Consider the following 144,179-nt stretch of genomic DNA (forward strand, 5'->3'; position numbering starts at 1 on the left):
CATTTATTTAAAACATATCAACAGTATGTGACCACTTGGTTTTTCATAGTTTTGTTTCAACTGATTTTTTTCAAATCCATCTCATAATCCTTCTTCTCATCAAACATTCCTTTCCTCTGTCTCAGCCCAGAGGGAATCAGGCTATTCATCATCTTTTGACTTTCTGGCTACCCCTTTCCATTTTATGTAACATTCTACATGTTCAGCTTCTGCCCAGAAAACACATCTCTGACAATGTGCTTACTCATCCTTAGCTAATCCCTCCTCCTGCATGCTCCCATTGGGTTTCCTATTGACTCTTTTCTTGGTACTTGCATTTTACTGTGTTTGTCTCCTGCAAATGACCAAGCTGTTTGATAGAAATACAATGCAAACTATTCATAATTTTAATTTTTTTCTAATAGCTACCTTTAAAAAGGGCAAAAACGATCTAACATTTTTACTTAATAGTATATGAATTGAATATAAAATTAATACAACCTACTTTAAATTCTTCGTAAGACTTTTTTCTCTGTATTAAAGCACAAATCCAGTCTGGACCAGCCTCAATTATGTACTTAGTAATTCCCATATTTGACAGCTGGTGTGAGTTTCAAGACAAATCATGTCTTGATCATTTTTGTATTCCTAGGGACTGGCATTGCAACAAATGCTGAGTGCTTGTTAGATGACTATCGGGACACAGATAAAGCAGCTAAAGTTGATTGATCACTATGGGAATAAAGTGATCACTGTGATAAACAATGTAAATGTTTATCCCTTTCCATATCAGCGTATGGTTGGCTGCTATTCAATGGTCACTAAAGAGCTGTTAGGTAATTAGGTAGTTTAGAGCAAGTTATTTAAAGTCTCCTACTACCAAATTATTTCCTTGTGAAATGAGGTAAAGAACAGGCACAGTGACTTTAAGACCAGCTCTGAACCAGGTCGGCTGTAACTAAATGTGGACCTTGAGAGCAGTCTTCAGTGCCTTTTTTAGAATTGGACACAAGTGGGCAGAGTTCTTGATTCAGTTATGTGGTCTTAGGGGGACTGGGTTAAATTCCTCTATATTTTGTGTCCTTGTCAGTAAATGGAATTAGTAATGCAGGGTGGGTACACTCTTGTTGTGGGGCTTAAAAAAATATCACCTCTTAGTTCCCTGGCATACTACAGAAAACAGACAATACCTGGATTTTAACCTTTCCCCCGTAATTTAACAAACACCTTAGTCTTCCAAGTGCTAGAAATTGTTTGTCAGTGGCAAAAGATTCCAAGTTTCACAGCACCCCTACGAGGAGGGACATAAAAATATTTTCCGTTTTAGTTTCAAGAAACTGAGGCTGAGTTTACTTGCTTGCTCCAGAGCACACAAGTCGTAAGAAGAGAGGCATGATTCTACACCAGGAGTCAAGTACTCAAATCAGAGCCCATAGCCTGTGTGCTCCACTTTCTCATGCCAACCACTGCCAGTTTCTGTACGCTGTGGTACAGAGAAACTATACTCAGGACAATAAGAGATTGCAAACGAGACAAATGTGTTTCATTTCCTTGAACAACAGCCATACCTTTGTAGACACTTTTTTTTTTTAACACATAGGTGTGGTTGGCTGCTTGAAGTTTTTCCAGCTTAGGGCCTTTATTTGCAAATGTGCCCAAGAGAAAGCCTTACCTCACAGGCTCAAAGGTGTGCCTGCAAAACCATAGCCACTCGGGCTGTTTTCAGAAGGAACACTACCCAAAGAAAGGAAGCAGGCAGGTCAGAACCTGCAGTACCCTTTGACGCAGGTTTTAGAGTAAAGATGACAGGCTGGTGGTTCTCATCTTTGGGCATCTGGGGCAGCTCCATTCTGGCTCAGATATAAAGGTAGTAAGTCCCCAAGAAAGAAAGAAAAGACAAGAAAAAGAAAACATTTTCCAGGTCTCAGGGTACTACTGTTCCATTGCTGCTGTGCCAAGATGAGATCCAAACCATGATAGTCACACGCACAAAACAAGGCTCGGGTGACCAGATGTGCAAAGAGGCTGGCCAACAAGATGACTTCATTTCATAATGATGATTGGAAAATTGAGAACAGATGCTATCTAAAGAAACAGTACAAGCACTGTGCTTAGGCAGGTGTGGCAACACATGCTTGCTCAGCTCAGCACTTGAGATGCTGAAGCAAGAGGGTTTCGAGTTTCGATTCTAGCTTGGGCTACACAGTGAGACCCCATCTCAAAAACCAATTCATGAAAAGCAGCAGCAGCAACAAAGTATTTTTGTTTTCTTTTTCTTTCTCAATGCCTATGAGCTAGGTAACCTTGATCAACAATTGAGGTTTAGTACAGGGCTTCTCAAACTTGTGGCTGTTTTTCACCTAAGAAAATTTTTACACAACCCTGAGAACATAGGTATAGAAACCAAGTATATAAATCAAAATATTGATGATAAATGATACATTTTTTGGAAACAATCTGTGGTGTATATACATAATTCTACCATTGTTACAGACAAAAGCAAATTTCTATTCTGATGACGCTAATGAGATGGACACATCGGTTTCTTTTTACATGAAGAATTAAAGTTTGACATTTGATACTGCAGCATGCAGAGGATCTTTAACATTGTCCAGGGTTGACTGACATCTGTGTAACTGTCAAGGCGGAGAACACCATTATACAGAAATATGTTGCACAAGACAACAGCTGTTGGTTAGGATCATCCCTGGAATTGTTGGAAATCCCACCCTAATCCCAAACCAAAATTCATTTAATGGTTCTCCGTGAAATTCAAACAACTTAAGCAAAAAAAAAAATTTTAAATCAAACATTTTAACAAAATGCAAAGATATATTAATTAAATACATAGTAAAGAACCATGTTGTGAAAATTTCAGGGCTTTAATCCTCCACATTTAAACGAGTAATGTTGCTATATGATCAGAAAGCTCTGTGTGTTTAGTAAATTCATAATAACAATAGTCTTGAATCTGAACTGGTGTTTCAGGCAGAGTTCACTGGCCTTGTGGGTTGTGATGGTATATTCAATTCAAACTGTGGTGTGTGTGTGTGTGTGTGTGCACATATGTGTGTATATATGTATAGTGTGTTTGTATATATGTGTGTATACATGTGGTGTGTGTGTATGTGTGTGTATATGTATGTGGTGTGTGTGTGTGTGATGTGTGTGTTCAAGGCAAGGCTTCAGTGAAGTCATGAGATACAGCACAGGTGAGCACTGCCATTCCTTTCTGGTTGTTTCACGTTCAGCAATGTTTTACTGCTGCCTGAGTTTCTGTGACCCCCACATTCAGTTATGTGACTCTTCCATATGGGGATGTGAATGAGAACTCCTGGAAAGAAGCCACATCTGCCGGGTCCAGTTGCTTCTAACTGTGGAGAGACTAGAGCGGGGCAGGCCCAGGGGCTAACGGCACCTTACCTAGAGCTAGTTTTAGTCTTCCCATCCACCAGCAGCCATTCCTTGCCCACCTCTGTGTCAGATCTGACATCCTGTGGCTAACAGACAAAAACCTTGGGCGTCTGTGAACTTAGCACCAACCCCAAAGCTAAGGACATCATCAGAAAAGCATCCCCATCTTACTGTACTTGCCCCTCTGGTGCAGTCACCAATGTGTTTTAAATTTGCCCAGACTGACGACTTTCTTCCGTAAAACTATAAAACTTCATGAAACTACTTGCATGGTGGAACCTAAAATCTGGATTCATCTAAATCTGTGTTTCTAGCCCAAGGTCACTCAAAATGCCTCCAGTATTACTATTTCTTATTCCCTTTAGGACAGCAGCTGTGTTATTCGTGTGCACAGGGTCATGACTCACAGTTTAAGGAGCGGGGAGTCCAGGGGATCAGCTGAGAAGCAGGCAATGATCAGAACATAAAGAGGGTTTTAAAGAACCAGCGACACAGCAGTTCCACGATGTCTCCACTTAGACTAAGCCTTCGGATGAAAACCAAACATCTTTTACAAGTCTCCGAAACACCCAAGGCAAATCACGGGAAACGAGGAAATGAAACCAAGTGTATACTTGCTCGAACTGGCAGTTGGTAGGCCAGAGAGAACGTTAGAAAACTGGCAGTGTCTTCGTTGTTCATGTTTTCACTACAAGCCTTTAAATACTTTTCAAGGGGGTGTAATTGAGTGGAAGAGTATTTGCCTAGCAAGCTGCAAGGTCCTGGGTTTGATCATCAGACACACAGGCACACACGCACAGGCATACATGAGCACACGTACACACGCTCACACACACACCAAAGCTGACCAATTCTGGGTGTGATGATTGGGTACTGGATAAGGAAAGACTCAGTAAATGAGGCGCAGAGAAGAACCGCCATAAATAGAATTTAGTTCACCTTAGCAAAGTGGCCTGAAACTGGGAGCGAAGAGCTTGGTGCAGTTTAGGTATCTGTAATGACACACTGCTGCAACTTCAGTTTTGTCAAACAATGTTTTCCCTAACGCGTAACAGCTGTCTTCAAGTTGTCATGGAAACTCAGCTAAGGCATGATAGAAATACTTATGAATCTCAAGACTTTTACGAGGGACATGCATAAGAATGTAATGAACACACGCGCCCACACACACACACACACACACACACACACACACACACACACTGGTTTAATCTTGTTATAGAAGAGGTACATGGAGCATAATACAATTTATGCTATTTGTCAATAAACTTGAATGCCAACCCCATTTGTGTCAGCTAACAGCTGTGCAGCTTTGGGCGGGTTATTTGTTTCCCTGAGTCTCAACTTCTAAGAAACTCACATAAAAGTTTTAGCTGCTAGGGAGAACAGAGTAAAGACCTCACTAGAACTATGTTTCCTAAGACATTGACAGGAAATATATCATGAGCTGGAAAATGACACATGCCATAAGAAAAGTACTTTCTCAGGTCAGGGATAGTATTTGTATAAAATTGTTTGATTTTGCTTGTTTTCTCTTCTCCCTTCTTTCCTTCCTTCCTACCTTCGTTCGTTTGTTCCTTCCTTCCTCTCTCCATTTCCCTCTCTTTTCTTTCTCTTTCTATCTGTCTTTCTTTCTCTCTCTCTTCCTCTCTTTCTTTCTGCCCTCTTTTATGGATGTGTGTATTTGGTATACAGGATCTTGTCTGCGGGCACACACTGGTGTGGTGGAGGAGGCATCTTCCTTGATGGCTCTTTATATTAGTTATTGAGGAAAGTTGTCTTTGCTAGCTAGAGTTCTCGGATTCTGGCTAAAGCAGCTACCTAGCTTGCTCTAGGGATTCTCTGTTTCTGCCTTCCCAGTGCTGAGATAACAGGTTGCTGTCATGCCTGCCTGGCTTTTTTCTCTTAAAAACAAATAAACAAACAACAAAACAAATTCCCCAAACAAGGTTTCTGAGGATCAAACTCCAGTTTTCACACTTGCACAGCAAGCTCTTTATCCACGGAGCCACCTTTCCAGTCCCCCTTTCTATTTCTAGAGAAGCTATGGAATTCTCATGTATTCATAAGCAGCAGTAACTACATTCATGTGTAGAGTATTTTTTCTTGTGTATTGTCTTAGTAAATGTGTGGCACTTGCCTTTAGGATATAAAACATAATACCACATTTTTGGTTTGGTATAATTTACTTTCATTTACAGAATATTGTTCTATGTACACTTCTTTCATATTTGAATAAAACTGCAATGCACTGGGTCTCATACAGCATACTTATTTTCAGGGATATTACTTAGTAAAGATGAGCAAGGAAGTTGTCTCCCCTTTGGTGTGTATGTGTATACTGTTTATGCATGTGTGTGGATGCATGTCAGGGTGCAGATGAGCACATATTCATGAGCATGTGTGTGTGGAGGCCCGCAGTGGATGTTGACAACCCTCTTCCACATTATTCCTTCAGGTGGGGTATTTCAACCAAACCCAGAGCTCACTGATTGGGCTAGTCTAGCTAGCCAGCTTGCTCTCGGGTCCCTGCTCCAGTTTCTGAGGTCACAATTACAAGTGAACTGCCAAGTGTACCCAGCATTTATGTGGGTTCTGAGGATCCAAACTCTAGTTCTCTTATTTGATTGGTAACCGTTTTGACTGCTAAGTCATGTCCCAGCACTGAATGGTTTTTGGTATGTGTGTGGTGCCTGCATGGTGTGAAGGTGCATGTGGATGTGTGTGGTGCCTGCATGGTGTGAAGGTGCATGTGGATGTGTGTGGTGTCTGCGTGGTGTGAAGTGCATGTGGATGTGTGTGGTGTCTGCATGGTGTGAAGTGCATGTGTATGTGTGTGTGTGTCTGCATTGTGTGAAGTGCATGTGCGTTTGTGTGGTGTCTGCATGGTGTGAAGGTGCATATGTGCGTGTGTGTGGTGTCTTCATGGTGTGAAGTGCATGTGTATGTGTGTGGTGTCTGCATGGTGTGAAGTGCATGTGTATGTGTGTGGTGTCTGCATGGTGTGAAGTGCATGTGTATGTGTGTGGTGTCTGCATGGTGTGAAGTGCATGTGTATGTGTGTGGTGTCTGCGTGGTGTGAAGTGCATGTGTATGTGTGTGGTGTCTGCGTGGTGTGAAGTGCATGTGTATGTGTGTGGTGCCTGCATGGTGTGAAGTGCATGTGTATGTGTGTGGTGTCTGTGTGGTGTGAAGTGCATGTGTATGTGTGTGGTGTCTGCATGGTGTGAAGGTGCATATGTGTGTGTGGTGTCTGCATGGTGTGAAGGTGCATATGTGCGTGTGTGTGGGGTCTGCATGGTGTGAAAGTGCATATGTGTGTGTATGTGGTGTCTGCATGGTGTGAAGGTGCATATGTGCATGTGTGGTGTCTGCATGGTGTGAAGGTGCATATGTGCATGTGTGGTGTCTGCATGGTGTGAAGGTGCATATGTGCATGTGTGGTGTCTGCATGGTGTGAAGGTGCATGTGGATGTGTGTGGTGTCTGCATGGTGTGAAGGTGCATATGTGTGTGTGGTGTCTGCATGGTGTGAAGGTGCATATGTGCGTGTGTGTGATGTCTGCATGGTGTGAAGGTGCATATGTGCGTGGGGGGGGTCTGCATGGTGTGAAGGTGCATATGTGCGTGTGGGGGGGTCTGCATGGTGTGAAGGTGCATATGTGCGTGTGGGGGGGGTCTGCATGGTGTGAAGGTGCATATGTGCGTGTGGGGGGGTCTGCATGTATATGTGGAGGCAAGGAGTCAATGGCAGGTGTCTTCTTCGATTGTTCATCTACCTGCCTTTTTGAGATACTGCCTCTCATTAAATCTGGAGCTCATTGATTAGGCTAGGCTTGACCAGTCGATGAACTCTCCTGATCCACCTGTCTTCGCACTGCCCTCTCTCAGGACTACAGATACTCCCTGCCGTGCCTGGCTTCTTGTGTGTGTGCTTGGACTCTGAAACGCAGGTCCTCATAATTGTGCCATAGGCACTTTGCCAGCTGAGCCATCTCCCAGCCCAATTATCTATTTTGGTGTTCATTTTTATCTAGATTTCCATGAAAGCAACAAACACTCGAGATAAGCAGCTTAAAAGGAGGGAAAGTTTGCATTGGCATAACGTCTGGGTGTAGTGTCCACGCTGCATTCAGACACATTCCTTCTGCCTGTGTCAAGACGGTAAGTATATCACGTCAGGGAGCATGCTGAAGCAACTCCTCATGACAGATTGGAAGCAGAAAAAAATGGCAAAGGAGGCAGTGCTCCAGTTCCCTCTGAAAACACACTTCTGGTGACCTGAAACACTCCCCCGACAAGGTCCTACCTTCTAGTTTGTACTGCTTTTCAAAGATACCAAGTTGAGGGTCAAATTTTTCAAATATGAGCCTTTGAGGGACAACCCAGGTCCAAACTACCACAGTTTTCATACATTTTCTGGGGCAAAATTCTCCATTGTGTCTTGTGAAAGCTAGTGACCGCTCACTTTCTATAACTAACAGATTTATTTGAGTTCAGAATGATGGTGCGTTATAGGGGTTTCTGGCTACACAACATATCCCAGCCACGGCACTGCACCATTCTGGAGTCTGAATATTTTAAATCCTTTCCCAGAAAGCTCTTTGCTCATCGTGGGAAGGTCTCTGCCATGGGCACATGTGTTAGATACACATACATCTGAAACGAAATTGTTGTCAAGATTTGTTTATGAGAGTTTGCTTGGCAGTATGTTTGTGCAGCATACACGTGCCTGGTGTCTGAGGAGGCCATGAGAGTGTGTCCTTAGACATGGAGTTACAGATATCTGTGAGCCACCATGCTGATGTTGCCAACAGAATCCAGGGCCTCTGTAAAGAGCAACAGGTGCTCCTAACCAATGAGTCCTTTCTCTAGCATTCAAAGCTATTGCTAAATCATAATGCAATCATTAGGCGATTACTGAAATAATTCCGTTGTCATCCTCAGAATTAAGTATGAACTTTTGTAATTATATACAGATATCCCTTAAAGGTATTTTTGTGTTAAAAATTTTGTTATCCCTTAAAGATATTTTTGTGTTAAAAATTTTGTGAAGACTGTATTTTCTAGAAATAGTGCCTGAACGCATACATACAGTAGACTGCCAAGCCTGAGTAGTGAGTGACGCACTCAGCTCCATAGCTTTTGAGAAGATACTTCCAACTGCCCTGTGTTGGGTTAACCTCTGTGTACTCTTTCAGTCTGCTTAACATTGGAATTATCTCTTTACAGCCATGCTCTGTGAGAGAGACTGCCACATTGAACTTTATATGCCCAGTTTAGTGATAAGTAGTTTAAATAAAGGCATTTATCAAAATTAAACATATTACTAAATGAATAAACATGACTATTATAACCTTTATCTTACTCTGGTGTACTTTCAGATTTATTATTCAGTACAAAGGGTCTCTCTCTCTCTCTCTCTCTCTGTGTGTGTGTGTGTGTGTGTGTGTGTTTGTGTGTGTGTGGCACACAGACAGGCTTTTGCTCTGTCTCTCTGGCTGCCTTCTAACTGAATTCTTAAGCTCAAGTGCTCTTCCTCCCTTGGCCTCTCAAGTGCTTGGGACTGCTGGGGATGTAGCTCAGTGGCAGAGCGCTTGCTTAACATGTCTGCAGGACTGCATCTAAGATAGTAGACTGAAGGTAAGCTGCTGTTAGCTGCTCAGTCATCTGTGATCGTCTTTCGAAACTACTGCACTAGACTGTGAATTCATGGAGGATAGAAGCCATGGGATTCAAGTTCATTTCCTGGACTGTTTGGAGTTTCTGCCAGGGCGCAGCACCACGAGTGCTTTCATGCTTTCAGAGTCGTAGGATCTCCACGAATGGGGCAGCAGCAGGAGAGCACAGAGGAGGCTCAGAGAGGGTTCAGAATTGATGAAGCACAAGTCAGAGGCCTTGGACTAGATTAAGGACTCACTGCAATGAACACTTGCAAGTAAAACTGTGTGGGCGGGGCAGTATACTGTGTGACACACCACAGCTCCTAATGCCACGGCAAAGAAAACATATGTGAGGCAGAGGTAGGGAAGGAGGAGGAGAGAAGGGGCACACACGTGACACCGGGGCTGAAGACAGCTGTGACAGCTGTGAGGGAATGCTGCGGTTGATAGAGGAACAGGGCACTGCCCAGAGGGGTTGGCAAGACTTTTCTAATCTTAAATTTTTAATTTTTGTATTACTATTTCCTGTAGAACGGTTACAAGGGTGGAGAGCAGACATGGAAAGACTGGGAAATGAGTGGGATCAGGGTACATGATATGAAATTCCGAAAGAATCAATAAAATTATATTTTAAAAAACAAGGCCAAGGATACGTACATTTAAGGAGATCTATAGTTGTACCTAACTGTGATTCTTTTAAAACAATGAACAAGTGATAGAAATGATAGACTCTTTACATGCTGTATGGGACCTGGGTAACAGTTTTTCTTTTCGTCCCCAGCTATTGACTCCTAAAATTAACGACATCTGTTTGAAATGAGTAACAAGGGGCCTTAGGAGACCCCTTCCCACTCTCTGTATAAAGGTCTCAGGACAAGAATGGGCTAATGCTGACCTCTTAGTGTCTTACAGTCTTAAAACAACATTTGAAATATTGCTACCTGGGCATTCTTGCTAATTAAAATCACATATACTTGTTTGCTTTGACAAAATAAGTATATTTTGCTATTGTGTATATGAGATATAATTATATATGATCTGTTTGTAATAACTAGCCCTGTTTCCTAATTTCATAAGAGACTTAAAAATTTCATTGCCAAGGCTATAGACTTATTCTGTTAAACAAAAGAGTCAAAATTTTGCTTTAGAGGTAACTTCCTTATGTCTCTGTGCCATGATACTAATTGCTGTTGGCTCTATGGGGTTCTTCTTAAGCTATGCAAGTCTTTGTAAGTCTGTATGAAATTTCTGAAACACATGTACTGTTGTTGTGTTTTTATAAAACACAATTTCTGTTAAATAGTATTGTATTTATAAAGCTTGTGACCCAGCTGTCTGCTGGCATTCCACAGAGGTACAACTTCTGACAAAGGCATCTGAACAAGATTTGTGAGGTGAAGCCTCTGGCTGTGTGCAGCATGGTGAGTACTTTCGTGCCACCAACAGGGATGGGCAATAAAACAAGCCCCAAAATCTCCAAAGGAAATCACCTGGCACCATCCAGTCTATCCTGAAAGCTTTAACTGGTGTGTTAGTCGCAGGAGAAGCAGAATGGACTTCAGGTAGGTCTGATCTGAAATCTACTCCTACCCCAGCTTGAGCCTAGGTTCTTTTGGCGCTGACTTCTTGACATCTGTTCCTTCCTCCCCTCTTCCCCCTAGGAGGGATCAGATCATACCAACCAGGATGAATGTTCTCCTAGCATCCTGGGACAATGGAGAACAGACCACCAGATGGTTAATCAGTGATGCCTTCAGAGAACATTGCTCAGAGATAAGTTGTCGGAACTAAAAGAAAGTCATATTGGGTATGGAGTAGGTACCTGCAATCCCAACACATGGGAAGCTGAAATAGGATTTTAAGTTTGAGACCAGGGTAGGCTTTATGACTCCAACCCTGTCTCAAACCAACAAGACGGAGTTACCTGTGCCAGTCCTTCCAAAAGTAAAAGCTAAGGGGTTATGAAAAACACTTCTTGTGCCCAGCTATCTGGCACTAAATGTGCTCTAACCTTAGGCTCTACTTGAATTTTATTATAATCGTTTCAGACACATTCCACCTCAAGACTGAGATTTTAAAACAAAAAGTGGGGGAACTTTTATAGACTTTGAAGAAACGAAGCTATTCTAAAGAGACACTTGTGTTTCTCAGACTACTGAAACAATGGACCCAATAGAATTAGGAATTTCCCTAGAAATCTGACGCTGGAGAGGGAAAAAAAGAGGCCAGTCAGAAAGGGAACGAATCTTCTAGAAAGACATTTCACAGAATTTTAACAATGTATCAGACCAAGTTACAGGATGAGACTGAAGCCCAGATAATGATGGGCCAATAGCGGTTGAGATCACACCTTGACCAGGACACTGGCCCTCTAAACTTGAACCTCATTTCAGGACACTGACGACTGACTGGCGGTTCACTGGGTCTCTTTGTCTCTCTTCCCAATGTGGTAACGTTGAACACACCTCCTTCTTTTGTTCTACATTATTAAAGCTTCTTGTTTGGCTTGAGGACAAGTGGTGCAACCTGGCTTGGAGAACCCAATCAAGTCCAATAATAGTATGTTGCCTATGTTCTGATAAACACCACCCCCCACACCTCCCAACACACTCATGAAAGCAACCATAATTATACTCAGTGAGTTAAAAAAAAAGACATCAGAGTAGGAGAAGGCTTGTTGGGGATATGGATTTCACAGATGAGAGGGTAATAGGGTTATGTATGTAAAAATGCCCCAGACAAACAAGAAATTGTCAAATAAAAATATTTCGTTTAGAAAAGGAGAAACCCTCATACCCCAGTCGTTTGTAGTTTTCAACTTTTTTTTATCGTTTTAAATTATGTGTATGTGCGTGTGTCTGCATGTGGGTATGTGCACGCGAGTGCAGGTGCTAAATGAGGCCAGAGATTGGTACTACTGGCAGGTGGTTGTGAACTGCTCCATGTAGGGTACTGGGACCTGAACTCGCCTTTTTTTGGAAGATCAGTACTTGCTTTTAAACCACTAAAGCCTTCTCTCTAGGCCAGGTTTGTAGTGTTTGAATGACAGCCAAACCCTGGTGTTAAGTATGAAGTGATTACCAGAATCTTGTTATTTCAAAAACTGTACGTGAAGCGCACAGCCCCACGAAATCTTCACACACCGGGGTAACCACCACTGGATCGAGAAAAATCAGGTTCCCAGCTAGCACACCAAGTTCCCTGGCACCCTAGCCCCTCCGCGCACGCCCCACCCTCCAAGGCCATAGTACTGAAACTTCTCTCCCTGTCCCTACATCTTGCACGGGATTGTTTGGAAGAGGTACCGACTAGGCGGACAATCTGGTGGAGTGGATGAGACCCCGGCTCCTATGGGCCCTTCTGGAGGTCTACACAGCGATGGCTCCGCGTTCTGAGGAGCCAGGCTGGAAGTTCTCTGGCAGGATCCTCACACCCAGCGATGGCCGTGGGTAGCCAGACCCACCTGGGGCGCGCCAGGGTCCACGATGGCAGGACCCAAGCACGCCGCAAGGGCTGCTGGGCGGGTTCTCGCGCCCGCTGCCGACCCCGCACCTTTCGCGCGGGCCGGGCTCCCGTGCCTGGGTAGTCGGGCGTGGCACAGGGCGCGACCCTCCGGCTCGCGGGTGGCCGGGGGCGGCGCTGCTGAGCCGGGATGTGCGGCGCGCTCCCATTGGCTGCGCTTCCCCCCCACCACACGGCCCAGCCGCCCACCCACCGGCCTCTCTCCGTTCCCCCATTGGCCGTCAGGCCCCGGGCGGGGGGGGGGGGAGAACCTGGTTTGGGGGTGGGAGGCTGAAGAAGAGTGGAAGGTGAGCGGTTCTCCCGGGAAGGGTGTGCGCGAGAGCCAATCAGGAGCAGACGTGGAAAAGAGGCGCCACGCCAGCCAATCAAACCCCGAGGCGCGGTCGGGACCCGCTGACGCCAGAGCGGCCGCAGCCAATGGGCGCGCCGCTGTCTGTCCGCTCTTCGGCGGCCGGTCGGGGGCGGTGAAAAGCGAGTGAGGAGAGCGCGACGGCGGCGTAGCCATCGCTGAGGGGAGAGCGAGGCCCGAGCTTCCGCATCGAGGTGAGAAGCACGGGCTCTGTCGCAGGCTCGGCCGCGGCCCCTCCGCGCCCGGCCGCCGTTTTGCGGGCGTCCCCGGCCGGGCTGCGCTGAGGTGGGGCCTGCGAGCCGCCCCGCCCCCGCCCCGCTGCGGGCGCCTGGAGGCGGGGGCGCCGCCTCTGCCGGGACGGTCCCTGCGCGGCGTGGCCGGGCCGCCGCCCTCCCGACGGCCGGGGCAGCGGCGAGGGAGCGAAGAGGGCCCTGGCCTGCAGCCCCGGGAGGCGGGGGCGCCGCCCGCGTGGGGCAGGGGGGAGGCCGCGCAGAGGCGGCCACGGTGGGGCGCGGAGTTAACGGAGGAGGGTGGCGGCCTGAGATTCAGAGATTCCGGGTTGAGGAGGAAGAAAGTGATGCTCGGGAGAGGGAGTCCTGTGAGAGGCCCCTGGTCCGGAGTGGGATTGGCCCCTGGGAAGTAGGCATCGATGGGGTTGAGGGGAAATCGGCTGAGAGATGGAGATCTGGTTTGGGGTTTGAAGGTTAAGGTCTCTGGACCAATGGGGACAGGGCATGTGGAGTGTAAGAAGGCACACAGAAACCGGAAAGTGGCCGAGGGGTGAGAGATTTTAGGGTAGGGATGAATGGAGGATGTTTGGATAGAAGGTGTTATTTGGCTTCTTGGAAAGTACACAGGGTGCAGTCAAGGTGGCTTTCTGTGTGCTTGCTCAAGGGTGGGGATCTTTTGTGAAAAGTGGAGTCAGAACTGAGTTGAGGGAGCAAGTGCCTTAACATGACTGTCCTTCCACGCAGTACCTAGGAAAGGCGGAACACAGTTTTGCTACCGGGTCTGATCTTTGTCCTGTCTCCCTGAGGATCCATCCTAGTGTTTTGCCACAGCTCACACAAACTTACCTATCTCAGAAGTAATGGGTATTAAGTATTATTTGTTTTTGATTGGGGCATTGTTTAATTCTTTATATGAAAAAAGGAAAATGTTAAGAGCAACATTTGAAGATTCAGTTATCTTGTTGGGTATGTGTAATATCGCATAAAATGGTGCAAGGTCTCTTACAGAAACAAAAATGAGGATTAATGCATATAGTTTGCAGTCTTGAATGAGCAATCTTTAATGTAGTGGGACTTGTATTATGTTTGTTGGGTAGTTTCAATTTTGAGAAGTTTTGTAGTTAAATAAACAATAAATTCCTTTCATTTGAGAAAGACGTTAGTGTATGTAAGTTAGTGTAACCGCCTTCCTCCTTGAAGCTTTTATGGCTTTTGTTTGTACATGGCAGGCAGAGTTAGGAGGCAGAGAAGAGGGGACCACATTTCCAGTGGATTTAAATGGGAGGGATAATGTCTACTTGAGGGCAGGAAAAAGGCCTTTGAGGAGTTACCATGTCAAGAGCAGAATTCAAGAGAGGAGTTATATAGATGTTTCCTTGTTCACCAGATTAGTATAGAATTTTAGCTACTGGATCATTCTTCAGGACGTGGAAGGTGTTTGTGGGTAACAACTCACTGTAGTCATGTTTTATCCTTATTGGAACCTAGTGCCCAAGTGTGCAGTGACCTGTAAGCAGAGAAGCAGTTCAGGTCAGGTTAAGCAAGGCAAGTTTCTTGAGAAAGGTGAATTTTGATCATTTGCACAAGGAGTTGTTTTATGGGTTATTAGACACAAGGGTGATTACAATCCAGTAGTTTGGATGAAGCGTAAGCAACTGTGGACCAAAAAACCCCCACACAAATGAAAATGGTTTCTAAGGCAAATTACAGATAAACCTAAATGAAGGATTAGGTACATGGTCATCAGCTAAGCCTCCTCTTAAAGCTTGGTTGATAAGTAGTGATTCCATATGATGGTTTGGAAGGAAACAGAACAGTTGGACTGAAGATGAACAGTAATGTACAGTGCCCCAAAATATTTTTTGATAGCTAGAAATAGCAAAATTTATTAGTTGCTCCTTGGTGCCAGAAACTGTTTTGAGCTTTCCAAGTGTCATCTTTGGATTGTAGGTGAGGGAGAGGTTCAGACAGATTTATCTTGCCTATCACAAGTCACACCAGCTATTATTACATGGCAAGTCAGGATTGACAGAATCAGTTAGTAAACATTAGTTGAGCATTTGCTTGATGCCAGGCACTGGTAAATGCTGGAGATTCTTAACTTACCAGAAAAGCCAAAGGTCAGATCTGAACCTCTTATAGAAGAAACTTGTTATAAAAGAAGTCAATAAAGAAGGAAAAAGATTGCTCGGAGAGATTTTGTAGATACTGAGGACTATGCTGTTTAGAGACGCTTAGAGTTGACTTTTTAGAAAGAAGACTCAGAAGAACAATGACTAAAAAGAAACCACCAAGGAAAATAAGGAAAAAAGAAATGTGAATGTGATCTCAAGATTGCTGAATTGAATTGTGATTTGGGCCAACAGTCATGCTTAGTGGCGGGTACTTAATTTAAATATTTAGTGTGGTTACAGCTAACATCACTTTCAGGGGAAAAATCATAGCAGAACCCCTTATAATGCTTTATTCTTTGACTTAAAAGAACTGAGTGTCTTAAAAATGCTTGTACTTTTTCCAAATAAAAATGAGTATTGTTATATTTATCATTAAGGGATAACAACCATTTAATAGAAACAGGGCAATAGGGAATATGTAGGTCTAAGCTTGGAGTGAAAGCAGAGATGATCTTATTTGATAATCTGTTCCATGTGAGCTATTTTGGAAGACCTGTTCTCATGTTGGAAATTATAGTGGTATATTATTTGTGTTTTAATAAATAAAGCTTGCCTGAAGGTCAGGGCAAGGCAGTCACACTAGTCAGCCATATAGGCCAGGCAGTGGTGGCACACACCTTTAATCCCAACAGCCATACTAGTTAGCCATAGATGCTGGACAGTGGTGATGCATGCCTTTAATTCCAGCACTAGAGAGGAATATAAGGCAGGATGAGACAGAAACTTGCTCTTTTTCAGTCTGAAAATTTCATAGAGGTAAGAGCTCTTTAGTGGCTTGGCTGCTTTGCTTTTCTGATCTTCAGGTCGAACCCCAATATCTGTCTCTGGGTTTTATTATTCGTGCTACAGAAAATGACTGATTTGTTGTGAATTGAAATAGTATGTCCTAAAAGATGGCATTTACTGAAGCCATAGGACTAGGTTATTAAAGCACCTTAAGTGGTAGAGATAGGGTCCTGACTTTCCTGAACATTTATTTTCTTAGAGTTTAAGAAAAGAACTTCTTCTGCTGTTCTTCTGGAAGAGGCAAACAGGTCTCTGCCCTGCCCCTCCTTTCTTCTAACCCTTTCCCCTTCTCTCAATAGACTCCTCACCTAAGCTCTTTCTAAAAACAAAACAATGAACCACTCATAGAAGGGTCATGTTAACTGTTTCTTCCATCCTTCCTTCCCACACATGGTTCCCTTGTTCCTCTCTTTGGTGGGTTTGATACAGACTTACAAGTTTCACTTCAATAAACTGTATAAAAATGCTACATTTATGTTTAACTCATCTACTTAAACAGTTAAAAATTCACTATTGGTACTTGGGAGATGGCTCACTCAGTAGTGTTTTCTGTGCAAGCATGAAGATCTTAGTTTGGATTTCCAGCACCCACAGAAGAAATGACATAACATGCCTGTAATCTTAGCACTAAGGAGGAGAGACAGGATTCCTGGGACTTGCTGGTTTACTAATCTAGTCAAATCAGAGACTTGTCTCAAAAATAAAGTGAGAAGCAATCAAGGAAAATATCTAATGTCAACCTCTGGCTTCCACATGCAGAAGCACACACATGTATAACTCTCACATGCACACACCACACACACACACACACACACACACATCACTCTTGTATTCCCAATTCAAAGAAAACATATTAAGAAAATAGCTCTGTTTATCAAGTAACTATTCCCAAACAAACTAGGAGGATTTCCCCAAGGGTCAGTGCAGATTGAGTCCAATCTCATAAATGAAGAGGGAGCAATAACTTCCATTCGGACTATAGAAATTGTGGAATAAGTGTAATGCGATTTCTCTTTCACTTAGACACTGTATTATGTTCCTTAATTAAATCATCACAACTACTTTCTTTTTTATGTATGTGCTGCCTTTTATAAATGAGGAGACTGAGGCTCAGAGAACTTAAGTTAGAGAGCTAAGTGACAGAATTAGGACATAGTCCTTACTTTGGTGGGGCATAATGTCATGTGTCTGTAATTGCAGCACTTGGGAGGCAGAGGCAGGAGGATTCTTGAGTTTGAGGCCAGCCTGGATTGCATAGCATGATCTTATCTGAGAAAAACAAACAAGCAAAAAATTTCCCAAACCTATGTTTTGTTTCTGAAATTCAGACAGATAAGGACTTATTTATATATTAATAGCGCTAATTGAAAAAAGTGTCATATAGCCTCCAGTATTTAATAGCTACTTGATACTTTAGAAGATGGGTCTCAGTCCTCTCCTCCACTTTCTTTAAGATAGGATCTAATTCCAAGTCCTGGTTGTCTTGGAATTCTCTAGATAGACCAGACTAGTCTTGATGCACAGTGATAGTCTACTTTTGCCTCCTGAGTGCTGAGACTAAAGATATATGCCACCATACTAAACTCCTGCTGCAGATGTTTGTGTGCTGTGACCCTACCTCTAAATAAATAGTAGTGAGTTTGTTTCTTACAGGATCTGTTAGATTATATTTTCCTATTTTAGAGATGCATGTTTCAGCATTTCAGTATTTTTGAAAAGACAATATATTTGATAGTATATCTTTAAAATGTTAGGAGTGGATACTGTATCTTAAAGCCAAATTTCCCTGAGAATTGAGGAAGTATGGTAGATGCATTAGATGCATGTAGTTTTTAATGTGTAATGGTTTTAGAATTTGCATTTTCTTCCTAGCCTTTCCTTATCATTTATTTACTTACCTTTAAATTATTGCTCATTTTCTTTAGTTAATATGATACAGAAATGTGTCATAATGCAGAAAATTGAAATGAGCAGGTTTGAGTTTTAATTTTGTCGTTGTTAGCGATTTCATGTTTAACTCTAGACAAGTCACTTCCCGTCTCTGACTTTAGTTTCCTCATCTGTTTCTGGTGACAGGGAGTAGAACCTTAAAAATTACAGTTGCTTTTTATCTCGTTTTCCCTTTTTAATCTCCCTTTCTTCACTTCTGTCATTTTTGTCATGGATTCCTAAGGATATGGTTGTGTTCTTAATTATATTCTTTTTGCTATCTTATATTTACTGAGATAGGCTCTCTTACAGAGCATATACTCATTAAATTGTTCATAAAGTAATGGATAAATGTTGTCTCTTATCTGAGCCAATAAAAACATATTAGTAATATGTATGTGTGTATGTTAAAGCTGTTGAGAACCTACTAGCATTGTAGCTTAGTGGCAGAAAAAGTAGTTAGCATTGCCTGCAATGCCCAGAGTTCAGTTCCCAGACCACAAATAACAAGAGTAAAAATGTTGAAGTTAGCTGGATCCCAGAACTTGGGAGGCAAAGGCACCTAGGCAGATCTCTGTGATTTGAGTTCTACATCGTGAGTTCCAGGACAGCCAGAGCTAAATAGTGTGACCCTGTCTTGAAAAATAAGGCTGAAGTTTCATTGGAAGTTACTTTTGCCTAAACATTAAGTGTTTATCCAAACTAGATCTGCTCTGTTCTTAACAAATATACAAAGGAGAGAACTCTTGGGCCTGTGTTTAAGAAGCCTTCTGTTACTTATCCACCAGCTTTAAAAGTTATATACTTCTGGGCCATACTGCTCCTAGCTTGTACCTCCATCTACTTTCCCACAACTTCAAAGCAAATTAAAGAACTAAATTGCCACACAGCCTAATGTTAATCAAAGTGGAATAGAAATGTTTTTCATCTGAATTATTTTTTTGAAACTTCTGTTTTCTGTGATATTGTGCAATAGAAATCAGATACAGTAAGGTGCTGTGGGGTGTTAGGAGGGAGACTGAATATGTGCACTGGAAACAATGTAGCAGTGGTGGGCTGTGTACTTTAAAAAGGTAGTGAGTTGAATTCTTTTGAAATGAAGTAGAATTTAGATATGTGGAAAGAGAAGAACTAGTAGGTGGTATGGTGAAGGAACTTGCACAAATTTATGCATAGCGATAGAAAAATCTAACTTTGGCTTCAGTTGTATCTTAGTAACTCTTTATATTTTAGACCATATAAGGTATTATGGGCATAGTGAGGATCTTGCATCAGTTCTTGAAAAAAGCCATTTGTTGTATTAGAAATTAAGGCACAATGTTTTATGAATGTCTATTTGTCCCTAGTGGATTATTTGGCACATTCCCATTAAAAAGTGCTGGTATCTTATAAATATTGTATGCCAACATGTAATAATCGATGTACTTTGGCTAAAGTGTGGGTGTGTGCCATTTCTTTTAGATACAAATCACTTGGAGGCTTTAAATAATGTCTCTTTTGTGTGCATACACGTGTTAACTATTTGAGAAACTTAAGATTTTGAAGTATATAGTTTATTGTAGTTCATGGAGTTCTTAGAAATGTGGACATAGAGAATCATGAGATATCTTTGAACTGGGGAAATATATATCATGTCATCTTGTGAAGCATTCTAAAAATAACTTTTATTTCCTAGAATGCAGAAGTTCTTAACTTTTATAAACTTGAACATCTTCATAAAGATTTGTCTCCTTAAAAGAAAACCTGCATTTAGCTTTTTGTATAACTTTAGTGCTTTCTTAAAACTTTCAGAGGCTAGGCTGTAGCTGTAGCTCAGTGGTCCCCAGCATGGCTCTCAGACCTTAGTAACAAAACCCTTTTAGGTCTGTGGATCCTGGCTTAATATCTACTGCCCCTTTGTGCAGTGTTAGAGATGGAATCCAGGGCTTTGTTCATACTTGGTAAGTGTTTTACCCCTGAACTGTAGTTCTAGCTAATAATTCATTCTTTAATGTGTAGGCAGAATGATACTGTGAAAACTCAATTCCGTTCTATTTTATGTCGTGTTTACCTTTATAAGTAAGTGATTTAATAGGGATTACAAAATTGAAGTTTATTATAAAATACTTGCTTAAAAAGTAGACCCACTGAATTCTTGGGGGAGAAATTAAACTATAGCCAGGTGGGCTTTTTGTTTGTTTGTTTTCAAGGCAGGTTTCTCTGCGTAGCCCTGGCTGTCCTAGAACTCCCTCTATAGACCAGACTGGCCTCAAACTTTCAGAGATCCACCTGCTACTACCTACTGAGTACTTGGATTAAAGGCATGCGCCACCACCACCCTGCTCATAGCCAGGTTTTTGTTTAGTTGGATTTTTTTGAGATTGGTTTTATGTAGACTGTGCTTTAGTGTTTTTATGTACATCATGTAGAGGTGCATCTGCTTGAATGAACAGAAGGTGGACACAGTAGAATGCATAAATACCTTTAATTTTTCTTGCAGCACCAGAAAGTTCTTTAGATTACCTTGCCCTTAAACAATAAGGTCTGCGGAGAAAAAGAAAAACCTGTTATTTTGAAACTCACATGTGGGTTGACATAGCCCTACAAGTAATACAGGCTTTGCGGTCGATGGATTGATTGTCAGTGAAACCCTGAGGCCCATAATCACTCATCATCCCCTTAGTTTGGAGAGTGGTTTTTAATAGGTTTCTTAGAAACATGCAATTTTTAGAAACCTATGGATTGCATTTAAAATATAGGTCATAATAGTATTTGGTTATTAGCATAAGCACAATTCTCAGAGAGGAAGCAGGTAAATTAGCTGATAGTGGGACATTTGATAGACTGAAGATGGTAAATAGTAGGTGAATGACTTTAAAGTGATAACCTTGGTGACCTTTAAAAGTTAATAATTCCCTAAGTAGCAAATATAAGACTAGGAAACCGTGTGTTCTAATGAATAGTAGTTAGAAATAGACTTTGTGAGCTAGATGATGATAAGCAATCTGGATTTTCGGTGAATTGAACAAGAGACCAGAGATGTTAATTAACTTGCCCAAGCACGGTTGTTATAGGCCCTGTAGTGTAGCAGTTGATTACTCTGATTCTTGTTAAATCTTTTGTGCTTTTTAAATTTTTGACTAGAGCCAGGAAGATGGCTTAGTAAAAATGTTTGTTGTGCAAGATGTGACCAGAGTTTGATCCCTGGAACTCATGGGATGATGCACATCTGTAATATCAGTACTTCTAATGCAGTCAGCGACAGACACAGCCAGGTCTTTCAGGAACAGTAGTTTTGTGAGAAGTGACTCTAGTAAGTTATCCCCTGACCGCAACACATGGGCCACGACATGTGTGCACCCACATTCATACACACACAGTTCTAAAAATTTTGACTGTCTTTTCATTATGGGTCTCAGTATATACAGAACAGTATGTTTTAGCTCTATGACTGATAATTTGACCACAAAATCTCTGAGTTTTCGTATTCTCAATTTTTTCTGCTGTATTCTTAGTATTGTAACGGTTACAAGGCTTATTTAAAGTAGGCTGCCAGGTACCTGAATTCAGTTCGACAGCTGAAAACATACTGGAAATTTAGAAAGTCACTAGACATTACTACCCTTGTGACTTTTTCACAGTTCTTGGCCAGTCCTTGCCTGATAGCTTTTTTTTATTATTGATTTTATTGAGCTATACATTTTTCTCTACTCCCCTCTTTTTCTCTCCCCTCTCCTTCAACCCTTTCCTATGGTCCCCATACTCCCAGTTTACTCAGAGATCTTGTCTTTTTCTACTTCCCATGTAGATTAGATCCATGTATGCCTCTCTTAGGGTCCTCGTTGTCTAGGTTCTCTGGGGTTGTGATTTTCAGGCTGGTTTTCTTTGCTTTATGTCTAAAAACCACTTATGAGTGAGTACATACGATATTTGTCTTTTGGGGTCTGGGTTATCTCACTCAATATGATGTTTTCTAGCTCCATCCATTTGCCTGCAGATTTCAAGATGTCATTATTTTTACCGCTGTGTAGTGCTCTATTGTGTAAATGTACCACATTTTCCTTATCCATTCTTTGGTCGAGGGGCCTTTAGGTTGTTTCCAGGTTCTAGCTATTACAAATAATGCTGCTATGAACATAGTTGAGCACATATCCTTGTGGTACAATTGAGCATCCTTTGGGTATATACCCAAAGCCTGATAGCTTTTAGTTGCATGATATGTCTTAAAAGATACTGGTTTTTGAGAAGAGATTACAGGATTTAGCCCTTTAAAGACGTCCATGAACGTATTCCTTCTCACTCAGAACTAGAGATCAGAAAAGGATCATTGATTGACATCTGAGTGCAGATGTTATCACCACTTACACAGCTGGCCCTGATTCTGAATTCTTTACCACTTTTGCTTGCTGTGGCCAGAGGAATCCCTGACCATGTGAGGATTCAAGTTCCTTTAATCTGAAAGAACTCATAATAGTGCCTCTGAAGCTTTTAAATGTGAACTTTGTAGTAGAATAATAGCCATTACCAGGATAGAAATGTATTTTGGGGGAAGTTTTTATTAGGAATATGGGTAGCTCCTAATTGAATTTTAAAAATGGAAGTCTTGATTAGTTAGAAATCAACGATGAAATTGTAGGAGTTTAAAAATACCTACAACTAAATTGGTAACGAACCTAAACTATTGGTGATTTTCTTTTCAATTAAAAAACAAGCTTGATCATCAAAACCCATGAGTAGGTAAAGATGGCATGATTTAACTAGCAATAGTATTTCTTGAAAATTACTATTCTAATAACTTCTGAGAATCAAATGTGGTAACATTGCTAGTTGCAGTAACCAGACTTAGTTCTCGAATACAGATATAAGTCCATCATATATTTTGATAATGTTCGTTTAGCACTTATTCATATGTAGCCTTATGGATCAAAGGACAATTGTGTTTTCTTTCTTAAGTGATTTGTATGCAGAGACTTGTCCCATTTTTAAAAAGAGAAGTATTATTTAAATGGCTGATCTGGTGATCACAAACTTTTAGTGAGCATTGTTTCCCTGTGAAGGGCCTGGTTTGAAGTTCACTGCGTATCTTTACTTCTGGACATCTCGTAGCCTTTGTAATGCTAATGTACTTTCGCTAATCTGATTGGATACGGTTTGCAGTTTCTCAAACCCATTTCCCAACAAAACTTCCCTGTTTTTAGGTTTAACCTTAACTACAGATTCAGAAGCCTTCTGAAGAAAGTAATGTAAGAAAAGCGTAGTATACCTGTGAGGCAGGGAGTGAGAGCAGTTTCCTGCTTTAAGGTTACATAGAAGTCTTTCGATGTGATAATCATAATGAGTCATAGCCTTTTGCAGTTATGAATGTATTTGCAGAATACAATTTTGTCACCATGTTTTGAAAATTTAGCTTTGTGAATAGAATTTAGTATACTTTAGTTAGACTGTACAAGATATATGATTATTAATTTGACTCAGTTTGGGGTCATGTAGTATGCATGTAATGTTTAGGGTTAAAGTGTATATTTTTTTAAAAAAAACATCAACTTAAGCTCAGTATTTTAAAAATATTAATCATGAAATATGTTGTGGACAGTATACAATCTTCATGACTTTTTAAGCAAAAGAGAATATTTTAGTTTTTTTGTAGACTTGGCAAGGTTTGAAAGCTTCATCTTTGGTAACACAAAGTATTAGTATACCTTTTTTAGTATACCTTGTGTATCAAATGCTTTTATTTCTCGTAAGCTAAAAATATAAAGATAAAAAATTCTTAATATGAAAACATTTTTATTAAGGTAAGGAATAAATACAGCCCAGTCATTTGTCTATAAAGTAGTTTATCTAAAACAAAATTACATGTGACTGACTTAATGGGCAAGTTTCTTCAAAGGATTCTCTCCCTGAAATGGAATTGAGTATGTTTTTCCAAGTGGTAAAAATGATCCCCACTTCCCCACTCACTCGGTGACTAAACTCATTATTAGGACTTGTTTGCATTTTATATTTTGGAGATTTCTTTCCACTCACTATCCTATTTTTTTTTTATCATACTGTATAGCCAGGAATACAGCCTTTTTCTGTAGGTTTTATAACAATTACCAGGATAGGCCTTAAACTTACAAACAGGAGCAAAAGAAAATGGATAATATTGAAAACCTTTCAATTTTTATAAGCATATAATTTTAGTGCCATAAAATTGATACTAACTCTCTGGTGTAGTATAAATAATTCTTTTATTATTGAGACAGGGTCTAAGCATCTAAAAATTTTCAGGATAGTAAGATCCTAGAAGCATTTTAGTTCTTGTGAAAGTGCTGTGCTTATAGAAGGACATTGGTGTACAAAATGGTCATGTAACTATACAACATGTATAATCTAATGGACAAGAACTAATCTAATGGACATTGAGATTCCTTACTACCAAGTACCTTAGATATTAGGGGTGTAGAATACAGATATTGCTGTATCAGTGCAGTGTAGGCAAACAGAGTGGCTATTATATGTACTTCAATGGATGCTTACAACAGAGTTGGACACTAGCATCTTTTATTGAGAAAAGAAATGTTATCCAAGATGCTAGAGCTATTCTTTTGTCTGTGGAAAACTGCCTGATAAGCTTTAATTTTTGAGAAAAGAACTCACTGTTCTTTGCTGTGTGAACATAGTTTGTACATTTGAGTTTGCATTTTGATTATTGTTGTGTATAGCTTCCTTTCACAGGAATTTATACTTTGTTAGTGAAAAGACTATGTATAAATTGCATTCAATGTACATGTGTTTCAAAACATGTTGTATATAATAAATATATACAATTTTGTCATTAGTAAGTTTGTTACTCTTTTGTAGTTACTAGCTAGACCTTTGTCTTTCAATGTGCCTTCAAATGAAACTGAAAGATGTATGTAAAGGCTCCTTTATAGTCTCATTGAAGTGAATTGTCTTGTTTTGGCTAAAAGGTTATCAGCTCCAAATGTGGCAATCTAGTTAAAGCTCCCTGTTAATTGAAATGGGAAATGCCATTATTCAAATAAGTTGGATTGCTGAGAGAGAGAGAGAGAGAGAGAGAGAGAGAGAGAGAGAGGAGGAAAATGACTATAGAAGTTTGAAAATATGATGCCCATGGGATCACACTTTAAAAAGTTTTGCTAGCAAAATAATATATGGTAAAGGGGACCTGTAACACAAATTCTAATTGGTCTTAATAATAAAAACTTGGAGTCAGGTATTAGGGGTGAAAGCTGAAGGATCAGAGAAGTAAAACAGCCAGCCACTGGAGAGTTCTGACCTCTACCAATGCTTGGACTGAAAGGGCGAGATTCTGTCTCTGAATCTTCAGACTGAATGCTGTCTCTGTGAAACCTCAGACTACATCTCATACTGCATCCCCAGACTGCATCTGAGCTCCCGTCTCCTCCCACCTTATATTCTCTCTCCACCCAGCCATATCACTCGTGTCTCTCTCTACCTCTCTTGTGCTGGGATTAAAGACGTGTGATCCCAAATGCTGAAATCACCTTTGCTTGGGCTCTGTTTCTGTTTTAGACAGATTCATGGCCTTGAACTCAAAGAGGTCCCTCTGTCTCTGTCTCCCGGATGCTGGGATTAAAGGTGTGTGCCACCACTGCCTGGCCTCTATTGCTAACCGGTGGCTTAGCTCTGCACTCTTAGGCAATCTTACTTGTTAGATTACAAACAAAATATCACTACAGGGACCCAGGAAGGGAGATGGCTTAGTTGGTGAAGTGTTTACCACTCAATTAGGAGAACGTGAGTTTGATTTCCAGAACCCACAAAAAAACAAGTTTCATGCACTTATTATCCCAGCACTAGGGAGGTGGAGATGGGCTTATCCTTGGGACTCACTGAGTACACAGCCTAGCCTACGCTGTCTCATAAAGCAAAGTGGGTGGTTCCTTAGGAATGACACCTGAGGTTGAACTCTGGCCGCTACATACACCAATTATTTGGTAAATAAAAACTACAGGAATTCACTGTAGTAAGGTTCCTATGCTAGCCCCTAATATACCCTGAATAAATAAAGACGGTGTCATTCATGTAAAAGTTGTGTATCACCAAGCTGAAACTCTCAGTTGATTTTTGACTTCCTGGGATATTAGGATTATAGCAATGACAGTGAAACCTCCCCCATACAGGTTAGTTTCATTTGGTATGATAATAAAGTTCCCTCTTGAGCCGGGCGGTGGTGGCGCACGCCTTTAATCCCGGCACTTGGGAGGCAGAGGCAGGCGGATCTTTGTGAGTTTGAGACCAGCCTGGTCTACAAGAGCTAGTTCCAGGACAGGCTCCAAAACCACAGAGAAACCCTGTCTCGAAAAGCTAAATAAATAAATAAATAAATAAAGTTCCCTCTTTCTTAATCTAAAAAAGATAACCTTCAAAAATCTGGTATTAACCAGTTAGTTATTTTTGTGTTCTAAACCTGATACTTCACAAGGAAAGTGACTTTAAGTTGACTGTAATGTGGTCTACCTTTTGTTTTGTTTTCTTTCTTTGGCCTTTTTATCTATTTGTTTTGGCATATAACACCAACCTTTTAAGCCAGACATGATGGTATACACTTATAATCTTAGCATTTAGGAGATAGAAGCAGGAGAATCTTGAATGCAAAGCCTGCCTGGTTTACATAGCAGGGCTTTTCAGTGATAAGGGGAGAGGGAGAAAAGAACAAACGACAAAACCTAGTAACTTCCAAATTCCTTGGAATTCTTATTTGTCTTATGGAATGAAATGCTGTTTGATTGTAGAATAGAAAATAAAGTCAATTAGGGTCTGTTAAACTGTATGTTGCAAGGCACTGGGGCTAATCTCCATCACTGAAAAGCAAAAACAGATTGTTCTAATTTTGTCCTTTGACAGATTTGGTGGCTGAGGAAGGGACCCAGAGACGCCTTGAACAACAAAACGAAGGCAAGGTATTACTGGCCTGGTTGAGAGTTGGGAGCCCCTTTCTTTTTAACAGAGCCCACAAGAATTTCCAGATAAGCTCCTCTTGGCCAGATTCTGTTCTTTTTGCATTGAGCCTAGGATTATTTTGGTTTGGGGGTACCACACTTAGTTTGCTTTGTGAGTGCTTGACTTAGTTTACAGTGGCAGCCACGTCCCTGGGAAAGACAAGTTTGTGGCCATGCTGTACTCAATGTAGACTATGCATTCTACACAAGTACTCACTCACCTGCTAACCCAGCTACACCTGCATCTCCTAAGCTGGAGTATTAAAGGTAGTGTGCGGTGAAGGTGGTACTACAGGGAGTGTGACACTTGCTCTTCATCTCTTTTCTTGTACATTCAACTACAAAAAAACCTTAGCCAAGTTGGATGAGAGGATCCCAAGCCACAGTGACAACTTGGGGGCACAATTCTAGCATTCAAAAACCATTAGACTGCATCCTGAGGTAGTGCTTATGTTTTGAATTTGGACTGTCTTCAAGTCACTTGTCAACAGAGAGTTATACCCCGGTGACTTCAAGACTGTCAGAAAAGGTGAGAGAGCTTCTGCCTAGATAGTATAATCCTGGTTGTGAGAAGATCAACAGCTCTGAGAGCAGTCTAGCCTGAGGTTACTGTGCTGTAAATCAACCATGCTACCTTGTTGGGAAAGGCAGTGATACTCTTATGTTCAAGAACCCCGGCTGTTTACCTGCAGTTGCTTTGAGGAACCTTTTCTAAATTCCTGAGCTGAAGAAATTGTGAGAGAATTAGTGGTTGTTATAAATTACTTTGTTAAATAGTGATATAAAACAAAAACTTAACTTTTTCTGAATCTGCGGCTGTGTACTGAGATTAGGTGACATACAGATGTCAATAATATATTTCTCAATAATATATTCCATGTTTCTAACATTTACTTTCTTTTGATCTTTCAACTTTGATATGTAAAACTTTTTTCTACTGTTCTTTACTGTGCTCATTTGAAAAGCTACTCCAACTGTAAGTATTTAAAGTATTGTTTTGTAACTGCAGCTGTCTTCCTGTGTATTGGGAAGAGTGCATATTATATCATGACATGAAGCTTACACATCATCTTTAGAAGGCCTTTTGCTCAGGGCCTTAATTGTGGTCACTATGATGTTTGACCTTTTATCAGTTTCTTAGGGTGATGGTTACCAAGTTTTCACAGAGTTTGCTCTTTATTTTGTTGGAAATTTATCAAGGTTCTAGAGGCTGGAAGTGTGAAATAAGTGTGGGCAGAGCCGTGCCTGGCTTGATGCTGTGTAACTCTAGTCACTGACCTTGTTATGCGGTGTTCTTCCTGTGTTAGTAGAGCATTCTTGAACTGCAGTTTTAAACTCTGGTTCCTTTTTCACTCATGCTTCATTTTTCTTAATGCTTGTGAAATACTAGAAATTATTGTTTAGAACAGGGCTTGGCAAACCATGGCTTGCAAGTGGTGACTTTCTGGTTTCTCTCCAGAGAGGGAGGGAGGGACAGAATGAGAGAGTGAGAAAATACCAATGAGAATAGAAGTATTTTCTTCTTTGTCCATTTGTTTACACAGTAACTGCCTCTACTAGTGAGCTTTGACTAATGTGTTTGTATATTGAATGCACAGAGGAGCCAGGATTTTTTAAAAGTTTTATTATAACGTAGTCCTGCCATTTTGTTTATTCTCTATAGCTGCTTAGTCCATGTTACATTACTATAATGAAATGCCTGAGACTGAATAATTTCATAAATATAATATTTATCATTCAAGTCTTAGTGCCAGCATATGTTTATAAGTGTTCCTTATCATTGCCAGGAAGCTTTCCAAAGTCACACGCAGTTTTACTGTACAAGTACTATTATGGTTTATCTCCCTTTCTGTGTTTAAAGTTTCAGAATAGTGGGGTTGAAGGACCTAAATGTATGCATTGTATCTACTAGAGTAGTCTGAGAGTAGCACCAGAGCTCTTACGAGTATTTGAGGGCTTGTGAATTACTGTCAGCCAGTAAGTGGTTTGTTTCTTCGAACCTTCAGATTCTTGATAAAGGTCTGGTTCTGCTAAAAATGATTAATTTCTTTCCCCAGACAAAGAAGTGAGTATATATGCATGTGCAGATTGCATTATTCTATCAATAAATAAATACCTTCTAGTCTTTAATGATATCTTTTCTGAGGCTTAACAATTACACTATAAATTTAATGATTACTTAAAAATCTGTTTATTAGTTCAAAAGTGTTTAGTGAGTACTAGTTTTGCCTGTATCATCCAGTGACTTAATTTGCTTGAAATTTTTCAAATATTTTCATTTATTTTGCCAGTAATTTGTATTCACTGGATTCAGTCTTTGATGAACAGAGTCCTGCTGACCATGCTAGTTGCTGGTGAATGAGCTATGACAGTAACACAAACAGTGGCTTGTGTCTTTTCACACTGTTAGAAGTGTGTTGAATGTGAACTTTGCAAGTCATGTAAATTTTATCAGTTTAACTTCACCAATATTCCTGGTGTCATTTGAAATTTCAACTCTTGGAGTTGTTAAACTATTTGTTATAGTTTGATGTTGATCACTAGTACAATATTAAAATTGCACATTACCAATCAAATAATATTCAATTTATAGACTGTTGTAAAAGGTTGAAGAATATAAAGGAGCCAAACAAGTGTAGATTGAATTCAGATGACCAGTATTCGACCCATGAACCGACTGATATAAAGGTGAATAGTGTCAATTGGAGCATTGTTATTGACCAGAGGAGTGTGCTGAGCTGAGTACAAGGACAGTCAGGAGTTCGTTGCCTGGTGATCTGGGCAGGGGCTGTAGGGCAGCATGCTTAGTCCTTGAGAAAGTGATGACTTGGTGTGCCGTGCTGCAGTCTTTGTCTCTTGTTTCTGCTTCATTCATTTCTGTCCAACATTTGCTGATTATTTACTTGCACAGAGAAATTGTTTTTCTTGCTCTAGTATGTCTTGGTAAGTTTAATGTGTCTGCTTCTCCTGATAATATGGTGGTAGTTGTTTATTTGTATTAATAATATACTGGGTTATTCACATTTACATTGGTACCTAAATGGAGAAACTTGGGACAAGGTGCAGCCAAGAAGCTGTGGCTGTGCAGTTTATTCATAGTCATAACTTGCTGTTTTTCAAGAGCATTTAAGTCAACTCATTTTCAAAATGACCCACAAGGAGTTTTCTTGATTACATGTAAAAATGTGTTTGAATTTATTACACTTGAGCAAGATCTCAGAGCTTCTTGTACCTTGATCTGTTTTCCTCCACTGTCCTGGGGTTTTTGTTACTAGTATTCCAAGGAATGAGTTTATCTACGTAAAGTCTTTAAGTAAGTCATGTTTGGTGGGATAGGAAAATGAATATTCTGATGTTAGGTATATGCTTACTTCTTGACCAAGTATGATGTATTTTCATTAAAATTGATTCTGACAATAATTAAATCCAGCTGGTGATTTTCTAACTCCATCTCTTAAGTTTGACAATGAATTTCTTTGTATTTTCTGTGGTTGGCTGTCTTTGAAAATGGTGCACAGGAGATCTTGGTAAAGTGAAATTACCTGAACCAATTAGCAGTTTTTACACGGCTGCATTTTGGCCTGTCAGCTTTGTATGTGGAACAATCTGAAGTTTTGAAGGATTACTCATATAGAATTAACTTTATTTCACATCCATCTCTTTATAAAGCAGGTTCTTGTCTGTTCGATGTGCTCAGTATATGGCAGGATGCCCTGACATAAAGGATATGTTTTTCCTACTGTAGTTAGAACTGAATAGGACCTTTAAGATCACCCACTCCAGAGTTTCCATTTCCTCTGAACTTCTGGTGTTGTGTGCTCAGTTATTTCCATGATTGATATGTTTACCTCTCTGAAAGGCATGTAAAATTTTTATGCTTTCTGTAACTGTGGAGTTTAGTTAAAAGACACGGGCTCAAATTTGATTCTGTTCATACATGTGTTCTTAGTGAATTTAGCAAAGAAAAAAGGAAAGAAATAAACCTTACTGGAAACTTATGGGAAATAATATCAGAAGGTATTACTCAATCCCTGACCCCAGCACATGGAATTGTGCTATCCATAGTCAAGGTGATTCTTCTTTTCTTTGCTTAAAACTCTGGAAATGTCCTACAGTCTCAGTTGGATGAGTGCTTCCTTAATCCTTTGTTTTTTATTCCAGTCAGTTTGAAAGTTGAAATTAGCCATCATAACATTATATTTAAAATTTTAATTTAGTTTTTTTTTTCAAAGATTTATCACAGGGCAAGGGGATTTGTTTTCTTGGCAATAAAAAAAATCTGCTTGTTTTTTAAGTGGTATTTTTTGTGCTTTTGTACTTACTTATTGGAAAACCCTGAGAGTTTAAAAAGTTAAAAATGAGGGACCTTAATTTTAATCACTTAACCAAGTTTCTAAAACTATTAACATATTACCTTTCCATTAATACTAGGATATTTGTTTGGTGAATATAGTTAAAAGAAGTTTACTTTGTATGTAAGTTGATATCCTGGTCATTCTCTATTCTTCATTTGTGGTCACTTTAGGCTCTGTTTACCTATAAGACCTGCATGTTCTTCTACAAATAAAAACGGGTTCAGATTAGTAGTAGCTTTAGCGTAAGTGGCAGAGTCTGGATTTGAATTATTAGTTAAGAATATGTCTTAAGGGGCTGGAGAGATGGCTCAGTGGTCAAGAGCACTGATTGCTTTTCCAAAGGTCCTGAGTTCAATTCCCAGCAACCACATGGTTGCTCACAACCATCTGTAAAGAGGTCTGGCACCCTCTTCTGGCCTTCAGGCATACAGACAGAATATTGTATACATACATACATACATACATACATAAATAATTTTATTTTAAAAAGAATATGTCTTAAGTAGCTTTGTGGTGAGTTTATCTTAATATAATTTTAAATGAAATTTTTTTTTAAAACAGCTGTTAAGAAACACTTTTGTCAAGTAAACCTCAGTGAATTCCTTGAAAGCAGTGGTAGTACTTGGTACTCAGTATTTTGTTAGACTTTTAATTTGTTTTTTTTTTTTCCAAACTTTTGAGTCAGAGAATACAATGTTACTTGGAGAAACTTGTAGTTGCTAGGGGTCTTCACCCTTTCCAGGAAGGAATGATAGTCCTGTGCCATTCTCAGGAGTGCAGTGCTGTAGCTGCTTACTCATAGACGATAGGGGCTTGTTAAACTCCTTCACTAATAATTCTTTGTTGGTTATTTCTTGGTTTTCTACCTTTATGTGAATTGCTGATTTTTAAAGATCTTTGTTCTTTTTTTGTAGTAATTATTTTGTAGATGCAGTATTTTTAAACCTTTTCTGACTTTGTTCTTTGATAGCTTCACACATGTAGAAAGGGTAATGTGTATAGAAAGGGCAGTGTGATTGCTGTAATTCCTTATCTCCTTTCTACCCCTATCCCTTTCATTTTTTTAAAGATCAATAGAGTTTAACAGGGTTTATCTATGACTATGACCCTATCCATCAGCACTTGATGAGTTTCTTAGTGGGGTACACAACTGAAGTCAAAACTGTCCCTTCCTCCGGAATCCATTCATAGCTAGGGAGGAATAAGGTCTTAGGGACTCCTTGATCTATGATTGACTGTTGATAGGCCCGATCTTCTTAAGACCTATTGCAGATAGTCATAGTTGTTGTGACATGATGACTACATTGGCTGTGGCATGCCTAGAAGACATTTCAGCAATCCTTCTTCCTGTCTTCAACTTCTTAAATTCTTATTGTCCCTTTTCCTTCAAAATTCCCGGGCTTGGAAGGAGTGGTATAAATGTCCTAAGCACTTAGCTGTCACTTACTCTTAGTACCTTGAGTAGTCATTGGTCTCTGCATACACTACTGTACATTGCAAAGAGAAGTTTTTCTGAGTCTTAGAATAGCATTTGTCTGGATATAAATGTAGGATATTTAGAGAATAGCTTGGTGCTGTAGTATATTAATTACCTAAACAACAATAGTAAGTGTCCCCTTTAGGGCCTAAGATCTCTATGGCCATGGAGTGTTAGATCAGGTTACAGTACCAGGTATGAATTCTCTGTTGTGGATTAGGCCTCAAATACAGTAAGAGAACAGTTGGTTATTCCCATAACAACCATGCACCATTGCATGGGTGAGCATATCTTGTGTGGCAGGTTGATATTGTAGATTGTAGGGTTCATGGCTAAGTAAGACTGTTGATGCCTTTACTCCTCCAGCAGACTTCATAGTACCTTCAGGCACAGTAAAAAGCTTCCTACCAGGGAAGAAACTTCCAACCTGTTCCAGCTTGATTCTTTACACCTTGCAACCAACGTATGTTGTCTTCAGCAATAGGATCTTATTAAGTAGTTCTGGTGGGTAACCAACAAGAGTGGCAAAGAGCCTGTATTGTTTGGGAGGCCTCCTTGACCAATATCTTGTTGGTATTTTTGTTAAGTTACCTTTGACTTTCAGGGTCATGACTATGTAGATTAAATATTCTTATAAATGGTTTGGAGAGCTGGGCGGTGGTGGCGCAAGCCTTTAATCCCAGCACTCGGGAGGCAGAGGCAGGTGGATCTGGGAGTTCGAGGCCAGCCTGGTCTACAAGAGCTAGTTCCGGGACAGGCACCAAAGCTACAGAGAAACCCTGTCTGAAAAACCAAAAAAAAAAAAAAAAATGGTTTGGTGAATATTTATAAATGGCTTAGAGGGTATTTATAAGATCTCAATGTTTTCTTGATGTTTTCATTATCTTACTTTGTAGTTGCTTTTGACTTTGATTTTGGAGATAGATCTTTTTCCCAAGAATTTTTCCTGAGATGTGGATTACTGGTTGAGAGCTTCTTGGAATATACTTCAAGGGTTTTTGTTTTTGTTTCCTTCCTGAAGATTCCCTGATTTCCCCACCTTCTTAAGGATGTTTGGTGTGCCCTAAAACTTAGCCTATTTTAGTTGTGTCCTAAGCACTCAGCTGTGATGCTCACTTCAAGTACATATAAATATTAAGGCTGGAGCCAATATTTATTCAGGAAATGATTCTGTCAGGAGTAATTCTGCTGTTCTGTGTGCATGTTTTTTGATTACCTTGATGACCTCATATTCTAGTCCAGCTTCTTGATCCCAAGTTTGGTGTTTTCTCCTGGATTTCAGTGGTGAGATGTTAAATACAGCTCTGACCTTAGAGTACTTTTCTTCTTCTGTCATGGTCTCTCTGTCAGTTCATTCTCATCTGTTCTAAGAAGTTATTCTGCTTTATTCCTCTCCCCCATTTTTGCTTATTCATGAAGTTTTTTGTTTCTAGATTTTAAAAAATATCTTTAATTGAAATAGAAATGACACCACTTTCCCCTCCATTTCTTCCCTCCAGCCTCTCCCAGCTACCCTCTCTCAAATGTCTCCCATGCCACACAACTCACAACTTGATAACCTCTTTTTCTTTGGTTGTATTTGTTTCGTACATTCATATATGTATGTATGTGTATGCAGAAATAAATGTAAACTGTTGAGTCCATTGTTGTTGGTTTTGTGTATATGGCTTCAAGGCTGAGCAATCTGCATTGGGCAACCAATAAGGGAGAGGCTAATTCTTCTTCCATCAGTAAGAAGTTGCCTGTAGTCCTTTGTCTAGGGGTGAGATCTCTAAATTTTCTCCTTTTCGTATTAACTTGTCCATTGATACTTCTATTATTTTGGTCTTGTTTATGTAGTCATTTCTAGGAGAGATTATTTCATGGCTTACTTACTGGTATTCTGGTTTTTAAAATCTTTTCATTCCCTTTCAGTGATGTTCCTTGAGCCATGCATGCAGGAGCTGTGATGTAAATATATCTGTTAGGCTTGGCTCCCTATGATTCGATCTCTGCATTGGGTGCAGTTGTTTTCTGTGATGCTCTGTATTTTCTGTAAAGAAAATCTCTTGAGGATTAGTTGCCATACTTGTCTAGGAAAGGTGATTTTTATAGAACCCTTATAAATTATGAGAACCTTGAACATAAACACATACATTTATTAGACTTTCCAGTTAAATGACTTAAGTAGTATTGAAGCTTTTTTCTTCTGATTGCATTGCATGTCTTCAGGCATGTGTTAATATTTCATGCTATGTATATGGATTTCTAAGTAGCATCGAGCTTGGATTTTAATATAGTGTAGTCTCATGTAGTAACATATTTTATAGATCTTCCTGTACTCACATCATACATCCCTTGTCCCTTTTCTTGTATATTTTTTCACCCTTTCTCTTTTTCTTTCTTTCCTTTTCTTTTCTTTACCCCCCCCCTTTTTTTTTTTTTTTTGCTTATTGTCATGAATGTGTAGAAGAAAGGATTTGGTGTTTTCTCTTCCTGTTTAGGTGTCTGATGACAGGTGACTGTGACACCTGGCAGTGTTATTCAAGTGTTATTTTAAGTCTGCTGACCTCCATTCAGAATTATAAATTTCTTTGGGAAGAGAGAACCATTATTCAGTTGTATTAAGATTTAACAGAGGTTTAACGAATATTTGCGTTCTTAATGTAATGTTTTAGAGATCTTTTAAATACAACTATACTAAAGAAACCTGGGGCCTGAAAAGGTGAGTGATTTTCTGAGGTGATCCAGGAAAGAACAAGGTCTTGAGAAGCTGCAGCCCATTCTTGCTTCCTCTGTACTATAATTGTCAATATTTAATTTTGATTTTTGCCAGTCTTTTAAAATACTAATGTGGAAACCAAGAGGTTTTAAATAAGATTGAGCATACATTCATTAAACTGTTTGTGTTGTCATGTTTCTCTCATAGTCAAAATGGTTTCAATCCCAGAATACTATGAAGGCAAGAATATCCTCCTCACAGGAGCTACTGGTTTCTTAGGGAAGGTGCTTCTGGAAAAGTTGCTGAGATCTTGTCCTAAGGTGAATTCAGTCTATGTTTTGGTGAGACAGAAAGCTGGACAGACACCGCAAGAGCGTGTGGAAGAAATCCTTAGTGGCAAGGTAAATGTGGAGGATGATAATTTGGAAGGGGACAGAGGTATATGCTTGTGTATGAAATTCGTGAAGCATTAAATTAGATACATAGTGTGTGTATATATATTTATTGTTTCAGTATCCCCACCCCCCATAAAGAAAACTGCGGAGAAATTGCTAAGTTCCTGCAGTATGGCAGTGGAGTAGAGTGAGGAGAAGAAAACAGCTTTCTTTTATGCTAGACCAAATTTTCTAATAAGGTCTAAACTACTGTTAGGATTGATATTTAAAGTATGCAACAACCAAACAAAACCACGCAATAGCCAAATCCAGTTATGTTTCTTTCTAAAATGTATGTTTTTTCATCCTGTACAAGAACTTGCTTTTACATTGAAATTTCTCTCACTTTTGTCCCCATCATTCACCTGTTTGCCTCCATGTTCTGTTGATCCTTCAGGTCTCTGATCAGTGTCATTTCCTCCAAGAACTTTCTGTAACTCCTAACTCCAGAGGATACCACATCCTCTTCTGGCCTCTGTGGTTACTGCACTCAGGTGTACAGATACATACACATATAATTAAACAGTCTTTAAAATCTTTTACAAGAGTCAAACAATTAACTGGCAGCATTGGAGGGTGAGGCTATCTTTGTCCAGATGTCTTCTATTTCTTAAGCCTGTTCTGAGGCATAAGGCAATCTGAGTAGCCAGCTCAAACTCTCTGAATCTCGACTTTATGTCTGGAAGGCAAGCAATCTTCTGTTCTGTGCCCCATGAAATTTAAAATAGCTGTCCTTGATGGGGAAAGAGTTTATAATAGATTTCGGGAAGTGGAAAACACTATCCTAGAATAAACATATTCCTATTTGATAGCTTTTTGACAGGTTGAGAGATGAAAATTCAGATTTTAGAGAGAAAATTATACCAATCAACAGTGAACTCACCCAACCTAAACTCGCTCTCAGTGAAGAAGATAAGGAGGTCATTATAGAATCTACCAATATCATATTCCACTGTGCAGCTACTGTAAGATTTAATGAAAATTTAAGGTAAGTACAGATACTTATTAACATTTGAATTACATATGTTACAGATATAATTTTAATTCGACTTTTTAGTGAGCTTGTTTTGAAAATGTTGTGAAACTGTCATATGTTAATAGTGACTGTCGGTATTTTATTGAAGTTAGTAAAATTCTTTTATAATCATTTTGAAAATAAAAGACAGCTAGTATATGCTGACTATAAAACCTTGCCATGACTTTATAAAATAGGACAGAGGTAACGGACTAGAAGAGAGCAGAGTGTACTTGATAAGAAGCGGGAAGAGTTACTCAGCTGTGTGGGTTACCTCTTTGTGAATTGTTGGACTCTTCTACCCCAGCAGTTGTTTGATTCCACTCTTCACTATGTATTTTAGAACATAATCAAAATTAAGTTCAGGTTTTGCATGCTAAGATAGAAGTGACTTTTGACACTTTGGCACTAAGCCATTGTTAAGACACAAGGTAACACCAGAAATTAAGTTTTAATTTGAAACCAAATTTGAACTTCAGGATACATCCTGCTTCTAGTTAAAAAAAAAAAAAAAAAAAAAAAAAAAAAACACCACAACCAGCGTTTTAAGTGATCAGTATTTTAAAAATAAAATAAAGGGCTTGAAAGATGGCTCAATGGTTAAGAGTATCGACTGCTTTTCCAGAGGAGCTGGGTTGATTTCCAACACCCACATGATGTCTTACAGCCATCTGTAGCTCATTACAGGGATTGACTGTCCTCATCTGGTGTCCATTCATACTGGACACATATGTGGTACACAGACATATAAGCAGGCAAAACATCCATACACATGCGCTAAAAATAAATAAATCTTTTTTAAAAAATAAATGAATATACACTTCAAATAATAGAATTTAATTCATAACACCATTATTTTTGATGGTGTGTCTAAAAGTACAATTTTATGTTAATTTTATTATATAGTCTTACACTAGTTTAAATGATAAAGCATTGTTTTGGGGGTTCAGAACTCTCTGTGAAACCCTTTTCTTTAAAATGTTCAAAAAGTTAAGCTCTAGGAATAAATCCTCATATTTTTCAAAAATAGAAGTGTTAACTATTACATGATTATATTGTGTGAAAGCATAATGCCAAGCGTTTGGGGTGTGTGAAGATACGATCACTGCCTCTTATAGTTCTGGGGTTGTGCTTTACAGTCTTCAAAACATGCTCGTTTGTTCCTTCTGTCATAACTTTACCCAGCTTGTCCTGGGCAAATCCATTTTATTCCTGAGGCAGCTGAGGCAACACTATAGAGAAAACGGAAAAAAATTTGAAGTAACACACTTTAGTTCTAGTCTTGACCTCATTGTTTATTAACTGAAGATTTTGGACAATTATTAACCTTCTTGAATTTGAGTTTGCTTATCTGTAAATTGGCACTTCTCAGAAGACTTTTTCTGATGGATTATTTTACCTCTCAACCACAGAGTATCAGTCTGTAAGCCATTGTTTATCACTCTCTTTTAATTCTTTTGTAAGCCAGCAGGTGAGACACTCAGGGACTGTCATGTGTTTAGAATCCAGAAGTAACAAAATAATATCATAATCAGTGTAGTATAATCTCACTTTATTAGATAGATATGCATCATGTATGTTAGGCATATATGTTTTTCTATATTGATGGTAATTGTTTTTAATTTTATGTGAATATTATTATTCCCACCATTAACATATGTTATTCTTCAAATAAAGACAAATAATATTGAAAATATATGTAAAGCAATACGTTCCATCTTAAAGAAATTTGTACCTTCATCAGTAAGAAAATTTCTTTTTATAATTAATTTTTTAAAATTTCACATGTGTACTGTATTTACATTATTTCCCTCTTGTTCTCCCACCAGCCCCTCCTCTATTATCCCTTTTGCTTCTCAAATTCATAGCCTCAGCAGAAGGGATAATAAATACATACGCACGTATATGAATAAGTACATAAAAAGAACTTACCAAGTCCATTTAGTGTTGCTCATATTGTATGTATTTTTAGGATTTATCGGTTTGTATTGGATAACCAGTTTGGGGCTCATTGCTGGGAAAGACCAATTTTCTCTCTTTCTTAGCTGTCATGATAGGACTCTTAGATTGCCCCCATGGCATGTTACCTGGTATTTTGTTCAGCCATATCACTGAGATTTCATGGGTACTTTCTTCTCATATATGGAAGGCATAATCTCATAGCTGACTTCCTGGTCCTCTCTTAGAATTTTTTTGCCCCTCTTTGGTGATGCTCCCTGAACCTTATGTGTAAGAGTTTGATCAGAGATTATCATTTGGGCCCTAAGCCCTGAAAATGCCTTTTTTTTAACATTTGAAATTTTTCTTTCCATGTATATTTGCATATAAATCTAACATTGTACTTTAAATAGTATTTTCAAGATTATAAATATAGTCTCTGATTTTTGTTTGAAACAGGCTATGGTATCCCAGGCTAACCTCAATATTATGCTCTTTCTGCCTCAGCTTCCCAAATGCTGGTATTACAGGCATATACTACTTTGCTTGTTTGTTACTGAATTTTAGTGGATGCTTTATTTTTCCTTAGAATTCATTACTATACAATGACCAGTCTAACATATTTCCCCTAATAGTTCATGCTTTAATTATTTTCTTATTATAATCAAAAGAAATCATTTACACAGGGACTAGTGTATAATACTAATATACTAGTTGTGGTATAGTTCTCATTGACTTAACGGGGGAAATTGGGTGTTTTTAAGGGGAATTTTATTTTTTTATTTTATTTATTTATTTATTTATTTATTTATTTATTTTGTTTTTCGAGATAGGGTTTCTCTGTGGTTTTGGAGCCTGTCCTAGAACTAGCTCTTTTTTTTTTTAATTTTAAATTTATTTATTTATTAAAGATTTCTGTCTCTTCCCAGCCACCGCCTCCCATTTCCCTCCCCCTCCCCTAATTAAGTCCCCCCCCCCAGCCCGAAAAGCAATCAGGGTTCCCTGTCCTGTGGGAAGTCCAAGGAACCCCCCACCTCCATCCAGGTCTAGTAAGTTGAGCATCCAAACTGCCTAGGCTCCCACAAAGCCAGTACGTGCAGTAGGATCAGAAACCCATTGCCATTGTTCTTGAGTTCTCAGTAGTCCTCATTGTCCGTTATGTTCAGAGAGTCCGGTTTTATCCCAGGCTTTTCCAGACCCAGGCCAGCTGGTCTTGGTGAGTTCCCAGACCAGGCTGGTCTTGAACTCACAGAGATCTGCCTGCCTCTGCCTCCCGAGTGCTGGGATTAAAGGCGTGTGCCACCACTGCCCGGCTAAGGGGAATTTTATTAACAGAAAACATTAATTAGGATAAAACACATCAAAGAAACCTTTACCAGAAAGATCACAGTATATTACTTTTGTATTCTCCTTGGATTTATCATTAATGATAAAGATTTTTTTTTCGAGACAGGGTTTCTCCGTAGCTTTTTGGTTCCTGTCCTGGAACTAGCTCTGTAGACCAGGCTGGCCTCGAACCCACAGAGATCCGCCTGCCTCTGCCTCCCGAGTGCTGGGATTAAAGGCGTGCGCCACCACCGCCCGGCAAAGATTTTTTTTATTATTACAATTTCTTACACTAGACAGACCATGTTGGAAAGTCTAGATAATTTATTGTTAACTATCCTTTTGTTAAGTCATGAATGTTTACTGTTCTAGTCCTAGTCTCTACATCATAACTATTTCTGTGAAGCAAATCTAGTGTATGTTGATGTCTAAATATTAGTAGAACATTAGATTTGGGCCAGATATTCAGAAATACTGGAAATAGCCTGTAATAGCCACCTAGGGGAAAACCAAGTATAACTATAATCATTACCATCTGTTAAGCCACAGATATCACATGGTATAATTGTTACTTCTGAGGGGATGCAGGAGGAGGAGAGTCACCATAACGTTGTGCCTAGTGCTTTGGGGTAGAACCAAGGTAAATTTGGATGTGCACCCTTTCATAAAGCCCTGGGGCATGTGCGAACTATGTTGATACAGGCCGAAATGCAGATAGTACTGAACACATCTGTTGAGTGCTGAGGAGGCAAAGTTCATTAGTTTTCAGACATGTTTTTCAAATATTGAACTGGGGAGAAATTGACAGGAATAAAGAGGTGAGAAAGGAGAAGAGGAGTAAGTAATTGTGTAAGTAGTTGGTTATTCACTAGGCGGGACAGTATCAGTTGTGTAGAGGGGAATATCAAGAGGCCAGAGGCTATCATGGGGTCAAAAACAGTCAGAAAAGAGGGAATAAACAGATTGTTTGGGGAAAAGGCATGGATTTCAGAAATGGAGCAGTTCTAGATGATGAGGCCCTAGGGGTGTGGAGTTGGTTTTCCAAAAGGAGTGGAAGTACAGATTAAGATAAAGGAATGGTACAGTCCTTAGACCTAAGGAAGGGCCAGTGGTGAATCCTGGTGCTTGTGTGGGCACTTTGTGGTGATAGCTTTTTTTTCTAGTTCTGTCTCTGGCCCTGTCTCTGCTGTGAACTTTTCATACATGCTCCTGTAGGGAAAGCTGCCTTTAATAAATATATTGTCTGCCTCTTTCCACCTCCAAAGAAAAGGGAAAAAAGAGAAAATAAAACTATAATAACTGGAAACATTTTAAAATGTAGATTTCTTGATTGTACTTGACCCTGCTTGTCTTAAGATTTATTATTTCATAAAGCGAAACATGAGAACTTTATTTCATTTTTTTTTTTTTTTTTTTTACTTTCTGGTCTAGCATGTAAGGGACTCAGTCTGAAGTTCAACAGAATAAAACTAGTGTCTCTATTGAGGTTAAAACTAGCCTTGCAGATATTGTTTTAGTATGTCTGCAGGTTTGGGCTCTCAGGTACCAATAGAGTGGAGAGACTCAAGGCACAGAAGTGTGCCTCCTGAGTTATTCCTCACTTCAGTGACCTAGAAACTGTCACTATCCTCAGGACAGTGCAACAGAATACCCCTTGTGTCCTTTTTTCAAAACATCTCTCTCCCTATCCCCATTGTTTTGTAAATGTGAAAGAAAATAATGCATTCTCAATGCTCTAGTGGATAGTATCCTCTCTGTGAAAGGTCTTTTGCTAGATTTCCATTTGAACAGATGTTTTTTTCTCCTTAGTTGAGATTTGGGAAGATCATAAGACCCCCCCCCCACCTTAGTTTCATTAAAAACATTTTTTTTTCCTCCATAGGATCTCAGATGTAATTAAAAGAAATAAAGTCTTAAGAGATCTTTATTTATTTAGATTTTCCCTTTTATGAGTTACTCCTTGTTTTTGGTGACCCAGAACTTCTTGTCCTGTCCTCAGGAGCTTGTAATAAAATATTCTCAGTATACCTCTTCTTAAACAATATCCTCCTTGTCCCCATTCTTTTTGAACAGATAGTTATCAAAGTATTGCTGTACAGTCAGATAGACTGAATTCTATCTGTGATGTATTTTTTCTTAAACACTGACAATATGAGCATTTTGCAGAGTGCTCAGTGCCATTTTCATTTTTATAAAAAACATTTCACACCTGATGTAATGTTTGTAATCCCAACATTCAAGAGGTGGAGGTAGGAGGATCAATACAGGTTCATCCTAGACAACATAGGGAGTTGGAGTTCCAGGCCAGCCCTGGGCTACATGGCCCTACCTTAAAAAGGCCTCCCCTCAAAGCTCATTGGATCTATGTTTAAGCATGCATTGTTTTTACATAGTTATTAATGTTAATTTAATAATTTCACCTTTTAAATTTAGCATAGAAATAACTTACATGTTTCTAATGTTTTTCATGGTTATACTTTTAGTCACTACATGATTCTGTAATATTGATACATAACAATTTATGTAATTTTCACTTGCCATAAAAAATGTTTTTCTTGTTTGAAAAATTAGGCTTTGGGTGACTTTTTGCTCTGAAATTTAGGTTACTAGATTAATAAATGCATACTTTTTGTAATTACTGGCACTTTGTCCTAGTTTCTTTTAGGTCAGTTGTATGAATTTGTAGTTGTAATAAGACTGTAATACTCTATGCCAGTTTTACACTCAGTAGTGTTGAGTATTTCAACCTGTCCCCGTCCCCCTACTTTTCTAGTCTGTTTGTTGGTGTATGTGCAGGTGAGTATACACATGTGTGTGGAAACCAAAGGACAAATTAAGGATAGGATTCCTTGGATGCTATTCACTGTTTTTACTTTATTCATTCATTCATTCATTTACTTGTTTGTTTATTTATTTGAGATTGGATGTGTCACTGATTTGGGACTCACTCTATGTTTATCATGCACAATGCATGTGGAATGACTAAAGTATTATGTTTATGACCTCACATAACTTTTCTTGTATTGAGAACGTTTTAAAAATGTTATGATTTTCATTTTCTGGTATGTTATTTTTTAGTTCAATTACTATGTTGTACAATAGACCTTTTGATGGACCATTAAAAAAATGCTACGAATCAAGTTGTATAGAAAAAAAACTTTCCACCATTTGCTTATCTTAATACTCACAGGCAGTTTTGAGATGGTGTTAAGAATAGCAGATACTAAATGCTTATAATGCTTACAAGTTATTTTTTTCATTTAGTCGTTTCCAGTTCTGGTGGGAGATTCTGTTACTGTTTCGTTTACAGGTGAGGAAGCTGAGGGTTGAGTGCTTGTGTAACTTAGCATTTTAGCTGACAAGGAGGCTGGCTATACCCGGGTCTGAGCCCAGCCTGATTCTATAGCTTTGTTCATAATCCTGTTTTACATCACAGTGTATGTTTTGTTTTTCAAATCCTATATTGGAGTTTATTTTATTATTGGAAGATTCATGCATAGTTATTAAAATTAATGTTCTTCATACTAAAATAAAACACACCAACCCAGAGCTAACAGAGAAATTGCAAATTACCGAAAAACATGTTTCTTTGTCTGTACTTACCTACTGAAATTCAGATTTGGTTTTTAAATACGTTAAAGGAAAAAAAAACATGGATTTCTAAGTTCTCATTGTCTCTTTCTTTTGCAGAGATGCTGTTCAGTTAAATGTGATCGCTACACGACAGCTTATTCTCCTTGCACAGCAAATGAAGAATCTGGAAGTGTTCATGCATGTGTCAACAGCGTACGCCTACTGCAATCGAAAGCATATCGATGAAGTAGTTTATCCTCCCCCTGTAGATCCCAAGAAGCTGATTGATTCTTTAGAGTATGTTTGAATTTATACACATTGCTTTTAGTCTTAAGATTTTGGATTCAAGTTTATCTTTTTTCCCTCTCTCTGTGCTATCTACACACATGTGCATGCATGTATTTATCTCTTCCTGTATTCAACACCTGCTTATTTTCTGCCCAGTACAGGGTTCTTTCTGTTGATGAGGTCATTGTAGAGTTTTCCCTTTGAGTCAGGTCATGATTGGAGGAAGGTCTCTGAATAATTTATCTCTGTGTTAGAAGCTTTGTTTTTTAGGTAGTCATTTCTAGCTCCTATGGAGACCAGAGACCAATGGCTGCTAACCCCAAGGTTCTAAAGAACTCCCTCTCCTGCATTGTACAATACATAAAAAGAGACTTTCTTTTTTAGGAGAACCAGAGGAATTCTAGTCCTTTAATTCATACTCCTAGTGTTACCATCTTTCTAAGGACAGGGATTCCTAGCAGCAATTCTTAAATGAACAATATTTGTATTTGATAAATGTAGAGGATTATGTGAAATGTATATAACACAACCTAGCCTTCAGTTGCTTTTTGGTCTGACTTTCTTACCATATGAAGAAGGTTTTTTTGGACTACAATTATAGAAGCATTCCAACAGCCATTACATCTTTACATATTTGTTTTCAAACAGTATCTCTATGGGCTTTTTTTCTTACAATTTTTCTTTTTTCTTGGTCCCATCTTTCCTCATAGATAATTCCATTTACTTTTGAGTCCCACCATCCCTGAAATAAGCACACGTGACCTTTTAAGAAAGGGTTTTCATGGAAATGGATTGTAAGAAAATCAATACCATAGATGACTGAGACATTTCTTGTGAGACTCAGTTTCATAGATGTTCCTAAATATATACCTCATTTCATTATAGATCAATAAAAGTGTTTGTGATTTTGGAGAAAAATGATGTTAATGAAGCTTATTACTTTTTGGCTTTTTAGTCTTGGCTTATACATGTATCTAAGGAAATGAGAAGACCTTGTAACCTAAATCTTTTTTCTCCTTTCCTGGCTTTCAAAGGAATCTGTCTAGTCTAGTAAATGATTTGTGAACTTGCTGTGTAAACTCAGTAGAAGTAAGGTTTAGTGGCCTGAGTCTTTCTTCAGCGTTTCTATTTGTTTGTTTGTTTGTTTGTTTTTAGGTAGGGCAGGGAACTTATTTTCCCATCTGTCAACTACCTATCCTACCCAGTTTTCAAAACTCAATCTCCGTTGTAGTTTTTTCTCAAACTGGATAGCTATTTGCCTGTAGTTTAATGTTCTTACTCTTCCACATACACACACTTCCATATGTGGGAGCATTTTAAGCTTCTCTAGTTATTTTTATCTTTAGATTGTAACAATATACAGAATCTATTTGAGTGCTTAGTAGACATAAAGGACAAGTTTCTAGAAACAAGGACATAGCACCTTAGAGAAAAATAAGGAAAGATCATTGACGTCACCTGTTTGGTCATGGTCCTTTTTACAGGTGATCTTCAGAGATGGTAAGGTCAGTTAAGAGATGACTGAATTGTAGGTTGTTAATTGAATTTTCATAACGGGCTTTAATATTTTTATTATTAATCATAGTATTTGTTAATCTTTCTTGAGGAGATACAATCCCAGTGATTCATCTTAAATATTTGGATTATTAGACATTTTATATTAAATGTGAATATATGTAAATAGCAAATGTGTATATTTAACCTGTTTCTCTATTAGATGGTAATACATATATATGTACTTTCTAATGAAACATTTGAGACACCTGATCTATTTTGGAATTTATTTGGACTTTGGAAAGGAACTCTGATTTAAGTACTATATAATAGCACTTAATTACTTCATTTTCGTTTCTGGTAGCATCCCCTATCAAAGACACACAAATATTGAATGTTTAAACTGCTTGATAATTTCTAAAGACCCTTAATTGGTTCAGGTCAGTTGAGTTTGCTATCTAAATATGATTTATGAAAGATCTGTTGGTTCTTATTTGATATAGGAGTTGGAGATAGTAGACCTATGTTTCATATTTAAAGACACTACCTTTTTTTCCCCGTTAGTAAAAGTTATTGTATGGCACATGCCTTTAATCCCAGCACTTGGAAGGCAGAAGCAGGCGAATTTCTGAGTTCAAGGTGAGCCTGGTTACAGAGCAAGTTTCAGGACATCCAGGGCTACACAGAGAAACCCTATTTAAAAAAAGAAAGAAAGAAGGAAAGAAAGAAAGAAAGAAAGAAAAGGGTTATTGTGCAACTGTTTAAATCAGGGCAACAGATAGGTTTGTGCAAAGTTCAGTTAAGTAGGTTTTTAATCTATGATAAAATATTTGGATTTTTTAATGTAATTTCTTTGTTTGCCAGATGGATGGATGATGGCCTAGTAAATGATATCACACCAAAATTGATAGGCGACAGACCTAATACATACATCTACACCAAGGCACTGGCAGAATATGTTGTACAACAAGAAGGAGCAAAGCTAAATGTTGCCATTGTAAGGCCATCGATTGTTGGTGCCAGTTGGAAAGAACCTTTTCCAGTAAGCTCTTTAAAGTTGTTAAGTAATTGGGATTTAGAGTTTTAAGTTCTAACTGTATAAAGAATAGGCATATGATTTAAAAGTTGTGTTATATGCTGAATGTGCTCTACTGTACAGAGCTAATGAGCATAGAAAGAGATATATTACTCACGCCTTTATCTCTAAGGTGCTTCTGAGTGTATGGAATGTAGAGTAACAGTTTTAATTTCTGGCCGAAAATCAAATCAAAAGTTCTGACATTGTGTCTTCAGTAAAGGAAACCACGATTTCATCTGTTTTCATTGCCAAAAGAAAGTTATGTAAAGTATATCTTTCTGTGTGTAGATTACAAAGCTAAGAAAAGCATAAGAGATTTCTTTGGTAACTTGCTACTACTAAGCAGGAAAAAAGGGGTGTTAGGATACTTTTAAATCCTTAAAATAAGAGAAGGCAGAAACAAACGCTAGAAAGTAAGCTGATTCGGAAAAAAAAAAAAAAAAGCCCAAGGTCTGTATAAATAGCAGTAAGTGATAGCCTGTCTTTTGTTGTTTTGATAATTATTCTGTTTTCTTCTGATTTACTAAGTTTAAGGAACACGTATTATTTTCTCTTAATCAAGATACTGTATTAATAAATAGTATAAAATCAAAGGTGTACGGGCTTAATTTAGGAAAAGCTATGGAAAGTATACAGTATTTTTTCCCCTTCGTGGAGATTTAGCAGAGGTAGATAATAATTTAAAAATACTTTGATTTAGTCATTTATTACACTAGAGGAAACTCTTGGGACATTTTTGGGTACTAAGACTACTATTTTTCATGGAATGTAGATCTTTCTTAGGCTTTGGGAGAAAACGACAAAGTGTGTTTGGAGTTAGCACTTTCAAATAATAAATCTACTTTGATAGTAGTTTTAACCTCTTTTTTTTTTTCCTTCAATTTTTGACATTAGGGATGGATTGATAACTTTAATGGACCAAGTGGTCTCTTCATTGCGGTAAATAAACTTTTTGATTTACTTCTTTGATTAAAAATTCCTGTATCTTTACACTTATGTCTATGTATATGTGTTTTGGCTATGTATCTGAATGTGTTGTTTTTAATTTCAAAAAAGGCTGGGAAAGGAATTCTTCGAACAATGCGTGCCTCCAACAATGCCCTTGCAGATCTTGTTCCTGTAGATGTAGTGGTCAACACAAGCCTTGCTGCAGCCTGGTATTCTGGAGTTAATAGGTATATGAGGCAACGATATTGCTTATTAACTGTGTGGTAACTGAGAGGGAAAAGGAGCTTAATCCCTTAGTCCTGATTGTGCCATGTTAGTAAAGTGTCCTATTAGAATATAGGAAATACCACTGTCTGTTCTAGTTGCTGAGCAGTGGAAGCAGTAACATGTGGAACCATCAGTGGTAAGAAAGAATGAATTCACAGATTTTACAGGTTTGTTAGGAACTAAAGAAAGTGTGTGTGTGTGTGTGTGGTGGGTGGGCGGGTGGGTGGGTGGGGGTCCTGAATGATGATTTAAGCCAAACTAAAATAGTATAAACAAGAGATGTTTTTTGTATGTCAACCATGGCACACTAGAGCAGCTGTAATAATCTCTGAGCATCCTTTTATGGTAATAATAGTATTTGTAACTAAAGCCTAAACATTTAAGAAATAATCCCTTAGGGTGCTTTTTGTATGATATAGAATAGGTACCCAGCATCATCATGTCTTCCTGCTTTGATAGTACATAAGACTTAAGATACTTTTGACTTCTCTTATGTTTCTTTGCTTTCATCTTTGTCTTTGCAGACCAAGAAACATCATGGTGTATAATTGCACAACAGGCAGCACTAATCCTTTCCACTGGGGGGAAGTTGGTATGATTTTATCTATGTTTTTGAATGTTAGAACGTAAAGCATTCACCGACTTTTTTAAATGAGGTATTGGGGTCACTGAGTTACAAAGTTATTCTTATTTTAGTTACTGTTTGAGAATAACTACCAATCCTGCCTTGTGGACACCTTCAATGTTTCACATAGCCTGATGTATGTCTCCATTCACCTAGTGAGACCCTAGCTGTTCTCTTGTCATCTGCAACACTCTCATAGACTACCTGTGGCTTGAATAAGTACACTCAGGTCTTATGTTGCCAGTCTGTAGGTAATATTTACACCTATAAGAGTAGGTTTATCAGTTGGTCCCCAGACTTTTAAGTGAAGGAGTTAGGAAGTAGGATACTTTTTGCCAGACTACATTCTACCAAAGTAAAAGATCTTTAACAAGTAGAACATTTGTTAACTAGCTCTAAAATAGGCTAGTAAAACTTGAAGACAATTGAAGGCAAACTCTTTTTAAATTGAGTCAGATAGAAATATTTATGACTTTCTTTTTAAAATCTTTTATTTCCAATTGAATTTTTGCTATTCTAAATAATTTTGTTTTTAAAGTAAATTGGTTCTGGGGATCAGTCTACCCCTTTCCTCACCCATCCACAGAGTCAAGCACTCTACCACTTCATTCCTGGCCCTTATTTCTGCTTTGCTTTGTTTTTTTTTCGAGATAAAAATCTCACTATGTAGCTCAAACTGAACTGGAATTTGCAATATAGTTCTGGCTGGCATCCAACTTTCTATCCTCCTGCCTCAGCCTCACAAGAGCTGACATTATAGTCATACACCACCACACCTAGCTACCTTAAAGCAGTCTTTCTTGATATTTGTACTAGGGTTTTTCTGTGCCATTTGTATTTAAATTTAAGGATTGACTGGAGTATGTAAGAAAAAAACTCTATAGTGATTTCACAATATTTTAAGTCATGGTCCTTCAGGGATATTGAAGCATCTTAAGTAAGTGAGGTTTTTATACACTTTGTTGTTTTGTACAGTTTTGTGAAAAATCAAATTCCATATTATACATTTCCATTAAAATATTAACATAGAAGATACCAAGTTTGATTGTGTTGATGTTGAATAACCTAAGTAAACTACAGCAGAGGTTATTTTGGGGTTGTTTTAAGCTTGTATGATGTGTCTTATTTTGAGTAAATCATTCATAAGCAAAGGATGATGATTTTCCTTTTCTTTTTTAAGTAAGTACAGTAATAAGAATCTGGAAAGAGGAACAGAAAGAAAGAAGCTATCGTGAGAGGTGAAATATAGAGAGTGACATTATAAAGTGGCCTAGGTAAAACATTAACAAGATTTTCAGGATGAATTTTAGTAAAAATTTATTCATTTAATTAAAATTCTGGCAGTTTTTAAACCCCTTGGAATCAGCAGTCTAATGCCCATTTCTCTTAGCTATGGAGAATAGAAAAACTTGTTTTTTAAATGAATGAACTCTGAATCTTTGGTAAAATATTTTGCATTGTGAAAACATGATTTTTTTTTTCAAAACTTCATTACATGGTTGTTATCAAAGCTGTTACACAACTTTTCTTCCTCAGAATACCATGTAATTTCCACTTTCAAGAGGAATCCTCTCGAACAGGCCTTCAGACGGCCCAATGTAAATCTAACCTCCAATCACCTTTTATATCAGTACTGGATTGCTGTAAGCCATAAGGCCCCAGCATTCCTGTATGATATCTACCTCAGGATGACTGGAAGAAGCCCAAGGTAATGGTGACTAGCTCTGTCTTATCTGTTCCTCTGACTGTTAAACAACCCGTGCTTAACACTGAAATGCTATTAATTCTTTATCTGTTCATGCTTATGATAAGGCTTAATGGCCTTTTGTGAATGAGAAGACTCTTGAATGTAAGACACTGTCAGAAAAGCAAAGGTAGTGCTGTAAGTCACTCTATTTGTTCTAAATTTTGGGTGATAAATTACTGTCATGTGTTGAAGTCTAGGTCTAACTTTAGGTTCTTTCTGAATAAAAAAAATATTCAAAATGCTTTAACGCTTATTTTTCCTACAGGAGATTATATAAATCATTTCTTCAGGATGAATCCTTTAAACCAAGTACTCAGGCACCCTAATATTAAGTTCTATACCAACAACCTAATACTCCATTATTGGAAGGGTGTCAGACATACAGTACCTGCATTATTGCACGATCTTGCACTCAGGTTGACAGGTCAGAAACCGTGGTAAGAAGAATAGCAGTAATACACTATGTATTGGTAAGGTGGTGGAAGCTTGCTGGAGAGACATCATGTCGCTAGCATGAGCTTACCTTTAGAATTACTAACCTGATTAAACACAATCACAATCAAGATGCCAGGACATTTCTTAGAAATTGGAGATGTTCAGATACCAAGAATGGATCTCATCTTATGGGGTCATTTATTCTCCAAACTCCCATTAATAGCAGGAAATGTCCTACCTCGTGATTGTCATTGTTATTATAAGCTGAAATTGAGTCCTTCGCTCTCCCTTAAAAACCTAGTGCTGAAGTTTCTACAAGGGATTCAGGGTCAAATATTTTGCTTTAAATTGATGGTTTAGTTTCATATGAAAAATATAGGATGATTCTAGAAAATTACTTGAAATATCTTAGCTATTATTCAGCTTATAATATGGTGATTACAGTTTTTGACTAATGTTCTAGTTTTAAAAAGTTGACAAACAGTAAACTTGCTCTTTTCTTATAGTTGTAATATCTTTTCTTTCTCCTTTCCTTTTTTTTCATTGAAACCCCACAAATAAAGTTCTCCTACTTACTGTCTTTACCACATAGTGAAATATACTACAAAATGTATATTTTTTAACTACATTGGCACCTTTAATTGGCAAATTTAAATATTTGTGTACAAAGAAGATGATGATTCCAGGACTTTCATCAGCTGCTGAAAAAATAAAAGTGAGGTATTTTCCAGTTATAGTGTCTCAGGATCTGAGTTACCTATAGGGAATTTTGGTAGATTGAATAGTTCAGAATGTTCATATATTCACCATTGAACTAAGGGGGGGGGGGGTGTTGAATAGATCAACTTGCAGAACAAACATATCAACTTTCCTAGAATGATTTGCAAATAGTTTTGCTTATGTTGGCATTTTTCATGGCTAAAACTCAGGTGAAATTAATGATTGATGGTAATGCATACACTTATATTAGTAAAGTTGCTATAAATTAGGGCAGAAAAGACAAAACTAGTCCCAAAAAGTAAAAGAGATTTAATGTACCATTTTGCCTGACAAAGAGAATGGGCTAATTCCCATTAATTAAAAGAATTTTTATTCTTTGAGAATTTCATACAAGAAGTCAATATATTTTGACCATATTCACCCCCAACTTTCTGTACCCACACTACTCCTCCTGACTTTTTATTTTCTTTCTTTCTTTTCTTTCTTTCTTTCTTTCTTTTTTTTTCTTTCTTTTTTTTTTTTTTTTTTTGAGACAGGGTTTCTCTGTGGCTTTGGAGCCTATTTTGGAACTAGTTCTTGTAGTAGACCAGGCTGGCCTCAAACTCACAGAGATCCACCTGCCTCTGCCTCCCGAGTGCTAGGATTAAAGGCTTGCGCCACCACCACCCAGCTATATTCTTTCTTTTAAAATGACCCACTGAGTCCAATTTATGCTACCTACATATTACACGGGTATGGGATGATACACTGGAGCATGTTGGACCTACCGAGGGTCACATGTGTGAAGAAAACTGACTGCCCCTCCACTGACTGCTGTCAGCTGTCAGCAGCTTCTCAGCTAGGGGTGGGAACACGTCAGATTCTACCCTGTCCCTGTTAGAATGTTGACTGGCTTTATCTTGCGTAGGTCTAGTGTAGGCAGTCATAGCTGGGAGCTCAATAAACTTAAAAATAATTATAATAAAAGGAAAAATCTATAGTTACTAAGCAATACAAAGAAGATTCTGCATTATAGCAAGTCATCTCAGATTTAGTAGTTAAAATAGTCGTTATTTCATTATCTTGTGTTCTTTTTCTCGTGGGATCAGGAATTTGCAGAGAAATCAGCTTCTGTGGTTTTAGTTTAAGACTTGTCATGTGATCAGATGGGACTGAAAAAACTGCAGTCTGATCAGGGGTTGTGGAGCTGGGTTAGCAAGGAGCCGGGTATTACTGCCTCTGTTCATCAGCATTATACTTTGTAGGACCTTTTCAAATCCTAATGGTTGCCTCTAAGAATTAACTTTTTTGCATGGTAGCTAAAGTGTTAGACTTTAAGTAAAGTGGAAGCTAGAAATCCTCCATTATCACTTCAGCCTTGTTTGTTCTTTGAAATAGCATTAGCCCATGCTAGCCTCAGATTGAAAGCCAGGACCATAGGCAAATGCCACCATGCCTGATTTGCTTTTATTCACAAGCAAGTCACAAACCCTCCTAGATGTAAGGAAAAGGGGTGCTCTGGAGAGCAGTGAGACCCTGGAAATGAGCAAGTGAGCAGAATAGAATGGCTTTCAGCTATTTTTGGAAAGTACAGCCTGTAACAGTTAACCCTCTGGCTAAGAGAATTCACATTTTTCTACCTTGAACAGTGCAGCTAATTCTTTCCTCCACAAATCCCTATGATATCAGCTGGAGGTTTTGCCATTTAAATCTGATCCAGTTACACATAAGATAGTTTAGAAATGACATTGCAGATTCCATGACAAAGCAAATTAGCAGCTGCCCATGTACTCTGTATATGTTAAGAGAAATATAAGGTAATGGCTTCAGACAGTGTTGTCAAAAAGAGAAAATGGGGAGGCATGAAGCAAACACTGTTCTATAACAGTTCTCAATTGCAGTCCAGGTATATGTTGACAACTAGACTCGTTTCTACATTCTGAAAATTCTTCACTTTTTTTCCATAAAAAATGACCCATGCAAGTTTGAACAGCCTACTCATTCTGTTTCCTGCCCATAAAAAGTTAGAATCCAGGACAGGGATTGGGAAATTTTTCTTTAAAGGGGCCATCTTGTATATATTTAGGCCTTGTAAGCAATTGTTTCTGTTACTACCAGTCTGCTCTGCTGTTAAAAGAAAGGAAAGTCATAGACATGTTTATAAATAATGAACATGATTGTTCAGTAATAGAATGGATTTGGTGTGTGGGCTCTTGTTTACTTACTTTTGTTACAGAAACAATTTCATTGGTATATATATATATATATATATATATATATACCATGTAGCTAAAAATTAGGAGTTTCCATTGTGTCTTTTCTAATCAGATAGATCAGAGCCTATCACAGATCTCTTTGAGACAGCCCTTCTTATGTCTCATTAGATTGCTATGGAATATTACCTATAGATACTAAATCTTTGCTTCTTACAACCTGCCATCCAAATAGTAGAGAATATAGTATCTGTCTTTACAATCTGGAGAGATTTTTGTTTGGTCTTTCTGTTTAAAAAAATTCCATGTTTGTGTAAGGGCACTCTAAATTCTTAAAGAATGTTATATCTCTACCCTGGATTTGATTTATATTCAGAAACTATCTTTTTCCCTTTTGTTTTTAAATAATTGATGGATACAACCTAGAATTTCTGAATTCTAGATTTAAAAATATCACTTTCTATACATTTGATTCGTTACTATTCACAGACTTAGTAATAGCCTAACAATGGGTTAGCATCTGTCTCCCACTATCCTGTCAGGTCTGTTGCTGCTTCTTACCCTCCTAATGGATTGCCTACTGTCTTCCTTTTAATACATTCTTAGTAAACTGGTTAGCTGGTGATTGCAAGGGTAGCTAGCATCAGTAGAGTGGTCCACTCAGTGCAAGAATCTTGAGAATTCCCAGCTTTCCCATGTGCTTCTCCCAGCTTGCTGTATGCAACAGTTTTTCTGTGCAGTAAACTATGCCAACTACTTTCTGGGGGAAACTGCAGCTCAGTTGTGCTTCCTCTACCTGGCACTGTTCTGCCATTATGAGCCTATGGCTCAGGACTTGTATGCTAGCACTTGTGAGCATGAATGACAGGCATGCAGTGCCATAAGAAAATTGTTTTTTAATGAATTCCTGATTAGCCTTTTACGTTTTCTCCAAATTTCATTCAGACACTTTACTTTCTAAGATCAGCTTGTCTTCATTCAAGAAATCTTGACTAGATTAAATTTTAGGAATATAGGTTTGGTTTTTGTTATCTTCATGTTACTGTAGCTTCAAGCTGTATAAAGCGACCTCTAATTTTCTTTCTATGGCCCTTTCAGATTTCAATAAATGATCTCAAAGGTCACAACAGAGTTTACCACCTAATTCTAAAATGCCACAAACCTCAACTTTGTATTATTGTGAGTCCTTCCCAGTACTAAGATGTCTTACTCTATTGCATGACAAGTCGTTATGTAACCATAGTGTCTCAAAGCAGGTTATTTTGTTTATGTGTCACAACTTCTGTGAATAAGGAATTCTGGAGAGGTTTGGATGAGTGGCTGTGGTTGAAGTAAGTCTGTAACATGAGGGCCAGGCTTGTTGGGGTTTCTGTGTATCTTTGTCCTGCCCAGTTCCCACAGCTCACATATCCCAAAGAAATTACACAGAGAGTCTGCATTAGATATAAACTGATTGGCCCATTAGCTCAGGCTTCTTATTAGCTCTGGTAACTTATATTAGCCCATTATTCTTATCTATGTTAGCCACATGGCTTGGTACCTTTTTCAGCGGGGCAGGTCACATTCTACTTCTTCTTTGGTCTCGGCAGGACTGGGGGAAGAGCTTCTTTCTTCCCAGAATACTCTTGTTCTCATTGCCCCACCTCTACTTCCTGTCTGGTTTTCCCACCTATACTTTCTGCCTGGCCAATCAGCATTTATTTAAAACATAATTGACAGAATACAAAATTGTCTTTAAGCTGTGATCAGACAGGAACCAGGACATATACACTAGAGTGAGTCATTAAGGGAGAGGAAGGGTGCAGAGTAGCTAGGCAGCTTTCGTCCTTTAGAATTAGACTCTTCGTGTGTTGTCTGCACATGGTCTGGTTTGAGATTCCTTGTAGCATGACAGCCTCAGGGGTCATTAGACAGGATTTAAGGTGACTGAAGTCTTCAAGGGTGAGTATGCAAAGAGCAAGACAGACTACTCTTAGCACCATTCTTACTTCTGAAGTGAACACCTCATTCTAATGTCTTCCCCTTGTGATAAGAAGTTAGTGTAGGTAACAGTGTAATTTACTTTGTAGGCTCTATCAAAGCAGGAATAATCTGAGACCTCTGTAAGTTTATAATATAAAAGCAGCAAGGAGTAGGGTATGGTGCTGCAGACTGTAATTTGAGTACTCAGGAAGCTGTGAAATAGGAGGATTTCCACTAGTTTGAGGCCAGCCTGGGGTACATAATTACATAGGCTAGCATAGAATGATTGAAACCCTGTCTCAGAAAAACAATTAAGTAAATAAAAGCAACAAGGGATATAAAAGTTTACTTAGGTGATGTACACGTTAACTTAAGTCTTATAGTTTATTCTTTAGATATTTGCCTAGTCAAGAGTAAGTGAACACTATGTTACACCTTCTGTAGACCCTAATATAATACCTCATTCTACATTAAACTAATGTAGAATTAATGTTTAATGAAATTCCATGTTCAGTTCATGGAATCCAGTTTACTCATTTACATGATTTTGAGTATCAGCTAGATAAAATCTGACTCATTGTATATTTTGAGATAATTATGTTCCATTTCTTGGTTAAAGGGGAAACCAGGTTACATGTAGAATCATCATTAATTATTCTACATTTAGCATTATGTCATTGTTGCAAATAGCATATTTTATAAAGTTACTTCATGTTTGTTGTTGTTCTGTTTAACTTCTCTGAACCTGACATTTTTCATCTACGTGATTCTCACCAGGAGACATTTGACAATATTTGGAGTTGGTCATCACAATGGGGAGTGGTGTGCTTTACCTCAGCCCCAGTATGCTGAGGCCATGGGTACTGCCAAGTATCTTAGTACATAGATACTTTTATTTGTGATAGCTAAGGTTGAGAAATCCTAGATTAGATGATTATTAAGATTTGGCCGTACTGTAAATTGTGATTAATTATATTTTATTGAGTCTATTTTAGAAGTTGTCATAGTAAAGAATAAATACATCCTCAACAGGTACCAGACAGTATAGTCACAGCATTCACTATGACATGTTGAACCAGAGCGATGGTACAGTTTCAAGTGTACTTCACTTTACCAATATCTTGATGATAATTGTCTGCAAATTTCTCATGTGTATGAATTTTCAACTCTTCTAACTTCTTCCCTCTGTTTCGTGGGTTTTTTGTTTGTTTTTGTTTTGTTTTGAGACAGGGTTGAGTTATAAACTAGTGTAGCTCCACATTCATGGCAGTTTTCCGGCCTCACCCTCCCAAGTGTGGGATTACAAGCATGCTTGAGCTACCATGCCTGGCTCCTCTCGGTTTTTTGTTTGTTTGTTTACTTTTAAATAAGAAATGTTCTTTGGATGACGGGATCAAGGGTTGATTTTAGGGCAGCTATTGTCACTTGAATGAATCCACACATGAGATTAGGCAAGAATGGACAGTTAAGGAGTCAGGAAGAAAAATGTTTTAGTAAAATACTCATTGGAAAATGATGTGAACTATGCATGTTTGGGATGAAATTAATGTATATTATAATTTTGTATATAATTATGTATATTATAAATATTGATTGTTCTAAATTTGTTATATCTTTAAAGAAAAAATTCTTTTAGAAAAATCTTATTCATTAAAGGAAAGTTCCCTAAGTTTTAGCTATATGTTTTTAAATCTTTATCTAGATATAACTTTGAATGTTTGATAATTCTTTACATGTTTAATGAAGAATTTATTTTAGAATTCCTTAGTAAATTAAGTAGTTTTTCTTTACATTATTCATAGTGCTTTATTTCCTTCAAGTATTTTATTCAAGGTTTCTTTCTAAATATAATAAATGTTATTATAGTTTCTTGGCTAATGGTACTATTTTTATTTTCTTTATCATTTCTTATATTCTGATTTTTCTGCCATATCCTCCATTTGTAAAGCTCCTAATTTGGTCTTTCTAAATTTCATATACTTTTAGCTAATCCTTTTTGTGGGAATGTAAATGTAATTTTTTTATTTCTACATGAACTATTTTCCTGTTTTTTTTTTGTTTTTTTTTTTGTTTTTTTTTTGGTGTGTGTGTGTAATTGATTCAGAAAGCTCTTTCTTAATTACTGCTCGGATTAGTACTTTGATATCAATGACTTATACAAGTGATAATAAATATATTGTCTGATAAGATTAAGGTTCCTTGCCCTTTAAAAGGAAACAAAGAATTATTATACTGGTTTGTTTCTCTGAGGAAAGACATGGGTGAGGCCTGAGCAATTAAGTATTTCAGAAAGTCCTTGGCATTAGTCATTGATTTCACAGCACATCCACATGATCAGAGGTGGTGCCAATCACTGCTGAAGAGAAAGTTGTATTTTTCTACTAGAGTAGACTAAATGGCAGAGGAATATTTCTGTTATCTGCTTCAGTGATGCTGAAGTGCTGGGATTATAACATAGTTGTAGAAACTGTGTTAAGGATTCTTATTAAGGACAGGTTTAGCTAAAAAGCAAAGGGAGTCTAAACTGAATCTTTTTGCCTTATGTGATACTTAGAAAATTTGAATTTAAACTTCAGTATTGCATATGCTTTGAGAATTAATTCTGTGTCAGCAGAATTTTGTGCAGGTGATAATAAATTTCCTTTGCTGCTACTTCCAATTTGTTTTTTCATTTTGGATTTATAATTTATGCTCCCAAGATGCAGAAATATTCTGATTCTCTGCTATTTTGGTACACTTACTGAATTACAGTTGGGAGTAAGTGGTTGGGACCGTGGTGATAATGGGATTTTTTTACCCAGTCTATATATGAACCTCTTGGTTTTTCTTGAAATACAGGATGATGAAAACAATCACCCGTCTTCACAAAGCCATGGTGTTTCTTGAGTATTTCACAAGTAACTCTTGGGTTTGGAATACTGATAATGTCAATATGTTAATGAACCAATTAAACCCTGAAGATAAAAAGGCAAGTATTTTCTGTTTTAGGTTAAAAATATGTAACCAGAAAACAGCCTGAAATCTAGGCATTTCCCACAACCAGTACATAAGTCAATCTAATTATATTTTTTCAGTATTTTAATTTTAATTACTTATAGAGAGATACAATTTGCAGTGTCTTAGAATTGATAAAGTATTTGGGAATATCAAAGGCTTTCAAAAGTACAAATGAGTTGTTAATCCTTTCTTCCCACAGGTTGAGTTCAGAGAGAACTTTAACATCTTTATAGATCTTATGTTCAGGATATCTTGCTTTCTCTGATTCTTTTTTTTGGTGGTGGGGGAGGGGCTCTAATTGTTTTTTCGTATTGTATGCTCTTTGCATTCTACTCTGCTTGTTTGAAAATTAAACTGTATTCCTTCTGAAGTTACCTCAGATTTTGTTTGTTTTGTCACATTATGTACCTCTGGCTGGCCTGGAACTTCCTATGTAGACCAGGCTGGCCTCAAACTCACAGAGATCCTCCTGCCTCTGCCACCTGAGTGCTAGATTAAAGGCCTGGGCCACTACTGCCCATCGGTCTCCTATATTTTAGTGTTTATATCTGTCTTAAATACATCCCATTACCTCCTGTTAGAAGTATAGCAGTGCTAGGGATTAAACCTAGGGCCTTATTCTCAGTCCCGTCCTTTTGGTGGTTAGAACCTTAGCACGGCCCTGACTGTATCTTCAGCTCGCCAGCCATGTGCTTACATCTTACTCTACTTCTCCAGTTCAAGCCCCACAGTTAGGAGACAGTTGCTCCATCTGTTTTCAGTTTTAGAGCTTCTCTTTATTATCATTTTCTTTCTGTCTGGTGTGTTGTGTAGGACACCAGAATATGGCGTAATTAGGAGACTGATCATAATGAAACTTTCAGATTTTGATTATCAGTCTTTATTCACCCTAGGTAGCTTTTTTTTTTAACACTATTTCAGCACATTAAAGATTATTTTATGTTCTATTCTGTTACAGTTGAAAAGTCAGTTATTTGTTTCTCCTTGTTCTTTTCCAGGTTTTTCACATATTTGGTGTTCTAAAACTTTGTTTAGGCTTTTTATATCTGTAGATGGGTGTCTTTCTGCAATTTGGGAAAATCGTTAAGCACTGTTTCTTCAGATGCTACTATTTCTCTCTGGTCTTTTATCCTCTCACAGAATGGTTTTGTGGTAGACCATGGTGCCCTTAGGCTTTTAATCCATTTGTTATTTTAACTAAAATGTAAATTATTTGTTTAAATTCTCCAACAGCCAGTCAGCAGTGTTGAAACTATTCCAGTTGAGTTTTTATACTTTTATTTTTACAAAGTTCAACTTAATCTTAGACATTTCTTCATAATTGCTTTAGACCCTTTCTCTACAAGTTCACATTTAAATGATCGGCAGTATCTGGTTCTGCTGTTGGAACCCAGTCTGACTCAGGCTACCTCACTTCCATGTTGTTGTTTTGCTAGTCATTGTTTGTTTTCCTATAATTCACATTCCTTGAGATGTCTGCTGAAATTTGCCTTTTCTATTTACACACACACACACACAAACACACACACACCATAACAGCTCCTAGATGAAGTCAAATCTCCTTCTTTGTTAGTGCCATGGTACTATCTTTCTATTGTAGTAATTTATTTGTAATGTTTTCCCTTCTAGAACTTGTTGTTTTGGGGTGATGGTTTATGGTGAATAATCTTGTCATTTCACAGAAATACTTGACTGCCTGTGTGCTCTAGAGTACTGAACAGTTAATAGCCCTCTTATTTGTGTGCTCTAGATCACTGAACAGTTAATAGCCCTCTTATTTGCCACAGAGTAGCATTTCTATAGTCTTCTTTTCTAGGTTTACCAACACTTTTCATCAGATGACAAAGTAACTGTTAATAAAATCCTAAGCCAACGTTCATGGCTAGCTTTTGCTTTTTATTGTTTATTTATTGTGTGTGTGGTAGTAGTTATTTGAGACAGGGTCTCGTGTAAGCACAGTGTCTTAGCCACTGTTCTGTTGCTGTAAAGAAGTACTGCTTGACACCATGACCAGGGCAACTCTTATAAAAGAAAGCGTTTAATTGGGATCTTGCTTAGTCTCAGAGGGCTAGTCCATTGTCATCATGTTGGGAGCATAGTGGCATACAGACAGGCTCTGATGAATACCTCCCGATTCTTGGGCAGAGGGGCTAGGCTTGGTATGGGCTTTTGAAACCTCAAAGGCTCCCCCAGTGATACTCTTCATTCAACAAGGCCACACTTCCTGATCCTTTCAAAGAATTCCATTTCCTGTTGATTAAACATTGAAATATGTGAGCCTATGGGGGCCATTTTCATTCAAATCCCACACACAAAGCCTGGTTTCAAACTGGTGACCCACCTGCCTACTGTGTGCTGGCGTATAGTGTGTGCTGGCGTGCTCTGCTTGATCATTCTTGATGTCAGAAATATTCTCTAGAAAAATTAATCTTTTTGCTGTAGAAAATATACAGAAGAGAGGGGAGGTTAAGATGAAAAGGAACTTGAATATATGTCAATTCCTTTGTGAAGTAGTGAAGAGCACAGAAATATGTTGACAGTAGAAAAAGTAATACTATAGTTAAGTGTTTTATAATCGTTTCATTTGAGATTGTACTTCAGATAAGCTGAATTTTTTGACAAATTACAAAAAAACTTTCACAGCAATAACTTTTTTTTCTTACCATAGACCTTTAATATTGATGTAAGGCAGCTACATTGGGCAGAATATATAGAGAATTACTGCATGGGAACTAAAAAATATGTATTGAATGAAGAGATGTCTGGCCTCCCTGCAGCTAGAAAGCATCTAAACAAGTAAGTTTGTCATGGGCTTGTTGAACATTTTCTCTTTCTTGTAAAATATTCCAGTTTGCTTTGGTGTAAGAGTATTCTGAATAAAAAATGATGTATTATATTTAGGAATAGTGCTTAACTTTGGATTTGTAACTATGTGGTATTTAAGATTATTAAAGGACTGGAGAGGTGGGTCAGTGGTTAAGAGAGCACCAGCTGCTTTTCCAGGGTCCCGGTGGATCACAACTATTACTCCAGTTCTGGAGGATCCCACCCACACCATCTTCTGGCTTCCATAGGCACTAGGCATACATGTGGTACCCAGACATACATGCAGGCAAAGTATCCATACACATAAATAAATAAAGATTATAAAACTTACTATCTTCATTTGTGTGTATTCCAGAGTATGAACTTTGGGTAAATTATTTTGAAAATCACTATTTACTTACCTTAAATTTCTATTGAAAAAGTAAAAGTACTAGCAGAAAATGAGAATATTGTTTGAACCAAAAGTTACTTATATTTTTTTTTATTTTTTAAACTTACAGCACAGAGTAATAGTGTTTTTACTCTTTTAGTAGAGGTAGTACATGCTGTTTTAAAACATAATAAATTCAGAAAACAGGAGTCAAAATCAGCTATAGTCCCATCATTCAGAGATTTAATTATTACTAAGGGTCATCTCATTATTATGTGTGTGTAGTGTGTGTGTGTGTGTGTGTGTGTGTGTGTGTGTGTGTGTGTGATTTCTAAGACTCCTACTGTTCACTTGCCAAGGCCATAATAGCACTATGGATTTTGCAAAATGCTGATTTTATTGATGAGGACACAGGTTTGCAAGATCATATTTTACTAACTTTAAGGAAATTAGAACATAGATGTTTTGACTACTTATTTAAAGCTGCTGTCACTACTTCTACACCTCATTGTTATACTACAGTCATGTCTTGGACTCCATGATTAAGTTATTGGAATTATAGTACCTGCCTGAAAGGTTAAATTTCTTCATGCAACCATGAAAAGCCCTCAAAAATGTTGAGAAACATAAACAAAGGAACATGCTTGCTGATCTTTGAGAGCAGAAAGGTTCTCTATGGAGCTACTGCCATCTTATTCTTAGATAAGGACTTATCAGTTGGGTTTTGGGACTGTTAGCTAGAAACTCAGACATGTATCTGTTTTACTTGCAGTTTTGCTTGCTGGCTTGGCTTCCTTCTCTTCCTCCGCCCCCTCCCTCTCTCCCTCTCCCCATCCAGGTTTCTCCCACCCCTCTTTCTTTATTTCTGACAGGACCTCATTCTGTAGCCCAGGCTGATCTCAAACTTAGGATCTTCCTGCTCAGATTCAGCCTCCCAAGTGCTAGGATACCCAGTTATGATACCACCATGCTTGTCTTAACCTGCAGTTTGTTGAAGCCTATCACAGGAATGGGTACAAAGCAATTGCTCAGTTTAATTGTTGTTTACTGAGTCTTTAGTCCAGGTACACTGACACGAAAAGACTTTGCTGTACTCCCTGTTGCTAGAGTAAGGCATTAGTATGCTGTTCAGGTATGCTGTTCAGGCAGGAAGGCATGTTTGAATTGTGTTAACTTTTAGTTTAGCTTTCAAATGTTGAAAGTTCAAAGATTGCTTAGAACTTTGATTAAAATTATAACTATTAATTAGCTGCTATCCAAAAATAATTTTATCCTAGAAAATATTTAGTGTGTCTTTTGATTTGCTTTCCAGGTTGCGGAATATCCGTTATGGTTTCAATACTATCCTTGTGATTCTTATCTGGCGCATTTTTATTGCAAGATCACAAATGGCAAGAAACATCTGGTACTTTGTGGTTAGTCTGTGTTACAAATTTCTGTCATACTTCCGAGCATCCAGCACTATGAGATACTGAAGACCAAGAATTTAGCATTAGAACATCTATGCATATGGTGATCTAAATGCACAAAATGTAAAATGTACCTAAGTCATCTCACCTTTTGTTAAGACATTAAACCATCTTAAGTTTGAGCGTGGAGTAAATTATGGTCCATTTTATGTAACATTTTAATGTTTATGCTGAAAATCTAGTGAACACACTGTGGTATGCCAGCTCAGATTTGCAATACCCACTCAAACTATGACTTATCATTTTGATCTTTGGAATGCAGAGGGTAGGAAGAGGAAAGAAGTGGGACTATGGGAACATTGACCAGTATAACTGTGCAGTTCTGGAACATACTAATTAAAACATGCCTTAACATGCAGTCCTAATATTCAGTGCAATGGGAAGTGTGCAGAGAGGAAGCCTAGCTAAATTAGTTAAGTATTTGATTTGATTCTTCAATGTTAGATTTTTTTTTGATCAGATGAGAGGTGGGTTTTAGTTTTGTTAAGACCACAGCCATGTATTTTTGCTTCCTATAAATTATAGGTGGTAGCATATATAAAAACTTGTTCTAACTTTCTGATTAAATGTGTGTTGCATATCATTTTCCTGCAAGTAATCAGTTGCTCTTAGGATCAGAAGGCCAAATATTATTCTAAAGACACTAACGGACCTAAGTGAACTTGAGAAACCGGATCAGTACATGCTCTGTGCATTTGAAGCAAAGTGAAACCATGCACAGTAAACCCGTGTTAGTATCAAATGTAACTCTAGTGAGATATGTTCTCATTTTGAAGAGGATTTCTTGAGACTTGATTGGAGATGGCATTGGGGAAGGATTTGTCACATGTGTTCTCTCCTCCCTTACAAATTTTCTCGCAGAATTCACCCCGTCTTGAACGTGCATTATTCTGAAGGAATGTAGTTACAGCTTTTAACATTAAGAAAATGTCCTCATGTGTTTACCAACACATACTAATTTTGACCTTGAAAGCTGAATTCCTTAAAAATAAATAATGCATAAGTATGTGTATAAAATTAAATAAAGGATTTTACCATGTAAAGTAGCAAACTTTTGAATGAGTATCAAGTCATCATTTCTTTGCATGTTGTTTTAGCTTTAGAAAGACATGCGTTATAGAAACAAGTAATAGCAAGAAAATTGATGTATATTTATTGATGCATTACAATTCCCTTTAAATCTTACTAGTTTGTTACTATTTTATCATATATTTTCTTTAATGACTTGTTCAGCACAACACTGTTATAATTAAGCTGATCAAGTACTACATTTAAATCATCCGCTGTGTATCTTGAAAGTGCTTAAAGGGGTCAGTTCACAGTACAAGAAATGAAATGTAACTTTACATTTTAATTTTTTGCCAGTTGAAATGCAGTGTAGAAGAAGTTTATTTTGCTATTGTGGAAAAGCAAAATGTAAAGAAACCAACTTTTTCCATGCAGTTGTATAGTCTTGAAAAGGAAAAAAAATGCTTCTATGTTGAAGCCAGACTTTGTGTAGTAAAACTTATAAACATAATTTTAAAAGAAGTATGTATGTAAATATCTATGTATTCTTTGGAATGATACTGAAGTCTCTGGTCTAGGACCATGCCTTGTTTAAGGTATGAGAGACCATGATAGTGTGTGAAAATGGAATAAATGATGCCTATAAGGTGGCCCACATACTATACATTGAATACTCCATGTCTCCAAACACATTTCCATGATGTAATGACAACACACTAACCTTTGTATGATTTTTGTACATCTGCCAAATATACCTAGAATCTGGTGAATTGTCTTTGGGTCTCAGAAAAGAATCAGGTGCAATGTGAGCAGGTCTGTAAAGTGGATCAACATGTGTCTTCTGTTTATTGCTCTTGTCATCTACTTTAAAGCAGTGCTGACTAGGGCTATGCTGAGGTTACAAATTAATTTTGTGTATTTAGAATCCTGTTCTCAAAAGAAAGGTAATGAATAAATGACACTCATTCTGGAATTTACAATTTTGAAATTAGTACGGAGAGATCGTCAGTCCTCACCAAGTATGCTTTGGAGTCAAGTCATATTTAAAGGATTTGTAAATGTATTTTGTTTGTTTGTAATTTGCTAGACAGCACTTTTAGTTCTGATTTTATTTTCCATAGAGATTATTCAATAGGACAACCTGTAAAATAAATTTATTTCATTCACCTTATTTGACAAAACCGTATTCTAAACCATTTGGGGGGTTTTTCACTAGCTTTCCTTCTCTGAACTCTGGCATACATATTTGTACACTGTAATGTCATTGTGACCATTTAACTGCCTTGGCAACGCTAATGTATCTTAAAGCTTAGTGCAGATAAGCATGAGCAGGTGGTATGTTGTTTGACTTAAGGGTGACATAGAATAAGCGTTCCTCCAGTCTGCCTGATGAAGCTTGGAAGCAGGAGGGGACTCTCCCCTCTCTCCTTTGTGTTTCTCTATAGGAACTGATTGGAAAATTTTGTTTTGTGTATTGTTTGTTTGTTGTTTTAAGTGTAAACCGATAATCTTTTATAAGAAGTAAATAGAAGCATTGGGTGCCTTTGTTTGTAAACCAAAAAGTAATAAATGAACCCTATATTTCTATTCTAGCATCTATTGTATTTTTACACTGTGGAAATCATCCATGAGTTACCGTGACTATGTAGTTCTAACCATTTCATCTTTCTTAGGTGCCCTCATTGATTCTCAGCATCTTTTATTTATGTCTGAGTTATTCACACAGTACTTTAGAGGAAGCATGTAGGCATAATAAACACTTAGTTAAAAATATTTTTATACAACAGTTAATAATGAAACAGATTTTGTTTTGTTTTGTTTTGTTCTTAATGTAAACAGAACCAAGAGACCACCAGCACATTTCTAGGGCAAATCACATCATGTTTATAGATTCTTCACCAGTAATTGATCTACTTTATTAAAAGGATTACTCATTTTCACAGAGATTGAGTGAACCACATGGGGGAGGATGAGAATGCATCAGGATAAGATTGCAGTGTAAATGGTTTTGTAAGCATGGCTTTCTAAGCCAGCTTCCAGCTCTGTCTTGAAACCGTTTGCACTGACTTGTTCTGCTTTGAAAAAAAAAAATCTAACTTTGCATGAGAAGCTTAGAGAAAAGGGTATATGCTGTGTAACTTACCATGGAAATGAGTTTCACAGTCTGTTTAAATGTATATGAAATATTTTCTTAATAAAGAAAATTTGAGCAACATTGTTTGATGTGCTCCTTTTGCAAGTTGATAAGTTCAAAATGCATTTACTTATAAAAGCTCCAAGTGGTATACAAGTTTAATAATTTTCCTGTTGTGCTCCAAGGAAGAAAGCTCTCATTCTGTGTGTGCTTGTGCAGGGCTAAAAACCATGCATTATAATATCTGTGAAGATTTCTCCAAAATCATTATATAAGCATTCTATTGAAATATTATCAATATATTTATCATAAGATAAATACGCTAATGACTTTGACATAGTAATACAATTTTATATGAATAAACCTTTTAAAAAAGGAAACATACATGTAAGCAGACAACTGAGGACAGTTTTATTTGATATAGTCATCCAGGGAGATCATGTATTTTAATTTGTCAGTGTTTAGTTTGATACTTAATACTCAGTTTGCTTTATGTTATATCTTTCTCAGCTTCTGTATTTCAACTTGGTTCTTGGTTTCATGAGAACAAACTCAGCCTTCATGCTGGACATTGTAAAGACTCTAGCTGACACTTTTTGGGTACTTAGTGTTTGTTAGGCATATGCTAAGCATTTCCATATGATGCTCTATTTATGCCTTATAACAAGCCCTCTGTTAAAGGCACCTCTGTTGTCCCTGTTTTATTTGGGTAACTGAGGCATATGACACATAATACTATCAGTGTCAGAGCCAGGACTTGAACTCATCCTAGCTCTGAAGCCCACAGTTTTGTTCAATATAACTATAGCTGGCCCTCCATATCCATGTCTCTGGATTCAACCCACCATAGCTTGAAAATAATTTTAAGTTACTTGCAAACATCTCTTCCATAAACGATATGGTATAGCTTTGGTCTTGTGCCCTTAATTGCTTGAGTGTGTTTCTCAGGTGATTTGTTATGTAAACCTATATGTATTTAAATCTAGATGATTAATCTATTCTATACTTAGGGCATATAATATATACTGTTAAACATGTGGCCTGCCATTTGAGGTGTTCTGTGCTGCATGACTGTTTACATAATTTTTATATCCTATTAAGAATAAGTAATCTAGAAGTACTTTTATGTGTACAGGCCAGTATGCAAACATTGTGCAACTTGTATAAAGGACTCGGGCATATCTGGAGATTTTGTATTTGAAATCACTGTTCAGAGAAAGTTCCTTGTCAGGTTGTACTCATGTTCATTTTTCCTTCCTAAAACTGTTATCCGACAAATACTGAATGCCTAGTATGCTTAGGTACTGTTTTATATGTCTTTATCACCAAATGATAAGCTTCAAAGTAATCCAGTCCTGAATGGCACACTATCATCCCTTAGGAGTTTTTTGATTGATAAAAGCAGGTTAATGTGTACCGCAGATAAGGACAAAATACAGCTGAGAGGAGGGAGCACTCACTGCTTTAAGAAAAATCTCATCGTAAGGTTGTGATTTGAACACCCAGCAGGAGGAGAGTGGTGGAGAGAGGTTTCCAGGCCTTTGGAAGGAGTTGTGTCTGGAAAAGTAATGTGAACCACAAGGATATTTATTTTAATTTTTGGTGCTAAAAAATGGCAAGGTAGTCAGGGAAAGTTAAAGCTGGGGAAGGAGGGAAAACGGAGGGCCGTTGTATGCTCAGAACTCACTGTTGTGAAATGCCTATCAGAAACTCTAAACACCAGAAGGTTTTGCTGGATCACACATATCCAAATAATAGATTTAAATAAATGAAAGTGTTCAAGAGAAAAGGCATTGATGTGGTGTCACTGTTTTTTCTTGCGAGTATAAGCCACACCTGTTGAAGCAAACCTTGATCTCAGTTTTCTCTGATTTCTCACAATGTAGTCTCCAGGTAGCATGGACATCTTACTGGAACACAGAAATACATTTTGAGTCAGGAGCCCTGGAGTTCAGCAATCTGTTTTTAAGAAGCACACCCCCCCCCCCCCCGTGTAATGCTGATGTCCAAAAAAACTGGATAGAATTGTTCTTGTCAGTCCTGTTGAGGTACAGTGTTCTAGGTTAAACCCACTGGGATTTCAAGAGAAGGTCAAGAAAAATCAAGATGATAGGATATGAACATACATAAAGGTCTAAAATGGCCTGAACTGAATGAAGAGGCCCAAATACTAGATGCTACTGCTATGTGGGGAGATGGGTAACCTAGCTTTTGTTCCTCTTTCAGATTTTCTTTGTTCTGCCATGAGCATGAGTCGTTTTTAAACCAAAGTTTCTGTTTTAAGTTACAGGTGAAGGCAAAGCATGAAGAAGAAAAAAATCAGTCAAGGTTAAAATGTGGTTTTGCTCCTTTAAAGGGCCAGGGTCTATTCATTCCAGATTGTTAGCTTGAGGAAGCATGTCTGGTTAGCTTGCCAGCCATGAAGAGTGCCTGTTTGCAGCCAGTCACAGATCTCACCCATGTTGACATTCTTATTTGTTAGTTAGTGAGCCTTGAGTTTATAGAATGGACTAGCCCAGAGGTGATATCTCTATGGTGAGAGCTAAGAAGGAATTTCTGGTCTTTAAAGCTGTGCGCCAGAGCCCCGTGCCATGGTAGTGTCTCACCACCATAGCAGGACACAGCCAGTTGAAAGTGTTGATAATCTAGTTTCAGCTGAGGAAATCTGAAATAAGGATTCTTTTTGTCTTGCCCTCTAATTAAAAACGGGGGGAAAAAATTAACATGCCCCATTATACGGAAAATCCCTGTTTGTGTTTCTTCTGCTCCATCTGTGAGTTCTCTCAGCAGGCAGACTTGCCTTTTAACCGATGAATTAAGATGCCCTTTTAGCAGTCTAAGTGTTTTATGTACAAGACTTTGCAGAGAAGTCTGAGAGGATATTACAAGTTCACACCAATAACCTTTGTTTTTAATCGAGACATGTTAATGACACAAATGGCGCGAGTTCGGGGGAGGAAAGATTTATTTGGCTTATATTTTCAGATCATAATCCATCACTGAGGCAAGTCAAGGCAGGATTTTGAAGCAGAAACCATGAAGGAGCACTGCTTGTTGGTTTACTCATAAGCCTATTCATAGTTAACTTTCTTAATATAGCCCAAGACCACCTGTCAGGGAATGGTGCTTCCCACAGTGGACTGGGCTCTCTTACATCAATGAACAGTCAGGACATTTCCCTACAGGCCAGTTTGTCTAGGCAATTAATTCCTCGTTCCAAGTGTTTCCACTTAACTGATTCCAGGTTGTGTCAAGTGACAAACTTGACAACAGTTGACAAGCTTCATTCAATAAACATTGATAGGCTATTTGTTATTCACTAATTTAAAAACTATTTTTAAATTCTTAGATTATAACAGTATCAAATGGGCTTTTCGTTTTGTCTTTTTATTTGTTGTTGATGAGACATTTAGCCAAAGAAATTTAGTAGTATAATAGATTAAGGACTCCTTTGATTCTTAGCTCAATAACGCCAAGGTGGTTGGGAAGGCACACAGCATCTGACAGCACAGTAGGGTGGTCTGTGCTCACACTGACCTGCCCTCGCATATGAAGGCATCACTAGGCCTGGACCACTGGACAGTAAAATGCTGTCCACTCAACGTTGCTCCTCAGTTTTCTCTTCCCATAGTTGTAGGATTATTTGAACTCCTACCATGTTAGCGGTTCCCTCTTACCTTGAATTTCAGAGACCCTCTCTACAAGCTCCTTGTTTAAATCCATGTTCTTATTAGTCTACCAGACCACCAGATTCTAGGTCATCACAGAACAAATAAGTTGGTTTCATAAGGAAACACCACTACTTGTATCCAGAAATCCTACTTAACATTGAAATGTGCTGATACAGCCTCATAAAGGCATCACAATAAAGGCCTCACAACGACCCCTTAAGAAGAAAAGTGGAAGTGTTTCTTGTGTCAGAAAAGAAATCAGTTTCTCCAGCAATAACTAGTATAGCAGGTAAATGCATACATGGAGGTTTATAAGAGCTCCACTGTGGAACATTTTTCTCAAGCTCAGGCATGGTACACCTAGCCGTCCCTCAGGCCTGTGCCTTACCTGTTTACCAGCCCTGCTGCCCTTGCTGTGTATTGCTTGGTTAGCCCTCCATCTGGTTTGTGTTCCCACCTCTCACTCGAAAGTTTCCTTACCATCTTGACTCCCAGGAGCATCTGGAATCCATTTCCCAGGCTGATCCCCCTTCTGGGAGATGAGAGAAGCTCACACGAATTTAAGGTTTGGGACATAACCACACGGATAGATTGAGGTCAACAGGGTGTCCATTGCTAACCTGTTGATTTGCTTCTACCTGTCAGTCTGTAAATTCTTTTCCTTTTTATGAGGTAACTCAGCAAATAAGAGTTGCCATCAGAGAAAAGGTTATGCTTAGTGAATTTCTTTTAAGTTGGTTTCTCTGACCTTACATTCTTCACCATATTGCCAGTGTTCTTGAACAGTTGAGTTGTAGACACTCCTGTCTTAAATGCTGCCCTCCCTGGATGAGACAGCTACAAACTGCACTATTCTTTGCCATATTCTCCCAAACCAATGCTCCATAGCTGACCGGTGACTGAAACAACCAGGAAATCACTTTAAACCTGACTGTTCTTTAGACCAGAGCTTCTAGTTAGTACTAATGAGAAGTCCAAGAGTCTGTGTGTTTTAAACTCTTGTGATTCTGATGATGAGCTCACAGGCTTGCGCTTCCCGGCCCTAATACAGTGCTTTTCAGCAGGACCATGTGGCAGGGAAGTGTCTGGGCCCCAACTGGGGCATCCTGGAAATGGGACCTGGGATTAGTATTTATAACAAGGCTTGTGCCTGGGGAAAACAAGAACCACCCAAGTCTTTTTGAAGAGTTGCCCTTACTACACTGGACCTGGGGGGTAAGAGGGGTAGGGAGATATCTATCATTTATGTTCCAAATGCAGACCACAGCAATGTGCAAAATTGCTGTTTAGCATTTTCCAGGAATTCCCATTGACCCTTCAGTAGAAAGTGCAATTGTTTGTAAATGAACCAGCTGCACCGCCTCTTAGTGACTACAGAATGGAAGTTCCTAGTTACTTCTAAAAAAACAAGCAAACCTGCTCTATAAGGACAAAGAAACCAAACTGCATAGTGGGAGCTCTAACAGACGTCTGCTTAGAATGTAGTAAGTGTTCAGTAACTCTTCCCTCAGGATCACACAGAATTTATTGGATTTGTGTATCCTAATTTGCATTTTCTACTGTACACTGATTTTTCCCATTTCCAGTGTTTTCTTGAACATTCCTCACCTCTAAGGAATATACATTTTGAGTGAAATATTAAAACTCAGTTCTCCTTCTCCTCCTAGTGTTCATAGCAGTTCATTGAGCACCCTTGCTTGTTGACTTTTCTGCAACTAACAGCCCTTGCCTCGAAGAGTTCCTTCAAAACAACCCCACCCGGGGCTGGAGAGATGGCTCAGAAGTTAAGAGCATTGCCTGTTCTTCCAAAGGTCCTGAGTTCAATTCCCAGCACCCACATGGTGGCTCTTAAAAACAACCCCACCCAACACAGCATTTCCATTAGCCTCACCCATTTCAGAACCAGCTGTCCCCGTGGATTCTGTTAGCCACTCCTTGAGACATCACACCCTGTGTTCTAGTTCAGTGATGTGTAGCCAGTCAACTGTTTGGCAAACAAGTTGGTCTTCCCTTTCCTAAGGGCCTGAGAGATTTTATCTGGTGAGTAGGGCTCCATTTGTGTTTCAGGAGTGTTTCCCCTTTCTTGCCTGCATTTGAAAGACAGACGCCTAAAATGTGGAAACTTTACTAATTGTACAAAACTTGACTCTTGTAACCGAACTTCACACGGCGTCAGCCTGATTGTCTATGCTGAAGGCACGGGCAGCCCGTGCCGTGTAATTAGCAAGAAGATCAAACTCCAGAAGCTAACTCCAAGCCAGCCGGAAAGGAGGGGAAGTCACCCCGCCAACACAAATTTAAGATAGAAAATGTTCCATTTTGAAGAAGGAGAGGGCGAAGAGAAAAACCTTTCCAGTTTGAACTAGATTCCTTCCTCAGAATCAGAAACGCTCGCTCACACCTGCATTTCAAAGCTGTTAGATCACATTCTTGCATTTGGGTCTGGCTATTCTTTGCTCTCCCCCCCCCCCCCCCCCCGCCCACACACACACACAGCATTTTCACTTAACGAATGAACAGTTTTCCACAGTAAGTTGCATTTTTTTTTTTTGATTTTTCGAGACAGGGTTTCTCCGTAGCTTTTGGTTCCTGTCCTGGAACTAGCTCTTGTAGACCAGGCTGGCCTCGAACTCACAGAGGTCCACCTGCCTCTGCCTCCCGAGTGCTGGGATTAAAGGCGTGCGCCACCACCGCCCGGCTTAAGTTGCATTTTTTAAACACTATTTTAGGTGTATTTTTTCCTGCATGTGTGTGTGTGTATGCACCACAGTACTTGCCTGGTGCCTTGAGGAGGCCAGAAGGTATGGGTTCCCCTGAACCTGAAGTTCAGATTATTTTGAGCTACCACGTAGATGCTGGGGATTAAATCCAAGACCTCTGGAAGAGCAGCCTGTGTTCCTGACTGCTGGCTGAGCCATCACTCCAACCCTACCAGTTTTTTTTTAATATTTATTTATTTATTTATTATGTATACAATATTCTGTCTGTGTGTATATCTGCAGGCCAGAAGAGGGCACCAGACCTCATTCCAGATGGTTGTGAGCCACCATGTGGTTGCCGGGAATTGAACTCAGGACCTTTGGAAGAGCAGGCAATGCTCTTAACCACTGTGCCATCTCTCCAGCCCCCCAGTTTTTTTTAAGGCTAAATTACTTTTTCCATTTCAGTTTAAGCCAATAATTAACAAGGTTTCTGTCCCACTCAGTCCTGCAGCCGTTCAATCCCAAAGAAACACACAGAGGTCTACATTAATTATAAACTGATTGGCCTAGTAGTTCCATCTTCTTATTAACTCTTTATATTAGCCCATAATTCTTGCTGTGTTAGCCACATGGCTTGGTACCTTTTTCAGTGAGGCAGTCGTATCTTGCTTGCTCTGTGTCTGGCTTCCTCTCTGTCTGGATAATGACTATAGACTGAACTTTCCTCTCCCAGAATTCTCCTGTTCATTGTCCCACCTCTACTTCCTGCCTGACTACTGGCCAATCAGCATTTATTTAAAATACAAGTGACAGAGTACAGACCATTAGACCACAGCACTTACCCCCCTTTTTTTTTCAAAATGAGAACTCTAAATCAACTCTCCTTTGTTTAGCTTTTCTACTAACCATTATCCATAACAACTTGTAACAAACATTCTAAACAAAGACAAACATCCATAATCCATTTTTTGGGAATGTGGGCGTAGTTTTCCAGGCTACTTCCTGCTGGTTGGGGGCACTGATAATCTTATGGGGACCTAAAGAAAATTTAGTCTTATGATCAAGTCCTGACTGGAGTATCCTGTGAGGCATGATCATCTCAGGCAGCAGTCTTTGAACTGTTCTAGATGTGGAACTCAGACATCTGGGCCATTCCTGCTTTGGAGATTTCTCAAGAGGTCTTCCTTGGTCAAACCTGATTTTTCTTATAGCAGAATGAATCAACAGTCCCTCATTTCCTGTGGAAACAAAAGCAAAACATCTCCAGAGTAACATCTTTTGACTTAAATTTTAAAGTCAAAGCATTTTCAAAATATATATATTAGATTAATCCAGCAGCATTTTAGCAAATGTCTTTTAGCAGCTTTTGCTCCTTTCTCAGTCATCAAGCAACTTAAAGGCAACACAATAACATACAGTATCCAGATTCTCTGTATATTTTTTATCTTTGTGTGGCTTTATTTTAAACTCCATTTCTTTTATTTTTAATTTTTGGCTTTTTGGAGACAGGGTTTCTCTGTGTATCTTTGTCCTGGAACTCACTCTGTAGGCCAAGCTGTCCTTGAACTCATAGAGATTCTTCAGCCTACCAAGTGCTGGGACTAAAGGTGTATCCCACCACACCTAGAACTCACAGAGATTCATCTGCCTCTGCCTCCCAAATGCTGGGATTAAAGGTGTGTGCCACCACACCTTGAACTCTGACCTCAATGACCTTGAATCTCTGATAGAGCTTGAATTATATATTATTTTGAGGTCATTAACAATGACCTCAAAATGTAAACAGTATATAAGTGTCTTGATCAGAGGTATATAATTCAAGTTCAATCAGAGGTAAGAATAATATATAATAGAATAATATATAATAATAATAATCTAGTTATCTTTGTGCATATGTGCATGTGTGTGTGCATGCATATGTGTGCAAGTATGCGATCACAAGTGCAGGTGGGGGCGAGAGGAAACCATCAGCTGTTGTTCCTCAAGTGTTGTCTGCCTTAGTTTTCTCTCACCAACCAAATAAGTTAGGGGTCTTCCTGTTTCCATGTCCAGGGTCATACTTAGGATTTGCAATGAAACCACTTCACTGACTAAGCCATTTCCATCCACAGCCTGAAATTATTTTTCCTTAGCCGAACTTTGTAATTTTAGTAGTTTCTAATGGGGATTCTGTAGCCCCTTAGCAGTTCCCCACCCATCTCCCTTCCTTCTCTCTCTGTACCCTCCTCTTTCAAGCTGAACTTTCCACAGTGAACTGACCTTTGTGAGATCCATTTGGACTCTGCCTTTAACTTTAGTTGGGTTCAGCCAGTGAGTACCATGTAGAGTAGAAAACCAGAGGAGAGAGTCCTTTTTCTGGGTTCTGACCTGACTGGCTACCTGGCTGGCTGACTGCAGAATGCCAGGGCTGCTGGACCACTCTGCCCACTCTGCAGTGTGTTTCTTGGAGTTCTAATCACAGCTTCCAGTCGTTGCCCTGCAGGTCTCCCACTTGTCAGCCAATAGTGTTTCACCATTTCTTGTTGGCTGTCATAATGCAGCTTACACTCTTGTAGACAGCTGGCTAGCCTAAGTCCTCGTGTGTGTGTGTGTGTGTGTGTGTGTGTGTGTGTGTGTCTGTGTCTGTGTCTGTGTATGTATGTATGTATGTATGTATGTATGTATGTATTTATATGGTGCTGGTACCTTCCACTGGTAAGGAGTCAGGCCCCAGATGTGGGATAAAGCTTACTAGTCCTCAAAGGGATTTCATCTCTTTCCAGTTTGCTAATACTTGTTAGCAGCCAGCATTGGGCCCCATGGTTACATGGGACTTGAGCCTACTCTTTCAAATATATCACCAGAGAGAGGTTTTAGGAGTACATTGGTTGATCAGACACCATCACTCAGAAAGTGAATTACTGACTGATAGACTCTTTGCTCTCTTCCTATCAAGTCTAAAAGTCCTAGACTTTCATTTATAAAAAGTCCTTCATTGATCCTGTAGGAGCATTTCAACTCTGGAAGAAACTGATTAAGGCTACCCAAAGTAGGTGTTCTCTCTTACACCTACACATCCCTTCTCCCAGAATTCTGCTGAGTTCTATCCATAAAGACCATCCAGGTAAGCTAGAAATGAGAATCAGCCTTGAAGGACCCATTTCCTTATGCTAAATTTTGCATCTGTGACTACATGTTGTCTCTAGGTTCACTTAACACTGGGAATAGGTAAGTGTTGTAGTAGCCTGCTTATTTGTTTCCCTGCTGCCCGGCAGTTCAGATCCGAAATAATCACACAGAAACTATACTATTTAAAACACTGCTTGGCCAATGACTCTAGCATATTTCTGGCTAACTCATATATTAAATTAACTCATCTCCATTAATCTGTGTATCTCCATGAAACTGTGGCTTGCCGGATAAAATTCTAGTATCTGTCTCCTGAAGGGCTACATGGCTTCTCTTGATTCTGCCTTCTTTCTCCCAGCATTCAATATAGTTTTCTCCGCCTAGTTCTACTCTGTCGTATCAACAGGCCAAGGCAGGTTCTTTATTCATTAACCAATAAAAGCCACACATATACAGAAGGACCTCCCACACCAGATAAGCATCCTTAATTCACCTCTGCTAGAGAAGGCCTATACTTCCAGATTATTTGCCCAGATAATTTGTTCCTAGCTGGTCTCCATGCCTCTAGTCTTTTGATTCCATCACAATATACACTATCCAACTGCCAGAGTAAGTTTTTTTGAATCACAAATCTGATTATTTTAGCTCCTACACTTAAACCTCCTAAGCAGCCCTCACTCTCTGCACACCGTCCTTTGTTCCTCCCCTCCGTTAGTGTCTCCTGACACAGGTAAATAATGATTTGTCCCGGTCTCTTTAGTCAGATTTGATATTTGACTGCTCTTTTCGAGTTGGTGAATGCAGAGTTCTCCCCTCCACACTGATTTCATGGATTCTGGCAGCACCTCACCCACAAGCCCCCACTTCTTTCTCATGATCCAGAGTCTGTATCCTTGGGTAGGACACCTCCCCCTGAGCTGGGCTCCATGCTTCTGTAGGCTTGCTTGTAACCCTACAAACATGAACCTTAAACACTTTCAAAGAAGGGTTTATCACTTTTCTATTCTCCCTTCTGATGTAGTTGGTATATTGGCCAATGGCCTCACTACACTTACTCAAGCCAGAAGTAAAAGTTGGGAGGCATCCCCACTGCTTCCACTCACGAAATTATCTCCATCTTCCTGCTTTTCCTTGTCCCACTTCACCACCATACTTAGCTCTGGTCCTTACGCCCTTTCACCCAGCCGCTGAAACCACTTCCCTAGTAAGTCTACTTCCTCCTCTTTGGCAAGTCCCAAATTCATTCTTACTGGAGACCTTTCTAAAGCACCCAGCTGATCATCTTTCCAGTTTAGGCACCTTCATTAACAACATCCTCGTCTCCCACTGCCAATTGTCTTAGCATAGTGTATTATCTGACTTCATAACACTCTATAAACCGCCTTCATCCCTGACCTTCGCAGTCCCTCTCCCACTCTGCATTTCTTCTCCAGCCACACTGAGCTGATGCCTCTGCACCTGTGGTCATGCTGCTCCTTCACACTGGCATCTTCTCCCTGTGTCTTCCCTTATCTTCCCTTTTCGTTGCTTAGACTCACTTCAGCTCTCTCTCCAAATATATCATCAGATTCATAGGCAACTGTGATGGCTTTGGTCATCAATGCGTTGTAGTTTATTATGCAAACTCTTGGGAGTGTCTAGCTGAGGCCGGACTGCATCCCATGGTGGACTGGGTGCCCTCTTAGGTTCCATTACAGGAGCTGATATGCATCGAGGTGTTTCTGTGGGAAGTCGTGTGAGTTTGGGAGCGTGAGAAAGGGAAGATAGGAGAATACAACATTATAGGTGTTCATCCTGGACAGGCAAATATCAGGTGTTGTGAAAAAGGGCTTGAGCTACTCTGCTTTGGGGTCTGCAGGTGACCGAGTCCAGAGCAGATGTGAGGAGAGGCCACTATTTTCTCAGCATGGAAGACAGGGCCCCTGCAACAGCTTGAGGTCTAGAGGCCTGGGAAGTGACCCCCAGAATCCAGTAGTCCCATGGAATAGACAGTTTCGGATTCTTACCTGAACATTGGCACTGGAAAGGGAGTTGGACTTGTACTCACCAAAGCAGAATGGTTTTGTCTGTAGCGCTCTAGAGCCTGTCAATAGTCTCACTTGTCATTTCTGGATATGTGTGGGTCACCGTGCAGCTAAGAGAACAGAGGACATTGACCAGGCAAAATCAAAGTGGCACGGAGAGTGAGGGCCAAGTATGGGTTAAATTGCGGGTTTGTTCATAATTATGGTTACATGTTCCTTAGTAACTATGTATTAGAGGGACACGGTAAGGGAATTAAAAGGCACTGAGGGATTTCATGAATGGGACTGCATGTGCACGACAAGCTGATGAATCCTGGGGAAACTGGCTTTTATTTTGTCTGTTCACAACCTACTCCCAGTGTTTGGAGACTGGGAATCTTCATTAGCTTGGCCCCATGGCTGTGACAACATCTTCCTACTGTAGATAAAGGGATCGTGGATGAAAAGATGCCTTGCCTGGAATCCAGGTGATGGAGGGGGTGAGCACAGCAGCCCTGCATGGAACAGTCCCACAGCTTTTGGTCTCTCTCAGTTCTCCACTCAGGATAATAGCCCTCGGATACTGTGCGACCCGGCTCTCATCCAGAAAACTGCTAAGAAAAACAAGCACTGGTGAATTTGCCTTGTGCCCAGGTGGCTGTGAGCTGCATCTAATGGGCGAGGAGCTGCCCAAGGGAGCACAGTGCCTAGGTGCTGCCTCCATGGGTACAGCCATTGCTCCTTTGGAAAGGCCTCCATACCTGTTCACTTCTCTGTAGCCAAGATGTCAGCCTAGAACAGTGAAGTAGCAGAGGCCACTTTGTTTCTTTCCTGGAAGGTAACATCCTATTAACTCTCGGTTCTCTGTCTGCTTCCATTCATTCTGAACGGAGGGCAAGGAGAACAGTAGGCTGCAGCCCCAGGCACCAGCTTTCAGGGAAGGCAGCACAGCCTGGGGAAGCTGGATTAGAATGCCTTTCTTTATAGTCTAATGGTTACCTGGGCTTGAGTTTTTCCTCATCTTCAGAAGACCAAGATTTCCCCATGTGCCAGTCAGACCAAATGCTGGAGGTAAATCACAAGGAAGAATGTTTCTTTGGCTCTGAGGTGGGTCGGTTCTGTTGACTTGGGACCAGTACAGCACAGTATAGTATAGAGAACATGTGAGAGGAAACTTCTCACCTCACAGTGGCAGAGAAGGAAAACGGGTGCGGTCCCAATATCCTTCAAGGACACATCACTAAGGGCCTAATTAGGCTCTACATCTTAAAAGTTCTCCTGTCTTCTGGCAGCACCAGAGGCTGACAGCTGAGCCCTTTCAACAGTCAGGGCTAGAGACACACTTAGTCAAAACCATAGCACACCATGCCAAAGACAGGCTAAGAAAAAATAAAGGTCTTTACAATCAGACAGCTCTGCAGACAAGGCCTGGCTTCACCGCTTAGGTTCCTTAGGCAACTCACTTCTCAGAACCCATCTTCCCTATGAAGATGAATTGCCTTGAGGATAGAATATGGTCATGTATGTAAAGAACCCAGGGCACTGTGTGACTCAAAGTAAATGCCAGCTTTCATAATAACTAATAGGTAAGCCTGGGACAGTAGGTTCTTAGGTCCCCACTGGGATAAAGATCCTGGCATATGCTCAGAGTAGGTATTTAGACAATTCAGCAGTGCCTTCTTCACTGCGTGTTAAGAGACAAGTTTGTTTACATTTGAAGGGTGATAGGCTATAGATGTAAATACTTTGCATTGGTATGGATCTTGGTCTGTTGATATAAATTTTAGGTCAATTTTGTTATATATATATTTCTGTTCTTCTACTTTCTTCTACTTCAAAAGGATAATGGGCATCAAAGAGGCTACTTATGGAGTTTGTTAGCCATTTGGGCAAGAAACTGCTCTTGCTTGGACTGCTTAATGTTATGTTGTATGAGCTGGACATACAGAACCCACACATACACACCCAAAATGACTGCTGAACTTGCCTAAAGTTAAGACAGTCTTTCAGGGTTCCTGCTTCATGAAAGAGTCTGCCAAACATTCTGCAGGACATAGAAGAAAGTGATTGAGAAATTGCCAATATAGGTAGAACTGTCTTTAAAATTTCCTGTTTCATGGAAAAGTCTGCTGGATACTGTGGGCCTGTAGGCTAAAGATGGGTACCCCAATGTTACAAAAAAAACTTTGGGTGACTATCCAGGTAGCAAGATCTCTCTGTCAATTCTAGAGTTTTGGAAGTTGCTTGCAATGCACTTCCTGTTAACTTAGGTAATATTATATCCTTCTAGGATCTTTGATGGAGTTAAAAAATAGATAGTTATAATAAAAATAAAAAATATATAAATATTGTACCTGTAATTCTTGTTTGATACCTGTTGTTATATGTAATTTTACTATGTTAAAGTTAAAACCTTCCTCTTTATTTAAACAGAAAAGGGGAAATGGTGTGGGAAGTCCTTCTGTATATGTGTTGCTTTTATTGGTTAATGGGTAAAGCTGTTTTTTGTCAATGGCTTAACAGAGTAAAGCCAGGTGGGAAATCCAAACAGAGATGTAGAGAGAGAATAGGCTGAGTCAGTGAGAAGCCATGTAGCCATGGAGGAGACAGATGCCGGAACTTTGCCTGGTAAGCCACAGCCACATGGCAATACACAGATTAATAAAATGGGTTAATTTAAGATATAAGAGATAGCTAAAAAGATGCTTAAGCTATTGGCCAAACAGCATTACAAATAATATAGATTCTGATGATTATTTCAGGTCTGAGCGACCAGAAACGAATGAACAGGCTCTGCCTACAGAACAAGAGTCTGCTCTCTCTGAAGTGATAATGTGAATTTGGTAGTAAATCCAACTGAGTTTGGAGGCTTAAAAAGGAGAGTGACATTGTTCTAGGGCCAGGCTCAGGGATATAGAGAATCTAGGAACCTGTCTGCGAGAGCCCAGAAAGTAGAACTGGGCACTGTACAAGTATATCCACAATTTCTTTCCAGAATGCTCCAGAGATTTCCTTGGGGTTTCTCAGCAGATGAGAAGGAATCCAGGGGCCTGAGTCACCTGTATGAGCACCCAAGTCCCACAGTCTCATGGCTTCCTTCCCAGCTTGTCTTAGCTCTCCTGCATCAGTCAGGGCTCTCTAAAGGAGGACAACGGATGGAATGAACATGTATTAAAGGGGAATGTATTAGATCGGATTACATGATATGGTCCTGGTTATCCAACAATGGCTGTCTCACACTGGGGAGGCTGGGAATCCTGTATTCATTTGGTCTATGAGGCTGGATGTCCCAAGGATCCCAGTCTGGTGCTGAAGCCCTAGAGGATTCGCCGAGAGGGCTGATTTAATTTTATGCCTGATGCCCAAAGCAGTTTCTAATATCAGCAAAAGAATGCTGCACCCATAGGATAGGTGAACTTGCCCAAGGAGTGAAGGCAGGCAAGACAGAAGCAAAGTTTCGTGGTGACCACCAGAAGGCACTGCCCACACTTTCCAAGGTAAGTCCCTCACAAGTCAGGTGGCCTGTGTTTATTTCCTTCAAGCTGACTACCAGGATTAGCTGTGGCACCTTCCCACTGTCATCCACGCTTCCCTGTCTGTACTATTAGCTGCTCAGCAGAGACGCCGCTATCCCAGGCAGGACATGTCTTCACCATGCAGTCCTGTCTTACCATGCCCACCCCTCGTCTGCCCTTCCCAAATGCCCCCCCCCTTTTCAGTGGTGTCCCAGGTGTTCTTTGCACTAGCTCACCCCTCTTCTGGAACGTCCCCTGCTTTCTCCACCAAGAGAGGACATCCTTCATGAGAACCCAATTCAGATGTCACATGTCAAACGCCACAGGAAGCTCTTCCCGTTTCCCCTGTAGGCCTCTCAGGACTCCCACAGTTGCCTCCCCTCTCACCAACACAGATTTTTTTTGAGGGTCAGTCTCCTTTCTTAGACGCATCAAAGGGCAAAATTACAACAAATTTTTATCATGGCTTTTCTTCAAGGATGGTGAATCAGGGCTGCCTCAGTTCTACAAAAGTTGTCACTGGACAAGGTTAAACCAGTGGGCTTTGCAAGATGGAGACAAGGAAAGAGAAGGAGGAAATAAACTGGTCACTAATATGAGGTTACGTCATTTGGGGGAAGGGTTAGAGCAGAATGGACTTCCTTTTATTAGCTTAGGGAGACTGGAGTCTGTTTCCAGGAAGCTAGTCTGTTTTAGGGTTGATTTACTTACATTTTCTGTTTATGTGATATTTAGCTCCAATGGCATCATTTGGTTTGGTTGGGGCCTGGTGCGGGAGTTCAGTTCCAAACAGTGGCCTCCGTAATGGTCTGTTGGGGGCTGCAGACCCCTGGCCCCTTGACTGTCTTTGCCTGCCTCAGACCCTTTGCCTGCTGGAGTGAACGGAGCAAAACCTCTGTGCTCAGCTGCTCTGAACACAAGACCTTGATGGCAGGGGAGTGGGTTCTGATGAGGATTGCAGCTGAAAGATCCCAAGAGCTGGGGCGCGGCTATCAGGTAAGGATCCCTATATACCTATATCAGGTAAGCTGCCCCCCCCCAGCACAATAAAGTGGGCAATCTTGTATCAAGGAAGACCTGTGTCCTAGTGTCTCTGTCTGTCTGGGTCTGTGTGTGTTCCATTGGGGCCTGGTGCAAGAGTTTAGTTCCAAGCAGTGGCCTCCGTAATAGTCTCTTAACACACTAATGCTCCTGAAGAGCTGTTCTGTGTCTTAGAAGCTTTCTGTGTTCTTCTCAGTGCCTAGCAGCAAACCTGAGATGGAAAAGGCTCTTATCCCAAAGGAGGTGTGGGAGATGGGGGTGTGTCCCTTAGGGACACTGCACATTTTCCAGTTCAGGGCCAGCTGTGTTGCTGGGACCAAGGCAGTAAGGAGTGCGGCTTTTACTGCCACCTAGTGTCAGACCCAGTTTTAAGTTTTGATGCAATAAAAATGGCTGTGGGGCCCAGGCCAGCTATGCTAACCAGTTACAGCAATGCATACCAAAATACGAGAGCTGTCGTCATGAGTATAGTACCATGGAAACCACTATTTATGTGGTAATTTTACAGTTTAAGGAGATTTTAATTCACTCAAACCATATTCCAACCTGCGAGGTCAGCGGAACAGCAATGGCTCTAATTCACACGGGGCTTAAGAGAGCTGAGTAAATCCACAGCTTCACCTACTATGCCCACTCCTACAGCAAATCTCCTCTGATTCTCCACTTCCTCCTCCTCCTTACACTATCTCGTGTTTAGAAGGTGCCAGGCAGGGGACTGTGGGATCCACAAATAGCGTATAGCAGACCCTTGAACTGGACTTGTCCTACCCTGGGGTTTTAGCTCAGGTAAGCCCTAAAGCCATGGACCCATACATTTGAAAGCAGTGCTGTTTAGTAGAGATATACTTTTCCTGGTAACTATATTTTTTTAAAAAGGAAAACAATGAGATCAACTTTAGTTGGTTTTTTTGGTTTTTAGAGTTTTAGTTTCTTTGTTTTTGCTCTTTGATGAAGAGGCCACAGTGAGATAGGTGAAATCACTTGTGAGACTGTTCAACCAGACTCAGCAAGAATGGAACAAAGAGACAGAAAGAAAGATAGTTGTGAGGAGACCCAGTTGCTTACTCCCACCTCCATGAACTCCAACATACCTTGTCTTCCATAATAGATTGTACCCTCTCAAACCCTCTGGAGAGCCTGAGAGCTTACTCTAGCACACTCTAGCAAAGAATGAGTTTCCTGGAAGTGGCTCAAAAAGGCACACTGGCCCATGAGACTGGAGGAGAAGCAAGACAAAGTTTTAAAAGATCCCTGCTGAGTGAGTGACCACAGACACCCATGAATCACACTCATGAGAGTGCCATTAGACTATACACTGGACCTTGGCCAGGAGAATACCTCTAGGCTATGGGGAGAAACTTTGACTTGGAACTTCACGGTCTTCAATAAGGCAAAGAGCCAGGCCCTAAGGGAAAATAGACTCACATTCTAAGTGGTGCACAGGGCAACAGGAAAGTTGAGGTCAACTTTGACAAACTGACTCATGAAAATAGGACCAGTATTTGAGATCCAACCTATAGCACAAATTCTAATTGGTATTAACAATAAAAACCCATGTTGGACCCTGAAGTCCAGCTACCAGGAGGAGTTGCCCCAAGAGACCACTCTCACACCACAGTTGATGTAAAAGCAAGAGGATTTAATTAATTCTGTTGCAACAGGGTCCTTCAGCATTTGAGAAGCCAAAAGACCCTGAATAGCTCATACAGGCTACTTTTAAAGTAAAAAGTCATAGAAAAAAGGGGGGTCCTCGGGGGTTGTTCTTCAACTATTAAGATTGGCTTATTCAAAGAACTATTAACAATAATTTGTTTGAGCCAGGGCTAGAGGGCTGTTGCCAGATCAGGTGAGGTAAGAGGGAACATCTGAGGGTTACTTTGGCCCCCTTTTCAGGACTGAGTCAAAACATCTGTGGACATCTGTAGTTATCTTGTCCTAATTCCAGGAGCAGAGCTCTATTTGGAGAACATCCACAAGGACACAAGGAGATAGAGTCTCCAATATTCCAGTACGTGCATGTGTAGTTGTTAGGTTCCCAAGGGAGGGGGGAAAGCACTAAGGCTGAAAGGCCTCAGAAATGGCTTCAGAGTTATCCTAGAGTTCTACACCCAGAGTCAGACACAGGGCTTAATGCTTAAGATCAGAGAACTAGAGTGGCCAGGCACTAGAGACTTCTTTTACCTCTATCAATACTCAGACCAAAGGGGCAATCCTGTCCTCAGACTGTCTTCTCAAACTTTGTTCTCTGACTGCAGGAGTGATCCTCAGACTGCACTGAGCTCCTGTCTCCTTCCACCTTATATTCCTCTCTCCACCCAGTCATATTATTCCTGTCTCCATCTCCCTAGTGCTGGGATTAAAGGCATGTGATCACCTTTGTGTGAACTCTGTTTCTCAGTTAGACAGATTCAATCTTCTGTAACCCAGTGTGGCCTTGAACTCACAGAGATCCCTCTGCCTCACCCCCCAGTGCTGGGATTAAAGGTGTGCGCCACCACTCCCTGGGCTCTAGTGACTTAGCTCTGTACTCTGATCTTCAGGCAAACTTTATTTGTAGAAAACATAAACAATATATCACCACACCAACCTCGCAAAGTTGAGGTGGAACAAGAATTCAAGGCCAACTCTTGAAAGACTGCCCTTTGACTGCTTCCACTGCTTCAGCACCTGTGACCTTACAAAAGGTCACCCAGGGTTGTGACAGGCATCTGGATCCCTGCCTGGGAAGAAAAAAAAAAGAGATCTGCGACTGGTATCAGCAACTAGGTGAGACTCTAGGCAAACTCTGCTCCCATCCCTTCTTCCTTTATTTAACAGCCAAAGCCAATTGCAGAAATCAACAGCAGATAAGCCACAGAACAGACAAACTCTGGGAGATTGAATAACACATCACTGAATGATGAAAGGATCACTGAAGAAGTTGTTTGGTTGGAGGCTTCACCCCAGGCCCTGGCATCCATTCTAAAATGTTAAAGTGGAAATTTCCATTCCTGGCCCCTCCCCTGGGAGTTGCTGAAGTCCAGACTCCACCTCTGAAAAAGCCCACCAAATGGTGACCCCACCCTAGGGAGGATCAAGACCACTTCCACAGGCTATTTAAGCCGCACCCCCACCAGAGAATGAACACGTGGTCTTCTGGTCTTCCTTTCCCCTGTCCATGGTCTTTCCAGTTCTTCTTCCTCCCCCCCACCCGCTCTGTGTGTCCCGTTTGCCCCACCCCATCCCGAGGGTCACCTGGGAGCACTGACATCCATTAAACCTGGGCTTTTTCTAATTTGGTTTGATTTGGTCTGATTTGGATTATTGTGTTGGTGGAAAGGCTTATCGGGCCAGAAAAAAACTTTACAGAAGTCAGCAAGGATAAAAAACATCCATAGAATTAAATGAAAATGAAAGCATAACATTCTAAAACCTATGGGGTACAAGGAAAATCGTCCTAAGAGGAAAGTATAGAGCCAAAAGTGCCTGTGTTTAAAAAGTCAGGGTGCTCTTGAGTAATTAACTTACTGATGTGCCTTGGGGCCTTAGAAAAACAAGTGAAATCCAAAAGCAGTTGATGGAAAGGAATTACTGAGGACAGGGCAGAAGTTAATAATTAAAAATGGAAATTAAACCACCCCAAACAATACATAGAATCAAAGAAACAAAGAATTGGTTCTTTGAAAAGATTAGCAAGAATGGCAAAGGCTTGGCCAAACTAAGAAAAAGAAAAGAGAGAGACCCCAAATGAGTGAAACTGGAGCTGAAAAGGAGACATGGTAGTGAAGACCAAGGAATTCACAGAATCAGTGGGGCACAAAGATTAGTGTTCTAAGAAACTGGACAATCTAAAAGAAATGGGTGACTTTCTGTGTGCATGCAAGATAATTAAGCATATCTTTAACAAACAATGAGATTGAAGCTGTAATTAAAACAAAACAGACTCTCCCTATTAAAAGGAATCCAGGCCCAGATGGGTTCGATGTTGAGTTCTCCCAGACATCTAAAGACCTAACACTCATGCTTCTCAACCTAAATGCTTTCACGTCATCTAGTGAGCCACCGAGCCATCCTCTATTCTCCTCATATAATCAGTTCCATAATCAAACTTAGTGTTGCCTGGGCTACAGTGTTCTCTTCTTTCTATAATTTTGACACCTGTTACGTTCCTTTACTTCTTGATCTCTGACCCTGGAGATCTTTTTCTATCTTCTGTAAACTGCATTGTGTCTTATTGTTTTGTTTTGGCTTTGTAACCAGGTAAATTTTATACAAATATATAACTAAATGTCTTTTTAGCTACCACTCTGATAAAGACATGAGCAATGAAACAAAAACCTCTTTAAAAATATTTACCGAGGCCTGTGAGGTGGCTCAGTGGGTAAGAGTGCTTGAGCCTGAGAACTTGGTTTTGATCCCCAGATGCCACAGTAGAAGGGGAGAACTGACCCCCAAGAGGTTTCCTATGACTTCCACATGCACACCATGCCCCCTCTCAAACACACACACACACACACACACACACACACACACAGCTTTTTTTAAATATGCCTAGTCTGGTGGCATTAGGCCCATAACCCCAACATCTGGAAGGTAGAGGTAGATGTTAGAAACAATCTCAAGAGGAGCCTCTCTGTTGACACAAATAATTCCAATAAGACCGGATTAGACTGAATCAAAGATGCCCGTGTTTAATAAATGCAGCATTCCCAGGTGGTTGAGAGCATGGCGGGGTGGGGAGGGGGGGGACAGATAGGGAGAAACCATCCAAAACCTACAACCAAATGTTCCTTTTTCCAGCATGAACCTAAATAGCCTGTGGGAGTGGTCCTGACCCTCCCTGGGCTGGGGTCAGTGCTTGGCAGGCTTCCCAGAGGTAGTCTGGACCAAGGCAACTCCCAGGGAGAGGGGACTTGAAATGGAGATTGGCTCTCCATTTGCGCTCCATTGGCGACCCAAGGATGACTGCCAGGGGCTGGGGTGATGCTTCCAACCCAAACACACCAGAGTCCTTGGGTATAGGGGTATCAGGTATCAAGGGGCTGGGGTGACACTTTCAATCAATCATCCCAGAGTCCTTAGATATAGGGGTGTTAGAGAGCTGGGGTCTCACTTTTGACCAAGCATCAGGAAGATCTGGAGCTCAATATCATTCTTGGATATCTAGTGGGTTTGAGGCCAGCCTGGGCTACCTGAGGCCTTGTCTCAAAACAATATTTAAAAAAGCATATTCAACAAGCATAGATGTATACCTCCAAGGTAGAGTATGTGTCTAGCATACTAAAGTCCTGGGTTCAATACCCAAGAACCATACACATATAACAATGTAAAAATAAATCACAGCATCTGCTAGTTTAAATATTTCAACAAAATCCATAGTTCTTACAACTGAATTTACAGTTGCTTATGATATTTTGCAGATTGGTTTCTTTTGTAGTTATATACATTGCCTAATAAATACTATGCCTAGAAATGCATAATTTCCAATGTCCCTGTTACAGCAAGAAGGAGTAAAGTCACAAAGTAAGATGTCTTGTATACACGCATTATGCCATGTACTTGAATTGCTAGTTTCATTATGATATAAGAATAATACTTGTTTAGTAATAAAAGTGTTTTATTAAGCCAAGCGGTCATGGTACATGGCTTTAATCCCAGCACTCGGGAGGCAGAGGTAGGCGGATCTCTGAGAGTTTGAGATCAGCCTGGTCTACAAGAGCTAGTTCCAGGACAGGCTCCAAAGCTACAGAGAAACCCTGTCTCAAAAAAAAAAGATGTCTTATTATTTTAAAAACCACCTAAGAGTTTCCAGAAGGTTCTGAAGAAAAATCTACTTATCCTTTCTACAAAATAAACAATATAAATGATCTGAATGATCTTTGTCCATCTTCTTTAATATTACTATAAAGATTTCACTGTATTAATTGGTCCTTATATAAATTAACTGTTACAAGATAGAAAGAATTATAAAAACTAGTTGACACTACTGATCCAAAGTTGGTTTAATTTGTTTGAGTGAGTTGGTACCTGTCAGAAATAAACAATTATTTAAAACTTATAGATAAGTCAAAGTACTCACACTTAACCATGATATCAAAACTTACTTCTGAAAATAATCTACAGAAACAACACATAGGCCAGCTATGGTAACACATGAAATCTCATCAGTGGAGACGCTGAGGTAGGAGGGTTGCACACAAGTTTGAGGCCAGTCTTCTGGTCTAGGCAATGAGTGCCAGGGCAATCAGGATACACAGCAAGATCCTGACTCGAAAAAACAAAAAATGAAAAAAGAAAATTTCAGAGAAATAATATGTACAAGTTGTTTGTTGCAGTAAACTAAAAAAAAAACCAAATAAACAAAACAAAACCCTCCTACATTCTAGGACTGAAATACATTCTAAAGGAACACACTGATTTGGTGTGTTTGATATTAGATATTACATTACTATATGCACAAAAAGGCACTTTATAAAACAAGTTCTGAATATGTTTCTAGTGATGCTGTAGTCTCTAACATCAAACAGAAGAAAAAAGGTAAAAATTTAATATGAAAACGATTTTCCTTTTTAAAATAAGACTTTGAAGTGGAAAAAGAAATGTAACATTTCATATTACAACAGGGGCTGAATGATAAACCATTCAGGATCAAGAATGTCTTGGATTGTGGGACCGGAAAGGCAGCTTAGTGGTTGTGGCAGCTTGAATAAGAATTCCCTCCATGGGCCCAAATATTTTAATGCTTTGAGGTTTCAAAATCCCACACTAGGCCCACCGTTATTCTCTTTGCCTGCAAATCAGGAAGGCAAATCCTCAGTTTCTGTTCCAGCATCGTGAGTTCCTGCCATGCTCCCACCATAAGATAATGGACTAAACCTCTGAAACTGTAAGCAAGTCCCCAACTAAATGCTTTCTTTCATAAGAGATGCTTTGGTCATGGTGTTTCTTCACAGCAATAGAACAACATCTAAGACACTGGTCAAGAGCACCTATTGTTCTTGCAGAAGACCAAATTTGGGCCCTAGCACCCATGTTTGATGGTCCACAAAATCCTGTGTAACTGTAATGGTAAAAATAAAATGGCAGCAAGTGGCGGGCCACAAGGGGCAGCGGGTCCCAGGCAGGGATGGTGCACAAGACCACACCACCACAGGTCTAATGCTGCAGGTTGCCAAGTGGCTGCAGTGGGCCATCAGTCCCAAGCAGGGAGCCACATGGTGAGTGAGAGACCTCGATGGGGCAGCCAGTCTCACGAGGAGAGACAGACAGACGGGCACGCCATGAGTCCATACTGCAGGTCTCCCCAAATGCAGCTGGTCCCAAGCAGGGAGCCACACAGCAGAGACAGAGATATGGATAGGCACACCATGCAGAGTGAGGTTGGATATTTATTTAGTGGGTTATGGAGGGGAAAGGGAGAAGGGGAGAAGAGCAGAGAGGCAGAGAGAGAGAGAGAGAAGTAGGGAAGGGGAAGGGGAGAAGTGGGGAGAGGCAGAAGCTCCCTCTTTGAGAAAAGATGGAAAAGGAAGAGACTCAGGCTGTTATCTCATCTTTGGTATCACATAACAAGATGTCTTCAGTATCCTTTCTGTCCTACAGTGACATAGGAACTTAGCCCTTTTGAGAGTCAACTCACTATATATACCTGGGAGAGTCTTCTCATAATCCCTATCATAGTTGGGTGTGCTCCATTGCTTTCCTGACTTTTTTGGTGATGGTGGTGGATAGTGGCTTTTTGGTTTGGTTTGGGTTTTCTTGTATGTTTGTTTTTGTTTTTGTTTTTGTTTTTAACTAGATTTCTCTGTGTAGCTCTGGCTGTTCTGGAACTCATTCTGTAGACCAGACTGGCCTCAAACTCAAAGAGATTCCCCTGCCTCTGCCTCCCAAGAGCTGGGATTAAAGGCATGCACCAACCACCACTGCCCAGCCACCTGACTTCTTTGTATTATAATTATTTCATGCATCAGTGTAATCCTCAACTTTGTTTCTGCTTTTAAGATTTGACTAAACGTGCTTTCCAAAAAGCAGCTTGGGCAAATTTGTACATTTCTAGGTCTGTGCTTCCTCATCTTAAAGATTATAATAATACCTACCTATAAATCAAGCTAAATACTTTGTATAAAGAGCCTCTGCAAACCTCACATTTATGTATCATTTCCTTTTTTATTCTAGAGTGACCTGTTCTCAAATAACTGTTCTTAAGTATTGTAGCCTTCAGAAAATGACAGACCCTTGAGAGCGATTGCTGAACTGCATCCAGCCCGAACATATTCTTTATTAACGCAAGCCAGTCACTGTGTTAAACACAAAAGGTCAGGGACATTTGAACGGACCTTTTATTTGTCGCCTCTTCCAGAGCATTCTCTTTAGTCCACTTGATGGCAGCATTGCCTGAATCACTAACAAGCCACACCAGGAAGCTCTCTTGTTTTTTCCAAAGGACACCTGCAAGGTGTCCTTCACCACACCAACCAGAACACTTTATTCTCTTATGACACAAAGCAAAAAGAGATGATGCCAGTCACAAGCCTGAAAGCATCTTTCACTTGTATCCACTCACTGTCTGAAACTAATTCTTTTAGACTGTTAAAGAAAACAAAACAAACAAACAAAAAACAGAAGGCAATTTAATAACACTCTCATACTAGAGATGTAAAAGCTAAATAATAGGGCTGGAGAGATGGCTCAGAGGTTAAGAGCATTGCCTGCTCTTCCAAAGGTCCTGAGTTCAATTCCCAGCAACCACATGGTGGCTCACAACCATCTGTAGTGGCATACACACAAACAGAATATTGTATACATAATAAATAAATTTAAAAAGCTAAATAACACCGTGTCAGCCAACTGAAGATTCATCGTTTATTATCAATGATAAAGAGCTTAAGCTAAGCAGAGAGAAAACTTGAGAAGGTAAAAATGTAATTACCTTGTCCCTAGGAAGATCCTAAAAACAGCAGAGATGAGAAAAAAAACATCTAAGTAAAAGAGTGCATTTGGTGCTTTTGTTTCTGAGATAATCAGCTACAAATTATGGTGCAGGGGACTGAAGATAGAGAGTTGAGCTCCAACACTGATGAACTCCCAAACCCTTCTGTTCGTAGGATCAGTCACCTATACACCTCAACTCCTTCACCCCGCATGAGATCTTGGGTGATGCTCGTAAGAGCCAGCCTTAAAGAGATGTTCGTAACACCTAGGAACTGTAACTTGCTCTGAAAGCTCTGAAAATGTACACAGCCCTTTGACTGCTAACATTGTTTAGTCCCGAGTATGTCATCCACTGTTTCTTCTAAGAGCTTCTAGGTATAACTGTTTGGGTTTTTAAATCCTTTTTGCATTATTATTGGCATCCCTGGGGAAAGAACAAAGTCTTGTGTGTACCAGCCTGACATCTACCACTGAGCTATATCTCCCCTCCTTCGAGTTGAATTTGTATGTTGTTTAAAGTAAAAATTCGGCTTTTTAGTTAGTGATTTTGCTGCTAACAGGGCTTTACTTATTCATTTGAAGCAGGCTTTTCTATGTAGTTCAAGCTGGCCTTGTACTCAGTCTCCAGCACTAGGTATGTCCCACCACACCTAGCACAACAGCTGGTTTTACTGTGTGCAAAGCCCGGCTCTATTACACTAAATAAATTCTTCTATCTGGATGTTTATAGATTAGTTTTTTCTAAGTTCGCTACAGAAGTGGCACGGAACATCCATTTACACATTTTAACAAAGGTCCATTATGAATAGCCAAGTCAAAAACTAGCATAAGGGGTCAATGAAGTGGCTCAGCACAGAAAGCACCTGCAGCCAGAGCTGACAACCTGAATTAAGTCACTCCCTCTGGCTCACGGAAACAGAGAACAGGCTTATGTCAATATAAAAAATTCTTAAAAAGAATAATGCCAGTGAGATGGGCCAGCAGTAAAGTGCTGTCCACGCAAACCCGATGGCCTTAGTTTGATCCCTAGCTCTCCCGCCGAGCTGCACCTCTTGGTCCATGTCCTCATCGCAAAAATATTTGTCTAAATATTTTTGTCAGCTTTTGTTTTGTTTTTGTTTTCTGTTTTTCAAGACAGGGTTTCTCTGTAGCTTTGGAGCCTGTCCTGGAACTCTCTCTGTAGACCAGTCTGGCCTCAAACTCAGAGAGATCTGCCTGCCTCTGCCTCCTGAGTGCTGGAATTAAAGACCTGCACCACCACCACCCAGCTTTTGCCAGGGACGCAACGTGGTTCTTGTTTCCTCAGATGTGGAAAATAAGGCTCAAACAAGTTAGACAATACTCTCTAACTCTGAAGAGGAGTCACATGCAGTTCTGCAGGGGACTGACAGGCTGATTCTTGCGGTACAGCTCTCATACTGCTGCTGCTACGTGTTCTGTTTGACCTTGGAGAGGGGCAGTGTTCCCAGGTAATGAGAAGAAGGATAAAACTGGATTCTACAGCCTTAGTTAGATGGTAGATTATTCTATCATTTATTCTCTAAAAAAGTGTATAGATTTATTTTTTTTAATTGTGTGTGTGTGTGTGTGTGTGTGTGTGTGTGTGTGCAGGAGAGTAAAGATGACTGTGGAGGGAAGAGGCGATCCATTCCTAGAGCTAGGGTTACAGAAGGTTGTAAGCCACTGGGAATCGGGACCTTTGCAAGAGCAGTGGTTACCACTGAGTCATCTTCTTAACCATCAATCAGTTATTCTTTAACAATCATTTATAAAGAGTGTGCTTACTGGGCACCTATAGTTTTGATATAATCAAGACTAGACAATGTATTGCTTCATGAAGTTCACTTTCTTGTACAACAGGCATAGAATTTCCCATACACACACACACACACACACACACACACACACACAATCCAGCAATGCAATTACAAATAGGCATGATGAACCTGCAGTCCATGGGCCACATACATCCCAAGATAATTGTGAATGCATGTCCAACACATTTGTGGATGGCATTGCCATGTTGCCATGCCAAAAGGCCAGACACCCCATCAGTAAATAATTTCTTTAAAGAGAAGAAAAACACCCCATTATTAAGTGATCAGCAACAGTTGCTTTATCTTAGTTGTGAGCCTAGCCTCTAAGGGCTGAGCCACCTCTCCAGCCCAGCAACAGCTACTTTAGATGGCTTCTTTGAAACGGTAAAATTTAATCAAGATATGAAAAATGAAAACTAATTCCCATCAAGAGCATTCAGAGCACAAAATCAAAGTGCCTGAAGCAGAAAAGATTGGGCGTATCTACCCTTAGATCTGACAGAAAGCTGCTATGACCTGAGTGTCCTGAGAGAAAGACAGATAAGCAAGAGCTAGCCCCCAGAATTTGAAGAGTTTATCCGAAGTACAATGAGTAGCCATCAAAGGAGGTCAAACTAAAGAGTGTAGTGGCTTGGTTTGTAAAGCTCACTCAGGCTGATGTATGTAGAATAGGTGAAGTAGAAGTGGAAAGTTCAGTTAGGAACTATTGCCCCCAAATCAAAGAAGGATGTATTAGTCTGGGCAGACATGAGTGAACATAAACAGACAAGTAAACAGCGCGTGTATTTTTTGGAAGTGAAATGAACAGGTTAACATTCAAGTTTCTGGCTTGAATAATTCACTGACTGTTGGCTCCATTTGGTGGAAGAGGAAGAAGGAGAGAGGGCTAGAGAATGTGCGGGTTAAAGAAACGCTTGAGAATGATAATTAGACACCTTAAGTTTGGACATCCAAACAGCAGCTTCACTAAGATAGGAGGCAGGCTCCTCAGCAAGAAACACGGTTGAAGAAGAGAGCTTATTGTCGAGGGAAACCTGGCTGCCTAGGCAGTGGGTGAGGAAGCATCAGGCTGTAATTCTGAGGAGCCAAGAAAAAATGCTGCTGTCCAAGCTTATCACAGCAAATCTTTACTAACGTCCACAAGGGTCGCATAAGGCTATCCCCATACATTAGGGGGCTGAAAGTTGGCCCAGTGGTTAAGGATGCATATTACCCTTGCAGAGGACCTAGATTTGGTTTCCAACAGGCAGCTCACAGCCATTTCTAACAATGGCTCCACGGGATCAGACTCTGACTTCTGCAACACAGCAAACATGTACACATATACACACACATGCACACATACTCACACATGTACACACACCACACAAGCACACACACACCACATACACACACGCTACACAAACACACACATGCAGAGATACACAAACAGACAGGCACATGAACACATATACACATATGCATACATATACATATATACCACAAGTACACACACACACAAACACACATGCAACATATACACACCTTACAGCATGCAGACACACAATTAAAAATAATAAAAACAAATATATTTTAAATAAAAAGACATGAACTCAGAGAAAAAAGGAAAAAGACATGGGTTAAAATTCAGTGACTTTGATCAGTTTAACCTTGTCAGATGGTTATAAACACTGCATGTGTTTATAAGTCATGCAAACATGTCTGACATGTACTACACATTTGGGGAATGTTATGAGTGATCAAATGAATATTACTAGGTAATACTGCTTTGCCAATAGTTAGGAATAAACGTGGGTTCTCCTGCACAGGCCAGATCTTGCATAGTTGAGGAAAAGCTGATCAGGATAAAATGGTACAAAGGATACTGACCTGTGTCCACTGAGCTCCGTGTGGGTGAAGAACATTCCTCAGAACCCCACGTCTCAGCAGATCTTTACCCAGATTATCTGACCATATCTCATAGCTGTAGCTTGGTTGCACCGACTGCAATTTCTGTGCTACTGAATCCCAAACATATTCAAACCATCTGTACATCTTGCACCTTCCTAAAGAAGCTGCCTGTCAGCATTAACCCGAAAACCTCAGCAGCGCACACCACGGTTCCTTTGGATTCTCTCCCACATCGTTGCTTAGACTTGCTGCTTCAACAACATGAGCATTCTTTTTCATTCCCTCACCGCCATCTTTAGGACAACTCAAGTTTTCTCAAGTACCATGTGCTTTTGCATGTTGGTCCTACAAAGGGTCTTTGGTCTAGGACATCCATCCCTGCTACTCACCTTCCTACTTATTATTTCCATTATAGGTACAAATATGTATAAATTTTCATTTCTCCTCAACAGTAGCTAGAATTCACTCCATCCTCACATACATTTCCATTTTACTCTCTGTACAATACATTCTTCAACAAACATTTACATGGATATCTAGACTCTTAAGATGCAACCTCAGAAGCTCAAACCCAAGCAGCTAAGACAAACTAATTCACCTAGGATGCTCAAAGTAAGACATGGTAACAGGCTGTGAAGAGTGCTACTAGCATCCATCGCTCTTCTATGTGTTCCCTAGAAACACAGCCAGGGACAGAGAATCTAGTGACCATGATTTATTGATTCTCTCACAAAAGGGCACAAGACTGAAATAGGGTAGGACAGGGGACAAAATCTAAACAAAGTTTGAAACCTTCACAGTGGCAAACATGGGTTAGTCCAACTTTTCCTCTCATTAACCTCATCCCTGTTGGTCTTCCTTCTGCTTTCTTCACACTGAAGGGGATGGGCTTCACATCTGGGCCTTCCCTGCTTACTCTTCTGATTCCACACCATGTTCACTGTTGGCTTAAATGGCGCGTCGTCAGGAGGGAACCTCATTATGGAGAGAGCAGAGCGCCATTGTTTTCTCAGCCTTTGTTCCTGTCGTAATTCCAAATCTAATTCCTTTATGGTACACAGCACAATTTGTAATGAAGAATATTTTTTTTCAAGATCCCATCCTTTATTTGTTGCTCTTAAAGACTTATTTTTGGCTGGACTCAGAAGTAGAAGCTCTCGGCGAGGACAGCCTACATCTCTTGCAATCTGTTCCTGGTGCTTTTCTTTGGCTTTCTTCACTCCCTTGGCCAAAAGTTTTGCATATTCTGCAACCTCCTCATTTTCCCCAGTGCACAATTTCTTCAGAGCAGTATGTCAGTGTTGCTTTTGCGGACACATAGAATCTTGGGGGCTCTGGTCCTTGGCTTCTTATGTTCTTTGTTTTGGGGCTTTCAAATGACAGCTATCATCTTCTTTAGGGAGACTAAAGGTTTTGGATTCTTCTAGTTCTTTTGGGCTCCAACTGCCAAGGCACAGCAGTATCTGTCAGCCCAGGAATAGCCTTTTCATCTTTTCTTTTTTTTTAAGTTGTGATCACTCAGGTTGACATCTGAAGAGACTTGTGCTTCTTCTCTCCAGTTTTCCTTGGTGTATAAGAATTCCCCTTACTCAACATCAGATGTGCTGTGCAGTGAGTCAAGATGCTTTGTTTCATGGGAAAACCCTGTTAGTTATTCCCACCACTGATGTGAACCACATAGCCTTTCCACTCTAGCACAGAGAAGCATCAGCTACTTCTGTGGCCATGTACTCCTCATAGAATGTACAAAGCTCACATTCCCCATTCACTTCAATGAGTTTCTGATAGTCGGGGCCTGGGAAGGAAATATACAGCATCATCTCGGCAGAGCCAAATGCCCAGGAGGTACCACAAAAAAAGTGTTATTTATTTTGAGAGCTAATTTCAAGTAACCCTGATTAGCTTCAAACTCACTAGGTAACCAAGAATAATCTTGAACCTCTTTTTTTAATATTCATTTTATGTGTATAGGTGTTGTGTTTGCATGTATGGCTGTGTACCACTTGCATGCTTGGTGTCCAGTGAGGCCAGAAGACAATGTCAGATCCCCTGGGACTGGTGTTACAGACCATTTGAGCCTCTGTGTGCTTGGAGTTGAACCTTTGTCTTCTGGAAAAGTAGCCAAGGGCTCTTAACTACTGAGTCAATTGTCCAGCCACCTGGCTTTGAATCTCCCAGTCTTTCTGCCTCCACTTCCCATGTGCCGGGATTACATTACCACTCTTCTGTGTAGGGCTGGGGGTCAAACCCAGGGCCTCAAACATGTAGTCTATGGGCCTCTACTGATTGAACTACATCTCCATTTCTCTAGCATTCATATACTGATCGCCCATCTTCATTGGTAGACTTCTATTCTAAGAAGGTAAAGGGCATTTATATCATTCTATTAATCAGACATATATGTCATTTTATTAATCAGACATATTCTCATTACTTGGTTCAGTGCTTGGCATGTAATATTCAGTAAGCATCAAGTTAGTATTTATATACTCATTCATTTACTCAATAATACTTTAAGCTCAGAGATGTTTTTATTAACCTTTATGGATAGAAGTAAAATACGTATGATTTTCATGTTTTAAGCAGATCTCTGATGTAGCTCAGAGACAAATAATTATCTAGCCCATGTAAGACCCTGAGTTTGACTCCTAGCATTGAAGACAAACACCAAAAAGTAAAATAGTTTTAGAAATAAAAGCTAGCTTGTCCTTTTCTTGCTCGAAGAACTTACTAGATTGTGGCAGAACTACTAGAAGGGGTTTGCCACATACTTTCTCTGTTTTCTGAAATTCTCATGCTGAAAGCAAAGATTTCTCATGACACAGTTTATTGTTTTATGCTCAGGTCTATAAACTTGATGTGTGCTTTGACCGTGCTCTTTTGTAGGATTTATGATTATGTAGGGAGAGCTACGGTTTGACTGGGTTTAAACAGCTTTCTGGTTTATTCTTATGAAGATGTTTGAGTGCCCCTTTTCTCTGTGAAATCTGCAAATTTGAAAAATGCCAAAAATATGAGGCTGTAAGCTTTGTCTGGGGCTGCAGGAAGGGACAGGAAATTAAAGAGAAAATTAGGCTAAATTGAAGTGGGTTACATTGTAAGGCCCTATCCCAAAACCAAATCAGATTCAGCAAAATATTAGAATAGGTGGAAAGGCTGTGATGAGGGCTCCAAGGGTTGGAGGTGGGGAGCATTAGATGTCAGACAGACCCTTCCAGACAGAAATGGCAGTTTGGGCTCAGTTCAAGCTGGACTAGAGAAGGATTTGGGGTGGTTAGAAAAAAGGTTGACAGGAACTTGTGAAATAGGTTTGTGTCCTTCAAAAGGAACCATGTCCTTTGCCTCTGGAAGAAAGTCCATAGAGCTGGAGAGATGGCTTAGTGGTTGAGAGCACTGGCTGTTCTTCCAGAGGTCCTGAGTTCAATACCCAGCCATCTGTAGTGAGATCTGGTGCCCTCTGCAGGCTTACATGCAGACAGAACACTGTTGCCATAATAAATAAACAAATCTTTAAATAACATAGCGGACAATGAGGACTACTGAGAACTCAAGAACAATGGCAATGTGTTTCTGATCCTACTGAACGCACTGGCTTTGTGGGAGCCTAGGCAGTTTAGATGCTCAACTTACTAGACCTGGATGGAGGTGGGAGTTCCTTGGACTTCCCACAGAACTGGGAACCCTGATTGCTTTTCGGGCTGGGGGGGGGGGGGACTCAACTGGGGGAGGGGGAGGGAAATGGGAGGCGGTGGCGGGGAAGAGACAGAAATCTTTAATAAATAAATAAATTAAAAAAAGGGACATATAGTTCTTCAATTGACCTGTCTCTGTGGTATTTATCAGCATATTAAGGTCCACATTAGCCTCCAGGCTCCTTCAGTCCCATTATACTTCCAGACCTGTTCCAGATCAGGGGTTTCCTCCCCACACCCCTAGCTCCTGGGCCTCCTTATAACCCACTATTCTCTGCTATCCCCACTTCTCCCCACTTCCCTAGCCCTGACCAGTCTGCTGCTTTTTCTCTATTTCAGATGCCTCTGGATATTTCCTCTCCTTTATTCACAATAAAAACCATCCCCCCAGTAGGGCAGCCATATTCACAGTAAAAACCTTTCCCCATGGGATGGCCATTTCAGTCCCATCTTTACTGCACCCCTTCACATTCAACAAGTCTTATTAGAAAGTACAATTGTTCAAACTTTTTTCCGGAAGACCTGAAGAATCTCTAATCTAGGAACTGTGAACATGATTTTTAAAAAAAAGCCATGAAAATGAAGTCAAATTAATAAGACTGGTCACTTTGAGAAGAGACAAAGGGCATGGTACACACCTTTAACCCCAGGACTCAGAGGCAGAGGCTGATGGATGTCTGTGGGTTGAAGGCCCAGCCTGGTCAACATAGTGAGTTCCAGAATAACCAGGGCTTTATAGAAGGACTCTGTCACAAAACACAAGATGGGGAAGGAAAGAGAGGGAGAGAGAAGAGAAAAAGACAGACATGTATGACACTAGAGGCAGAGATGGATGTGATGTCAATACTTTAGGAACATTAAGGAGGTATCCTTCCCACTGGCCTTCTAAAGGACTGTGGCCTTCCAGACACCTTGATTTCTTACTTTCAGCCATCAGGTTATGATGAACTTCATTATGGCAGCCTTACAAAACTGATACATATGACATGCTAACAGAAGCTGGAATGGCCGGGCTATAAGACAGGGTTTGGGTAAACTGAGTCATTTGAGCTTCTTTGTGTATGTGTGTTTGAGACAGGGGGTTTATAGGTAGTCCAGGTTGGCCTTCAACTCATAGTCTCCCTGCTCTGACCTCCCAGGTGCTAGACCACAGCCGTGTATCCCTATATCCAGCTTTCTTCTCATAAAAAAAAAAAACATTAAGATGGAGCTACTTATATCCTAGTGCCACAGTCTTGATAACGGGCTACTTGTCACTTCTCTCGGAGAGCATCAAGGCGGTCTTGGCATTCCTTATTAAAAATTTCTTCAGATTTTTATAGTTTTTGGAGTTTGTTTCCTGTTTCCACATATCCCCACTCAGGGTTGTCAGCTGCTCCGGCTGAACTGCCTGCCCTTCCTTCCCTTCCTTTTGCACATCTGAGCTGGCTCTTTTACATACTTATCACTACTCCTCGTGTTCACCACCATCTTGACTTTTTGCTAAAATGTTTCATTCAGTTTGAATATAGAACTTGAACTTCATCAGGATATAGCTTGTCAAAAGGCTTTAAATTAGCATTTAAAAAGCCATCTCACAGATGGCTTATTTTCAATGTAGTATTAAACATATTCAACATATGTAAAAGTAGAGAGAATGGTACACTAAACCCAACACATGTCTCGCATATATATAATAATTATCAAGATTCTGTCATGCTTACATCAACTTATCCTGTATGCTTCAGGCTATCCCTGATGATTAAAAATAAATTTAGACCTCTTGGCAATTTACGCCTGTGTACTTTATTGTGCAACTCTTAAAAATACAGGAATTGTCTTACATAACCATGCTGCCATTGTAAGAACTTATATTTAGAGAATTTCGAATCCTGTCCTTATTGTTTCCACCCCCTTCTTCCCTATCTTAGCAACTAACCTTTAGGGTTTTTTTTTTCTTTTTGAAATCCTGACTTATCCTTGTATCTTTTAGAGCATCTAAGAAACTATTCATATACATTCTTAGTTAGTCTGTCTCCACGCACGAAATTTATATCATGTTCCGTGCCTTATCTTATCATTTAACAATGTATATAGGCTTCCCTTGATATTGGTAGGTAAAGAATCTTCCTTGTTTGCTGTTAATGGTCCCTAGTATCTTATTATTAATTACCCAATGTTCTATCAATATAAATTTCGATGTTGTTATAAATAATACTGCATATTAATAATAATATTCCAGGTGGTGGTGGTGCACGCCTTTAATCCCAGTGCTTGGGAGGCAGAGGCAGGCTTACCTCTGTGAGGCCAGCCTGGTCTACAAAGTGAGTTCCAGGACAGTCAAAGATACACAGAGAAACCCTGTCTCGAAAAACCAAATAAAGATGATGATGAGGTGATGATGATGATGATGATGATGATGATGATGATGATGATGATGATGATGGTATGCTATGATATACATAAGCCAGTTTGTTCTTTGCCAGTGTATCCTTTGAAAAAATTCTTACGGGGCCTGTGAGATGGCTTAGTAGGTAAGGGCTTTTACTGCCAAACCTCATGATTTGAGTTTACTTCCCAAGACCTACATGGTAGAAGAAGAAAACTTTCTCTCTCAAATTGTCCTCTGACCTCCACATGTGTACCATTCAATGGGCACACACACACAGACAAACACAGAGAGACACAGACACACACACACAGACAAACGCAGAGAGACACACACACACAGACAAACGCAGAGAGACACACACACACAGACAAACGCAGAGAGACACAGAGACACACACACAGACGAACGCAGAGAGACACAGAGACACACACACACAGACACACGCAGAGAGACACAGAGACACACACACACAGACGAACGCAGAGAGACACAGAGACACACACACAGACACATGCAGAGAGACACATAGACACACACACAGACACACGCAGAGAGACACAGAGACACACACAGACACACGCAGAGAGACACAGAGACACACACACAGACACACGCAGAGAGACACAGAGACACACACAGACACATGCAGAGAGACACAGAGACACACACACAGACACACGCAGAGAGACACAGAGACACACACAGACACACGCAGAGAGACACAGAGACACACACAGACACACGCAGAGAGACACAGAGACACACACAGACACACGCAGAGAGACACAGAGACACACACACAGACACATGCAGAGAGACACAGAGACACACACACAGACACACGCAGAGAGACACAGAGACACACACACACAGACAAACACAGAGAGACACAGAGACACACACACACGCAGAGAGACACAGAGACACACACACACAGACACACGCAGAGAGACACAGAGACACACACACACACAGACAAACACAGAGAGACACAGAGACACACAGACACACGCAGAGAGACACAGAGACACACACAGACAAACGCAGAGAGACACAGAGACACACACACAGACACACGCAGAGAGACACAGAGACACACACACAGACACACGCAGAGAGACACAGAGACACACACACACGCAGAGAGACACAGAGACACACACACACACAGACACACGCAAAGAGACACAGAGACACACACAGACACACGCAGAGAGACACAGAGACACACACACTAAATAAAAATACTTTAAATTCTAGAGATGAGATTAATGACTCAAAATGTAACCAAACCCCTTCTTCATAATCAGTTTTGGACTCTACTTCCTATTTCCCTGGTAAAGTTAAAGAAAGAAGAATAAGCTTGGTCCCTCCTGAAAGTCTAAAATACCACACGGAAAAGCAGAACTTTCAGGGTGTTCGTGAGGCCCACTCAGAGAAAGTTACTTCTTCCTGGTCAAAAACTCAAAAAACCTGAGTTTTTCCTCAGGTCCCTGTGAGGAGATGTGACATCTAAGCTGCCTCGGACAATTCAGGCTTCTGTCTCCTTCCTTAAGAGTTAATTCAACTGGGTCTGTCAATCACCTAGCCAGAAGACCACCCTCAGGAAAAACAGACTTATCTGGAAATACACAAAGAGGTAAAAAAAAAATAACCAGCCCCTAATGAGATAACGAACTTGTATTCTCAGAAGTCCCTCCTTCAATTGCGTGCAGATTGTGCAACCAGCCTGCTTGTTTTAGTTCTTACTCAAAACAATTTAACTTTTTCTTTTCCCCTTTTTATGTCTTCTTCGGATACTTGACACTCTGAACACCCTTACTCTTTCCTGAAGGCTGCTGCTCTTCCTGCCTCCCCACCCGCACCCCAAAACTAGGTGCTTGTACACATTCTTGCATTTACGTTCACATCAATTTAATTAACAGTAAAACTGGAAACAACCCTACATTCAGTGCATGGATAATGGATAAAATGTAGTATATTCATATAATGAAATATTATTTTGCAATAAAACAATATGAGGTACTAATAGTTCCTCTAATTTTGAAAATATGCTAAATGGAAGAGATAATTGAAGATGACTATAAATTGTGTAATCCCATTTGTCCACAACAGAAAAACCACAGATATAAGAAATAGATTAGTGGTAGACTATATCTCAGAGAACAGGAAGGGGGAAAACAGACAGCGACAGCTAACGGAGTGGGTGTTGGGTTTGTAGAATGGCATCCAAGAGCACAGTGAGATGGGACACTGAGCAGAGTTCACACGCTGGCATCTGAGGACAGCATGGCAGGGTCTCTGCAGAAAGGAAAGTTCATGTGGCAGAAATAGGGGAGCTTCTCTTACAGCTTCCAGAGGGTACTAAAGGCTTCACAGCGAGGGTATAGTCAGGTTCTCAGGTGGAAGCAGGGATGTGGGTGGAACAGGACGCATGACACCACCAGTACTCACTTGGATGCTGACTCACTTCCCAGATGAGAACTTGTGGCTCCAGATGTCTGCCAGCTAGAGGCTTCACAGGCAGTGTCTAGTGTCTGTGAAGGAGGCCACTGCAGATATTGTGTGGGAGGCTGGATTCTAACGTTACATTTTTGGTTTGGTTTTTTGTTTGTTTGTTGACAGGGTTTCTCTGTGTGACATCTCTGGTTGTCCCAGAGCTCGCTTTGTAGCCCAGGCTGGCCTCGAACTCACAGAGATCCACCTGCCTCTGCCTCTTCAGTACTGGGATTACAGGTGTGCACCACTACCACCTGGTTATTTTTTTCCCATTTTATTTTTTATGTGCATTGGTGTTTTGCCTGCATGTATGTCTGTGTGAGGATGTTGGATCCTGGAACTAGAGTTACAGATAGTTGTGAACTGCCATGTGGGTATGGGGAATTGAGCCAGGTCTTTTGGAAAAGTAGTCAGTGATCTTAACCACTGATCCATCTCTCCAGACTCCTAACATGACACTTATACAATGTGGCTGTTGATAAGTTTTTTGTTAGTTGATTTTTGAGATAGGCTCTTGTCATGTTTCCCAAAGCTGGTCTCAAATCCATGGGCTTAATTATACTGAAGTATACTTAGATAAACTACTGTCTCAGTATTTAGAGTAGTGTGAACATGTGCCTGTAATGGTCTGCTCCGTCCCTTTAAGAGACAAGCCATGACTACTCCCTCACCAGAAAGCTGAGGCAAGCTGTTCTTCAGCTTCCAGCCTAAGTCCCTCTTTTCCATCTCGTTCTCTCTTGAAGAGGCAACTCTGTCTCTCCCTTCTCTCCTGACTCTCCCCTTCACCCCTTCTCTCTCTCTTTCTCTTACTCTCTCTCTCTCTCTTACTCTCTCTCTGCCTCTATACTCTTTCCCCTTTCTCCCCTTTCCTCTCCATAACCCACTAAATAAATATCCAATCTCACTCTGTATGGTGTACCTATCTGTCTCTCGCCAGCATGTGGCTCCCTGCCTGGGACCAGCTGCCTTTGGAGACCTGTGGCATGTTCTCATGGCATGCCCATCCCATCCATCTTCTCTCATAGGACTGGCCGCCCCATTGAGGCCTCTCACCCACCATGCGGCTTACCTGGGATTCTGGACCGCTACAGCCACTCAGAGAACTGAGCCATTCCTGCCTGGGACTGGTTGCTCTCAGGACCCACTGCCCACTGCCTACCACAACTTCAGGGACCTGCTGCATGGTCTTGGGACCCGCTGCCTGCTGCAGCCACTTGGGGATCTGCAGCATTTTACTTAATCCATTATAGCTGCACCATGGCCAGACGGCATAGCGTTAATCCCACAGGATAAGAATAAGACCACTACCACAATTTTAAGCCAAACTTGAAGCAAGTTTTAATTAAATACTGGCCAGGTTAATAAATTCTGGCCAGGTCCATTCCAGGGTTCTTGGGAAATGGCCACGAGTCAAATCTTACAAAGACTTAGAAAGGCAACCCCTACAGCGAAACCCTGTCTCGAGATGAAAAAAAAAAAGCAACCAACCCCACAGGAGCACTGTATTTCCCATCAGGTACAATCAAGGACAAGCATTTATCCTGGTATACATCCTGATGTACTTCCTGCCTGCATACGCTGTGCCTCCCCACCATGCTCACTTTTCACCCAACCATGTACCTCCCATCTACATTTGATCAAGCAAACAAACTTGTTTGGAGGAGTGAAGACATGAGGCTCGTTATTTCACACAAACAATGGCCTCCAGCATGTCCCACGGCAAGGGGCTTGCAGATCAGAAGCATTTTTGTTTCATGGATCTCTAAGGCATAGTCATTAAAACTTAAAATGTAGTTTTGGCTCTCAAAAGACCTCCTTCACACCAAAAGCCAGCATGCAGTTCTCAGGTATTAGAGAACAACTTCAGAAATGAATCTTTCAGCATAAACCAAACCTTCAAGTGACTGAAGTCCAGTTCATACTGCTGCTAGAGTTAAAGTCATGGTCTGTGCCATGGCAACCCTGACAGAGCAGTCCCAGCCTGATGATAGAATGCTTAAAAGAAATCCCACACTAGCTCAGAATTGAGAATTAGATATTTATTTATTTAAGGGTAAACTCACAAATCAGAATTCTCTGCTTGAATGGTGGACAGAGATCGAATCCAGCAATCCAACAATCCGAAAGAGCAATAGGGAGAGGCATGGAGAAGAGGCAGACACAGGCTCTGTATCCGCATACATAGTATAGGAGGCCATGCCCCAGTAGGCAGGTAACCACAAGCTGCAAGCCTCCTACAGCACCTCCCCCTTTTGTTTAAATAAGAGAGTTCTAAGCCTAAAACAAAATTATATACAATAAGAACAAATATCCTATCCTAACCAGCTTAAGTCTTGCATGATAAATAACTTAGCCAAGTCATGAGAGGAAATAACTGTAATTATCTAGTCTTCAACCTCATCGAAGATCCAAGAAGGGAAATAATATAACTTGAAGTGTAAGCAGGAAGTTCAATCAAGTAACTTCGAAAATGTGCAACAAATGACAGAGACAACTGGCTACCTGGACAATTACCCAAAGTCTCATTTGCAATGCTGAAGCAACCAGCTTTGGCTAAGGCCTAGAATAACTGACAGACCAATTTCAATGGCAAGAAATTTTTCAAAACCATCTTACCCTGTCTTGGCAAGATTTGACAGTCCTGCTTATCCATTTCCAGATACTATGTATCTTGTCAGTGGTTGAGACAGGGGCTTTTCTTTGCCCAAAGGCTAGTTTTGCCAAGAAGAAAACAAGCTCCAAGTGGAGTGTCTTAGGTGCTCAACCTTCTCTTGGGAAGAGATCAGTGCTGCCAGGAGCAATTGTGTCTTACTTCAATAGAACTCCAAGTTATTTAAATGCCATTTTCTATAGCTCTTTGAAGTAGTTGAAGATTATCTATCTATGCAGAATATAATCTCTATATATCTAAAGAACCTGATTAGTCTAACTATAAGTATGACAAACATAGATGACTATTGATCTATAATTCTTAATACCTATATAACTTAAAGGCTAAGACAATAAACAACTGTGCAGTAAATAAGGACAATGACCTCCAAATGTAAACAATGTATAAGTATCTGGATCAGAGGTAGAAATGTACATTGCAAATTAATAAATTTATATCAATATATAAAAGTTTTCAGCAGAGGTAGAAGCATGCATGCATACAGTATTCAGTATAATTTAACATTGTATCAATATACAAGAATCTATACCAATGCAATTGCCTATAAATAATAACTTACAAGTATTCACTCTATTACTATTATTATTAGTGTGAGTAAGCTCACACCAATCTATTATCCCATTCAATTTCACCTTTTTTTTTTTCAAAGAGATCCCAAAACCTATAAAATTTTCCCCCAACCCCCAACCCTATACCAATTACAATCAACTTGACAAACTTTCCTGGGAGAGGGGACGTCGTCCTCTAGAATTACATCCAGCTGTCTTGGGGCCAACATTTTTTCTATGAGATTCTGTGAAAGTAAAATGATGGTTAAGAACCTAAGATTAATGTCTGGTATAATTGCAAATAGTCTCTGAGTATTTGGTGGAGGTCTGGCCAGAACATTGTAAAAATGTGCACCATTTCAGCTAATCAAGTTGGAACCATCTTGAGCAGCTGGTACCCAAAACAGATCTTATAGTAGTACTATCAGCATAATGATATCATATCACCCAGGTGGAGTTGTTGTGGGGCCCCATCTTCTTCTTGGAAACTTCAAAGAATACTGCAGGAAAATTCATTGTGGAAAACTTAAGCATTATTTATATAGACATATACAGACATATATATTCAATGAAAGGTACAATAAAGACAAAAATAGATATAAAGAAAAGTAAAGTTTTTTCCAAATGTTTTTTTCTTTTGTCCCATATCATGGCTCTTGACATGAGACAGAAACTCTGGATTTTTCTTTTAACAACATACTTGGATTTAAAGAAGGACAGAGCTGTTGTCCAACTCCAAAACCAGCTCTATATATTCATAAATATATATATGTATATTTTTAACATTTGTGCTTACGAATCATATTCGATTTTCTTGATGATCCTTATTGGGTAGTTATTTTTCCATCTGTCAGTATTCAAACATCCAGGGTCTCTTGAATTTTTGAAGATGAGTATTTTCCAGCAAAGACAAGAACCCTGCCCCAACCCTTATGAGGTTTCCTTACCGCCTGTATGGTTGTCACCATTGTGGATGAGCTCTCATTTCTCTCTTTCAATAGGTTTCTCCTTTTCAAACCGAATCTTTATTAATTTTGATGGTATCCATAATTTTTCTTCTCCTGTGGAAACAGGAGCAAAACTCCTTCCCCAACGCAGCACATCTTCTTGCTTCCGTTGTGAGGTCAGCACATCCTTGAAATAAACCAGTTGATATAATTCAGAAGACTTTTCTATTATCCAATGTCTCTCTGCTGCTGTTGTCCCTTTCTCATTAGTGTTAAGAAAATTCAAGGTTAATAAAGCATTATGTAATCTATTTCTGGGGGCATTTTCCACCCCTTTATGTTTGTTTGACATATCCTTTATGGTTTGATTTAATCTTTCTATAACTGCCTGACTTGTAGGGTTGTATGGTATATATGTAACATGCTTAATATTATAATAAGCAAAAAACTGTTTCATTTTCCTAGAGACATGTGCTGGACCATTACCTGTCTTTTTTTGTGCAGATATACCCATGATGGTCATAACTTCTAAGAAATGTGTGATTTCTGAATCAGCCTTTTCTGAGATTAAAGCAATTGCCCACTGAAAGCCTGAATAAGTGTCAATGGTGTGGTGGACATATTGTAATTTTCCAAATTCTGCAAAGTGGAACACATCCATCTACCAGATTTAATTCCTTTGAGTACTTTTTGGGTCAGTCCCTGCAGGTTTGGTTATAGAAAGAGCAAATAGGGCATCTCTCTAGAATCTCCTTAGCTTGTTGCCATGTAATAGAAAACTCTTTCTTTAAACCTTTGCTATTGACATGATGTTTTTTATGAAATTCAGAGACATGCAACATGCTCCCAATCAATAATTGATTAATTTCTGCATTATCTTGTGCTAGAGGACCTGGCAGATGCATATGAGATTGGATGTGTATTATGTATATAGGACAAAGCCTATTCTTGATTATGTCTTGCACCTGGATAAATAGTGAAGTCAATTCTGTATCATCTGGTATAAATTCAGCAGTTTCAATATGCAAGATAACTATCTCTGCATATTGTGAATCAGTAACTATATTAAGAAGTTCTTTAAAATCCCTTAGCATCGTGAGAAAAGCATATAATTCTGCCTTCTGGAAAGAATTATTTATTTATTTATTTATTTATTTTGGTTTTTCGAGACAGGGTTTCTCTGCAGCTTTGAAGCCTGTCCTGGAACTCTCTTTGTAGACCAGGCTGGCCTCGAACTCACAGAGATCTGCCTGCCTCTGCCTCCCAAGTGCTGGGATTAAAGGCGTGCGCCACCACCGCCCGGCTGGAAAGAATTATTAAGGGCTTTGTTCCACCTTAATTAATTCTTCTAATTTGTAACCTGCCTTTTCTGATTTATTTGCATCAGTATAAAAGGTATGAGCTCCAGTTTTTGGAGCATCACACACAATTTGGGGATGAATTCACAAAGTTCTCTTTATAAGGTTAAGTCCATTGCTTTTGGCATAGTTGCTATTAATTTCTCCCAAAAAAATTAACACAAGTTCTTTGCCATGGTTCATCGTCTTCCCATAACTTTTTTGTTTCATCAGTAGTGAAAGGCACTATATTCTCTGTTGGGTGTATACCTGCTAATTTACGACATCTCAATTTACCTTTTATAATTGATTCAGAGACTTTTTCCACACAAGTCTTTAATTTTTTACTTGGTTTCTGTGGTAAAAAAAAAAGACCTATTCTAAAATAATATCATCCCTTTGCATTAAAATTCCTGTAGGAGAAATTCTGGAAGGCAATATGACTAGAATACAGCTAAGATTTGGATTTACCATATCCATATGTGCCTCCTATAATTTCTCCTCAACAATTGTCAATTCCTTTTCTGCTTCAGCTGCTAATTCTTTGGGACTATTCAAGTCTTTATCACCATCTAAGGTTTTGTTTAAATGAATTATTCGATCAGGTGTTAACCCAACAGCCAGTCATAGACTGGAAATGTCTCCTAACAATCTTTGAAAAAGTCATTAAGAGTCCACAACCAGTCCCTCCTAATTTGTGCCTTTTATGTCCTAATTTTCTGCAAACTTATTTTGTAACCTAGGTAACTGACAGAATCTCCTTTCTGTATTTTTTCAGGAGCAATTTATATTCCCCATTTTGGCAAAACTTTCTTTACTTTTTCAAATATTCTTTTTAAAATATCCATGTTTTAATCAGATAGCAAAATGTCATTCATGTAATGGTAAATTATATACTTAGGAAATTGTTTTTGTATTATTTCCATTGGCTGACTTACAAAGTATTGGCACAAGGTGGGGCTATTGAGCATCCCCTGTGGGAGGATAGTCCATTGATATCTCCTAGTAGGTTGAGAATTATAAGTAAGCACTATGAAGGCAAATTTTCTTCTATCCTTTTCTTGTAAAGATATAGTGAACAATCTTTCATGTCAATAACTATAAGAGGTCATCCTTTTGGTAATAGGGAGGACAGAAGAATTCCAGATGTAGAGGGCTTATAGGTTAAATAACCTTATTGACAGCTCTTAGCTCTGTCACCATTCTCCATTTACCAGATTTCTTTTTTTTACAACAAATACAGGAGAATTCCAAGAGCTGGATGATTCTTCAATATGGTGAGCATCTAGTTGCTCTCATATCAGTTGTTCTAAAGCCTGCACCTTATCTTCAGCTAGAGGCCACTGCTTAACCCATATTGGTTTCTCAGTTAATCATTTTAAAGTTAGGGATGTTGATACCTCTAAAGATTTGCTAGTTGCTTTATGTTTTTGTAAAGCCTGAATGGCTGGTGACCTTTATTCATAGTATCTTACTATATCCTTTGAGTTCCTGGGACTGCAGAAATGTTAATCTCGGTATTCCATTGCTGTAGCAGGTCATGGCCCCATAAATTTATTGCAATATCAGCTACATATGGCCTCAGCTTCCCTATTTGACCTTCTGGCCCAATAAATTCAACCCATCTTGTGCTTTGTTTAACTTGAGATATGGTTCCAATTCCTAGTAATTGAACATCTGCCTCTTGAAGAGGCCAATTTGGATGCCAAGATTCTGGAGTAATGATACTCACATCCGCACCTGTGTCTATCTGGACAACAATTACAATGTCATTTATATACACTCTTAGCTTTGGTCTTTGATCATTTATAGAAGTTTGCCAAAATATACTTTTCTTATTTCCTATTGGGATTTTTTTACTTATCCTCCATGTTTATACCATTATTTAGAACAGTATGGTCTTGCACAGAAGGTTCTGGATGTTTAAATTTTCCTTGTGTGACATGTTCTCCACAGTTACTGGGAATGACTGGGCCACTTTTGGCTTGGGGGCCTGAAAGAGGCCCCTCAAGGAGTTTCCCAATGGTATCAGGGTACCTTGTCTGTCTGTTGTTAATCTGCATTCTTTGGTTCAATGTCGGCCTTTGCCACACATTCTACATATACCTGAAGGCCAAGGTCTCCTATTTTTGCCATTCCCAGAGGAGATATTATTCCTAGAAATTCCTTGTCTACAATCCCTTCTCAGATGTCCTATTCTACCACAATTAAAACATATGGCAGTTTGATGTCTCTGCATTCCTTTGGAAATTGCTTCCCCTACCCAAGATTGAGCATTATAGTCAAATTTCTCAACATTCATTGTATGCGGAATACATTCATCCATAGATACTGATCTAACCTTTAAAGGCCCAAGTATCTTTTTGCATTCTAAGTTTGTATTTTCAAAAGCTAGAGATTCAAAAATTACTCACCTAGCATCTGGGTCTGTTACTCCTATTTGTACAGCCTAAGTTAATCTTTGTAAAAAGTCAGTAAAGGGTTCTCTCTGGCCCTGTTTCACCCTGGCATACGATTCAATTCTTTTTTCTTGTTCTTGAATCCTTTCCCAAGAATTTAAGGCTGCTTTGTGGCATAGGGACAAGATTTGTTCATCATAAGGAGCTTGAACCTGTGGGTTAGCATAAGGGTCTTCACCAAGAATTTGATCTTGGGAAGTCTGAAGGCCTTTTGCTTTTTCCTGTTGTTTCAAAATTCTAGCCTCCTCTCTGAAATAAATTCTAAACATCAATAAAGGTCCATCATCCAGGACTGCTAAAACAAACTGAAAAAAGTCATGAGGAGTTACCCTGATATTAGAAGCCTAATTCTTTATCATCTCCTTAACAAATGCAGAATGCAAGCCATAAGTTACAATAGCTTGCTTAATTTCTTTTAGAGCATTCATTTCTATAGGTATCCATCTACCTTTTTTGGATCCTTTTGAGCCTTCAGAAGCTGATGCTTTGTCAGAGTAAATTATAGGGTAGGAAGCTAAAACCCTGGATAAGTCAGTTCTGACAGCCTCTGGCAATGCTGAATCCTGTCCTTGTGCCTTCTTTCCCTGTTCATCAGCTCCAATAATTTCCTCAATCATTTCAAATCTTTTTATTATTGTCTTTTGTAAAACCTGACTCTCCTGGCCTGTATATATTTCTAGTGATTTCACTGAGGCACCTAGCCTCTGGTCCTCATTCTGCACATGTGATTCCAGAATTTGAATTTTCTCCTTTAAAGATAATATATCCTCCTTGGACTTTACTTGAATATCGTGCAGATTCCCATCCTGGAGATACATTTCTCTGTTAACTTATCATAACGTTTTATCAACTGTTGATTGTCAAATTCAATAGTATGAATTCTTTCAGATAACTTCTTAGTACCCTTAAGTATGGATTCAATTTTGTCTGTAATAGTATTAACTTTTTCAGATAATCTTTGATTTTTGATTATATTAATCCTGTCAACTAGCTGTTCATTATTAGTCTGTAAAGACTGTATCATTCCTAAGAGTACCATATTCTTCCTTAATAATAGAATATGGAGAAGAAAACTGAAACCTAATAACCAATAAATTGAGGTATCCCCTTAGTCATATAAGCCTCACATAATACAATCCATAGTATTAGCAAAAAAAGGTACTAAAAGTTGCATTGGAAACGAAGTCTGCCATAATGATTTACTTATTACCTGATTATGCGATCTGTTAAACAGCAATCTTTATTGTCCCGCAGATGGCATGGTTGCAGAGTTGCGACTAGAAGCAATGTGACCAGTGACAGAAATGGTCCTGGGCTGCTTTAGTTTCCACCTCGGTACTGGTTAAATACTGAGAAATATACATTGCTTGACAAATTAAAGGCAATTAAATCAATTCCATACATGAGGCAAGAAACCCAGAATCCAAGTGCAGGAAACAGAAACCTGAAGCTGCACAAGTCACCACGTGGCAAGGAATCACCTGGGGAATGCAGTGGTCCTGCTTAAGTGCGCTTGGGAAATTTCCAAGTTGCCACCTGCAGCAAACTCCGCTGTCACTGGAATTCTACAAAAAACCGCTTGGGCAAAAGCAAGCCTGTCTTGGCCATGGAGTGGCCAGGCCATCCACCGAGTAGGTGTGGAGTTTAAATCCAAATGGGCGCCAAGTGATGATGATCAGATGCTTAAAGGAAATCTCACACTAGCTCAAAATTGAGAAATAAATATTTATTTATTTAGGGGTAAACTCACAAATCAGAATTCTCTGCTTGAACGGTGGACAGAGATCAAATCCAGCAATCCAACAAGAGCAGCAGGGGGAAAAGGAAGAAGAAGGGGAGGACACAGGCTCTGCATCCGCATAGATAGTATAAGAGGCCACGCCCCAGTAGGCGGGGAACCACACGCTGCAAGCCTTCCCACAGCTCCAGTCATTTGTCACGATTGTTATGCCCAGATCACGGAGTTCCTCCAAAACCAACAAGGAGACCAAGTCCTGCACATAAAAACAAAGAGCCTTTATTCAAGTTTGCAAACTCGGTCTCTCCTTGTGTCCAACATACTGGAATGATGGGAGAGCTACAAGTTCAATTAGGGTTGGGTTTTTATAGCAGCAAAGGTGGGGGTGAGGGATTTCTAAGGATCTGGACTCCTGATTAGCTGACATTTGTCTAGGGATGTCCTGGTGAAAAGTGATAGGTGTGTGCAGACAGGTGACCCTATCTACAACAGTTGGAACGTTAGGAATTTCCTTTGAATGGTCTGTTCCTGGGTGGTGCCTGGGTGGTCTCAGTTTGTGCTCTTTCTTAGAACCAGGCATTGACTTAAGGTAAACTACTGAGACTCAGGCCTCTATTGAGCTCATTATGGCTGGGTCCTCCATCACTAAGATAATTCAGATAACCAAATTAATCATGAAAACCTGGAAAGACAAAGAGATCCAGCTACATCCCTCCCCCTCTCCCCCAGGCCTCAAGTCTGTCTTTGGGGTCCTATCATGAAGGTAAATTTTATTTATTTCACTATTTTATGGTAGAGTCTATTGTGTAGCTCTTGCTATCCTAGAATTTACTCTGTAGGCCAGGCTGGCCTCCAACTCACAGAGATTCTCTTGCCTCCGCCTCCTGAGTGCTGGGATTACAGGTGAGTGTCACCACGCCCAGCTCAGGATAAAGGTGAAATAGAAGGCAGGGTACATTCCTAATTTAGCAGTCCTAGTCACGCTGTGGATCTGCCCGGCAGCACCTCAGCCTCTGGGCTGTTGGCAAGCCAGTCTCTGAGAAGTCACCTGACAAGCCCTAAAACTTTCCTGGGGACAAGTTTTTTTTTCCCCTGGGGTTTTAGTATTTTGTTTTCCCAATATGAAGTCTGGGGAAATTCCAATTCTTTGGGTCCATTGTTTCACTAATCTGATAGCCAAAGGGAAGGACAAAGTGATAGGTTCTCTTTATCCTGGTCAGGCCCCTTTCAGTTCTTCAATCTTTGTTTTAAGACCTCAGTCTTGGGATGGAATAGTCCTGCATCTGAAACAAATATCACAACAGAACACAAACAGGGGCCAGAGGCAACACTTTTAGTGTCAACAACTTAGCCTAAGAACCATTTCTCCATAACTTATTAGCCCTTAGTTATTTTTGTAAGGGCTAGCACCAGCAACTCCATCTTGTTGGTTTTAGGAAGGGCCTCACTATGGCCGAAACTGGCCTCTAACTTATGATCCTCATACCTGCGTCACAGAATTTTCACTAGCACTCTTATACAAGACAAACTTGGTCACCCATTCTGAGGAGACCAACTAAAAGAACCAAATTTTTAATGAAAAGCAGAATAGGAAAATGTATCCAATCCATTCAGAAGACAGACAGAGATTCAGTGACATCTCTAGTCCTTCTCCAGGGACCTAGGATGAGGAGAAAGGTTAAATAAAAGGCAAGAGATAATATCGTGAATTGGTTCCTGCAAAGGTGTGGTCCTTTCCACCCTTGTCTCAATTCCATTCTTACCTGTAAGACATCTGACAAGTTGTGAATGTTCCCTACAGACAAGTTCCTACGGCATTTGGATCCCTGTCTTTGACTTTTTTCCCCAACCAACATGGGATTTCCTAGGGAAATCCCTATTTCTTGGGGTCCACTGTTTCAATAATCTGATAGCCAAAGAGAGGCTCACAAGTGGCTATTAAAACACAGGTCTGTGTCTTTAGACTGGAATCAGGTCAGGCCCCCATGTAGCTCACTTTGGAAGGAAGCGGTGTTGACTGCTATGATTTGACAACCTCTCAGTGTGTGCTAGCTGGCACGCATAACTGTGCATGTTCATCTTAGAACTGCCTTTGCTATATTGTTATGCCCAGATCTGCAAAGTCCCCCCAAAACCGACAAGAAGACTGAGTCCCATATATAAAAGCAAAGATCTTTTATTCTACACAAGTTTGCAAACTCGGTCTCTCTATATGTCCAACGTATTGGAGTGATCAGACAGCCCAAGCTCAGTTAGAGTCGGGTTTTTATAGTAGTAAAGGTGGGTGTGAGGGATTTCTAAGGATCTGGACTCCTGATTGGCTGACATTTGTCTAGAGGTGTTCTGGTGAATGTGTGCTGGCAAATTACAATGGTTGGGGCGGTCAGTATTTTCTTTGGATGGTCTGTTCCTGGGTGGTGCCTGGGTAATCTCAGTTTAGGTCCTTCCTGAAACCAGATATTGCCTCAGGGTAAACTACCGAGACTCAGGCCTCTGTTATAAGCTTATCATGGCTGGAACATTAAGAACTTCCTTTGGATGGTCTGTTCCTATTAACCTTACTTATCATGGTTGCGTCCTACACTATAGCAAAAGTTCTGATAAGTCATGCTATCAATTTTATCTTATTCTTGGGATTTTAGAATTTCCTCCCAGATTTCAGTCATCAAACTTTCAAAAATGTATTTTCTTTTTTTCCCTCAGAATATTTTTAGTAATTATTTAGGAATTTCATACAATGCACCCTGATCACATTCGCTCCTCATTTCTCCCAAGTCCACCCTCCCAGTTTGCCTATCCCTCTAAAAAGGAAAGGAAGGAAGAGAGAGAGAGAGAGAGAGAGAGAGAGAGAGACTGATGTCTACATCTAATTTGCGTTGCCTATGTACTCACTGGAGTACAGTCAAATTCCCAGCTTCTTAAAGAAAACTGAGCCCTTCCCCTCTCCTCTGCCAGAAGCTATGAACTGTAAAGAGCCACACTTCAGCAACTTTATCATAAATTTTCAGGACTCTCTTCAAAAGCTGAACTGTTTCTTCTTGGGGGATGGAAGGTTGGCAGTTTTTAATATCTCTCATTCTCAGTTATGAGTCTTCAAAGTCATGGCTAACACTGCAAAAGAAGCTTCCCTGTCGGTAGCAGCTGGTGGTAGCACGGCTCAAAAACATCCACGTGGCTTCCAGTGACAGTTCGGATCAGGGAAGTCTTTCAAGGAGACTTAGCACAACAAATGAGCCATTCTTCATCTCAGATGGCTCGCCATTGCTCAGAGGAGCTGCCTTTAAATCCAACTATGCTCTTACAGCAAATCTAATAAAGTTTGTGTAATATCGATATTACATATGACCCCTAAAATTAACAGTGTATAACTTAGGCAATGAAAAGGTTCAGTGAGTAACAACCTTGAGTTAAATCCTTACCACTCACATGGTGACATGGGAGAATCGACTTCTGCACACTGTCCTCTGACAGCCACACTTACACTGTGGTAAAACTGTGTGCGCGCGCACGTGCACACACACACACACACACACACACACACACACACAAATAAATGTAAAATATTTTTTAAATAGTGGGAATTTGACTCTTTAGCTATATATACATCAGAAGGTTAAAACAGAAGAAACCTAGAATATTTTTTTTTGGTCTGAGATACTCATGTCTTAGAGTTGAGATTAGCAGAAAATGAAGGCAATTGGAAATTAAGCAGAATTTAATATGGATTTGCCCAAAGAAATCTACGTAGTACTTGGTTCAGAGAAACAAAATATTACTCATTACTCTTTATGCCCACCGGTTCCAATTTCTTATATATTTGATTACCTTCTTTCCTCTCAGATAATTTAAAGACTATGTAAGAGGGCTTATGGCAAATAAAAGAGCTTCAATATATGATCAGAACTCTCAAAACCATTCCAGACAGTACTGTGTCTCCCTGAAAAGATAATCTTTAAGCTTCCACTCCCTCCCTGTTTTAAATTTCACTGGTTAGTTAACTTGTAAATTTCATAGCTTAGAAGTTAATGTGAGAGGTGTTTGTAGGTTGATATAGGGAGTCTTGGACTTAAGTTCTGTCCTTGACCTAAAACTAGCAGCCATTCTGAATCACTGACACAAACACATGAAGGGTGAAAGGTGACATTTTTATGACAATATCAATGTGCTTTGATAGAGATAGAAATAGCCCAGTGGTTGTTGCTAGCCAGGAATGACACAGAAGATTCTACTAGGAGTAGGTCATAAAAATGACCAACTTTTTGCCAAGTGGCCAAGAGAGAAACTTGACTCTTAGAGATTTGGTTTATGTAAAATGTAAAATCTTACAGTAGTAAGCATAAACTACATTTTGGTTTTTTGGTTTTGTTTTTTCAAGACAGGATTTCTCTGTGTTACAGTCTTGGCTGTCCTAGAACTCACTCTGAAGTCCAGGCTGGCCTCAAATTCACAGAATTCTGCCTGTCTCTACCTTCCAATTGTTGGGATTAAAGGCGTGTACCATCACCGCTCAGCTATAAATGACTTGTTAATGGTTTGAAACTTTTTACATGAATCCATGGGTTCCACAATAGCAAATAACATTTTTAGTATTTATCAGTATTATTCTAAAAACTTGTAGATGTGAGCTTGGTTCTTCAGATGACTAGTATGTAACTTGTTTTGTGAATGATTCTAATAAAGTGACATCTGAGTTGCTCTCTGCCATGAAGAGTGAATCCCGGTCGGAATAAAGCAACATCATATAAAGGTTTGCTCTTATATGCTCCACTGCATTCCCTGATTTCCACATGGACAGTTCCCTGCTTTTCATTTTCCGTTCTTCTTTAAAAGGCTGTGTTTCCTTCTTGTAAAAATAAAAAGCACTTTTATGTTTTTATAAAAATGGTTACATTTCTTAAAAATAACAAAATGTGTGAGCTTGCTTAGCATCCTAGTACTTGGGAGGCTGGGGCATGAGGATCAGGTGTTCAAATCTAGCTCAGTTTGAGGACAGAGTGAGCTACATGAGGCTCTGCCTAAATGGTGGAGGGGAGGGCAGCTAATTTCAACCAACAAGCATATAAAAAACACTTTTTAGGGTTGAGCGGTGGTGGCACATGACTTTTTCCAGGACTTGGGAGGCAGGCAGATCTCTGAGTCTAAGGCCAGCATGCTCTATAGAGCCATTTCTCCAGCCCTCAAAAGAAATATTTTTTTTAAGATAAAACATAATTCTGAAAAACAAAAAGGCAGTTCACGCTACTAAACGTGGGACTACATGCTTCGTTAAATGAGTTTCAAGGGCTTTCCCCTGGCTAGCAGCTCGGAGGCCGCACGATGCCTGGAGTTACTGTAAAAGACGTTAACCAGCAGGAGTTCGTCAGAGCTCTGGCAGCCTTCCTCAAAAAGTCCGGGAAGCTGAAAGTCCCCGAATGGGTGGACACAGTCGAGCTGGCCAAACATAAAGAGCTTGCCCCCTATGATAAGAACTGGTTCTACACGCGAGCTGCCTCTACAGCACGTAACCTGTACCTGCGTGGTGGTGCCGGGTTTGGCTCCATGACCAAGATCTATGGAGGACGGCAGAGAAACGGTGTCAGGCCCAGCCACTTCAGCAGAGGCTCCAAGAGTGTGGCCCACCGCGTTCTCCAAGCCCTGGAGGGACTGAAAATGGTGGAAAAGGACCAGGATGGGGGCTGCAAGCTAACACCTCAGGGACAGAGAGATCTGGACAGGATTGCCGGACAGGTGGCAGCTGCCAACAAGAAGCATTAGGACAAAGGATGCTGGGTTAATAAATTGCCTCATTCATAAAAAAAAAAAAAATGAGTTTCAAGGAACAGGTCCCAGCACTGTTAATTTTGTACCAGTTCTTGTTAAGGTGCTCGACGCCTGATGACGATTTTGATTCTGTTTTCTCATTAGCGATTGTTCAGTGCACAAGAGAGGAGTAAATTGAATGCGATCACTATGGAAGCTGGGTTAGAATATACCTATAAGGACTATTAAGAGCAAATTCTGCAAAATAAGAACTGTTGAGGAGAGCAGCAGCATTAAGAAAATTGAAAGAGGTGTATAAACGTAGATACTTATGAATTGCTCCAGGTGAAGAATCAAAATTTACACAGGTAAATAGCATCTAAACTTAGCTTTTGTCTCAATATGCATGCGCATAAATTACTTACAAAGAAATTCAAGGTGAACTGGCTGCTCTGGGCTTTTTCTTTGCTGATCTGTCTAACCCAGTACGTGACAATCTGAACTGAGGCCATCTGACTCCAGGTGGTAGCAATTACTTCCATGCCACCGTAACAAAATGCCTGACAGACAGATGTGACTTTAAGCCTGACAGATGTGACTTTAGAGAAGGAAGATGTGTTGTAGCTCTGGGTTGCAGAGAGCTTTGGTCTGTGAAGATAGTGAAGGCATAGAAGGTGGCAGGAGCATAGGCTGCAGATCTCATCCATCACAACAAACTAGGAAGCAAACAGCGAGGCTGAGACAGGGGGTAGACTAGCACTCCCAAAGGCCCCCTCCTAGTGGCCCACTCTGTCACCTAGGGAAAAGGCATCCAAAACTTGAGCCTATGAGAGACATTTCAGATTCAAACCATAACACAAGCCTACTGCTCTTCCTACTCTGACCTTCCCTTTAGCTGATGTCATACAATGCCCAATCAGCTGAATACAGTTTGAAATTAAGTTCACAGTAACTTTTCCATATTTCCTTTGGCTCCAGATGTTTGGAAAATGTCCCTAGCAGGGAACCATAAGGCTCTCAACTTCATGGTCTCTTTGCACCAAGCAAAAGCAGCTTCCGGACAATTTCATTGAGTTTAATGTGTGAAATGCCCCACAGTCAATAAGAGTGACACGCACACCAGGAACAAAGTGAATATAAGCAACCTACTGTTCTGGTCTGGGACACTATCACCTTTACAGGACTGATGAGTGTTGTTATTGTGATTCTAACCAATACTATGAAATCTTTCTACCAAGTGGTTTCGTATATAACATTTCATATGACCCTCTCAATAAACCTATGGCATAGTTTGTGTCTATTTTCTGTAGAGATTCAGGATTTATGCAAATTGGCATATCCTAGCGCATTCCATCAATAAGTGGAAGCTACGTGGAACTTGACACAGATTCTAGCCAGATTCTAGACCACTCAACAGTGCTGTCGGGTGACTATGAGGACGTACTTCTAGGGCTGTCTGTTAACTTCAGGAGGAGTCCTCTCCTCTGTCTCAATGAGCATATCTTGCTACTGACAATTCAAGGATATGTTTGGTTTCATCTAAGTTTTATAACTCAACCTGCCTCAGAATTCTTTGTATTTCGTGGAGTTTGACTGACAAATGTGGAAGACAGATAACAGATGGGGCCAGGTAGCTCCCACTCCTCATGTTCACTGCTGAGAACCCTGGGGCAAGGTGCGTCGATCTGGGAGGTAACCGAAAGTATATTTCCCTGCACTTTAGATTCAACATACATTCGGGAGAGTGCATGCGTGTGCAGTGTTGGCCATGTGTGTGCAGTGTTGGCCATGTGTGTGTGGTGTTGGCCATGTGTGTGCAGTGTTGGCCATGTGTGTGTGGTGTTGGCCATGTGTGTGCGGTGTTGGCCATGTGTGTGCGGTGTTGGCCATGCGTGTGCGGTGTTGGCCATGTATGTGCAGTGTTGGCCATGTGTGTGCGGTGTTTGGCCATGTGTGTGCGGTGTTGGCCATGTGTGTGCGGTGTTTGGCCATGTGTGTGCGGTGTTGGCCATGTATGTGCGGTGTTGGCCATGTGTGCGCGGTGTTGGCCATGTGTGTGCGGTGTAGGCCATGTGTGTGCGGTGTTGGCCATGTGTGTGCAGTGTTGGCCATGTATGTGCGGTGTTGGCCATGTATGTGCGGTGTTGGCCATGCGTGTGCTGGCCATGCGTGTGCAGTGTTGGCCATGCGTGTGCGGTGTTGGCCATGCGTGTGCGGTGTTGGCCATGCGTGTGCGGTGTTGGCCATGCGTGTGCGGTGTTGGCCATGCGTGTGCGGTGTTGGCCATGTGTGTGCGGTGTTGGCCATGTGTGTGCAGTGTTGGCCATGCGTGTGCAGTGTTGGCCCCTGAACCAGGCCTGTTTGTCCACAGTGTTTCTAGCACACGAAGGACAGAAGCGGGATCAACGATCCATTGACTCCAGTTAACGATTGGAAAGGGTTGTGAAAGATGTGTTTTAATTATGTCGCATCATGACATTTGTCAAAGTCAAGTATAAAACACAGAACTTGCGTGGCACATTAACTGGGAAGACCGTATTATTTCCACTTCACAGTAGAAGGCTTGTAGCTACACATCTGTAGGACGATGAGAGAGTATAGAGAATCTAGAGGAGGATGGGCTGCGAGGTACGTGCCTCTATTTCCAGCTCTCAGGAAGAAGAGGCAGACCTTCTGTGACTTTGAGGCCATCCTGGTCCACATAGAGAGTTCCAGGCCAGTCATGATTACACAGTGAGACCCTGTCTCAACAAACAAACACATGAGAACATGCAGCACAGGTCTCAGTGGCCTGTTGAGCTCATGTCAAAGAAACTGAAAACCTAAGACTTTCTTTCCCAATAAGGCTATGTTTGGTCTCTGCGTATGAATACCAAACACACCAGCAAATGCTAAAGACTCTGATTTGTTATGCCTTTGCTTCCATTCCCTTATGAAACAGTGGAGTAGATGAAGTCTGAAAGAAATTTGGAATGAGGAAACATGGAGGGGGTGTTCTTTCTCTGGTCACAGAGAACTTTGCAGATGTATCTGTACATCTAGGTCTCATTTATCCAAAAAAGACCAAAAAAAAAAAAAAGACTTTTCCAAGTGAGACTCGGAGTTTAAAATGTGACAAGACCAAGACAGCCTTTGCTGTAATAGGACTGCATCATTCCCAACATCCAGGTTCTCACCATTCCCAACAGTCTCTGCCGCTAAAGAACCTTCTGTGCCAGCAGCGCAGGCCATCCTACCACTTTTCTGGTGCACACAAGCTTGCGTGTAGAAGGCTGAAGACATGGGCAGAACTGAACGTTCATTGACAGAATGGATAAAAGCCACAAGTGGTATTTTATTTGTGAGGATGCTAGCATAGTTTACCTTGGAACAGTTCCATGAGTGTAGTAGATACCAGGATTTATAAGATTTACAACAGTTTCGTGGGTTTGAAAAGATCTACGGTCTATTAAATGCTGCTCGTTAGAGAAACACACTAATAATAACCATCAATAAAAGTGTACAAAGCCGGTCTGCTGATATATGTCATCTAAGCACTTGGGACTCTGAGGCAGGGGGTTTTCAAGTTTAAAACCAGCTTGACATATTGAGTTGAAAACCAGCCTGATCACTGGGTTTTGATCCTACTGCACGTACTGGCTTTGTGGGAGCCTAGACAGTTTGGATGCTCACCTAACTAGACCTGGAAGGAGGTGGGTGGTCCTTGGACTTCCCACAGGGCAGGGAACCCTGATTGCTCTTTGGGCTGATGAGGGAGGGGGACTTGATTGGGGGAGGGGGAGGGAAATGGGAGGCAGTGGAGGGGAGGAGGCAGAAATCTTCAATAATAAATAAATAAATAAATAAATAAATAAATAAATAAATAGAAAACCAGCCTGAGTTACAAGAGCAAGACTCCAACAAGAGAAACAGGTTATGTGGAGAAAATAAAATAGGGGTTGCTGTTAGGGGATGTTCGATCACACTGTGAACCCAGAGTTAGCATTTGCATTAATTAAACAAAATTAACCTTGAGTCAGGAAGTTGAGCTAGCAACTAGTTGACAGAAAGAAATCATAGAGCATCAGAGGGCATCTGGAAGAGAGAGAGAGAGACCTACTAAAAGGGTGCTCCCTGTGGGAGATGCCAGCAAGGAGAGATGAACTCAGTGCAACTCAACCTTCTGAACTAGCAGGTTTTCACCCTAGCCTTTGATTCTCAAATTTTATTTATAAATAAAATAATAGAGATTTAGTTAAAGCTATCTTCAGTGGCAGCAGCAATGGCAGGACTAGTGCCTGCGGGGACAGAATTCCTGCCAGGCTGCAGCCTGAAAGCCCAGGCCACTGCCAGAGAAGCAGGCCGGTAACCGAAAAAATCTCAACTGCTGGCTGAAATAGCAGTAGATTAAGGCACAGTCACTGTGCCAAAGATAAAACAACAGATTGAAGAAATGTTTCAGTCAGTAAACTGCCTGCTGTGTAAGCCTGAGGACCCAAATCCCATCGCTGGCCACCATGTCAAAGCTGGTATATGCCTGCAAACTCAGGTAGGGAAGAAAAGACAGGAAATGTCCATGGATTGCTTGCAAGTCAGACTAGCTAAGTCAGTGAGCTCTAGGTTCAATGAGATGTGCTGTCTCGAAAAATAGGGGGAATAATGATTAAAGCAAATGGCCATTATTGACTTATGACCCCTCTCTTTCTTTCTCTCTCTCTCTCCACACAGACACAGACACACACACACACACACACACACACACATACACACACACACACACAACATTAAGAGAACAGACTATTACAAAAATAAGTTTTAAAATTCATCTGCTATTATTTTCTAAGTCACGTTAAGCATTGTTTATTATCTTTAAGTACAAATAGGTTTGACGCTGGTGAGTGGATGCAGGGAGAAACATTTCTTCTGTCAGATCAAAAAGAGCTCAGAACTTTATAACCCATAGAGGGGCTCATGACAGACAAGCCAGTGGGTCAGCCTGAAGACAGACACTGTCCAGAAGATACACAACATAGGGCTCAGGTACCAATATTAAGTTGTGGATTTTATATTCAGCATTCTTTAGAAAAAGAAAGTGGGAGGAGCCAGCCATAGTTGAGCATTGCTGTAATCTCAGCACTGGGGAGATGCTGAGATGGGAGGACTTCTGGGAGTTTGAGGCCAACTTGGGCTACATAGCAAGACTCTATCTAAGGTAAAATTGTAAGACAAAGTGAGCTTTCAGAAGGTGTGTGTTCCATTGGCCACGGTGGTATCCATGCCTGTGTGCACATGTCTGAAATGGCCAAACTGTTCATATTAAGTGTATGCAGCTCTTTGTGATGCAGCAGTTCTTTTCCAACAATTTTCTTAAAAAATTAGGTGTGATCCAATCTACACACAAAGCATGGCGTTAGTGTTTTTCCAGTCTTGGAAAAGCTCTTGCTTGGTGGTAAGTCCCACAGCCACAGTAGTTCCCAGAAGGGGAACAAGGAAACACTACCACTCTCAAACTGGGCCTCCCCTGAAGGCGAAGAACACAGCACATGGTCCTTTCTTTCCACAGCTGTAAGGGCTACACTAGGTTGGGTAAACCTGACTTCTGAGAATTTTAGAATATAACTGAAAAAAGAAAAGCTGAGGTTTTCAAAGCAAAAAACATCATGCTCAGCTTTTCTCTGCTACCACGCTATCAGCTTCCTGTACCCACATAGCCCTTAGCCTTCTAATCCCTCAGTGATGTCCTCCTCACTGCCTGAGATCCCACAGACTGATGATTTAGGTAAATTATGTGTCAAATCTTGGCAGTCATCTCTCCTATTTGTAAGAAGATCAAGTAGTCCTTTGAAAAGCAGCTGAAGGGCAAAAATATTGCCAACGCACACAAGTTTCCAGCGTAGAGAGCACTGGGTGACAAAGCCCAGCACACACAGCACCCACCACACTTCTGCAGAGCCATTGCCCGTCTCCTTCTCTTTCTCCTACCATCTGGTCAGTCTTCAGTCTTCATGGCTTCCCAGCCTCTATGCACGATGTTCTGTCCATCCTTCCTCACTTCATCTGATGGGAAAATCATCATCACCCTTGAAGCTACTGCTATGTAAAACATCTTCCAGAAGTCAGTCACCCCCTGCTTGGAGCTTTTATAAGCCTTGCTCTTATCTCTAGGGGAACATTTCTCACATTACGTCAAACTATATGGCGAGTCTAAGGTCTGGGCCTTAATCATCTATTGATTAATGTAGCCCCTGGAGGGGAGGATATATTCAATGTCCTTCGAATGATGAAGAATTGCTTCATCATTATCAAATGCTGAAATAACTTAATAATGCTGTTGACTTTCTTATCGCTAAGTAAGTGTGATAGGAGAAAGAATCAGAGTATGGTTATGTCTATTACCACAAGCTTACCCAAAGAATTGAAAAAAAAAATCTTAAAATCAGAATGTTAAGCATGGCTTCAGTGACAAAAGTGTTTCCTTAACCATGTGCCTTTCCAGTTCTCCTGTCACCAGAACATCATGGGAAAACAACACAGAACCGTGCCCACTTTGTTTCAAAAGAGTTTGGCTTGTTTGCAGAACTCAGGGAGGGCAAATCAAGATCCCTCATGCATAGGGGGCCTATATCCCAAGCGCCAGAAGAGTCATTTGAAAAGACCAAAAGAGAATTGAGGTGTGTAGTGGTGGACTCTTGCCTAGCACCACAGAGATCTCCATCTGGTTTCCAGCACAACAAAGGGAAAACAAGCCAGAAAGGATTTTATGGTTGAAAGGGTTGGTTATAGAACTCAATCCTTTACCATGCGGGAGCCTCATACAATGCCTGATGAATGCTCAGCTAGCTTTCACTAGAAACTTCCGTTGTTGGGAAATGCATTACTTAAGGAGGTGTGTGATTCCCTGTTCTGACAATTATAATGTCCAAATTAAGCCCAAATCATTAGCCATCAACTGAGTCTGTCCATCCTTCCCAACTTCTTTTAAATTTCAGTCTTTGCTTCTTAAACCTAGGTCACAGCCCTCTTATAAGCTCTGTAGAGAACAATCTGCCGCTATATAATTATCCCAAGGCATTTTCAGTGCCGCTCAACCACTTTCATATGCCTTATTGTTCAAGTTTTCACCAAGCTAATTAACGTCTTCAGGATACATTCAAATCTGTCTTTAAAATTTCTAAAGGAAAGCCTGGAGCACACTCCAAGAGAGACCTGCCCAGTATAGACAGTTTCCTAGAACAGCACTAACATGTGTCTAACATTCCTCTTCTCCTTTATTCCCTGCTGTTCAAACTCATACTCATCCTTACCTGAGCACAGTCGTACTTTGGCAACGGTTAACAGCAAGAGGATGGATGAAGCCTGGGTGGGACCTGAGACAAGAAAACTGACCTGATTCTGAAAACGGCTCTCTAGCTGAGAGGCAAGTCACCTGAATAAGCTGCTGTTGTATCACGGACATAGAAGCATTCTAGACAGTGAGAAGCAACAGCTGACGGGAGGCAAGTGACGGCATCGGGTACTGTTAGAGTATCTCGATCAACAGTTGCAGAATGTGAAAATCAGGACTGAATCCTCAGGACGAGAGAAAGCATGAGGCAAATTGAAGTCAAGAAAACTGGGGTGGAAAGGACTACATTTTAAGAGGAAACTGAGGTAGTAAGAATTAAAGAGGCTTGGGGGGTCATAAGGTCATTGAATTCCACCATTTCCACTTTTATAAGCATAAACTGTGTCAAAAAAAAAAAGAGCAGGCTTCCCAGGGATATGAGCAGAACAAATCCTCATATCAAGGCTAGGGAAGGCAATCCAATAGAGTCTGAAAAGAGCAGCTGGGCGAAAGAGCCAGAGACACCTCCTCTCTCACTGTTAGGGGGTCTCACAAGAACACCAAGCTAGCCGGGCGGTGGTGGCGCACGCCTTTAATCCCAGCACTCGGGAGGCAGAGGCAGGTTTTGGAGTAGTTAAAGGTATGCACTGCCCAGCTAATAGTTGTTTTCTAGAAGTACTTAGACCTTGAATAAATCATTATGGAAAACAGTGATTGTTTTCTGTCATCTATAGAGGTTTTTTTCTAGAGGTGTTTTACAGATTGTCTTATTTAGGGTTTCTATTGCTTGAACAAAGCACCATGACCAAAAATTCAAGTTGGCCAGAAAAGAATTTATTTGGTTTACACGTCAGCATTTCTTTTCATCACTGAAGAAAGTCAGGACAAAAACTCAAACAGGGCAGGAATCTGGAAGCAGGAGCTGATGCAGAGGTCATGGAGGGAAGCTGCTTACTGGCTTGCTTCCCATGGCTTGCTCAGCCCAACTTCTTTTTTTAAAATATATATCTATATTTTAGTATTGGAGGGAGGGAGTAGAAAAGAAAGCAGCCCCTATACTGGGCCCTATTCAGTGGCAGCTTCTTGTTCCATAGGGTTAAGGAAGACTTTGAGGAAATAAAAGTTGTTTGGAAAAACCCAAGTGTAATTGCTTTGTATGCTGTGATGGGTAGGAGAGATGAAGTGAAGTGTGAAGGACCCTCACACCTTTCATCTTGCCTCAGACTGTGTCCTGGAACCCTGGGGCGGAGAAAACGCTACTTTCATTCCTGCTTTTTGGGATTGTTGACAGCCACATAGTGATAGAGAGCCACAAGCAAGAAAAGCGACACACCCAGCAGGTTGGCGAAGATGGCGAGCTGCGTGTCCGTGATCATCCTGACCAGTTCCACTGGGCTCCGATGCTACCACTCGCTTTACAAGCTCCAGGTAGCTCAGCCCAACTTCTTATAGAAACCAGGACCAGCAGCCCCCGGATGGCACCACCCACCATGGACTGGACCCTCCCCTGTTGACCACTAAATGAGAAACTGCCTTACCACCGGATCTCATTGGGGCATTTCATCAACTGAGGTTCCTTCCTCTGATGACCCTAGCTTGTGTCAAGTTGACACACAAAACCAACCAGTACACAGCCTTTGTATGACTTTGGTCACAAGACAGTCCTGGCACACCTGGAGTGGCTTGCATTAATGGGTACTGCACACATTACACAATAAGTACTAACATTGCAGAGGTATGATGCTTTCCTTTGGAAAGATTAGATCAGGGCTTTGGTATGAGGAACTTGTTTTACCCCTAAAACGACTTTGTGTAACAATTAATAAACAGGCCTTTGCACAGCACTTCGAGGTTCAATTCATAGGAACTTGCTCCCTGCTTCCAGAGAACCTGAATCACATTCTGGAGTGACCCTCTTTCTTCAACTGACCCTTGCAACACAGAACCCATCTATTTTAGGTCTCTGGGCTATTCCGGCCATTGAGGCCGTGTCACGCATGGGCTCTCTCTCACGGCATGGGACCAGTCTTTGGTGGGCCACTTCCACAAGTTCTGCACATCCATCGCCCCAGCACATCTTGCAGGCAGAATAGAATGTAGGCCAAAGGTTTTGTGGCTGTTTTGGTGTCCCAGTGCCACCACTGGAAGCCTTACCTTGTTACGGAAGTCCCGTACAGGCTCCATGTCCTCCATTACTAGGAATCCTCCTTTAGCGTCAGCCTCATGGATGCCTGGGAGTTTCTCCTGCCTAAGGTTTCCACATTGGCCCTCAGATACCCTCCAGTTTCTCCCTGTATCCCTCCCTGACAACCTGGTCCCTCCTGTTGCCATCTCAGCTTGCCCCAGTCCACCCACAAAATCTATTCTATTTCCCCTTCCCATGGAGATCCATGCATTCCCCCTTCGAGTCCTCCTTGTTACTCAGCCTCCCTGGGCCTTTGGATTACAGCATGGTTATCATTTACTTCACAGCTATTATCTACTTATTAGTGAGTACATACCATGTTTTTCTTTCTGGGTCTCAGTCACCTTACTCAGGATGATATTTTTTCTAGTTCCGTCTATTTGCCTGAAATTTCATGATGCCATTTTTTAATATTCATGGTGTGAATATAAATATACTACATTCTATTTATTCATGTCCCATGTTGAGGGACATCTGGGTTATTTCCAGTCTCTGGCTATTATGAATAACAGTGCTATGAACATAGTTGAACAAGTATCTTTGTAGTAGGATGGAATATCTTTTGAATATATGCCCAAGAGTGGTATAATTGGGTCTTGAGGTAGATCAATTCCCAATTTTCTGAGGAACTGCCATATTGATTTCCAAAGTAGCTGGACAAGTTTGCATTCCCACCAACAGTGGAGGAGTGTTTCCCTTACTCCACATCCTCACCAGCAAAAGCTGTCACTTGTGTTTTTGTCTGACCATTCTGACAGGTATAAGATAGAATCTCAAAGTAGTTTTGATTTTCATTTCCCCTATAGCTAAGCTAAGGGTGTTGAACATTACGTGTTTCTCAGCCATTTGAGATTTCTCTATTGATAATCCTGTTTAGATACGTACACCATTTTTTAATTGTATTATTTGGTTTGCTGATGTTTAGTTTCCTGAGCTCTTCACATGTTTTGGCTATTAGTCCTCTTTTGGATGTGGAGTGGGTGAAAATCTTTTCCCATTCTGTAGGCTGCCACTTCCTGTTGATGGTGTCCTTTGCCTTACAGAAGCTTTTCAGTGTCCTGGAGTCCCATTTATTATTTGTTGATCTTAGTACCTGCACTATTGGTGGAAGGCTTTTAGATGGGTTCTGGAACCTGAACTCAGGTCCTCACGCTTGTGCTTTCTTCAATGAGCCATCTCCATAGCCTTTATATACATTAAATATATATGTTTTCAATGAGCCATCTCCCTAGCCTTATATACATCAAATATATATGTTTTCAATGAGCCATCTCCCTAGCCTTTATATACATTAAATATATATGTTTTCAATGAGCCATCTCCCTAGCCTTATATACATTAAATATATATGTTTTCAAAAAATATGTTTTGGAAAACTGATCAAAGGTGATATGAATTGGTTGGAAATGGCTTGTAAAAAAGGATGATTTCTTAAGGAGACAAGTGTATGTATTTATAATATGGCTATAAAGATAACAAATATAGTTTAAACTGTATTTTTCAATACTGGAATAATTTTATCATAAATATTTGGAATCAAAACTTGTGAGCAGCAAGGCCTGGTAGCAAATGCCTTTAATCCCAGCACTCATGAAGCAGAGGCAGGGGGGGCCTATGTGAGTTTGAGGCCAGACTGGTCTGCATATTGAGTTCTAGGCCAGACAGGGTTACATAGTGAGACTCTGTCTTGGATATTTAAAATATATAATATATATAAACTCAGTATCATCAGTTATGTCAGATTTTTCTAGGCATGGTGCTCAGTATTTGCTGCAACTCCTTTTGTAGACCCTTTATCCAACACCTTGCTCTTTTTCTTCTCTTATCTAATTATCTGAAACTCTAGAGGAGTAGGCACCACCCAATGAGGGTACGCGGCTGCCCGGGTCCTATGGTTGAGATCCAGAGACCTGGGTGTGACATCATCTTTAACAATAAAATGCTCCCTGGGTGAGCCAAGGCCTACATAAGAAGTGCAGATCTGAGGAGCTGCAGCCCAGTTCATCCACCATCATCTCATTCACTGCAGTTTGATACAACACCAGTCGGTGGCACTCCCGAAGGATCATTTCTGAAGTCATTGCATGGTAAGGCCACCTCTTAATTGCCCTTTTAGATTTTGTGAGATTTAGATAATTGAACAAGGTTTTAATACCATTTTTCTGCCAACATTATGCTATTTTTATTGTAAACTCTTAAGGGGAGATGAATTTTGCTAAATATAGCAATAAAAAAATTTATGGTAAGAAAATCATGAATCATCTATTCTTATGATGAAAGCTTCTTGCAAAACCACCTGAAAATACAGAAAATTGATGAATGTTAGCATGATACACTTCAGCGACCTCCTCCTCCTTATTATTATTCAAAAATTTGGAATAAAAAGCAGGCTGGTAGAGAGACAATAATTCTGATGTAAAAAGTTAACAATAATTTATCATGTGGAGTGTATGTTTATTTTCCTGTAGGGTATTCTTATCTATATTTTAAATGCTATGGCTTCTAAGGAGCTTAGCCTGCATACTAAGGTTGCAAAATTTTCCTTTCACTGTTGAATATTCATGGCTTTTACATAAAGAACAGCATTTTCTAATTTGAAATTGTGCAGGCATTTAAGGATGCTCCACGGTCTTTCCAGCTCTTTTCATGGCATCCCTATATAAGAAGTCTTCCCTCCTCAAAAGAACAAGAAATAAAGCGGAGATGTCACTAGGTCACCTGAACTGATAGGACTAAACATCAATGCTCCTGTCCTTGTGCTCCAGTGCTTGTGACTGAGCCTAGATTTTTCCCATTACTCCATCCATCCATAACTGTGCAGTGTGCAGTGATGAGAAGCGGAGCAGACTAGAAGGTCTCATGCTTCTTTTAAGGATGCAGTTTCTTTTTTACAAAGAAAAATAATTCCTATTGTGTGCATCACTTAAAAAGTAGAATAGTTACTATTTTTTAAAGGTGCTACTATAATAAATCTCTGCAACTGTGGACCTACAGATTAAGCCAAAAATATACATATTGACTTATGAGCAAGAAGAAAGAACTAGAAGTTATACTAAGCTGTAACTGTTAAGTTGAAGTCGTAAGATGCAGACACTCATTATTTAAGGGTCAAAGTTCCAAGAACAAGATATACGAAACTAATTGATTTTAAATGCATTGCCATATTTGTGCGTGTATAATCACACACATATGGATATGTGTGTGCATATGAGGCCAGAGGTCAATGTTGGATGTCTTCGTCTCTCATTCCCCACCTATTTTTTTGAAATATTCCCAATACTAGAATTACAGGTGCCCTGTTGCTGTGGGTGCTGGGGTCTGAGTTCAAGTCCATGACTGTACAGCAAGCCCTTTACTACCTGAGCCTCCTCCTAGCCATAACACACATTTTTGTCATTGTAAGAGGTGTGTACATTATTAATAAAGACATCAAAATTAAACCTTATATTTGGACATGGGGGCGAATGCCTGAAACCCCAATGTGCCAGAAACCAAGGCAGGAGGATTGTAACTTCAAGGTCAGCCTGGGATACATAGCAAGATCTCATGATAAAAATAAAACCCAACAAATTTAGTATTTATGGCTGTTTGTGATAGGATCAAATAATCATGAAAACATTGTTTGCTCACTAAATAGTGATAATTTACCTAATTAATAGATTAGTGAATTTCAAGCATATCACAAACACGTAGGAATAGCCAACATAAAAGAGGGAAGAAACAGGAAAAAAAAATTCTTCACTCATCACATGCTTAAAATTTTATGTTAAAGTTTGCACAAGAAATTCAGGGAACTACCTAAGAAAGGCATGTAGCCAACGTCTCTAAGTCATGGGTGCCTGTTATATTACTAATGTATCCATCATTTAAAGAGGCTGATTCCAAAGACACATGAAAAAACAGCTCAGCTGATCACTGCGACATCGGCTAACTGCGGATTGCTTAAGTGGTTGTGAACAACGACTACCAGAACTAGAACACTGACAGTACTCTAAACGTTCTCAATGTTGCTTCTGCTTTTAGTAAAGACGATGTCTGCAACAGCGATGGCTAAAGTCATGATCGTCACGCTGGCCGTTTGTCTTCTCGCCCAAATAGACGGGAAACCCGTTAAGTAAGTGCTGCAGCCCGTGCTGCACTGGGGAGACATGGACTTGAGGGTCTGCGGCAGGTTTTTATGATGCGGGCATGAGGAGCTGACGGCGTGGTCCTCTCTTTCTCTTTTTTCTAGGAAGAGAGCTGTCAGTGAAATACAGCTGATGCACAACCTAGGCAAGCACCTGGCCTCCGTGGAGAGGATGCAATGGCTGAGAAAGAAGCTGCAAGATGTGCACAATTTTGTCAGCCTTGGAGTTCAAATGGCTGCCAGAGATGGTGGTTTCCAGAGGCCCGCCAAGAAAGAGGAAAACGTCCTTGTTGATGCCAACCCGAAAAGTCTTGGAGAGGGAGACAAAGCTGATGTGGATGTATTAGTTAAGGCTAAGCCTCAGTAAAGGGCAACATCATATACTGCTATCTTTTCAAGCTCTCTGAAGATCGTCAAGTGCTAGCTAATACTTCTGTAATGAAAAATCTGGAGTTTTTTTTATTCCACTTTTACTCATTTAAGGTCTCTTTCAATGATTCCATTTCAATAAGTTCTTTTTAAAATATGTTACTGCAGAACTTATAAGAGAATAAATTACACATTTCCACTTCTCTCTTTAAATACAAAATAAAACTTTAGTGATCATGAATCAAATTAAGTAGTGTTTCTTACTTGCTTTTTGTTTGTTTTATAATATATATATATATATATATATATATATATATATATATTGGTTTTCTGAGACAGAGTTTCTCTGTAGCTTTGGAGTCTGTCCTGGAACTAGCTCTTGTAGCCCAGGCTGGCCTCGAACTCACAGAGATCCTCCTGCCTCTGCATCCTGAGTGCTGGGATTAAAGGCGTGCACCACCACCACCCAGTGCATGTTTCTTACTTATTAAAACTGTTCCTCAGGGCTGGAGGGCTGGCTCAGAAGTTAAAAGCACATACTGCTCCCTCAAATGTCTTAAGTCAGTTCCAGGATCTGCATCAGGTGGCCCACAGTCACCTGTAAGACTAATTCCAGGAGGATCCAATGCCCTTGACCTCTGCCGGTGCCTGAGCTCGTGTACACACACTCACATACGTATAAGGAATTTAAGTAACAAAAATCTGAGTGAATCCCATATCTCTTGTCACTATGCATCCCAAACAGTTTTATTGGCATGGGTTTGTAAAACAACACAAGAAAACATTTCCTTAACTCATTTAGCAAAGTTTGATATTTTGAACATTGTCTGTTTTTAATTCCAGAGTGCTAGATCTCCAAGTTCACAATAGCTGTGCACTGTTTTCCCCTTCTTTTCAGAAAACCCAATGAAATACTTAAGAAACAGGGTAGAAAGTGGTCTAAGATTAGACCACAAAGCATTTGCCATTACACAAACTTGGTGTAACCAGCATTAGCTCCTGGGAAATAAAAAAAGGGAAGCTTCTAAAGTGATTGCAATGTCTAAACAGCAGGCCAGCTCAGCACTCTGCTAGTATACAGCACCAGGGTGAAATGGTAGGAAATACCAGGGATTCCAGCTAAAAGGCATCCCTCCATCTGGAAGATTCCAAGAGATCCACATAGACGCTTCGCAATTTACTGTTTTAGAATTAGTTTCTTTTCTTCACCTTTGGATGTTTTGGTAATTTCATTATGATTTCAAAGCATTTAGATAGTATTTCTCCCTCATCCTGCTTTCAACTACTCTAGGACCATGCAACCCCCCATTCTCTTTCCAATATCATGTCTTCCTCTTCCTCCTCTTGTATTTCAAGTTTAACTAGTCCTACTGGCGGGGACATGTCTGGAGGGTGCCATCTACTGGAGCATGGGTAACCTAACACAGGTTACGCCATAGAAGAAAACAGACTCAACCACTCCAGGAGCATCAAAGTCAAAGATGCCTCCGCTAGGATGAAGGCGGGGGCGGGGGGGGGGGGGGGGGGAGAGGTCTCGTGTGTCCCTTCCCTCTTTACTCTGCAGCACTGACTGGCTTGATCTCGCACAGTTTTTATGCTGGCAACCCCAGATTCTATGAATTCATGAGTGAAATAGTCATGTTCAGAAGACATTTTGCAACAGCCTTCCCATGCCTCTGGACTTTCCAATCTTTCTGTCTCTCGCTTTTCTGCAAGGTTCCCTGGCCTTCTGAAGTGAGGAGGTGAAATATATGTCCTATTGGGGACTGAGAACACCACAGTTAACTATTCTCTGCAGTTTGGCCTGTTGTGATTTTCTATATTAGCCACCACTGCACAGAGAAGACTCTGATGAGAAGTGAGAGCTGTACTGTGGGTATAAGTATTTAGAAGGCAGTTTTGATACTGTGTCCCTTTAATAAAATAGTGGCCATGGGGTCTAGGACCTCCCTAACCACAGGCTCTTAGCGAGGTTTATAACATTACACAGGAATTCCCTCATGTGGAATGGGATGTTAAGTCCAATTAGGAAGCTGTTGGCTACCCAATAGCATTCATGACACTATAGAACCAATGGGCATATCCTGTCAGGCCACAGATTATTGGAGCTTGCAAGAGACACGGCTGAGTGGGACCTTTTTTTTTTTTCTCCGCTAGGAGCCTCCTAAGCACATTCCAGCACTATGGAAGCTAGCCAGAAAGGATGATGCTGCCAAGTGAGTATCAGCTTGGTTTCTCTGTATTCTGTCATCAAACTGTGTGGTGCTGTCAGCAATGGGGTCTTACCGTCACGCTCTGGAGAGTAACCAGGAGCAATGACTGTAACTATATGCTTTGATGGCTGTTTTTATTTGTAAAGACCTATCTTTTACTTAATCTTTAATTTTAATGTTTCTTTTCATTATAAACCAAAATATTTTTTATCTTGTGTTGTTCAAAGTTTTACTCTTTTGGCTTTCTGGGCACCCAGTTCCCAAATAAATCATACACACAGAGGTATTCTTACCAATTAATGTCCAACCTTAGCTTGGCTTGTTTCTTTCCAGCTTTTTTTTTTAACTTAAATTATCCCATCTGCCTTTTGCTCATGGGCTTTTTCCTTTTCTTACTAATGTATGTCTCACTTCCACTCTTACCCCATGGCTGGCTAGGTGTCCGGGTGTTTGGGCAGTTGGGCGGCTGGCCCCTCATGTCCTCCTCCCTTGTTCTCTTGTTTGCTCTCTCTCTCTCTTTCTCTCTTCCAGAGTTCTCCTTCTATTTATACTCTGCCTGCCAGCCCCGCCTATCCTTGCTCCTGCCTTGCTGTTGGCCATTCAGTTCTTTATTAGACTAATCAGGTGCTTTAGACAGGCAAAGAATCAAAGCTTTACAGAGTTAAACAAATGCAGCATAAACAAAAGTCACACACCTTAAAATAATATTCCCCAGCAATCTTGTGTTCTTTCTTTACATTCCTTTATGAAAAAAAAATATTTTTTCTAGCTGAGCTTGGTAGTGCACAACTTTAATCCAAACACTTGGGAGACAAAACCAGGAAGATCTCTGTGATTTCAAGGCCAGACTGGTCTACAGAGTGAGACCTTGTATGTGTGTGTGTGTGTTTCTATATATAAATTTTTAAGTTAAAACATAATCACATTGTTTTCCCCTTTCCCTTTCCTTCTTCCACCCCTTCCCATGATTTCAAAGTTATGGCCCGAATGTTTTTATTGTGGTTACACACATGCATTCCTAAACATATAAATACAACTTGTTCAGTCCATGTCGTATTACTTGTATGTATGATTTCAGAGTTGAGCACTTGCTGTTGAATATCTGGGGCTCTTCCTTCCCCGAGGAAGGCAACTTCTCCTACTCTCAGCGTTTTTTAGCTGTCTATCTTTCTCTATGGTTGGGGCCCTGTGAGATCCCCTTCCATCTTAGCATGTCTATTGATGCCGTCCTTGTTCAGGCCTTGCTTAGGCAGCCATGTTGATGAGACTTCACGAGTGTAGCTTCTCTGACATTCTCAGGTGAGGTAATGTCAGAACTTCCCGTTACTCTGATTTACCACCTTTCTGGCCCTCAGCAGCTATGATCCTTCAGCTTTAGATGAAGGAGCTGTGTTGCAGATGTATCATTTAGAGCTGGGCAACCGTATGGCTACTTGTTCTCTGCGTTTTGATTGGCTGTGGTTTTCTGAAATGATCATCTATTGCAAAGAGATGTTTCTTTGATGAGGGGTTAGATACTTATTTGTGAGTAGAAGGAAAAATAATTAGAATATACTTAAGAATTACTCTGGTTTAATAAAATGGCAGTTATAGGTTCTCCCCAAGATCTATGACCTCAATAGCCCTGGGTAATTGGCTAGGTTTCCAGTATCAGGCATGGCTTCCTTCTTATTGAGCAAGCCTTTAAAAAATTGCTATATTTGATGTAAACAAAAAAAAAATACCTAACAGTTTCTTCAAAAGTCAAGAATCACTCTCTAAACTGATTATTTTAATATTAATAAAAGGCATTTGTTAGCTTGGTTTACATGCTAGGTGATAGGTAATCCAACCCCGGGCTGCTGCTACTGAAACACCTGCTTCCTCTCTTTCACAGGGAACCTAGTGAGGCTCCCTGCACAAACCCTGAAAGCTAGGCCCTTCAGTGGCATGCTTTAACTTGGGAGAAGCCTATGGGCAAGTTCTACAAACCTTTAAGTATTAAAGAAGTCTAGAGATGGCTATCAGTCTGCTGGGAAGACTGAAAAGCTGGTTAGCTGCTCAGCACAGCCGCAGACTGGTCGCCTTAGCAATACCAACATGGCGCCGAAGATGATGTGGAGGCTTCCCAGAGGGCTGCTGGCCTTTCATCCATGTTAGAGGGTGAAAAGATTCCTGCGCCAATGAAGGATGGCAGTGGCAAAAGGAGAGGCACACACGACAGGTACATCAACAAGAAGCAAAGGTAGGCGCGGGACTGCTTTCTTCTCGGACCTCTACACCTGGGCCGCTGCAGGGCGGAGCTGCCCACTCTATGGTCAGGTCTTCTCCCTTCAATTAATCCTTCCGGGAAATGTCCTCCCAGCCCTGCAGAGGCAAGTCTTTTAGTTGAGAACCAGAGTCACCACCACAACTCTTTCCCTTTGTCCCAGAAAACAAACCCCTTTCTCAAGCCCATCGCTTCTGTCTTTCTCTCCTGGACAGAGGCTCCTCTCCTTGAGACAAGGGAGTTCTGGTCCCCAGGGCTGGAGAGAGGAGGGGACCTTTCAGCACAGAGATATTTGGAGTTGAACTCACAGCTACGTATACCTCCACACGACGGGGTCTGTCGCATTCCATCTCAGGTGGTGGAGGGGCTGTGACAAATTGCTGGCAGCAATGGATGCTAAAGAGAGCAAGTAATTTTTTTCAGTTGCCTTTCTCTGCCTGTCTCCCTCCCCATTGTTTGAGATTCTGTGTATGCTACACAAACACTCTTCCACTGAATTAATCCCCAGCCCTAGAAGTAATCTTTCATATCCCTAACCTCTCCATAGGCAGTATTTGTTTATCTTCTGTTGTTTATGCGCTTCATTTTATCACTGTGGATTAGCAGTCTGTCTCTCAGTATTCTTACAAGGGTCTTGAAAAATAAATACACAACGTTTGCCGAATATGGTTAGAAATTCTCTGTATTTGTTGGATTTTTCTGCTCTGCCATTAGATGGCAGTGTACAAATTTAGAAATATAAAGAGGGTTTTAGTTTTCCATTTTTTTTTAAATGATGCTAGAGAGTGAATGTAGAGTCACTAAGTTACACTGCTCGCCCCAAATCCCAGGTTTTAAAATTGAAGTAGGATGTGGACAATGCGCCTTAGTTGTCAGAGTACCTGGCTAACAGGCATGAAGCCCTGGGTTGTAGCTCCAGCATGGTACAAAACTGAGATTACAGTGCCTTTCATTACTGTTGAAATAAAAAAGTTATGGGAAGACAATGAACCATGACAAAGAGCTTGTGCTAATTTTTTGGGAGAAATTAATAGCAACTATCCAAAAGCAATAGACTTAACCTTATAAAGAGAACTTCTTGGATTCTTCCCCACATTGTACGTGATGCTCCAAAACTGGAGCCCATACCTTTTATAATAATGCGAACAAACCAGGGAAGGCAGAGTACAAATCAGAAGAATTAAGTGAGGTGGAACAAAGCCCTTATAATTCTGTCCAGAAGGCAGAATTATATGTCATTCTCATGGGGCTAAGGGATTTTAAAGAACCTATTAATATAGTTACTAATTCACAATATGCAGAGATAGTTATCTTGCATATTGAAACCACTAAATTTATACCAGATGATACAGAATTGACTTCGTTATTTATCCAGGTACAAGACATAATCAGGAATTAGCTGTGTCCTATATACATAACACCACATATCCAATCCCATATGAGTCTGTCAGGTCCTCTAGCACAAGGTAATGCAGAAATTGATCAATTATTGATTGGAAACATGTTGCAGGCCTCAGAATTTCATTAAAAAATCATTTCAATAGCAAAGTTTTAAAGAAAGCTTTCTATTACATGGCAACAAGCTAAGGAGTGATATAGGAGGGTCTTCTATCTATCTGTTGCTTTCATTGGTTAATTAATAAAGAAAACTGCTTGGCCTGATAGGTCAGAACATAGGTAGGTGGGGAAGACAGAACAGAATGGTGGGAGGAAGAAAGCAGAGACAGGAGGACGTCATGAAGCTCCAGCCCAAGATGGATGTAGGTTAGAATCTTCCCAGTAAGCCACCACCTCGTGGTGTTACACAGAATATTAGAAATGGGTTAAATCAATATGTGATAGTTAGCCAATAAGGAACTGAAGATAATGGGCCAGGCAGTGATTAAATGGATACAATTTGTGTGTTGTTATTTCAGGTGTAAAGCTAGCCGTGTGGAAGCTGGACAGGATAAAAAGCAGACCTGCTTGCCTCATCACTACAAAGGAGATTATAAATAAATACCCTTCTTGCTCTTTCTATAACCAAACACCACTATATGCAGGGACTAATCCAAAGGGTACTCAAAGTAATAAAATCTGGCATATGGGTGTGTTCCACCTTGCAGAATTTGGAAAATTAAAATATGTACATCACACCATTGACACTTATTCAGGCTTTCAGTGGGCAACTGCTTTAAGCTCAGAAAAGGCTGATTCAGAAATCACACATTTATTAGAAGTTATGACCATCATGGGTATACCTGCAAAATAAAGACAGATAATGGTCGAGCACATGTCTCTAAGAAAATGAAACCGTTTTTTGCTTACTATAATATTAAGCATATTACAGGTATACCACACAATCCTACAAGTCATGTAGTTATAGAAAGATCAAATAGAACTATAAAGGATATGTTAAACAAACAGAAAGGGGTGGAAAATTATGGATACCATCAAAATTAATAAAGTTTTCGGTTTGAAAAGGAGAAACGTCTTGAAGAGAAATGACAGCTCATCTACAATGGTGACAACCATACAGATGGTAAGGAAACCTCATAAGGGTTGGGGCAGGGTTCTGTTCTTGTCTTTGCAGGAAAAAACTCATCTTCAAAAATTCAAGAGAGCCTGGATGTTTGAATGCTGACAGATGCAAAAATATCTATCCATTAAAGATCATTGAGAAAAAGGATCACGATTTTTGCCGTCAGGTAATTGATATACATACATTTAAATGACTCTGTCCTTCTCTAAATCCAAGCATGTTGTTAAAATAAAAAATTGGATTTTCTGTCTCGTGTCAGGAGCCATGATATGGGTCAGAAAGAAAAAAGAATTTAGAAAAAAATTACTTTTCTTCATATCTATTTTTGTCTCTATCATATCTTTCATTGAATGCATATATCTGTATTGTCTATATAAATAATGTTTTAGTTTTCCACAATGAACAATGAATTTTCCTGCAGTAATCCTTGAAGTTTTCAGGAAGAAGATGGGGTCCCACAACAACAACTCCACTTGGTTGATATGACGTCATGATGCTGACAGCACTACTATAAGATCTGTTTTGAGTTCCAGCTGCTCAAGATGGTTCCAACTTGGTTAGCCGAAATGGTGCACTTTTTTGCAACATTCTGGCCAGACCTTCAAATAGGAACCTCAGAAAAACACTACCAAATACTCAGAGACTATTTGTGATTATACCAGACAGTAATCTTGGAATTTAACCATCATTTTACTTTCACAGGAGTCCATAGAAAGAACATTGCCCTCATGACAGCTGGAAGTAGTTCTAAAAGACGATGTCCCCTCTCCCAACAAAGTTTGTCCTCAGGGTTAAGGACATTATTTAGGAGTTGATTATAATCGGTATAGGGTTGGCGATTGGGGGGATATTTTATAGGCTCAGGGATCTCTTTGAAAAAAAAGGAAAAATTGCATGGTGTAATAGATTAGTATGAGCTTAGTCACACTAATAATAAGTGAGTAATAGAATGAATACTTGTGAGTTATTATTTATAGGCAGTTACATTGGTATAGATTCTTTAATATTAATAAAGTTAAATTACATTGAATATTGTATGCATGCATGATTCTACCTCTGCTTAAAACATTTTTATATATTGATACACACTTAACATATTGCAATGTACATTTCTACCTCTGATCAAGATACTTACTCATACATTGTTTACATTTTGTGGTCATTGTCCTCACTTGTTGCATAGTTACTTATTGTTTAATATTCTAATATTAAGTCTTAGTCTTTAAGTTATATAGGTATTAAGAATTATAGATCAATAGTCATTTATGTTAGTCATACTTACAGTTAGACTAATCAGGTTCTTTAGATACATAGAGATTGTATTCTGCATAGATAGGTAATCTTCCACCACTTCAAAGAGCTGCAGAATATGGCATTTAAATAACTTAGGGTTCTATTGAAGTGAGACACAATTGCTCCTGGCAGCACTGATCTGTTCCCCAGAGAATGTTGATCAATAAAGACACTCCACTTGGAGCTTGTTTTCTTCTTAGCAAAACTGGCCTTTGGGCAAAGAAATGCCCATGCCTCAACCACTGACAAGGTATCCAGAAATGAATAAGCAGGACTTCAAATCTTGCTAAGTCAGGGTAAGATGGTTTTGAAAATTTTTCTCCCTCTGAAAATGGTCTGTTGGTTATTCTAGGCCTTAGCCAAAGCTGGTTGTTTTAATGTTGCAAATGAGACTTTGGGTGATTGCCCAGGTATCCAGTTGTCTCTGTCTTTTGTTGCACATTTTGGAAGTTTCTTGATTGCACTTCCTGCCACTCAAGTAATATTATTTCCCTTCTGGGGTCTTCCATGGGGTTGAAGACTAGATAGTTGTAGTTACTTTCCTTCATGACTTGGCCAAGTTATTTATTATACAAGACTTAAACTAGTTAGGGTAGGATAATTATTGAATATATTTGTTCTTATTGTATATAATTTTCTATTAGGCTTGGAACTCTCTTATTTAAACAAAAGGGAGAGGTGCTGTAGGAAGTCTTACAGCCAGTGGCTACCTGCCCGCTGGGGCGTGACCTCTTATACTCTTTTTGCTGATGTAGAGCATGCATCTGGCCTCTTTTCCAGCTGTGGGATTCTGTTTCTGTTCTTGGTTCCAGCAGAGGATTCTTGTTGTAATAATAGCGGCGAGGCTGCGTCCCAGCACCCGGCTGCCGCATGGCTAGCTTATGCCCCGAAATAATTACACGGAAATTGTATTCTTTTAAATACTGCCTGGCCCATTAGTTCCAGCCTCTTATTGGCTAGCTCTTACATATTGACCTAACCCATTTCTAATATCCCTGTAACACCACGAGGTGTCTTACCAGGGAAGATCTTAACTTGCGTCTGTGTCCGGTAGGAGAATCATGGCGACTCCTCAATCTGCTTCTTTCTCCCAGCATTCTGTTTAGTCTACTCCGCCTACCTAATTTTCTGTCCTCTTAAAGGGCCAAGGCAGTCTCTTTATTTAACCAATGAAATCAACACAAAACAGCAGACTCCCACATCAGATTCTGATTGTGAGTCTACCCCTAAATAAATGACCATCTATTTCTCAATTCTGGGCTAGTGTGGGATTTCTTTTAAGTGCCTTCATCATCATATATCCTGTATAGTTAGGTGGGCACCCAACCTGTTTTCAGTACTGAAAATTATGGATTATTATCTCACACCAGTAATTCTCAATCTGTGGCTCAATACCCATTTGAGAGCCAAATGACCCTTTCACAGGGGTTCCTTATCAGATAACCTGCATTCCAGATATTTATATTATGATTTATATTTATATTATTCATAACAGTAGCAAAGTTACAGTTATGAAGTAGAAGTGAAAATAATTTTATGGCTGGGGTTTACAACATGAGAAACTGAATGTATTAAAGGGTCACAGCATTAAGAAGGTTGAGAACCAATGTCTTACGTGAACAGCCCCCAGCTTTCCAGGAAGCTATCTGTCCTTGAGCAAGCAGGCTTACAGATTTCTCTGTCCTTGGGCAAGTGTGCCTTACAAGTTAGAAGCTTTTGTTTGATAGCTCTCTTAAGCAGAGTAATTTAAACTCAAAACATAACGATGGCCCTCACATACAAAATAAAATCAAGTAATTTAGGTGACCTGGGGTTGTGAGATTGTGCAGCTGGCCAAGTGCTTGCCACACAAGTGTGAGAAATTTGGTTCAGTTTCCAGTACTCGCAGTTAAAAGCTGGACACTGGTGAAGCAGAGAGGAAAGAAGCCCTGGAGTTTGCTGGCTAGACGGCCTAGCAGAGTTCAAGAGCTCCAGATTCAGTGAGGGACACTGTCTCAAAAAACAGAGTGGAGAATGACTGGCAGATGCCAACATCAACCTCAGGCTTCCGCATCAGGTACACTTCCGCATGTGCAACCGCAAACACACAGGCACACGCATACCACCCTTCTCCAATTCTAGGCTACTTAAAGCTGACAAAATTGACATACTATGTGAATTTGTTATTCAGTAAACTCTGATATTGAGGAAGTTACTAACATAGCTCATTTAGCAAAGGAATTAGTTGATTGTTTCTAAATAAAAACGTCTCTTTCTCTATTAAACTCTGGTATTGTGTATTGGTGTTATAGAAAATTTCAAGTATTTGAGTCTTAATCCATGTAGCTAGCAGTTATCATTAGAACAAATCTGTGTTTATTTGAATCAATGGCATTACCTCCTACATACATAGCAGTTCCTCAGAATTTGAAAGACAGTGAACTCCAGGCTTAAGATGATTTGAATGGAATCCAGCATCGAATAAAGTTCCTATATTTCATTTGAAATCCAACACTATGATTTTTTTCTAAGAAATAACTAGAATTTATACTAGAACTTGTAAATTATACTAAACATACACCTGATTGGTCCACAACAGCTAGGATGACTTTCTGCTATTCTAGTAAGTTCTAGGTTTATTTGTTGGGGATAGAGTGAGGCACATGAAACCTACGATATATATAACTATATACAATAACGCGACTAAAGGGGTAGTGGCAGAGTGCTATCACTGAGTGTTGAGAGATTTTCTTTAGAAAATGACAGTCAGCAGAGCCGGGGCACGCCTTTAATCCCAACACTCAGAGGCAGAGGCAGGCGGATCTCTGAGTTCCGTCTACAGGACTGGTTCCAGGACAGGCTCCAAAACTACACAGAGAAACCCTATCTCAAAAATAAAAAAAAAAAAGTCA

The 144,179-nt window shown here is 40.1% G+C and overlaps 4 protein-coding genes across 8 annotated transcripts; 3 read left to right on the forward strand and 1 right to left on the reverse strand.

Annotated features, from left to right (window-relative positions):
* Positions 1-12,935: 12,935 nt before the first annotated feature.
* Positions 12,936-68,060, forward strand: Far1 (fatty acyl-CoA reductase 1). Of its 5 annotated transcripts, none has more exons than XM_041666430.1 (13): positions 12,936-13,120; positions 26,902-26,957; positions 35,737-35,930; positions 36,776-36,951; positions 43,933-44,112; positions 46,462-46,639; positions 47,570-47,614; positions 47,732-47,850; positions 48,415-48,482; positions 50,528-50,699; positions 58,410-58,539; positions 61,237-61,364; positions 63,077-68,060. In XM_041666430.1, exons 3-13 carry the CDS (start codon positions 35,742-35,744, stop codon positions 63,237-63,239), a joined length of 1,548 nt encoding a protein of 515 aa, XP_041522364.1. In that variant the 5' UTR covers positions 12,936-13,120; positions 26,902-26,957; positions 35,737-35,741; the 3' UTR covers positions 63,240-68,060. The 5 variants fall into 5 exon arrangements, with proteins under 5 accessions (XP_041522364.1, XP_041522363.1, XP_041522365.1 ...); XM_041666429.1 differs by lacking the exon at positions 50,528-50,699 and adding an exon at positions 50,052-50,223 and having other exon boundaries at positions 12,939-13,120; positions 63,077-68,059; XM_041666433.1 differs by lacking the exons at positions 12,936-13,120; positions 50,528-50,699 and adding exons at positions 13,448-13,565; positions 50,052-50,223 and having other exon boundaries at positions 63,077-68,059.
* A 50,533-nt stretch (positions 68,061-118,593) lies between these two features.
* LOC121458104 (40S ribosomal protein S19-like) lies at positions 118,594-119,096 on the forward strand. The gene has a single exon (XM_041667229.1). The coding sequence runs from the start codon at positions 118,608-118,610 to the stop codon at positions 119,043-119,045; it is 438 nt and encodes a 145-aa protein (XP_041523163.1). The 5' UTR covers positions 118,594-118,607; the 3' UTR covers positions 119,046-119,096.
* Positions 119,097-127,595: 8,499 nt separating this feature from the next.
* On the reverse strand, positions 127,596-127,709 carry LOC121457341 (dolichyl-diphosphooligosaccharide--protein glycosyltransferase subunit 4-like). The gene has a single exon (XM_041666008.1). It carries the CDS (start codon positions 127,707-127,709, stop codon positions 127,596-127,598), a length of 114 nt encoding a protein of 37 aa, XP_041521942.1.
* A 2,796-nt stretch (positions 127,710-130,505) lies between these two features.
* Positions 130,506-133,063, forward strand: Pth (parathyroid hormone). Its single transcript, XM_041665957.1, has 3 exons — positions 130,506-130,605; positions 132,542-132,632; positions 132,750-133,063. Exons 2-3 carry the CDS (start codon positions 132,550-132,552, stop codon positions 133,009-133,011), a joined length of 345 nt encoding a protein of 114 aa, XP_041521891.1. The 5' UTR covers positions 130,506-130,605; positions 132,542-132,549; the 3' UTR covers positions 133,012-133,063.
* Positions 133,064-144,179: the final 11,116 nt, after the last annotated feature.

This window comes from Microtus oregoni, unplaced genomic scaffold (assembly GCF_018167655.1).
Source record: "Microtus oregoni isolate MIOR12 unplaced genomic scaffold, Mior012 000016F_ref0000370, whole genome shotgun sequence".
Classification (NCBI taxonomy): Eukaryota; Metazoa; Chordata; class Mammalia; order Rodentia; family Cricetidae; genus Microtus; species Microtus oregoni.

What these genes read in the sequence shown, in the direction of transcription:
- LOC121457341 (XM_041666008.1), bottom strand. Translation starts at nt 127,709, where the DNA reads ATGATCACGGACACGCAGCTCGCCATCTTCGCCAACCTGCTGGGTGTG.
- Pth (XM_041665957.1), top strand. Translation starts at nt 132,550, where the DNA reads ATGTCTGCAACAGCGATGGCTAAAGTCATGATCGTCACGCTGGCCGTT. An exon ending in ATAGACGGGAAACCCGTTAA is followed by an intron (nt 132,633 to 132,749) that starts GTAAGTGCTGCA and finishes TCTTTTTTCTAG; the next exon opens with GAAGAGAGCTGTCAGTGAAA.
- Far1 (XM_041666430.1), top strand. Translation starts at nt 35,742, where the DNA reads ATGGTTTCAATCCCAGAATACTATGAAGGCAAGAATATCCTCCTCACA. An exon ending in GTTGGAAAGAACCTTTTCCA is followed by an intron (nt 46,640 to 47,569) that starts GTAAGCTCTTTA and finishes TTTTGACATTAG; the next exon opens with GGATGGATTGATAACTTTAA. An exon ending in TTTCCACTGGGGGGAAGTTG is followed by an intron (nt 48,483 to 50,527) that starts GTATGATTTTAT and finishes TTTTTCCTACAG; the next exon opens with GAGATTATATAAATCATTTC.
- LOC121458104 (XM_041667229.1), top strand. Translation starts at nt 118,608, where the DNA reads ATGCCTGGAGTTACTGTAAAAGACGTTAACCAGCAGGAGTTCGTCAGA.